This window comes from Indicator indicator, chromosome 16 (genome assembly GCF_027791375.1).
Source record: "Indicator indicator isolate 239-I01 chromosome 16, UM_Iind_1.1, whole genome shotgun sequence".
NCBI lineage: Eukaryota > Metazoa > Chordata > Aves > Piciformes > Indicatoridae > Indicator > Indicator indicator.
Genome location: NC_072025.1, coordinates 653,871 through 792,316, shown reverse-complemented (window position 1 = coordinate 792,316; position 138,446 = coordinate 653,871). Strand labels below are relative to the sequence as shown.

The 138,446-nt window shown below is 58.5% G+C and overlaps 4 protein-coding genes across 13 annotated transcripts; 2 read left to right on the top strand and 2 right to left on the bottom strand.

Moving 5' to 3' along the window:
* The first annotated feature begins 330 nt into the window (after window positions 1–330).
* Window positions 331–15,019, top strand: LOC128972239 (uncharacterized). Its single transcript, XM_054388108.1, has 7 exons — window positions 331–397; window positions 891–999; window positions 2,909–2,960; window positions 7,576–7,654; window positions 13,508–13,588; window positions 14,007–14,078; window positions 14,604–15,019. The coding sequence occupies exons 1-7, from the start codon at window positions 331–333 to the stop codon at window positions 14,837–14,839; spliced, it is 696 nt and encodes a 231-aa protein (XP_054244083.1). The 3' UTR covers window positions 14,840–15,019.
* A 943-nt stretch (window positions 15,020–15,962) lies between these two features.
* Window positions 15,963–21,632, top strand: SNX22 (sorting nexin 22). The gene is made up of 6 exons (XM_054388107.1): window positions 15,963–16,031; window positions 20,372–20,455; window positions 20,568–20,672; window positions 20,761–20,855; window positions 21,359–21,432; window positions 21,523–21,632. Exons 1-6 carry the CDS (start codon window positions 15,963–15,965, stop codon window positions 21,630–21,632), a joined length of 537 nt encoding a protein of 178 aa, XP_054244082.1.
* A 1,379-nt stretch (window positions 21,633–23,011) lies between these two features.
* Window positions 23,012–27,170, bottom strand: PPIB (peptidylprolyl isomerase B). The gene is made up of 5 exons (XM_054387762.1): window positions 27,015–27,170; window positions 26,111–26,224; window positions 25,924–26,017; window positions 23,629–23,813; window positions 23,012–23,181 (listed from the first exon to the last, which is right to left on the bottom strand). Exons 1-5 carry the CDS (start codon window positions 27,168–27,170, stop codon window positions 23,059–23,061), a joined length of 672 nt encoding a protein of 223 aa, XP_054243737.1. The 3' UTR covers window positions 23,012–23,058.
* A 6,030-nt stretch (window positions 27,171–33,200) lies between these two features.
* Window positions 33,201–99,115, bottom strand: CSNK1G1 (casein kinase 1 gamma 1). Of its 10 annotated transcripts, XM_054388252.1 has the most exons (14): window positions 98,938–99,115; window positions 94,558–94,598; window positions 91,074–91,137; window positions 78,650–78,658; window positions 74,440–74,585; window positions 64,669–64,903; window positions 56,762–56,847; window positions 54,216–54,300; window positions 52,178–52,326; window positions 44,311–44,415; window positions 40,069–40,173; window positions 38,626–38,732; window positions 36,230–36,253; window positions 33,201–33,255 (listed from the first exon to the last, which is right to left on the bottom strand). In XM_054388252.1, the coding sequence occupies exons 1-14, from the start codon at window positions 99,113–99,115 to the stop codon at window positions 33,201–33,203; spliced, it is 1,389 nt and encodes a 462-aa protein (XP_054244227.1). The 10 variants fall into 10 exon arrangements, with proteins under 10 accessions (XP_054244227.1, XP_054244223.1, XP_054244225.1 ...); XM_054388248.1 differs by lacking the exons at window positions 36,230–36,253; window positions 78,650–78,658 and adding an exon at window positions 40,678–40,683 and having other exon boundaries at window positions 74,440–74,591; window positions 91,068–91,137; XM_054388250.1 differs by lacking the exon at window positions 78,650–78,658 and having other exon boundaries at window positions 74,440–74,591; window positions 91,068–91,137.
* Window positions 99,116–138,446: the final 39,331 nt, after the last annotated feature.

The following is a 138,446-nucleotide window of genomic DNA, read 5'->3' as shown; positions in this document are numbered from 1 at the left end:
TGGAAATGGACCCCCCCCCCGAGGGGTTGGAGTGAAGTAGTCTTTTTTGGACCCCCCCTGAGTTCGCCCGGCCACGACCCGGGACCGTTGGGGTCACGTGAGGTAGAAGACCGCCACCCGTAAGTGAACACCAAGATTGGCGCTCCAATTCCGCACCCAGGAGCCCTAAATGGAAAAGAACGCACCCGCCAGGTGGTACCAAGTCGGGTTTGTACCCCCGCCGTGGTGGTGTGGCACCCCATTTGGTGAAGGGGAGACGCATTACCAAAAGGCCGCGCCCGTGATGGGGTAATTTAATTAGCGAAAGCAACCCGGTAGGCCAGTACCGCCATGTACAGACCCCCCCGCCCCCCCCCCACCACGAACCGTCCAAATAAGAAGGTTCGCCACCCCCGCAGTAAGTGAGTCAGGGGTAGAACCGCCATATGGGGAAAACGAGGTCCAAGGGACCCCCCGGGACAGGTTGCACCACCTGGGGTCTACGCACGGGCAAAGAGGTGGTTGGCTGTGGGCCCCCCCCCCCCGGGTGCCCCCTGGGAAAACCGGTTGCACTAGAGAGTTGTTGTAACCCAGCCGTGCAGCCGGTCCGAACGCCCCCCCGGGTCTAAGAAAGTGCTAACACGCGGCACCCCGGGCGGCCCTCCGCCATTCCCTCCGGGAGTTTCCGCGCTAGCTCGCTGGGTCGAATTCCCCCGCGTCGCGGCCCCTCAGAACCTGAAGTGAGTCCCCTTATAGGGTGCGCCCTGGTCCCCGCGGGGCAAGCCGCTTGCCCGCTGTCCGCGTGTTTGCTGCAGCCGGGGCCGTCTTGTTTAAGCACCGAAACCAAAACTTGGCGAAACCTAACGCCACCGTCCGCACCTGACCCCAGTCCAAACCGCCTGGCCCTGCAGCCACGGATGGCGCCTGGGTTGTGTTTGCCGTTAACTACCTTTCCGGCGCCCGGGGGGGCCGGTTAAAACGGGCCAAAACGCCCGGTGCGGGGACGTCTTCCGGCTGCAAGTAACCCCTCCCCCGCGGGCTATATCCCGACCCAGCCCCCCGTGCCCCCGGGGCCACCCCAGGAATGGTGCAGTGGACCTCACCAAAGTGGAGACCCCCACAAAGCCCCCACCAGCGGGAGCATGCCCCCTGCCCTAAAGTACAATCTCTGCAGCCCACCGCAGCCAACGGTTAAATTATAGATTGGGGAAGTGGTTTTTATTAGTAAAAGAATGCATGGAGGTGGCCTGCCGGGATCCCGGGCGGGCACAGTTTGAAGGAAAGGTGGAAAATTGGACAAAAGATTGTGTTGTTCAAGTAGCATCACAATCTTAGCCACCCCTAGCCCCCCCATTGTTTTTTTGAAAATGCAAAAAGATTTACATCTGATGTGTTTTGGCGACAAGATCCCCCCATGGGGCTGGGGAGCGGGAAACCCACCCATCGGCCGTCGGGCGACTCCCCAGGGTGTTGAAAAGGCAGCTTATCCTCATATGCCCTCCGCCCTGCCCGGCCTCCCTTAGTTGCCAGGGGGTTGGAGGGGAATGAAGGAACCACCATTTTGCAAATGGTAAAGGAAGCCGCACAAAGCTTATTTCTCAGATTCCTCTCCACGGTTGTCTATTCTTTGGGTTGTTGAAGGGAATTGGGAAAAAAACCACTCCCCGTATAAATGGTGCCCATTGGGTGAAAAAGGAGCATGGGAAAGGAGCGGAACAAAGCCCATTGTGGAAATGGAGCAAACATCTCCCCCCCCCCCCAAAAAAGCCTTCCAACCAAGGGCAGAATCTTGGTGGTAAAAAGGGACGTATCAGCCATCCCACCATAGTCCCCCCCCAGTTGGTGTAAGTGCGCAGCCCAACAGCATCCTCAAAAGTCCTTTCCACCCACCAACCCCTTGTGGCTACTTTTTGGGAAGTCAAGTCCAAACCAGTTTCGGCCACCTTACCTTCCCCCCCTCCCCGAACCCCCCCAAGCCCCCAGTGAGTGGCGCCAGCCTACCCCTAAAAAAACAAAACCCAGCCTGCTGGTTGGGGCCAAGCAAGGGGTGTACAAAGCCACGAGAGCCCAATTTAATGCCCATCAATGAGCCTTAAGGGGACCGGTCAACCCCCCGCCCGAAGGTCCCCCCACCACTTACAGGAGTATGCTTTAGACGCATCCCATTCCCAGTTGGGTGGTCCCCCTTGGTGATTTTACCAACGTCCAAATGTTTCCCCCCCCCATCCCCCCCCAAGCCCAACCACCACGCCCCAGAGCCGACAACAGCCCCCATGTGAAGCCCCCCCTGGATATAATTAATAGATAATACCCATAACTATATAAATAACATGGCAACTGGTCATTGAGTCCTCCCAATGATGTAACCATAAATAGGCCCCAAATGAAAAACGCCCGGGCAGCTGGGACCCGGGCGGGCCCCCCTCGATCCCCCCCCCGGCCCCCCACCCCCCCACCGACCCGGCCCCCCGCCCATCGCGGCCCCCCCCCGAACCCCCTCCCCCCCCCCCCCACCCCCCCCCCCCCTGCCCCCCCCCAGCCCCACCCCCGGACCAAAAGGCCTGAGCCTGGAGAAGGTCCCAGGTCCCCCCCCCCCAAAGCCGGAGTGTCCCCCCAGTCCAACAGTGTTTGAGAAGCCCCACCAGCCCTTGCAGGTGTACCCCCCAAAAGCATGAGTAAACGCGTCATACAAGTAGTCCTCTACCTCCCCGTAAACAACGTGAAACAAAGCATTTGGTTCACCAAAAATACACAACGAAATCCAACGCATTGAAGAATTGAATAATATAAATAAGAAAAATTGTGTCCAAGTTCAAAAACAAATGCTGCCACCCCTCTTTGTGCATGGTGGGTGGGGTGAGGGTGCCGGCACGATAAACACCTCCCAAGTCAATCAAAAAGCTTATCCCATAAGGGCTTGCCCCCCCAGGAATGTTGTCAAATTGCCCCCCAAGTTACCCCCAGTTGACGAGGGCCAGAAGGTAACCAAGCACCCATAGAAAAGGCCAAGTCGTTGTGGTACCCCCCCCAACCACACTGTGCCAGGGCCTCCCGACCACCCTCCGTGTGCGGCAGCCGGCCGCTAAACAAAGGAGTATGGCCTATGGGGGGCGCAATTCGGGCCCCAGGAACATGCCTCTCCCCAGAACTAGTGGGTCCGCACTCAGATCTGCCAAGGGGGGCCAGGGGTGCAAACGACAAAGCATGTCACACTTGTTTCACTTGTGTCTGGTTCAGCCCGAGGAAGGAAAACTGGTTGTCAGAGCGGGCGGGCAGACCCGTAAAGTGATCCTGACCGCATGGCTTCATAGTCGCGTTGAGCCCGCCATGTGGTTAACACCGACCCGAAGAAGCAGTATCCAGCCCCAATGAGCGTGTGAACAGAAAGGGGTATGGTGGACCAAGATGGAAGACAAACCCCCAGTGTGTGTACACCCAAGAAACAGAGTGATATGAATTCCACTCCACAACTACCCCAACAAAACAAACCCCACTCACCATCAGCCAGCCTTGATAAAAATAGGCAAAAATGTAGCAGTTTTGTAAAGGAAGCCCCAACAGTATGGAAAGTGTCCAATGCCCGCCCCCCCAACCCCCCACAGGGTTTCCCCCCATCCCGATTTTCTCCCCCCCCAACGCCCCTCCCCCGGATTTACAGCTAATCCCCCCTCCAATAAAGACCCCCGCCCTCCCAAATACAATGTTAATATTCAAATGTCCTGGGTAAGATGGCCCCCCCCCAGGGAATGTCCCCCTGCCTGTGACCCCTGCCCCCCGGCCCCCCCAGGTTTCATCCCACCTCCTAGGCCTTTTTGTGGGTAGGGAAAGTGGAAAGATGACCCCACCAGATGAGGTGCAACCTGAACCGGTTAAAATGGGCTTAATAGGGCATGTGGTGAAGGAGCATCTTTGAAGTGTGCCACCCCCTGGAAAGTTGGAACCCGACCACAACACCAGTACCCAAGGAGCAGGAAATCCGAGACCCCCTCGTCCCCCTGCCCCCCATCCATTTGCTGACGCCCCCACCCCCTGAACCCCCCCCTCCATATTCTAGGGGTGGGTTGGGAACGTTGGGTTTTATCCCTGAAATTCCCATGGACATCTCCTTGAGCCCCTTTCCCCCTTTTCAAGGGTCAAAGGGATAATATGGGGGCAGGAAGTGAAGCCCCCGCAATGGCCACGGGCCCCACCCCCACCCCAGGGGGGCCCCCTACCAGCCCCCCGCATCCCCGCAGGGGAGTACAGTAACAAGCCACACCCCGGCTAATGCCCCCCTCCGTTCCCATCCAGGGGGGTCCCCCCATGACCAAAAAGCCGATGATAGAGCACTGAGGGGTGGGGTGAAAGCACCAAACCTACCAAGTCCCCACAGCCTAAGAGTCCCACAATGAGGTTCTCGCCCCAAGGAGTGCCCACCCCCCCAAAAATCTCCCCCTCCCCCTTCGGGCCCCCGCCCATACTCCAGTGATGGTGCCCCCGCCAGGGATTGTTGGGCACACAGCCATCCAAAAAAACCGATCACAGCTCCGACACAAAAACCCACACCATCCGCTGTGGTTGACAGGCGATGTTTGGCCCGCCCATTTTGGGGCAGCCCACGGTGGAGGCGTTGGGGTGCCTGCCTCACCAGGCCCCTGGGCAACAAGCAAGGGCAATAGGCCCAGCGCTGGGGGCGGGCGCCATTGAAGAAAGGGTTGAAGATGAAAGGGCCTTGGGTTGTGATGGAAGTCGTCCCCCCCCCCTGGGCATATGGGTAACCCTCAAAGCGAGTCACCTCCCCCCCCGCGCGTGCCCGGGACGCAGACGGCAGAGAATAAAAAGCCCGCCTCTGATATAGTCCACCCTTCCCCCTCCGTACACTGTGATTCACGACCCCCCTATGAGCACTTCCACCCCTCCACTGAGTAGAGACAAACAGCAGAACAAGGCTTTGCAAATGGGCCAGGTGGCGCCACAGCCATCCTGGCCCTGCCCTCCCACCGGGCCCCCCCCCCCCACCAGGCTCCCCCAGGGATGTCAGGGCCCTCCTATTGAAAAGGGACCTACCTTGTGACAATAAACATTCCAGTTCCACACAAACCCCCCAGGAACCAGATCAAGGGTATCATAGGATAAAACCCAATCAAAACAGTGGTACACACAAGGAACCACATCCCAGACAGACTGTCCCAGTGCAAAAGAAGGCCATCCACCGCCCAGAAGACAGACCTTAACTCCCAACAACCTCCGACCTTATGTGTCCCACCCATCCCATGCCGTACCCATTTCACAGGGACCCTCAAAACGACTCCCAGAATTTCCCCCTACCCCCCTCCTGTTCACCCAGAGCCTGGCAATAATTATATTCCCATCCATGGCCACCCTGAAGTCCCTAACGCCAGGGGACACAGTTGGGGGTGAATGTCATGAGGCTTGTGTACACCCTTGGGTCCCCATCCCCCTCCTGACCGTGGGGCGGCCCCCCCCCCCCAAAGCCCCCGCCCATATTTAGACCCAGACCAATTGGTATACCGAGGGAACCCTCAACAGGTTTGGCCCTACCTCCTCCGTCCCGCCCAGGACTAAAAAGAACCTACCAGCCCCCCCGCGAATTTGCTCACAGCCACGACCCTCCCCATTGCACATCACGCCTCCCAGGCCCTCGCTTTTTCCCACTTCCGCCCCTACAGCAAAGCCTTGGTAGCACTCCCCTTGGAACCCCCACTCTCCAGCAATATCCGCCCCTGGTATCCCCCCCCCCCATCGGGACCGTGTAACGCCAGAGTGAAGGCGCCCGAGCTGGAAAATTAGCCAAATAGCCAGGGTTAGGTCCCTGCCAGCCCATAGGGCAAGAGCATTCGTTGTACCTGCTACCCACCCGGCCCTAATACTTTCCACACACACCCTCCCATCCAAGCACACGTCACGCCCTTGACCCCGCCCATTGGCCTTCCTTTGGGCCCCCCCCAGGGTGCCCAAACACTAATGGGAACCCAAACAGAACCATATGGTGCTGCATTTGTCCCACCATCCCACTCCCCCCCAAAGGTTCCCTTCTCCCTTGTGGGGGCTGGGCTTCACCAGCATATCCCCCTTCCAACCAGTGTCAGCCGCCCGCTTCTGCACGGTTGATAACCATACATTTCCCCCAGGAGCAGTACCCCCCACCCTTCAAAACTCACTCATACCTTTGGGGAAGAAATGACCGCCTGGGGGGTTTTCCTCCCCCTTGGCCCATCCTCCCTCAAGTACTGTTCCAAACCCCTCTGCAAATTGTCGCCTCACAAAGAGCCCCTACAGGTTTGTGTGTGTAACGAGAGCCTCCCCAGCGCCCACCCCAAGAATATATTTTGAAATTTGTCCCACAAACCAGCCCCTGAATCAATGCGGCCACCCCTGGACCGACCCCCCCCTCCCTGTCTGGGTCCCCCCTCCTCCAACAAAGACTCGTTATGAAATTCGAGATGTTGAACAGAGGAACCGTTCCCCAAGTGCAAATTCCTGCGCCCTTGGTTGTTAAGCCCCCCACCATAGTGGTGTTACCCGGCGCCCCAAAGCGACGAAAGCCATGGGGCTCGGCTACCATCCCGCTCCCTGCACCGTGCAGTCTTGAACCTGCATAGTCCTCCACCCTGCCGTGTGCCCCCAAAGGCAGGAAAGCATAATCATAGCCAGCGCGTTCACAGGAGCTCTTGCTTACTCCCCCCAGTGACCCCCTCTCCCCTCACGGAGCACCCATGCAAATTCCAAAAAGGTCAAAGAGGCCCCAGGTACTCAATGTCCTACCATGGGTGCTGATGTGTGTCCTACCACCATAGATCTGAGTGCCACCCTAGGCTGGCCTGCAAGCAGTCATGTCCAGGGGGAAAGTAATTTTAGCCGCAACATCCCTCGCCCCCTGGGCCTTCTCCCCCCCCGCACCAGGTCCCCAGCCCGTCTTAGGCCTACCACACATCTTCAGCAGGTGCCTCCTTTATCCGTCCCCTGCCCCCCCTGGCCCAGCCGGATGCCCCGATGGTGTCCCCCATCCATGCTCCCTGGTCAAAGGCCCTCCCGGGTGCCACTGGACAAACAAAGAGGGTGCACAGTGGACTAGGAGGCGTATCGTTCAGTAGTAACCCCCAGGGAGGGTATAAAGTTTCTTGAGTCCCCAAGTGTACATTAACGAAGGCCTGGAGGGCTTGGAAAATTGGGATGGGTGTCCCCATAAAGAATGTGGCCACGTGAATTTCATTCCGCCTGGCCAAGTGAGATCCAAGTCCATCCCCCTCTTTGCTACCTCTTGGAGAACAGAGGCCTGAGTATGAGGTAATGTTGTTTTAGGGCAGTTGTGAGTGGGAAGGGCTAAGTCACTCCCAAGAACACCCTAACTGTTGTGGACCTTCCATGGAACTATGGGTGGGGACCCCACCCCCCCTGTGACCCCCCTCCCACCAGCAAGCCCCTCCCCGCTCCCACTCCAATCCACCCCAGGTCCCAACCGGGCCCCCTGGCCATCCCCCCGACAAAGGCCCGAAAATGCAACAAAAAATACGAAAGCGCTTAATGCAGAAAAGTATTCTGGGGCTAATAAAGAACGCATTTTTCCCCCATTTGCGGGGGTCCCATTCCCCATAGGTCAGCGATAGCAAACCCCCACCCAGGAGCCGGGACTCACCCCCAGATTCCTTCACCATCACCCCTGCTGAAAAGAGCAGTGGGGCATGGAATTGAGCTAGAACGAAGGACCAACCCATAAGTGTATTCCCAAAGGCCCCCCTGAGAAACGAAGTTGTGGGGGGTCCATCCAATTCTTTCAGTTGTGATGTACCCCCCCTAGGGAAAGAATGTTATTACCATTTGCAAAGTTTAAACGTGTAAAAAAACCTGGGTTGGTTGCAGGAGAGCCCAAAAAGAAAGGGATTTTGTTGGCGGCCAACATAGATAAGTTCAACATGGATCTGTCACAGCTCATTTTACATACCCCCCTGTCGTGTGTATGTATTTATGGCGCCTGTGTCAGAGTGTTAAGCCCCGGTGTTTGGCCCGTATTTTGTAGTGCCAAGTTGCTCCACATCGCCCATGTAGTAAAGAATATTATTCAGCCCCAGTTGTCCCCTTGGCATTGTGAGTGGTGCCCATGTGGCAGGGCCAAACCGGCCCCCCCCTGTGGTTAGTGTAGTTAGGTGTGACCCCCCACTCCCCTCCCCCTGTTCCCCCCAATGGGGCAAGTGTGTAAAGATTCCCCCCATGGTGATCCTGGTTCCCCTAAGTTTTTACCCCCAACCCCACACCCCCCTTACAGATGATTTAATAGGGCCAGATGTGCCAACATACATCCAAGATCCGCCTGAGCACTGTCCCTACCACCCCCCCCTGTCAGCAGCCCCTGACGGAAGTCCAGTGAACCAACCCTGTCCCTGTGCCGCTATATGATCCTAAATAGCCATAGCAAGTCCCCAGGTCTCCCCCCTGGCATTGGCCCCAACCACAAAACCCCAACTCCACAGCCCCCATGTCAAAGGTTCCCATGTATCCCAAGCCAATGGGCCACGGGTGTGTCCAAGCCCATAATGCCACATCCCCAAGGACAGCAAGGAAGCTGCCCCTTTGTGCGCCAACCTGGGTGCCAGTGCCCCTAGGCCCAAGGTGGAATGCCGAAGCGGAAAGTCGCTTCCATGCCCCTTGCCTTACCCCTGCCCACCTCCCCAACCCCCCCCAAGCAAGAAATACCCTGTAAGCACCCCTCGGAACGCCACATAAAGAGCAGAGCTGATTTAAATAACGACCACCCAGTAGCTCAGCCCCAGGAGAAGAAAACATTATGTTTATGGGCCCCCCTAGCGCCCCAGTTACCAAAGCCCAAGCTCAATCCCTCATCCCCTCCACCCCTCCGCCCCCATCCCCTTGGGATAGGTCCCCCCCCAGGTCACCCAGTTCTTAGAAATGGTGGGTCCCTTCCTGCCGCTGCGTCGCCCCCACCAAGGCCCCACACGCAAAAAGCCCCCCCCCACACCATGTGCAAACAGATGCTTAGTGAACCAAGTTCAAGCACAGTGTTCAAGGGGTTTGATACAAAGGATACCGCAAGAGACGTCCGACAGAAGCCACCCCCACTCGCATGGGAAGGGTGACCACCCACCACCCCCACCCTGGGTATCCCCAACTCAGACCTCCCCCCCTCTCTGGACTACCCCCCTGTTACCCTCCTGGACCCTGCGGTCCATCCCCACCCGTCCTGAACTCTCCCCCCCCCCTCTCTGTGACTTCCTCCCATCCCCTTCTTACTGCCTTCCCCCCCTCCTTTGGAAACATCTTAGCCCCCTCTTCCTCCACTTCCGCCTCCCCCCCCCACCTCCCTCACTCCCTCCCCCCTCCAGCCCTGACCTTATCCCCCCCATCTCCCAACCCCTCCCCATCCCCCCGCGATTGATCCCTCTGAACCCCTCTCCCCCCCCCCAACTCCCCCCTCCCTCTGAACTCACCAACCCCCGGCTCCACTTGACTCCCCCCCTCCCTCTCACACCCGCCCTGACCCTCTCCTGAGAGACCTCCCCCGCCACACCCCTCCGACATCTTACTCTCCAAAACAACAACAAACCGGAGAGGGAGGAGAGTAACAAAAAAAATAGAGGCGATATTCACCCCCTGAGGATCGGGGGAGTCAGACAGGTGGGGGTGAAGTGTGTGAGAGAGGGGGGGAGTCCCCCAGTATGGCAGGGTAGGGATTCCCTAAGGTAGGTGGGTCGATGGGGGGGGAAGGTTTCCCCCCCAAGAAGGAGCGGGGAAGATGGAGGAAAAGGGGGGAGTCAGGTGATGGAAGGGGGTAGATTGAATTTGAAGGGGTGGAGTGAAGATAGTGTTTTTGGTGATTCATGAGGGGGGGGATTCCAGAGTACGTGATGGAAGAACATGAAGTGAGAAGGTGTTGTGTCCCCCAGAGATGGTTGGGTGGTGTACGGACCCCCAGAAAGAAGGTTGTAGTCCGCCCCATTATTGGGTGTGAGGTATCAGTAGCACCGTGGTGAAACCCCAAGGTTAGAGGGAGATAAGGGTCCCCCCCCCCAACCCAGGCCAAAGATGATCAAGACATTTTGGAGACCCACTTTATGGAATCCACCCATTTCACCCCCCCCCAACCCCAAGATCTATCCCAGAAAAAACAGCAACTCCCAGAAATTTGGCCAAGATCTGTGGCCAACATGTGCAATCGCCCAGATTTGGACAAAACCCCACCTGCCCCCATGTTCAGGGCCCCCTCTCCCCAGCCCTGTGTCTAGAAATGTGATGGAAGGAAAAATTAAAAATATAGTGATGCAGCCTGTAAAACCAGGCACAGGGACCCACCAATTGAATTTTCCGCAACATCCTGGCTGAGCCTTCCCCCCCTGGGAGACCACAACCGTGGTCCCCCACCCCAGTCCCCACTCTTACTGTGAGGGGTAAAGGAAAATTTTACAAGGGACATATGATGGGGTGAGTAGAAGTTCAAGGAAAAGCCCTCACCCTGCAATCCCCTGTGGCCTAAATGGGCCCAAATACTGGCCAACCATAGTCCAAAAGAGGCATGCTCATCTTACCCCCCCCTTGGCCCTTCTGGTCATAAGCCAGTGCCCATTTGCTTAGGGGCTCCCTGTGCGAAAAGCCCAAGGGTTGCCCAGGTTTGAGACTGAGATTGGGTCCCCCCAGTAAAGCCCCAGCTTATTCACCACATCCAAGGGGCCCAGGTGAGGGTCCCCAACCTGCCAGCATGGGCATTGGCCTGGCAGGTGGTGAAGGTCAAACGAGCCATCAGACCCCCCCCTAGAAAAATCTACCAGAAAAACTGTCAGGTTTGAAGGGAAAACCCCCACCAATGTCTCACCCAGATAGAATCCCCACTAACCCCCCCCTTCCAATGCAAATGTATCACTTACACCACACCACATGTCAGGAAAGCCTAACCCACAGCCAAACAAGTCCCATCCTGTCCAGCACAAACCAATCCATGGGGCATGTAAGCATTTACCCGAACACCACCCTTGGGGCACCTTCCTGGCCAGGCATCCCTCACCACGCACTCCCATTGGTTAAAGAACATTCTTCCCTACACATCCCAAACATGAATACTCCCCCACTTTTCATAAATAATGCTACCATCCCCCCCAGTCCCAAAGTCACACCCCCTGTAAACCAACACTGCAAAGAAGTCCCCCGCCACCCCCACCACTAGCATGGCAATGCCCCCCCAAAGATCCTAGAAGGCCAACCATAAGGTTTCTCCCACCCAGAACTTTTTCCCAACATCAGAGAATGATCAAGGGGGATGCTTGGGTTGGGGGTAGAAGCCATGCCCCCCCAGGACCCACAATTGGGCAACTGGGGTAACCAGAAAACTCAGCCTCAGCATCATCTGATGCCATAGGCCCCCTACAGGGGCCTGGCCCAGTGCCCCGTTTGCCAGTGTAAGTGATAGATAGCCATGCTAATGTTTTGAGAAAAGTGACCCCCACCAGAGGATAGCCCCCCCCCCAAGGATCCGGATAAAAGGCCCCCCCACCAGAAAAGGTCCCCTCCTCCATGTGGAAGCCATCCCCCCTCCCACCCTCCACCACTTGCCCACAACCCCAACTCACTCAGGCTGTCCCTCCAGATCCAAGCAGCCACTCAGTCCCCAACGATTACCCCCCCGCACCCCACGAGGTCCCAATCCCTCTGGAACCCCCACCAACCCCCTTCCCCCCCCCATGTGTCATTTTGCCTTTAACAAGTGGTCAATCCAGAACCTGGAACACAGAGCCTCCCAGTCCCCCACCCTGCCCCCCATGGCCATTCCCAGTTTAAGTCCATTGAACCAAGCCGCATGAAGAACCTCTGTGTGCAAATCGCAGTGTTCAGGAAAAACGCACAGAGCAAAAAATGCCTTGCAAGCAACAGACAAGAAGGGAAGGTTGATGCCCCAGGCCCCCTGATGCTGGATTTCCAACAACCCAGGAAACCCCAAAGCGTCGGGGCGGGGAGGGTGGGGGGGGGGGGCACCTGCAGCCAGGGCCCAAGGTAAGGAAATAATCTCCAGAGGTAGGCACCTGATCAATATAACCAGGGGCCCTCTGCCTTTGCCCCTGCTTGGGCAGTGGAAGGAGGAGGGGACCCCTGAGTTGAGAAGCATAAAGCACCTGGTAAGCAGCATGGCCACCGGTGCCTCATCCCCTGACCCCCAAGGCCCCTGCCAATTGCATGCAGCAGGAAGAAAATCAAGCCATTGTGTTTCCCCCCCCCCACCTCCCCCCTGGTTGGGCCCCTTCACCCCAGCAGACAATGCTGGGTCTTTTGTTTTGGGGGTCAACCCCCCCTGGTTTTTTCAACATCCAGCCCATTCACGACATTATGATGGAGGGGCAGACAGACAGAAGGCCCCCCCCCATCTCCACCGGTTTTATTGCATGACAAATTACCAAACTGGGGGAGGCCCGCAGATTACCAAACCCTGAAGGCTGTGAGGGCCCCCTGCATAGCTTGGGGCCAGAACAGAGAGCTGGGCAAAAAGAATGAACCACCAGGGAGGTTTTTACAAACCCCCGGATAGACGTTGCCATAGAGCCCCCTGCCCAAAAACCTGTTACATAAGACAAACCAAGGAGCATAACATGTCATGAACAGGTAATGTCGATTTGAAGCCAGGCCATTATGAGTCAATCCCCCCATGGAAGAAGTGACCCATTGGTGCAACAGGGAGCGCGCCTAGATTGGGCAGTCAAAGAACATAATTGTGCAACCCAGAAAAGATGCCCCCCCAGTTGTTCCACAGAAAAGGCCAAAGGGGTGTCCACACCCTGTGCTTGCCATATTCCAGATGAAAGTGGTATGGGCCCAGCACATGGCCCCAGTGTAGTTTTACTCCCCTCCCCCTCCCCTGCCAGACCCTGGCCCTGCTTGATAGACCACCCCTATGAAAAAAGCCATCCCGAGCATTATTCAGTGGCCCCCCCATGATACAGGAAAGGGACATTGTGTATCAGCTGTAGTAAGTTACCAAATGGTGGAGGTCCTCCCCCCAAAGGCTTGCCCTGTGAAAAAAGGGCCTGGTGAGCAAAAGTTGCCCAGGGGGAAGGAGATGTGGCCCCCTGAAAAGCCCCACTGGGTGGCTGTTAATCTATCTGGAGAGGAGAAGGCTGAGAGGGATCTGATCAATGTCTGTCAATAGGGGGCTGGGGGTCAGGAGGGAAGGGACAAGGACAGCCTCTGCTCACTGTGCCCTGGGATAGGACAAGGAGCAATGGATGGAAACTGCAGCACAGGAGGTTCCACCTCAACAGGAGGAGGAACTTCTTGAGTGTGAGGGTCCCAGAGCCCTGGAGCAGGCTGCCCAGAGAGGTTGTGGAGTGTCCTTCTCTGGAGCCTTTGCAGCCCTGTCTGGATGTGTTCCTGTGTGACCTGTGCTGGGTTCTATGCTCCTGCTCTGGTAGGGGGTTGGACTGGAAGATCTCCAGAGGTCCCTTTCAAGCCCTGACATCCTGGGAGCCTGTGGGGGCCTGGTGGAGGGCAGGCAGAGGCTGTGGCCCTGCCCTGCAGCCTGCTGCTGTCTCTACAGTGGGAGTCTCGAGTGACTCAGTACGAGAGGGACTTCGAGCGGATCTCTGCCGTCGTCCGCAGGGAGGTGACTCGCTTCGAGGTACACTGCCCCGGGGGGCTCACCCCCAGCCTCACATCCCCCCTCTCCAGCCCCCCAGCTGCCTGCCCTTGCTGTGCCCTGGCCTGGGAGCAGCACCCAAGGCCTCACCTTGGCTCCCAGCCCCACTCCTGTCAACCCAGGGAGGTGTGGGTTGGGCTCTCGGTGCTGTGAGCACACCTGGGGCCTCCTGGCTAAGGGGGGGAGGGGGAGGAGCATTGGGGGGGCTTTGGGCAGAGACCCTCTGAGCCATTAGGCTGTGGCCAGAGGTGAGCTTCACCCTCAGTGTCTCACACTGCTTTCTGGAAGGCCCCAGGAGGAAGAGGGAAATCCTGGTGGCTTCTCCTTCCTCCCCAGCGGGAGGCAGAGGGCTGGGTGGGTGCCTTGGCCTGGGGCTCACTCCTGCCCCCATCCCTTGCAGAAGGAGAAGTCCAAGGACTTCAGGAACCACGTCACCAAGTACCTGGAGACATTGCTGACCTCCCAGCAGCAGGTGGGTAGTCTCAGCTCCTGGTGTGGTGGTTCCTCCAGGCCACTCAGCTGCTCCTCACCTGCCCTCTAGCCCCTTCCCCAGCTTCAGTGCCCTCCTCTGGAGCTCATCTCCTACCCTACCCAAAGCAGGAGGTGGGATGAACAGGGAGGGGTACAGCAGGGCAAAGCCTCAGCATTGCACTTCCCTTGATGACTTTTGGAGGGGAAGCTGTAACCTGGGAGGGGGTCTGGGACATGGTGGGGGGAACCTGGGGGAAGGGGGGCTGCAACCTCTGTGGGAGCTTCTCCCTCTCCCAAAATGCATCTCAGCTTGCTCTGGGCTTGGGTTGTGTTGGTGGAGTGCCCTCTCTTGTCCCCCCCTGGGTGTCTTCCCTCTTGTCCACCCATTTCTTTCCCTGGGTGCTCTCTCTTGTCCCCCTGGGTACCCCTCCTCTCCTCCCAGGTACCTCTCCTTTCTTCTGGGTGCCCCTTCTGGTCCTCCCACGTGCCCCCTGTGCCCTGCTGAGTGCCCCCCTGCCCCCTGCAGCTAGTGAAGTACTGGGAGGCCTTCCTGCCCGAAGCCAAGGCCATCTCCTAAAGCGGGGCCGAGTCGGCGCCGTGTGGACCCCGACTGCCTTTCTGGGTACCTCTGCCTCGTCCAGGCCTGGGCAAAGCCTCCTGGCAGCCTCTGGAGCTGCTGCTGGAGGTGTGCCCCTCCCCCCCTGCCCCGAGGAGCAGCTTTGCCAGCCACTTAACTCTTCTAACTGTATATTTTTCATTTAGCAACATCTATTTTCTTACTGGGAGAGAAATGTAGAGTTTCCTGCTTTGGGCCCTGCGCTGGGGCTTCACCAGTGCCTGGCCCTCAGGCTGGGGCCTGGCTCTCAGGCTGGGGGCTCTTAGGGCTCTTACTGAACTATCTGACTCCTGCAGTGCCATTAAACTTCTGGAATAAAAACTTCTATCAGGGCAACCAGGCTGTGGCTGGCTGTGGGTTGGGCTGGGCTGGACACAAAGAGTAACAGGCCCCCCCCAGGGCTGGCAGCGAAGCCTTCTGCTGTGTGGTGACCTTGGGGACCTGTCCTAGCTCCTGATAAAGCTCTGGCTTGCTCCCCTGCTGCCACCAGCAGCTGTTTTTAGGAGCTGAGCTCACTGGGGCTGGGGTGGAGGGGGAAGGGGATGGTGACTTGCTCCCCAAGTAGCCAGGGTGGAGCCTTTGAGGAGCTGTGCTGCTCCTTCCCCCCATGGCCAATGTGGATGCTGCTCCTTCATTTCCCCCCAGAAGCCATGGTGGAGCTTTTGAGGAGCTGTGCTCCTTTCCCCCATGGCTGAAGCTTTCCTGCTCCTTTTCCCCATGGCCAAAGAGTGGTTCCCATTCCTTCACCCCCCCAGAAGCCACCGTGGAGCCTCTGAGAAGCTGTGCTGCTCCTTCCCCCATAGCAAAGGTGGTTCCTTCATCCCCTCCACCCCTGGCCCCTAAGGAGCCAGGGCAGAGCCTCTGAGGAGCTGCTTTCCCCCATGGCCGAAGGGTGGTTCCTGCTCCCAGCCCTGGATGTCACCAAAACCGATACCTCTGCCTCAAACAAGGGCAGGGGCAGCTTGTGCTGACTTCCCACTTTCCTTTCCCCTTCTCCCTGTGCCGCCGGATCCCGGCGGCACCTCCAGCCTTCTACAAATAACCCTCCCCAAACCGTGCTGGGAGCTGCAGGATACTGCCTGGGGCTGCTCCGCAGGTGGCTTTAGGGTCTCCTGCGTCAGCCTCTGGGTGCCCCGGGGCCGGGGCTGGCTCGGAGCCCGCGGGGGAGGTTACTGCAGCGCCGAGTCCCGCGGCGTCCGTTCCCGCCCCCGGCGCCGAGTCCTCCCCCGGCTCCGTGCAGCGGCAGCGGTGCCTGTCGCGACGGTGGCGATGATCGCAGTGTCCATCCCCGCGGCGGAGCCCCCGGCAGCGGCGCGCAGCCCCGACAGGGCGCACACGGTGAGGGGCGGCCGGGGGACTGCGGGGCCATGGGGGTCGTGTCCTTCTGCCCCGGGGGGTGGAGGTCCCCCAAGTGTCCCCGGGCGGGGGGGGCCCCGCCACATGCCCCCGGTGCAGAGGTCCCTTGCCTGTCCCCAAGGGGTCCCTGCTCTCTGGGGAGACCTTTAAAGGAGGTGTGTGGGGGTCCATGTCTGCCTCGGGATGTCTTCACCTCCTCCTGGGTTTGGAAGTCCCCAGGTTCCCCCCAGGGTCACCGCTTGACCCAGGGGTGGTTATTCCCTTCTGCTCCAGGCATTGGAGCTCCTCAAGTGTCCCCATGGGAGGTCTTCACCTGCCCCGGAGGTTGGAGGTCCCCAGAATCTCCCAGGGGACACCACTTCCTCGAGGTTGTGGGGGGTGTCTGTTGCCTCTTTCTGCCCCAGGGCTTGGAGGTCTCCAAGTGTCTCCCGGGAAGATGTCCACCCCTGCCCCAGGGCTTGGTGGTCCCCCCTGGTGAGAGGAAGTGGAGGTCCAAAACTACTCCCAGGCAGTTCCCACCTGCCCTGCCTGGGCTCTGTGTTTGTGTCTCCTCAGGAGACTCCCCACATGCCCCAGGAGCAGGAGGGCTCTGGTCTCAGGGGGGCCCCTCTGACCGTAGGGGCTGCCCACTACCCCGGGGAGGGTCCTTGTCTGCCCCAAGCTGCCACCATCCTTCTTGGGGCATGCTGGTCCCTGCCTGTCCCCAGGGCATCCTGCCGGGGTTGGGGGCACCCTGTGCCCTTCAAAGTGGGTGGTGGGAGAGGATGGCCCTGCTCAGGGCGTCCCCTCTGTCCCCAAGGGTAGAGGGCCCTTGCCAATCCCAGGGTGTCCCACCTGCCCCCCGGGGCTGGGAGGTTCCAGTTGTTGCAGGGGCTCTGTTGGCTCCCAGAGTTCCTATCTGTCCTGGGAGCAGGGGGGAGACAGGGGCAGGTGGGGCCCTTGGTGGGGTGGAGGTCCCTAACTGTCCTTCGGGGTCCCTGCTGGGGGAGGCAGCCTCTAGCCGAGAAGGGGACATGGAGAGGGTATTTGACCCAGGGGGTGCTGGGAGGAGGTCCCTGCCTGAGGACCCTGACTCTTGAATTAGTGGGAGGGTGAGGGAGGGATGTGGAAAAGGGTAGGGGGTGTGGAGGTGGTGTCCCTGTCTGCCCCCAGAGTCCCAGCTGTCCCCAGGTAACCCCCATCAGTCTCCACACACTCCAGGGACCAAAGCTGTCCCCAGGACAATCCACACCTGCCCTGGGGGCTGAGGGTGGGGGAGTTGCTGCCTGTCCCGAGGAGGGAAGGGTCCCCAGCTGGCCCCAGGGCTCCCTGCCTGCCCCCAGGGTGCCCACTCCTAGGGAGGGCTGGGGGTGGGGTCAGGAGAAGGGTTTGGGGGTGGTCCTCTCTCCAAGAGCTTCATCTGCCCCAGGGAAGGGCAATCTGTCTCTCTCTGCCCTGGAGCCTGGAGGCCCCCATGTGCCCCCCTGGTGTCCCTACAAACCCTAGCAGGGGGGTTGAAGGGCTCTGCCTGCCCCAGGGGGTCCCATCTGCTCCTGCTGTTCTGTCTGCTCCCAAGGTGACCCCCACAGAAGCAGGGGGGGGGGGGGGGGAAGTTGGTCCCTGCCTGTCCTGGAGGTTGGGGATCTCTTAACTGTCCTGGAGAGTGTTGCGGTAGGGGTTGTTGGGCGTGCTCTCCAGGTTGTGGCCCTGTATGAGTGAGGTGAGACTGGGGAGGTGAGATGAGGCTGGAGAGGTGTGAGATGTGGCTGGGGAGGTGTGAGATGAGGCTGCGGAGTGTGAGATGTGGCTGGGGAGGTGTGAGATGAGGCTGCGGAGTGTGAGATGAGGCTGGGGAGTGTGAGATGTGGCTGGGGAGGTGTGAGATGAGGCTGGGGAGTGTGAGATGAGGCTGGAGAGGTGTGAGATGTGGCTGGGGAGGTGTGAGATGAGGCTGCGGAGTGTGAGATGAGGCTGGGGAGTGTGAGATGAGGCTGGAGAGTGTGAGATGTGGCTGGGGAGTGTGAGCTGAGGCTGGGGAGTGTGAGATGAGGCTGGGGAGTGTGAGATGTGGCTCGGGAATGTGAGATGAGGCTGGGGAGGTGTGAGATGAGGCTGGGGAGTGTGAGATGAGGCTGGGGAGTGTGAGATGAGGCTGGGGAGTGTGAGATGAGGCTGGGGAGTGTGAGATGTGGCTCGGGAATGTGAGATGTGGCTGGGGAGTGTGAGATGAGGCTGGGGAGTGTGAGATGAGGCTAGTGAGGTGGAAGCTGAGGCTGGGGAGGTGTGAGATGAGGCTGGAGAGTGTGAGATGTGGCTGGGGAGGTGTGAGATGAGGCTGGGGAGGTGTGAGATGAGGCTGGGGAGTGTGAGATGTGGCTCGGGAATGTGAGATGAGGCTGGGGAGGTGTGAGATGAGGCTGGGGAGTGTGAGATGAGGCTGGAGAGGTGTGAGATGTGGCTGGAGAGGTGTGAGATGTGGCTGGAGAGGTGTGAGATGAGGCTGGAGAGTGTGAGATGAGGCTGGGGAGTGTGAGATGAGGCTGGAGAGTGTGAGATGTGGCTGGGGAGTGTGAGATGAGGCTGGGGAGTGTGAGATGTGGCTGGGGAGGTGTGAGATGAGGCTGGAGAGTGTGAGATGTGGCTGAAGAGTGTGAGATGAGGCTCGGGAATGTGAGATGAGGCTGGGGAGCGTGAGATGAGGCTGGAGAGTGTGAGATGAGGCTCGGGAATGTGAGATGAAGCTGGGGAGTGTGAGATGAGGCTGGGGAGTGAGATGTGGCTGGAGAGGTGGTAGCTGAGGCTGGGGTGGTGTGAGATGAGGCTGGGGAGTGTGAGATGAGGCTGGGGAGTGTGAGATGAGGCTGGGGAGGTGTGAGATGAGGCTGGGGAGTGTGAGATGAGGCTGGGGAGTGTGAGATGAGGCTGGGGAGGTGTGAGATGAGGCTGGGGAGTGTGAGATGAGGCTGGGGAGGTGTGAGATGAGGCTGGAGAGTGTGAGATGAGGCTGGGGAGTGTGAGATGAGGCTCGGGAATGTGAGATGAAGCTGGGGAGTGTGAGATGAGGCTGGGGAGTGAGATGTGGCTGGAGAGGTGGTAGCTGAGGCTGGGGAGGTGTGAGATGAGGCTGGGGAGTGTGAGATGAGGCTGGGGAGTGTGAGATGTGGCTCGGGAATGTGAGATGAGGCTGGGGAGGTGTGAGATGAGGCTGGGGAGTGTGAGATGAGGCTGGAGAGGTGTGAGATGTGGCTGGAGAGGTGTGAGATGTGGCTGGAGAGGTGTGAGATGAGGCTGGAGAGTGTGAGATGAGGCTGGAGAGTGTGAGATGTGGCTGAAGAGTGTGAGATGAGGCTGGGGAGTGTGAGATGTGGCTGAAGAGTGTGAGATGAGGCTCGGGAATGTGAGATGAGGCTGGGGAGCGTGAGATGAGGCTGGGGAGTGTGAGATGAGGCTGGAGAGTGTGAGATGAGGCTCGGGAATGTGAGATGAAGCTGGGGAGTGTGAGATGAGGCTGGGGAGTGAGATGTGGCAGGAGAGGTGGTAGCTGAGGCTGGGGAGGTGTGAGATGAGGCTGGGGAGTGTGAGATGAGGCTGGGGAGGTGTGAGATGAGGCTGGGGAGTGTGAGATGAGGCTGGAGAGTGTGAGATGAGGCTGGGGAGTGTGAGATGAGGCTAGAGAGAGTGTGAGATGTGGCTGGGGAGGTGTGAGATGAGGCTGGAGAGTGTGAGGTGAGGCTGGAGAGTGTGAGATGAGGCTGGGGAGTGTGAGGTGAGGCTGGAGAGTGTGAGATGAGGCTGGGGAGTGTGAGGTGAGGCTGGGGAGTGTGAGATGAGGCTGGGGAGGTGTGAGATGAGGCTGGAGAGTGTGAGATGAGGCTGGGGAGGTGTGAGATGAGGCTGGAGAGTGTGAGATGAGGCTGGGGAGTGTGAGGTGAGGCTGGGGAGTGTGAGATGAGGCTGGGGAGTGTGAGATGAGGCTGGGGAGGTGTGAGATGAGGCTGGAGAGTGTGAGATGAGGCTGGGGAGTGTGAGATGAGGCTGGGGAGTGTGAGGTGAGGCTGGGGAGGTGTGAGATGAGGCTGGGGAGTGTGAGATGAGGCTGGGGAGTGTGAGGTGAGGCTGGGGAGTGTGAGGTGAGGCTGGAGAGTGTGAGATGAGGCTGGAGAGTGTGAGATGAGGCTGGAGAGTGTGAGATGAGGCTGGGCAGCGTGAGATGAGGCTGGGGAGCGTGAGATGAGGCTGGAGAGGTGTGAGATGAGGCTGGGAACTGTGAGATGAGGCTGGAGAGTGTGAGATGAGGCTGGTGAGGTGGAAGCTGAGGCTGCTGCGGCGGCTGCCCGGTGCAGGTGTTCCGTGTGGAGGTGCAGTGCGGGGGCCGCCGGCACACGGTGCTGAAGCGCTACAGCGAGTTCCAGGCTCTGCACAAGCAGGTGAGGCCCTGGCACCGTGGTGGGCTGGGGGCATGGGGAGGGCACACCAGCCCCTGGGCACACCCTCTGTGCTCTGGGATGTGCCCCCCTCAACCCCACGCTCCCCACCCAGATCAAGAAGCTCTGCAAGGTCCCTGCCTTCCCTCCACGCCGCATCCCCAACTGGATGCCCAAGGCCCTGGAGCAGCGCCGGCAGGGCCTGGAGCTCTACATCCGAGTAAGGCCCTGGCCAGAGCTGGCTGTGGGGGGGAGGGATGGCAGTTTTGGGGGGTGCTGACCCCAGCCAAGCCCTGGGTGCATGGCAGGGGATCCTGTACCACAACAAGGAGCTGCCCCAGGATGTGCTGGACTTCCTGAAGCTGCACTGCTGCCAGCAGGACCCCAAGGCCAGCAGCCCCCCGTGAGTAGAGCAGGGCAGCCCTCATGGGGTTGGCCCCCTCAGAATGGGTTGGGTGGGAAGGGACCCCACACCTCACCCAGCTCCAACCCCTGCCATGGGCAGGGACACCTCCCACCTGCCCAGGCTGCTCAAGGCCTCATCCAGCCTGGCCTTCAGCACCTCCAGGCAGGGGACAGACACAGCTTCTCTGGGCAACTTGTGCCAGTCTCTCTCCACCCTCACTGCCAACAATTTCTTCCTCCTCTCCAGTCTCCATCTCCCCTCTCCCACCTCAAAGCCATTGTCCCTCGGCCTGGCACTCCCATTCCTTCTGAAAAGTGCCTCCCCAGCTCTCCTGTAGCCCTTCAGGTCCTGGAAGGCTGCTCTGAGGTCTCACCCCTGTTACCATCCCCAGGAAGTGGAGCTGGGGACAGCAGCAACAAGCAGGGTGCAGGCACCTGGCTGGGACTCCCAGGGCCAGCAGGACACTTGCCCGGGCCCTGACATCCCCTCTACCCCCGCAGTGCCAGCTGCCTGCCCTCCCAGCGCCCTGTCATCGGCTTCTGCTCCGATCCCTACACGCAGGCACCGGGCACGGGTAAGGAGCAGGCCCGGGAGTGCCCCCAATCTCCAGGGGACTAAGCTCTGCTCCGAGCCCCTCCTCAGGCTGTGCCTCCTCTCCTCGCAGCGCTGCTCCCGGACACGGTGCTCAGAGGGGTGCTGCAGGGCCTCTACACCCCCGGCCCGGTCGCGCCCCCAGCTGCCGGCCCCCGGCAGCAGGCAGGGCTGCGGTGGTGAGCGGCCAGGCAGCAGGGAGGAGCCAGGGAAGAATCGCTGCTTCCCGCGGGATGGAGCAGGGAAACGCCGGCCGAGAAGCCACAGCTGCTCACCCACCACCCCTGCAAGCGCCTTCTGCAGCTCTGCTGTCCCAGGGCTGTGGTGGGAGCTGCTGGAGCCCAAACCCCGCGGGAAAACCTCCCAGCACCTGGGCTTCAGTGCAATAAATCACTCGGGCTTGGCCTGTGCAGTGGAGTGCAGCACACAGCCCCCATGCCGAGGGCACCACTCACCCCTGGGCAGGGGTCACCCCTGGCACGGGGAGCCATACCCTCATGGATGACACAGAGTGGCTCAACTGCACCCTCAGCAACCTGCAGGTGACACCAAGCTGTGCAGAGAAGGTGCCACACCCGAGGGACAGGCTCCATCCAGAGGGACCAGGACAAGCTGAAGAAGGGAGCCCAGGTGAACTCCAGGTTCAACAAGATGAAGTGCAAAGTCTTGCACCTGGGTCTGGCCAGCCCCTGCTATCAACCCAGGCTGGGGATGCAGCCCTGAGGACTTGGGGGTGCAAAGCTGGGGATGAGCTGGCACCAAGCACTGCCAAGCCCAGAGCCAGTCTTGTCCTAGGCTGGTCCCCAGCACTCTGGGCAGCAGGGGCAGGGAGGGGATTCTGCCTCTTTGCTGTGCTCTGCTGAGACTTCCCCTGCAGTACTGGGGCAGCTCTGGAGCCCTCAGCACAGACAGGGACCTGCTGGAGCAGGGCCAGAGGAGGCCACAGCAATGCTGGCAGGGCTGGAAGGACTCTGCTGTGAGGCCAAGCTGGGAGGGTTGAGGTGGTTCAGCCTGGAAAAGGCTCCAGGGAGACCTTGTGGTGGCCTTTGAGTGCTTCAAGGGTGATCAGAGAGCTGGGGACAGAGTTTGAGCAGGGCCTGTGGTGCCAGGCCAAGGGGGGATGGTTTGAACTGGAAGAGGGAGACTCAGATTGGAGAGGAGGAAGAAATGTTTGCCCCTGAGGGTGCCGAGAGCCTGGCCCAGGCTGCCCAGAGAGGTGGGAGCTGCTCCATGGCTGGCACCATTGCAGGTCAAGTTGTTTGTGGCTGCAGTTGGGGATGTCCCTGCTGGCTGGGGGTGGGCTGGATGACCTTCAAAGGTGCCTTCCACCAACCTGAAGCCCTTGATGAAGCCCAGGGCCAGTTGTGGCAGCTCCTGGTGCCGGGGCTGAGGAGAGGCAGCAGAGGCCCTTTACAAAAGGCATTGGTCTCCTTTATTGGTGCCTGTGCTCCGTACAAAAGGCAGGGGCAGCGCAGCCAGGCCCCCTCCTGCCGCCACCCCCATGCCAGCAGGTTGGTCGTGGGGCACAGGGGCTCCGCTGCTGCCTCCCCTCCCCCCCCAGGCTGCCAGGGGGGCAGCGTCGTGCCTGCGGTGCCAGGCCCCGGGGAGGTCACTCCTTGGCGATGGCGAAAGGCTTCTCCACCTCGATGGTGCCACAGTCGGTGACAGTGACGTCCTTCAGGGGCTTGTCCCTGCTGTCTGTCTTGGTGCTCTCCACCTTCCGCACCACCTCCTGCCGAGTGCCCAGGGGGAGGGCAGGGACTGCTCAGCACTGCCTGCAGCCTGCTCACCACCCCACTCAGCACCGCCCAGCACCACCTGCAGCCTGCTCAGCACCCTGCTCAGCACCACCCAGCAGTGCCTGCAGGCTGCTCAGCACCCTGCTCAGCACGCAGCTCATCCCCCCCCAGCTCAGCACCCCCTCAGCCCCCAGCTCATTCCCTTGCTCAGCACCACCCAGTGGTGCCTGCAGGCTGTTCAGCCCCCTGCTCAGCACGCAGCTCATCAGCCCGTTCATCAGCCAGCTCAGCATCTTGCTCAGTAACCCCTCACCACCCAGCTCAGCACCCCCTCAGACCCCAGCTCAGCCCCTCCCTCAGCACCCTGCTCAGCCCCCAGCTCAGCCCCTTGCTGAGCACCCCGCTCAGGCCCCCCGCCCATCCCCCTGCAGATGCCTCACCATGCCCTCCAGCACTTTGCCGAACACCACGTGCTTGCCGTCCAGCCAGGGGGTCTTGACGGTGGTGATGAAGAACTGGGAGCCGTTGGTGTCCTTGCCGGCATTGGCCATGCTGACCCAGCCCGGGCCGTAGTGCTTCAGCTTGAAGTTCTCATCCGGGAACCGGTCCCCGTAGATGCTCTTGCCTGGAAGGCAGGGAGGAAAAAGTCTGGAGACTGAGGGCTGACTTAATTCATGTGGACAAAGATGTGCAGGGTGAGTGCCCAGAGGCTGGAGCCAGGCTCTGCTGGGTGATGCCCAATGACAGCACAAGGGGCAGTGGTGGAAGCTGAGGCAGAGGAAGTTCCATGGAAACAGGAGGGAAAATCTTTTCCCTGTGAGGGTGACAGAACCCTGGAGCAGGCTGCCCAAGGGGGGTTGTGGAGATACTAAAACCCTGCCTGGATGAGTCCCTGTGTGCCCTGCCCTAGGTGACCCTGCTCTGGCAAGGGGCTTGGACTGGATGGTCTCCAGAGGTCCCTTCCAGCCCCTGACATTATAGAATCACAGAACTGTCAGGGTTGGAAGGGACCCCAAGGCTCATCCAGTTCCAACCCCCTGCCATGGGCAGGGACACCTCACACCACAGCAGGTTGCTCACAGCCACATCCAGCCTGGCTGCAAAAACCTCCAGGGATGAGGCTTCCACCACCTCCCTGGGCAACCTCTGCCAGTCTCTCACCACCCTCATGGGGAAGAACTTCTTCCTAACATCCAATCTCAATCTCCTCACTTCTAGTATTGCTCCATCCACCCCTAGTCCTATCACTCCCTCACACCCTCAAAAGTTCCTCCCCAGCTTTCTTGCAGCCCCCCCAAGATCCTGAAAGGCCACCAGAAGGTCTCTTGGGAGCCTTCTCCTCTCCACACTGCACAACCCCAACTCTCTCAGGCTGTCTCCAGAACAGAGCAGCTCCAGCCCTCTGCTCCTCCTCGTGGCCCTTCTCTGGACACCTTCCAGCCCCTCCAGAGCCTTCGTGGAACAGAGGCTCCAGAACTGGACCCAGAGCTCCAGGTGTGGTCTGAGCAGAGTGGAGCAGAGGGGGAGAATCCCCTCCCTGGCCCTGCTGGCCACACTTCTCTGGATGCAGCCCAGGCTCTGCTTGGCTCTCTGGGCACAAGTGCTCACTGCTGGCTCCTGCTGAGCTTCTCCTCCACCAGCACCCCAAGGCCTTTTCTCCAGAGCTGCTCTCAGCTTCTGTAACATCCTATGACTGTGATAAGGCCAAACTGCTCTCAGGGAAACACAGCAGGTGTTGGTGCTGGCTCTCTCCACAGGCAGGGGGTGAATAAGCACCGTCAGAGTGGAGACTCCACAAGCTATAAGCTACCTGCTACTGGGGGGAGCTAAAAGCCCCCTCCCACCCCGAGCTGGGCAGGAGGCTGTGAGAGCAGACCTGGTACAGCTGAAGAGCCCCAATCCCAATGGCAGTGTCATGAAGGGCAGAAGCATTTGCTGCTAGAAGGTCTGAACTTGGCTGCCAGGACAGCAGCAAGCATGTCTGCAGAGTGAAGTTCTGCTAGGGAGGAGCTCCAGGTCCTCCCGGGGCATATGGCAGGCACTGAGCGGGGCTGGAGTGTGCCCAGAGAAGGGCAATGAAACTGGGGAAGGGTCTGGAGAAGAGGGCTGGGGAGGAGTAGCTAAGGGAGATGGGGGTGTTTGGCGTGGAGAAGAGGCTGAAAGGAGACCTCATTGCTCTCTACAGCTCCCTGGGAGGAGAATGGAGCCAGGGTTTGTCTCTTCTTCCAAGGAACAAGTGATAGGAGGAGAGAAAATGACCTCAAGGTGCCCCACGGGAAGTTTAGGTTGGACAGAAGGAACAATTTCTTCCCCCAAAAGGGCTGTCCAAGGCGTGGAACAGGCTCCCCAGGGCAGTGGTGGAGTCCCCACTCCTGAAGGGGTTTAAAAGAGGCAGAGATGTGGTGCTGAAGGACACAGTTTACTACCAGAGTTGGCAGAACTACAGAGTGGTCGGACCTCATGATCTGAAAGGTCTCTTCCAACCGAAGCAATGTTTTGATTCTGTGATTCAGGTACCAGCCAGCCAAGCCTGACCGCACTCAGTCCTCCCCAGCACCAAGCTCTGCTCTGAGGCCAGGTCTCTGTGTGCCCTCTCACGCTTGCTTGTTCTCACTGTGGCACCATGCTCCAGTTGCAGTGGTCCCCAGGACAAGTCAGCAGCAGGCTGGCAGCATGGTGACTACCCTCACTTGAAGAGAGCAGCTGGGTCCTCAAGCTGGTGTGGACCAAGTTACCTCCAGTGCCATCACCACGAGTGAAGTCTCCTCCTTGGATCATGAAGTCCTTGATCACGCGGTGGAATTTGCTGCCCTTGAAGCCAAATCCTTTCTGGGATTGGGGGTGGAGAACACAGAGTGAGGCAAAAGGACAAGACCAGAGCTCCCTCCACCCAGCTCTGCCTCAGGGCAGCCAGCCCCTCACCTCTCCAGTGGCCAATGCCATGAAGTTCTCCACTGTCTTCGGCACTGTCTTGCCAAAGAGCCCAATGACCACACGGCCCACGTCCTCCTCACCGATCCGCAGGTCGAAGAACACCTTTTGGGGGGAGAGATAGCTGAGGGGGGCATTCATGAGAGCCAACATCACCCATTCCCTTCAATCTTCCCAAGTCCAGCCAGGCCTAACTTCCCTGGATCAGGCCTCTTCCACCTCTCCAGCTGCTCCCTCATCTCCCCAAAGTAAGTCCCAGCTGCGAGGCACCCCTCACCCCAGGTCTCCCCAAACCCCATCTGGCTTCCTCTCACCCCAGACCCCCCTCATCCCAAGCCTTCACCCTAGGCCCACCTCTCTCCCCCCCTGCAGGACCCCTCAACCCGGGCTCCCCTCATGCCAGGCCTATATTTCAGGCCCCGCTCACCCCAGGTGCAGCTCCCACCACATTCGAGCCCTGTCCTTCCCCAACCCCATCTGGGCCCCCCTCACCCCGCGCCTTCAACCCAGGCCTCCGCTGCCCCAGAGGTGTTCTCCTCACCGCCGGCACACTCCAAACCGCATCCGAGCTCTGCCCCACCCCCAGGCTTTACCCTGGGGCCCTCCTGCCCCATCCAGACACCCCCATTCCAAGCCTCCGCCTCACTCCCAGGCCTCCCTCGTCCCATCCGGGCCCGCCTCATCCCAGGCCCTCCCCTCATCCAAGGCCTTCAGCCTCGGTCTCCCTCGTCCCATCCGGGCACTTTTCAGCCTCGATCTCCCTCGTCCCACCCAAGCCCCGCTCCCCGCGGACTGCTCCCGGCCTCAGACGGCATTCCCGCTCCTTCACTCCAGTCCTCCCCCCGCCTCAGCCAGACCACACGCCCAGGCCTTTGCCGCCGCATTCTATCCCGACCTTGGCGGTGACCTTGGGTCCCTTCTTGCGCTCGTCGGCCCGCGACGCGGCGGGCAGCAGGAGCAAGAGAGCAGCGCCCAGCGCCGCCGCCGCCACCAGCACCTTCATCCTCCGCCGCTCGCAGCCCGGCCACAGCGCTCGCCGCACCGCCTGCATCCGGCCCCGCCCGCCGCCGCCGCCCCCCGCCGCGCAGTGGTACGCGCCGCACCGCCCTCCCGGCCCCGCCTGCCGCCGCCGCCCCGGGCGCGACCAACGCGCTCCGGGAGCAGGGGGAGAAGGCCGCGGCGGGGGCGGTGCCAGCGGCGGGCGCCGGACGGCTGCCACGTTGCCCTCGCTCGGCCAGCCGCCGTCAATCAAGGGGGGGCTGCTGCGTTGTGATTGGCTTCCGAGGGTGTGGGGGCGGTGCGGGCGCGTGCTGGTGGCGGGAGGCGGCCGAGGGGCGGCGGGGCTGCGGTCCCCATCAGCAGACAGGGCACAGGGAACGGTGCCGCTCGGGGCCTGCCCTGCTCCGGGCCCGGGGGCGAGGAGGGCACGGCAGTGCCCTCGGTACCGCCCTTCCCGCTCGCGCTGCGAGGATGGAGCCTCTTTCCGAGGCTCCCTTCCCCGGGAGGGGACAGCGGAGAGAGGTGCTGCTGGCGCTTGGCCTCCTCTCCTCTTGCCTGGGCATGGCAGCGGCGTGGGCGAGGCTGTGTGAAATGGTCACGAAACAAACCCCAGAGTTTGGGTTGCAAGAGAGCTTTAAGAGAGGGAGTTCAAACCGTTGCCCCAGCACTGCCAGCTCATCTCTAAGCCACTTCCCTCAGCACCACATCTCCATGGCTTCGAAACTGCTCCAGGGATGGGGATGGGATGAGCCTGGGCCAGTCCTTGACAGTGCTTTTGGGGAAGAAATTGTTCCTCATGGCCAACCTGAGCCTGCCCAGGTGCAACTTGAGGCCATTTCCCCTCCTATCACTTGTTCCTCCTCTCAGGGAGCTGTAGAGAGCAAGGAGGTCTCCCCTCAACCTCCTCCACACTAAACACCCCCAGGTCCCTCAGCTGCTCCTCCCCAGCCCTCTTCTCCAGACCTTTCCTCAGCTTCATTGTCCTTCTCTGGACCTGCTCCAGCCCTCAATGTTCTTGTAGTTAGGAACTCAAACCCAAAATGGATCTCAGTGTTTCTTTGCCTGGCATCCAAACCTCTACAGAAACCTCCTGGGGCAGACTCCTGCCTCTAGGGCCAGGCAAAGAAAGCAAGCTCGAGGTTTCTCTTCCTTCTTAGAGCACAAGTGTCCCAAGATTAATTTTTGGGGAGTGGGAAATGAAAAGCCTATGCTTAAAAAATACTCTTTTTAAGGTGAGAATGTGAAAAGAGGAGTCCCAGCATGAATCCCAGCACCAAGCAGTTTCTCCATTCCATGCAAGGTCCTGGTGAGTGAACAGGGGAAGGCAGTTCTTGAGGCATCAGTGGCTGGGGGCTGTGTCTCCACCACCTTCCTCTGATGGTTCCTTCATCTGGAGCTGAAACCCCTCTGCTGGGGGAAGGGACACTTTATGCCTACAGCAGCAGCAGCTGCAGTTGTGTTTTGGGGTGGTTCACATCTTTGTGTTCCAGGCAGTCTGTGGTTTAGCCATTCTGCTATGCAGGGTGCTTGAGGTGGGAACATACAAAAGACCAGGGAGAAATTCATAGAATCATAGAATCAAGAAGGTTGGAAGAGACCTCAAGGATCATCGAGTCCAACCTGTCACCCTACACCTCATGACTATCTAAACCATGGCACCAAGTGCCACGTCCAATCCCCTCTTGAACACCTCTAGGGATGGTGACTCCACCACCTCCCTGGGCAGCACATTCCAATGGCCAACCACTCTCTCTGTGAAGAACTTTCTGCTCACCTCCAGCCTAAACCTCCCCTGGTGCAGCTTGACACTGTGTCCTCTTGTTCTGCTGCTGGTTGCCTGGGAGAAGAGACCAAACCCCTCCTGGCTACAACCTCCCTTCAGGTAGTTGTAGACAGCAATGAGGTCTCCCCTGAGCCTCCTCTTCTCCAGGCTAAACAGTCCCAGCTCCCTCAGCCTCTCCTCATAGGGCTTGTGCTCAAGGCCTCTCACCAGCCTCGTTGCCCTTCTCTGGACATGCTCCAGCAATTCAGAACTGGACACAGTACTCAAGGTGTGGCCTAACCAGTGCTGTGTACAGGGGTACAATGACCTCCCTGCTCCTGCTGGCCACACTATGCCTGATGCAGGCCAGGATGCCATTGGCTCTCTTGGCCACCTTGGCCTCCATGCAGGCTTGTAGGGATAGGCTGAGAGGGAATGGATTGAAGCTTGAGGAGGGTAGATTGAGACTGGAGATGAGGAAGAAATTCTTGGCAGTGAGGGTGGGGAGACACTGGAATGGACATTGTCCCTGGGAGACCCATCCACATGCCAGCACCCTGCCTGTCGCCACTGTCCCCAGCTCCACTTTTTGGGAACCTTAACAGGGAAGAGGTGGAGGTGTTGAAAGCCAGGTTGGATGGTGGGCTGGTGGGAGGTGTCCCTGCCCATGGCAGAGGGTTGGAACTGGATGACCTTTGGGGTCCCTTCCACCCCAACCTATTCTGTGAATCTATGCCTTAGCCAAGCCCTGCGGAGCTGAGCCATCCATGGCTGCAAAGCACCAAGTGATGAGGAGGTCCTGTGGGATCACACACTTTGCATGGTCCCTCCATAGGAGGGCTCAGAGCTGTGTGCACGAAAGGAGAGCCCAGAGCTGCGTGAAGGAGAGGGGGACTCAGAGCTGCGTGCAGGAGAGGAAGGCTCCCAAGAGAGTCAGACAGGAGCAGAGGATAATCACGAGCACGGCGACCCGGAGAGGTAACAAACGCCTCTGTTCCTAGAGAACAATGCAGCAGTGCAATGTTTTATTGAAAAAAAAAATAAAATCATCATCATCATCATCATCATCATCATCTCACTTGATACCTCAGAAGACTGCATGGCCCCGCTGCCGACCCACGCCACGGGACAGCCACGCCGGCCGGGCCAGCACAGCGCCGGCTGCCCCCCGCCCCGCAGCCCCGCGGCGCTCCCGGCGTGGTTTGCACTAGAGGAGAGGTGACCCAGGTCAGCTTTAATGCCCTGCATCGTGCCACAGCACGGCTGGCCCCGTCTGGCTCGTGTGTCCCGGGCACCCCGAGGCTCCCCGGGGACAGCAGAGCTCCCTCAAGCACCAGACTTGCTGTTCACCTGCTTTTGGTCGTTTTAAAGTTAAAGCCACCTCACATCTTCCCCCCATCCCCCCGTTTTTTTTTTTTTTTGTTTGTTTTTTTTTTTTTTTTTTTGTTCTTTCTTTTGTGTTGCAGAGTCCCAACGTCCGATTCCAGCACAAGAGGGCTCGGTACAAGTGAGCATTCCCTGCATGCTATGGGGGCCAGACCTCCCCTCCCAACACATCACCGCGGGATTAAAACCACATCGGATCTCCAGAGAGAAAGAGAACGAGAGAGCGGTGGTGATGACCCTGAAAACGAGCTTCCAACCCAACCCCCTTTAAAAACAAGGTCAAGGAAGTTTCTAAACGATCAAATACATTCACTTAAAAAAAAAACCAAACCAAAACAAAACAAAACCAAAAAAGAACAAAAACATTTAAGAACAACGAAACCTGTTGAGATGGCCCCGTGCGCCCCCCGCCCTCCCTCGCCCTGCACATACTCGCTTAGGCTGCGACTGCAGCTGCCCCTCCGGCAGAGGCAGCCGGGAATGACCAAACGCGGCAGGAGATGCAGAAGGAATCGAGTTCTGGTGACAGGCACTTAGTGGGGGCTCGGGAGGGCAGCAACAGAAGGGGCTGAGGGGCCGACTCTGCCTGCAGCGGGCAGGACCACTCCTAGGGGAGCGCCTGAGCCCTTTTCCTCCCCCTCCCAACACACCAAACTGTGGTTTCCTATAGCAGAGAGGGAGACGACCGCCTGCGACAGAGACCCCGGGCCAGGCTTCTGAGAGCCGCGGGCAGTGGAGGAGCTTGGAAAGAGAAGGGTGGAACACGGCCACTGTCCCTGTGCGGGCAGGTGCCCCAGCCCGCGGAGCGGCTTGGGGAGGCTTTGCAGAAGGGGCGGCAGGGAGCGGCGGGTCCCGGCGGGCTCCGTGCTGCCAGCCGCGTCCGGCGGGATAAGGCATGGAGAGAACGCGGCCGAGAGGAGCCCTGAGGGCATCCCGGCCTGGGGGCGAGGTTTTGCTGCCCCAGCACCGCACCGGCGTCTGCCGGCTTTAGGGATGCGCCGAGAGCGAGCCCAGAAGCCTCCTGCCATGGGATAATCTTCTGCCCTCTAAGCCTGCTCCTGCCCAGCCAGGGGAACCAAACCTCCTGGGAGTGCTGCTCCACATGCTTCAAGCTACACAGATCATCCTTCCAAACTACCGCAGACAACGAGATCCAGTCTCTGCCTTGCCTTGCAGGGACTGCAGACAACGAGATCCAGTCTCTGCCTTGCCTTGCAGGGACTGCAGATGAGATCCAGCCTCTGCCTTTCCTTGCAGGGACTGCAGACAATGAGATCCAGTCTCTGCTTTGCCTTGCAGAGGTTCTGGGGATGAGCCACGCCAAGCAAAGTCTCCTGAGTGAACAATCCCAGCCTGGCCAGGTGTCAAAGGGGGTAAGACAAGGTACAAGGAACCTATCTGCATCCTCCCCCAAAGCTGCTGGAGTTCTCCCACAGCCCTGCCACGTTTTGGGCAGCCCTTGGCCTCCTCCTAGTTTGGAAAGGCTGCAGCAGCAGCAGGGTGCAAGATCTTCTGTGCCCACCCCTGTGCCAAGCCCCCTGAGCCCTCTGCTAGCTCCTGCTTTGGCTGGGGCATGGTGTGTGGGCGCCATGGCTTCCCCTGTGGGGCAGGATGGTGACGCACGGAGGCAGAGAGGATGTGAAGGCTTACCCCAGGCAGTCCTGTCTGACCATCTGGAGATGAAATCAGAGTTAAGGCAGTGAAGTATCCTCTCCCCTGCTGAGGAAGCTTCCCTCCTGCCAATGCTTTCTAACAGAGGCTTCACAACCACCCCACTGCAGGGGCCTGGTTGCCCAACACCCAGCAACACCTTGGCCTTGGCAGACCTCCCAGCGCCCTCACTCCAGGATCTATCTCTCCAGGCAGCCTGGCAGAGCTGGCACTGCTCCCTCCTGCCAGTGCCCAGCTAGGGCCTGGTGTCCCCCGCTGGCAGGGGTGGGCATGGTGTGGGTGGGGGACATTCACTAGCAGCTAGGGGAGGCTGGCTGGCAATTCAAGTATGCTTCCCTCGGGGCACCCAGGCTGGCAGGAGGGGCAGGGAGATGCTCTCCAGATCCCCACTGCAGGGCACTCCTCTGCACCCCGCTGTGCCTGCCAGATGGGTGCCCCCCCCCAGCAGCACTTTCTGGCCACGACCTGCAGCTGTAAATGCTAAAAAGGGATTAAAAGTGCAACGACTTCAGCTTCTGGCAGACAATCCACACTGCTCTGGGCCTGTCAGAGGAGGGAGGTGCCAAGGGAGCCCCAGGTACAGAAAACAAAAAACAAAAACCCCAACGGAAAAAGAACCCTAACTGGAACAGTAGATTGCAAATGTCTCACAGCTTGCACCTTGCAGTGGCCCTCTTCCCAAGGAGCCCCAGAGGGAACCTGCAGCAGCCAGGCCCTGCTCCCACGCCACCCTCCTGCCCCTCCTGGCAGCCACCGGAGCCTGCCATGAGATTTCTTCGCATGGGTAAGGAGGGAGGAGGAGGAGGAGAGAGCAGAGCAGAGAGCGGGGGCAGGGCGGTGAGCAGGAACTAAGCACAGTCCTCAGGTTTGTGTGAATGAACAATGCCTTCACCGTAAACAAGGGGAAGGAGGGGGTCAGCCAGCCAGCCCCCCCCCCCGGGTGACCAAGACCTGAGCCAGCCACAGTCCTGGTCCCAAAAGGAGCTTCAGGCTTGGAGTTGAACGAGGGAGACCATTCGGCAGATCCACCCCAGAGTGGTTTGTTTTGGAACGTTTTCTTCTGTTTTTGGTTTAAAATGTCACTGTTTGTTTTTTTCTCTTTTTTTAACTTTTTTTTTTCTTTTCTCCTTTTTTTTTTTCCTCCTCTCTCTTCCTCCTCTACCTCTTTTTCCTCCTCCTCCCCCCTTAAAGAGAAGCCCCTTCCAGTGAGACAGGGCAGGAGCTGCAGGCGTGATGGTTCCTGCAAGGCCCAGGAGGCACCGGTCACTTGTGACGTTGCGCCGTCTTCTTCCGTTTCCTCTTAAAGAAGCAGCAGCACCTGGGGCACAAAGGACAAAGCAAGTCAGCTCCGTGCCTGGCATCCCAGGAAGGTCCCCTGGCACCCCAGGAAGGTCCCCCACCACTCTGGGAAGCTTCTCCTGCCACCCTGGACTTCCCACATGCAAGAGCACCTTTGCGCACCTGGCCCTGGGCCCAGGCACCAAGGGGTGGTTGGCAAGGTGCTGGTGGGTGGTTGACACCACCAGCTTGGACTGGTAAACCAGCCAAGGCAAGCTGGCAGCACCCTGTGTGGGGGGGTCACACCACCCAAAAGCTGTGGGTGACAGTTGGGCTCCTGGGGCTCGCCCAGGGCAGAGCACAAGGAGCATCTGGGGAAGCAGTAAAAGAAGGATCCGGATGCTCTGCTGCCTCTGGCCAAACACCGGAGGACAAGGCTGGGCTGGTGAGCCCTGGCTGCTCTGCCCAGCCACGAGGCTGCTAAAAAAACAAATCCCAAAGAGACCTCAGCTCAGGGACCAGGATTCTTTGCTGAACCTTTCTGGATAACCAGAGCTTCCACCTGGGATGAACCCCTCGGTGCTGGCACGCAGAACCCCTGCTTCTTCCCTCAGCCGCCGCGAGGGAGGAGCACAGTGCCCAGGGAGTGGGGGAAGCAAGAAGGATGGAGAGTGGAGGCTGAGGTGGGGGGAGAGCACCAGTCACAGCTGAGCCCTGAAGCAAGGTGGTGCCTGAGGGCCCTGCCAGCCTCCTGCAGGATGACCTGGTGCTGGAGGAGCCTCTACCTTGCTATGCTCAGCCTGCCGTGAGGAATCCGCTGGTGCACAGGAAAGGTTCTCTGCCACTTCTGCTCCCCACTGGCCCTTCCTCCTCCCATTACAGCCACCTCCAGAGCTCCTGGGGGATACTGCAGGCCTCCTTTTGCAGGGTGCCCAACTAAGCACCAGGAGCAGATGGGAGCATGCAAAGACCATTTTCAGCCACAAGCATCTTCTACCAACAGCCTTGACCAGGAGTGTCCAAAGCCACTGCCACCACTTTCACTTTCCGCTGGGTGCTTCGTGGCTCCGCAGCGTCAGCCTGGCAGAGCAGGGCAGGACAGGCTCCTTCTCACTGCTTGTCCCCAGCCCTGCTACAGCCTGCAAACGCCAGGGCTGACCACCAGGGCTCCATGACAAGCCTGCCAGCACACATCAGCATCGGCTGGGAGCCCAAAACCCCCTGCACCATGGAGAGCTCCAACTGCCACAGCAAGAGGAGGACCACCTCCTGCCGCACCTTCCTTCAGCTAAGGGCCAGGGAAAGTTTCAGGTCCTCTTTGTCTTGAGGTTCCCCAACAGGCCCAGTTTGGAGGTGAGGTAAAACACAAAGCCCTTACCCCCTGCAGGGCCACGACTTCAGAGCTGCCTGTGAGGGCTCCACCACTCCCCTATAGCCTGCTGCCTGCAGCGTGCAGTCTGAAGCATCAACCAACCCAGGCTCCTGGGCTGAACCTGCTCCCGTCCCCCCCAGGACTGCTCTTGCATCTTATTGTCCTAGGACACAGAATCATAGAATTATTGAGGCTGGAAAAGACCTCTGAGATCATCCAGTGCAGCCTATGACCTAACAAGGTGGCCACCTGCCACCTTCTCCTGCTGCTACCTTGCCACAGTATTTCTCTCCCACAGCAGCCACCTTCCTTCATGATGTGGGCAAGAGTGAGTAAGGGGGAGGAGGTTATGGGAAGAGAGGATGGAAGATGCAGGAGTTAGGACATGGCATGCAGTGGGGGAGGGAAGAAGAGGGCTGAGCAGCACTGGTTTCCTTAGGCAACCCCCAGGGGGGAGCTGCCTGACTCCTGGCTGCTTTTCCTTGTGACTGTCTTTTTTGTGAGGCTGTTACTCAAGAGGTCCAGGGAAGGGTTCAGGAAAGGAAGTCCTGGCAGATCAGACAGGCAGAGGCAGAACACCAACATAAAAGAGTAAGGCAAGGCCGACAGTTACAGGACGTAGTCTCTCTGCATGCAGACAGTGCCCAAGAGAACAGCCCCAGACTACGACATACAGAGAAGCCAGAGATGCCAGAGGAATCAGAGGCAGTGCCTGGAGAGCAGGGCAGAGCTGGGCAGTCTCCCACCCAAGGCCATTCCTCGCTGTACATGAGCTTTGCCCACCGCCCCTCCTTGGGACCCACACACTCCTCACCCCAGGCTCCGCTTGGGCCTCTGCTGCCCCCGGGACGGTGGTTTGCCCGAGGGCAAATGAGGGAGGGACAGCTCCACAGGACACCTCGAGCCGGGGCACTACAGCTGTGGCTTCAAAACCCTACTAACAGCACAGCTGTGGCTGAGCTGGGCTTGGAGTGATGCTGATCTCAACCCTTCCAGCCCTTCCTTCCCAGGCTCACCTGCACCCTCTGCTGGCAGCTGCAGGGCTTTTGGAAAGGAATCCTCTGCCACCCACCCTCTCCCAGCAGGGGCTCTGTCACTAGCAAGGACTTCCCAGCCACATCTCTCCAGCCTCTCTACTGACACAGGCCCTGGTCCAGGCTTCCTCAGAGGGGACTCTGGGGCAGCAACTGGCTGCCTGCCCTCCATCCCCAGGGCAGGGTTTACCCCTGTAGCTTGGTCTGCATGAGGAATTCCCGCAGGGCGCTGGGCAAGCCTGGTCCTGACTGCCCAGCTCTGCCAGCCAGCATCTGCTAAGGGACCTGCCGGCTCTGGGGGAGGTGGAAAGCCGAATAGCAAAGGATTGAGCTCATTTTGCAGCCATCATTCAGCCTCTGGCTGAACTGCTGGGCCTCAAGGCGGCCACCAGGACACAGCCCACAGCCTCCCCACGGTGCATGAGGGCCTCTGGTCAGGACAGCTCTGGGTTGGCTTTGGCTTTGTGCCTTTTGGTGTCGGTTTGTTTTGTTTTGTTTTTTTTTTTTGGTGAGGGTTTGGTGGCTTTGACTTTTTTTTTTTTTTTTTGCCAACCCCAGCCTAGTCTGGTCCGCTCCCCCTTGCATGTGGACTGGAGAGAGGGACTCACCACAAGTTGAGCATTTTCAGGCAGCTACAGAGAGTGTAAGAGAAAAAAAACACAGAAAGGAAGAAAGAGCAAAATTAGTTCACAAGAGGTGGGATGGAAGCGGTCGCTGCAGCCATGCACGCATGCAGTGCAGCCCGGCAGACACACACCATGCCTGCCCGCCGCCCCCCAGCCCTCTGCCACCTCTGCCCTCTCCAGCAAGCCCCCCTCTCTTTGCCTTGAAGGCACCAGCTCCGTGGGGCTGGGATCAGGAAAGGGCTCTGGGCCCTCGGAAGAGGAAGCTGCTGCTGACCTCCAGCGGCCGCAGGGGAGCCGGGCACAGACCTGCTCCTGGACCCTGCCCCGTGCTGAAAGCCACGGCTGGGATCAGGAGCTTGGCTCCAGTGTGCCTCTGCACAGCTCCTCTTGCCTGCTGGCAGTGCCCAGGAAAGACCTTTCTGCTGCTGCATCTCAGAAATCACAGAAACATTCATGTTGGAAAAGAGTCTCAGGATCACCAAGTCCGACCACTGACCCTACTCTGCAAGGCTCACCCCTAAACCACAGCCCCAAGCACCACATCCAAACCACCTGGAAACACAGCCAGGCTTGGGGACTCCACCACCTCCCCAGGCAGCACATTCCAATGCCTGACCACTCATTCTGTGAAAAATTTTTCCCTAGTGTCCAATCTAAACATCTCCAAAGGCAGACCTCCAGCTCCCCCTGGCTCTTTCTGGGCTGTTTTGCTGCAGAGCAGAAGCCAAGAGTCCGTTGCCCTCCCCAGGCAATGGAGGGGCCTGATGATGACAGGTGCCTGGGGAGATGAAGCCTTCCCTGGGGCAGCAAGAGCACTTGGCAGTCACTGGGCAGAGAGCCCAGACCTAGCAGAGCAGAGCAGAGCAGAGCAGAGCAGAGCAGAGCAGAGCAGTTTATGCTCTGCTTGCCAGCACCTCCACACCACCCTGGGAGCACAGCCAGCAGGGTGGAGACACCACCGTTCCTGTGCCCCGGACACAGCTTGGGCAGCAAGGTCCTCGTGTGCCCCTTTTCACCTGCCCCAGCATCTGCCCTGCACGTGACTGTGGGGCCTGGGCCTTGGTCTGGCTGCACAGGTCACGTCCCATCTGCACCTCTGACTCCTCCTTGCTTTGGGTTGTGGTATGCAGGACCCTTAAGGTCCTGTCCTGGTAGCAATCCCAAGTCCTGTGCTCATGGGGCACCCACTGTGGTCAGACCAGGACAGGGCCTGTGATGCTACACCAGCGCCTGTGATGCCACACCAGTGTGGTGTCTGCAGACCACACCACCCTTGTCTAAGGGGATCATTGCCCACTCTGCAGGCTGTACCTCCAGATCCCCCCAGCCCCTCTGTGCTCTGTGAGGAGCCTGTGCCAGGCCCCAGGCTCAGTCCACTGGCTGGAAGCAGACCCTGTGGCTGCTGCCAGGATCAGGCCCAGCAAGCAGCACCATGCAGAAGAGCTTCCTGAGGCACAGAGGAAGCAGAAGACCTCCAGGACAAGCAGCCTGACACACACCTTGGGGCCCTTCCCATGCACACAGCCCTGCTCACACCTGTCAGGCTTCCTCTCTTCCCTGCCAGGAGCCATTCCTAACAGAGATTTCCAGAAGGGCTGAGACAAACCACGTGGGACACAGGACCCCAGTGTCCCCCAGGCAAACCAGAGCCAGGCAGCTGGCCCACAGCACAGCACAGACCAGCTCAGAGGCAGCCCCAGGGCCAGCTTACCCCTTGTGTGGGGAGCAGTGACCTGCTAGGGCCCTGGTCTGGTTCAGAGGCAGCAAGAAGGTTGTGTGTTGAGGATCATGCAGAAGGTGACAGGACAGTGCCAGCTGCAGCCTGTGTGCAGAGGGAGGCCAAAATGGGCAAAGCTGCAATCTTCTACAGCAGTTCTCACTCCTGCCCAGCAGCCAGAGAGGAGAGGTTGGCTCAGAGGGTCACACTGATCCCCACCAGCACCACAGCTGCTGCTGCCTCTCACTCAGCTTCCCACGGCCTGCACCACGGCCATGCATGGAGAGAACCTACTCATGCCTGCAAGAGTGACTTCAGGAGCACTCTGTTGGCAAGCCACTCCTGTACCTTCAGCTCCTTCTCCTGCTGGGAGCAGGGGACGCTCAGCCAGGCCCCCCAGCTGGGCCCCCCCGCTGTCTGTGCTACTGCCTACCCTGCAGAACATGCTGTGGGGCAGAGCCACGTCCTCCAGCCACGCCACCAGTGCGGGGAAACAGCAGCGGCGGCGCCGCCGCAGGCACCATGCACAGAAGCAGCAGGATGCAAGGAGAAGGGCACGGGACACGAGCAGCGAGTACTGCAGCACAGGTAAACCATCCCCACTCCTCCCCTGGCAGGAGGAGCAGGGAGCAGAGCAGTGGGAGGCTGCTGGGGCACGTACTTAGCTTCTTCCACCACCTCCACCTCGGCCTGCGCGGTGATGGGCGCGTTGGAGTGCGCTCCCGTCGGGTCGTCCACGTTCAGCTCCCCGTTGGTGGAGCTCACCACCTGCAATACAAACCACGGCCCTGTCAGCACAGCCACCCTGCACAGCCGCCCTGCACAGCCACCCTGCACAGCCTGAGGGAGCTGGGGTCTCTGGAGCCTCTGTAGGAGAGGAGGAGCCTGAGAGGTGACTTCATTGCTGTTGATAAAGCTGTGGAGGGCCAGTGCCAGGAGGCCAGAGCCAGGCTCTGCTGGCTGATGCCCAGTGCCAACACAAGGGGCAGTGAGTGAAAGCTGAGGCATAAGATGTTCCATGTGAGCAGAAGGAAGAACATTTTCACTGTGGGGGTCACAAAACACTGAACAGGCTGCTCAGAGGGGTTGTGGAGTCACCTCTGGAGACATTCAAACCTGCTCAGGCTCCAGCCACCTGCAAACTTCACGGGAACCCCTGCTTGCTCCCTGTCTCTTTGCCCCCTCCTGGCAGGCCACTGGATGCTTTGGCTGCCTGGGAATCAGGGGCTGGTGTGGGCAGAGCAGCCTGGATCAGGCCAAGAACAGCAGGGCAGGGGCTGTGGCTGGGTTCACTGTGGTCCTGCACTCCCAGAAGGACACTGAGGGGCTGGACTGTGTCCAAAGAAGGGCAATGAAACTGGAGAAGAGGGCTGGGGAGGAGCAGCTGAGGGAGCTGGGGGGTTTGGTGTGGAGGAGGCTGAGGGGGGAGACCTCACTGCTCTCTACAGCTCCCTGAGAGGAGGCTGCAGTGAGCTGGGGATAGGGCTCTTGTCCCAGGGAGTAAGTGACAGGACAAGAGGAAATGGCCTCAAGTTGCCCCAGGGCAGGTTCAGATTGGCCATGAGGAACAATTTCTCCCCCAGAAGAGTTGCCAAGCCCTGGTCCAGGCTGCCCAGGGCAGTGGTGGAGTCCCCATCCCTGGAGGGGTTTCAAAGCTGTGGAGATGTGGTGCTGAGGGATGTGGTTTAGTGGTGGCCTGGCAGTGCTGGGTGAAGGATTGGACTCTGTGCTCTGAAAGGTCTCTTCCAGCAGAATGATTCTGATAACAGCACAAGGCCTGGGTCTGCAGGAGGCTGTGCCATGTCCAGAGGCAAAGCCACTGCCAAAGAGAAAGAATTCTGAAGACTCCTCAACAGCTCTACAGACAAAAACTGCAGGAGTCCTGCTGCTCCAGAGACCAGCCACAGAATGCAAGGGCTTGGAAGGGACCTCCAGAGATCACCCAGAGTCTGTCAGCTCAGGAGGTGAGGGGCAGTCCCTGTAGCTGTCTGGGGGCTCAGGGGGCTGTGAGGGGCAGTCCCTGTAGCTGTCTGGGCGCTCAGGGGGCTGTGAGGGGCAGTCCCTGTAGCTGTCTGGGCGCTCAGGGGGCTGTGAGGGGCAGTACCTGCACGGAGCCGCCGTGCCGGTCGGCAGCCAGGTGGGAGGTCAGGTAGGAGGTGTTGGTCTGCCGGCTGGGTTGGATCTCCCACTCCCCGCGGCGCTCCGACGCCTGCTCCCCGGCACGGCCCAGGGGGAAGAGAGCAGAAGGACAGCGGTAAGAGAGGGGAAGCAGCAGAGGGCTGCTGGCGAGCGAGTTAGGTCTCTGTGCAGGAAGCAAGGCCTCCGAGCTCCTGACCGAGAGCTGAGCCAGGGCAGCTCACGCCGCGCTGCGGGCAGCTCCTGCAGCCTGGATGCCTTCTCCTCCAGCAGCAAGCTGAGAGCTGCCCGGGGAGCACCACAACAAACACACCGACATCAGGACCCCTCCTGGCGGCTCCCAGGCACCAGAGAGCCTGGCAGGGCAGCAGCATCACAGCTCCCAGGATGTTAGGGGTTGGAAGGGACCTGTGAAGATCATCAAGTTCAACCCCTTGCCAGAGCAGGAGCATATAACCCAGCACAGGGCACACAGGAACACATCCAGATGGGGCTGGGAAGGCTCCAGAGAAGGAGACTCCACAACCCCTCTAGGGAGCCACAAGCTGAACCCTCCCTAAAAGGCAGCTTTTTAAACTCCAGTCTGTGGCAGGACAGCCAGGGGGGATCCTGCCCCCAGCAGCCAGCTCCATACAGGAATTCACCTGGACACTGCAGAAGGCAACATCCACCACACCTGCTTGGCTGGGGAGAGCCTTGGTGGCTTTTTGGTTGTCTGCAGAAAAGTAGATAAGAAACTTGCACAGAATCACAGAGTCACAGAATGTTAGGGGCTGGAAGGGACCTCCACAGATCATCCACTGCAATCCCCCTGCCAGAACAAGGGGCACCCAGGGCAGGGCACACAGGAACACATCCAGGGGGGTTGGAAGCTCTCCAGAGAAGGAGACTCCACAACCTCTCAGGGCAGCCTGCTCCAGGGCTCCTGCACTCTCACACCAAAGAAGTCTCTCCTCATGGAGAGGTGGAACCTCCTGGGTTCCAGTTTTTATCCATTGGTCCTTGTCCTGTCCATGGGCACCATCACACAGAGCCTGGCACCTTCACCCTGACCCCCACCCCTCAGCTATTGATAGCCATTGATCAGATCCCTCTCAACCTTCTCCTCTACACACTAAACAGCCCCAGGGCTCTCAGTCTCTCCCCATAGGGGAGATGCTCAAGTCCCCAAATCATCCTCATAGCTTCTGTTGGAGCCTCTCCAGCAGGTCTCTGTCTCTCTTGAACTGGGGAGCCCCAAACTGGACACAATACTCCAGGTGTGGTCTCAGCAGGGCAGAGTAGAGGTGGAGAACCACAGAATCCCAGAACTCACCAGGCTGAAAAAGACCTCAGAGATCACCAAGTCCAATCTATCACCCAGCACCATCTGATCAACTCACCCATGGCACTCAGGGCCTCGTCCAGGATGGTTTTAAACACTGCCAGGGATGGTGACTCCACCACCTCCCTGGGCAGCACATCCCAAGGGCCAATCTCTCTGTCTCGGAAGGATTTCTTCCTCACCTCCAGCCCAAACCTCCCCTGGCCCAGCTTGAGGCTGTGTCCTCCTTCTGGCACTGTTGCCTGGGAGCAGAGCCCAACCCCCACCTGGCTACAGCCTCCCTTCAGGTAGTTGTAGACAGCAATGAGGTCTGCCCTGAGCCTCCTCTTCTCCAGGCTAAACACCCCCAGCTCCTTCAGCCTCTCCTCACAGGGCTGTGCTCCAGACCCCTCCCAAGCCTTGTGCCCCAGACCCCTCCCCAGCCTTGTGCCCCAGGCCCCTCCCCAGCCTTGCTGCTGTTCTCTGCACACCTTCCAGCATCTCAATGTCCTTCTTAACCTGAGGAGCCCAGAACTGGACACAGCACTCAAGGTGTGGCCTAACCAGTGCTGAGCACAGGGCAGGATGACTTCCCTGCTCCTGCTGACCACACTCTTCCTGATCCAGGCCAGGATGCCATTGACCTTCTGGGCCACCTGGGCACACTGCTGGCTCATGAAGAAGAACCTCCTCAGCCCGGCTGGCCACACTTCTCTTGCTGTACCCCAGGCTCCCATTGGTCTCTTGGCCACCAGGGCACATTGCTGTCCCATGCAGAACTTGCTGCCCACCAGCACTCCAAGGTCTTTCTCCGTGGAGCTGCTTTCCAGCAGGGCACCCTCTGACCTGTCCTGGTGCCTGCTGTGATTCCCCCCCAGGTGAAGGACTTGTCTCCTCCAGAGCAGGAGACTTCATAACCTCTCTGGGCAGCCTGCTCCAGGCCTCAGCACCCTCACAGGGACAAAGTTTTCCCTTCTGTTCCCATGGCATCTCCTCTGCTCCAGCTTGCCCCCAGTGCCCCTTGGCCTGTCCTTGGCCATCCCTGAGCAGAGCCTGGCTCCAGCCCTGCACATCTTTATCCCCAGCAATGAGGGCAGCCCTCAGGCTCCTCTGCTCAAAGCCCCAAGCCCCAGCTCCCTCAGCCTGGCCTCACAGGAGATGTTCCACTGCCTGCAGCAGCTCTGGGATGGACTCTCTGAAGCAGTTCCGTGAGGTCCTTCTTGAGCTGAGGGGCCCAGAACCAGACACAATATTCCAGAGGTGGCCTCAGCAGACAGAGATGAAAGCAAACAAAGCAAACAAGAGTTTGGGTTTGGCTGAAGTGGTGACCTTGAGAGCAAGCTGCTGCTTGGCAGGAGGGGGGTTGGCTGTACAGGAGGAGTCCTGCAAGAGTGGAACCTCCCCCAGGCAAAGAGTTTCTTCTCTATCCCCAACAGATCAAAGTTCAGGCAAGGCCACCCCTGGGATTGTTTGGTTAGGAGCAGCACTCAGCACTTGCAGGTGGAGCTCCTTGCAGGTCCCCCAGCTTGGATGAGAGCACAGCCAGCATTCACCTCAGCCCCAGGAGGATCTCAGCTGATCTGAACCCAAGCAATCAGCTGGAAGGCTTGGGCTGGCCTCAGGCCCACAGCAGAGGGCACAGCCAGGCCTGCAGTGCCCCCTGGGACACATCTGAAAGGTCTCCCTGCGGGCTGTGTGAATGTTCTGAACACATCATTGAATCATGGAAAGGTTTGGGAGGGAAGGGACCTTCAAAGCTCATCCAGCCCAACACCCTGCAGCCAGCAGGGACATCCCCAACCAAGACAGCCCCAAACACCCTCACCTGGAGTGGTGCCAGCCATGGGGCAGCCATGGCACCCTGGGCCAGGCTCTCAGCACCCTCAGGGGCAAACATTTCTCCCTTCTCTCCAGTCTGAGTCTCCCTCTTCCAGTTCAAACCATCCCCCCTTGGCCTGGCACCACAGGCCCTGCTCAAACTCTGTCCCCAGCTCTCTGATCACCCTTGAAGCACTCAAAGGGCACCAGAAGGTCTCCCTGGAGCCTTCTCTTCTCTTGGCTGAACCACCCCAACTCTCCCAGGTGGCCTCACAGCAGAGCCCTTCCAGCCCTGCCAGCATTGCTGTGGCAGCCAGAGCAGCCAGATGGATCTCCTCCAGCTCTGCAGCCCTGGTGCGAGGAACAGGTTCAGGAGAGGCCTCCAGCTGTGCTGCCCTGACCCATGCAGGGACACTGAGGAAGTGATGCCTGTGAAACCTGAGTGTGGAATCACAGAGTGGGTTGGGTTGGGTTGGAGGGGACCCCAGAGCTCATCCAGCTCCAACCCCCTGCCATGGACAACCTCATGGAGAGGAAAAAATGGGGGGAGTCAACTTCATGGCCAGGAAAACATGGGGAAAGTCAACCTGATGGAAAAGATGGGGAATTCAACCTCATGGATAGGAAAACATGGGGAAGTCATCCTCATGGATAGGAAAACATGGGGAAGGTCATCCTCATGGATAGAAAAACATGGGGAAGTCAACCTCATGGCCATGAGCATTGTGTGACTCCACAATTCAGGTGTGAGAGTGCCAGCAGCCCGCAGCAGGCTGTGGCCAAGCAGCCAGCCCAGGCCCAGAGCTGCCTCATTTCTCCCCAACTCCAGCAAATGTCCTGTTCCAAACTGCCCTCTCCTCACTTCACAGCCCTGAGGAGCTCCCTGCCCCAAGCAGACTGTCAGCAGCCTGCTGCTTGGACAAACTTCTGCTCAAGGAACCCCCTCAGGGTTGTGCAGGGATTGTGCTGGCCATGGCCAAGGCACAGCTCAGCCCCAGCCACCTCCCACAGCCTGTGGCTCTTCTGCTCCCAGAGGAGCCCCCAGAGGAGCCCGAGGGGTGGCAGGGGAGGGGGCAGCAGGGCACTGACCTGGTTGCGCAGGGCCTGCTGCGAGGGGCGGTCCCTGTGGACATGGCTGTCTCTTGTCACTGCAGAGGTCCCAGAGTCCACGTGCACAGATCCCACTGGAGTAGGCTGCAAGACAAGGCCTTGGTTACAGGATGCATCACAGGATCACTTGGGGTTGGAGAAGCCCTTTCAGAGCCTCCAGTCCAACCATTCTCTAAGTCTTCCCTTTGCTCTGCTCTGCTGAGGTCACATCTGGAATATTCTGTCCAGTTCTGGGCCCTCAGCTCAAGAAGGACCTCAGGGAACTGCTTGAGAGAATCCAGCACAGAGCCCCAAAGCTGCTGCAGGCAGTGGAACATCTTCCTCATGAGGAGAGCCTGAGGGAGCTGAGGGCTCTGTAGCTTGGAGAGGAGGAGCCTGAGAGGTGACCTCACTGCTGGTGCTAAAGATGTGCAGGGGGAGTGCCCAGAGGCTGGAGCCAGGCTCTGCTGGGTGATGCCCAATGCCAGCACAAGGGGCAGTGGTGGGAGCTGAGGCAGAGGAAGTTCCATGGAAACAGGAGGGAAAATCTTTTCCCTGTGAGGGTGACAGAGCCCTGGAACAGACTGCCCAGGGGGGTTGTGGAGTCTCCCTCTCTGGAGCTATTCAAACCCTGCCTGGCTGTGTCCTGTGTGCCCTGCCCTGGGTGCCCCTGCTCTGGCAGGGCCTTGGACTGGATGAGCCTTGGAGGCCCCTTCCAGCCCCTGACACTCTGTGACTCTGTGACTGTGTGACTATGAAATTCTGTGCCTTTGAGACTGTGACACTGTGAATGAGTCTGTGACTGTGAAACTGTGACTGTGACTGTGACACTGTGACTGTGACTCTGTGACTGTGACTGTGACACTGTGACTGTGACTGATTCTGTGACTGTGACACTGTGACTGATTCTGTGACTCTGATTCTGTGACTGATACTGTGACTCATTCTGTCACGGTGATTCTGTGACTGTGACACTGTGACTGATTCTGTGACTGTGACTCTGTCACCGTGACACTGTGACTGATTCCATGACTGTGACTCTGTGACTGTGACACTGTGACTGATTCTGTAACTGTGACTCTGTGATTCTGTGACTGTGACTTTGTGACTGAGTCTGTGACTGTGACACTGTGACTGATTCTGTGACTGTGACACTGTGACTGATTCTGTGACAGTGACTCTGTGACTGATTCTGTGACTGTGACTCTGTGACTGAGTCTGTGACTGTGACTCTGTGATTCTGTGACTGTGACACTGTGACTGATTCTGTGACTGTGACTCTGTGACTGATTCTGTGACAGTGACTCTGTGACTGATTCTGTGACTGTGACTCTGTCACTGATTCTGTGACTGTGACACTGTGATTGATTCTGTGACTGTGACTCTGTGACTGATTCTGTGACAGTGACTCTGCGACTGATTCTGTGACTGTGACTCTGTGATTCTGTGACTGTGACACTGTGACTGAGTCTGTGACTGTGACTGTGATTGATTCTGTGACTGTGACTCTGGGACTGATTCTGTGACTGTGACTCTGTGAGTCTGTGACTATGACACTGTGAGTCTGTGACTATGACACTGTGACTGAGTCTGTGACTGTGACTCTGTGACTGATTCTGTGACTGTGACTCTGTGATTCTGTGACTGTGACTCTGTGAGTCTGTGACTATGACACTGTGACTGAGTCTGTGACTGTGATTCTGCGACTGATTCTGTGACTGTGACTCTGTGATTCTGTGACTGTGACACTGTGACTGAGTCTGTGACTGTGACTGTGATTGATTCTGTGACTGTGACTCTGGGACTGATTCTGTGACTGTGACTCCGTGATTCTGTGACTGTGACTCTGTGAGTCTGTGACTATGACACTGTGACTGATTCTGTGACAGTGACTCTGTGACTGATTCTGTGACTGTGACTCTGTGACTGATTCTGTGACTGTGACTCTGGGACTGATTCTGTGACAGTGACTCTGTGAGTCTGTGACTATGACTCTGTGACTGATTCTGTGACAGTGACTCTATGATTCTGTGACTGTGACTCTGGGACTGATTCTGTGACTGTGACACTGTGATTCTGTGACTGTGACTCTGATTCTGTGACAGTGACTCTGTGACTGATTCTGTGACTCTGATTCTGTGACTGTGACTCTGTGACTGTGACACTGTGACTGATTCTGTGACTGTGACACTGTGATTCTGTGACTGTGACTGTGATTGATTCTGTGACTCTGATTCTGTGACTGTGACTCTGTGACTGATTCTGTGACTGTGACTCTGTGACTGAGTCTGCAACAGTGACACTGTAATTCTGTGACTGTGACAGTGTGACTGATTCTGTGACAGTGACTCTGTGATTCTGTGACAGTGACGCTTTGACTGATTCTGTGACTGTGACTCTGCGACTGATTCTGTGACTGTGACTCTGTGATTCTGTGACTGTGACTCTGTGATTGATTCTGTGACTGTGACTCTGGGACTGAGTCTGTGACTGTGACTCTGTGATTCTGTGACAGTGACGCTTTGACTGATTCTGTGACTCTGCGACTGATTCTGTGACTGTGACTCTGTGATTCTGTGACTGTGACTCTGTGAGCCTGTGACTGTGACACTGTGACTGATTCTGTGACTTTGACTCTGTGACTGAGTCTGTGACTGTGACTCTGTGACTGTTACATTGTGACTGATTCTGTGAATGTGACACTGTGACTGATTGTTTGACTGTGACTCTGGGACTGATTCTGTGACAGTGACACTGAGACTGAGTCTGTGACGGTGATTCTGTGACTGTGATACTGTGACTGATTCTGTGACTGTGATTCTGTGACTGTGACACTGTGACTGATTCTGTGACTGTGATTCTGTGACTGTGACACTGTGATTCATTCTGTGATGATGATTCTGTGACTGTGACACTGTGACTGATTCTGTGATGGTGATTCTGTGACTGTGACACTGTGACTGATTCTGTGACTGTGATTCTGTGACTGTGACACTGTGACTGATTCTGTGACTGTGACTCTGTGACTGTGACACTGTGACTGAATCTGTGACCATGACACTGCGATTCTGTGACTGTGAGTCTGAGACTGATTCTGTGACTGTGATACTGTGATTCTGTGACTGTGACTGTGTGACTGATTCTGTGACTGTGACACTGTGATTCTGTGACTCTGACACTGTAACTGAGTCTGTGACTGTGATTCTGTGACTGTGACATTGTGACTGATTCTGTGACTCTGATTCTGTGACTGTGACTCTGTGACTGTGACACTGTGACTGATTCTGTGACTGTGACACTGTGATTCTGTGACTGTGACTCTGTGATTCTGTGACAGTGACTCTGTGACTGATTCTGTGGCTCTGATTCTGTGACTGTGACTCTGTGACTGTGACACTGTGACTGATTCTGTGACTGTGACACTGTGATTCTGTGACTGTGACTGTGATTGATTCTGTGACTGTGACTCCGTGATTCTGTGACTGTGACTCTGTGACTGAGTCTGCAACAGTGACACTGTGATTCTGTGACTGTGACACTGTGACAGAGTTGGTGACTGTGACTCTGTGATTCTGTGACTGTGACACTGTGACTGATTCTGTGACAGTGACTCTGTGACTGATTCTGTGACTGTGACACTGTGATTCTGTGACTGTGACAGTGTGACTGATTCTGTGACTATGACACTGTGACAGAGTTGGTGACTGTGACTCTGTGATTCTGTGACTGTGACACTGTGACTGATTCTGTGACAGTGACTCTGTGACTGATTCTGTGACTGTGACTCTGTGATTCTGTGACTGATTCTGTGACTGATTCTGTGACAGTGACTCTGGGACTGAGTCTGTGACTGTGACTCTGGGACTGATTCTGTAACAGTGACTCCGTGACTGATTCTGTGACTGTGACTCTGGGACTGATTCTGTGACTGTGACCCTGTGACTGAGTCTGTGACTGTGACTCTGGGAATGATTCGGTGACTGTGACTCTGTGATTCTGTGACTGTGACACTGTGACTGAGTCTGTGACTGTGACTGTGATTGATTCTGTGACTGTGACTCTGGGACTGATTCTGTGACTGTGACTCCGTGATTCTGTGACTGTGACTCTGTGAGTCTGTGACTATGACACTGTGACTGATTCTGTGACAGTGACTCTGTGACTGATTCTGTGACTGTGACTCTGTGACTGATTCTGTGACTGTGACTCTGGGACTGATTCTGTGACAGTGACTCTGTGAGTCTGTGACTATGACTCTGTGACTGATTCTGTGACAGTGACTCTATGATTCTGTGACTGTGACTCTGGGACTGATTCTGTGACTGTGACACTGTGATTCTGTGACTGTGACTCTGATTCTGTGACAGTGACTCTGTGACTGATTCTGTGACTCTGATTCTGTGACTGTGACTCTGTGACTGTGACACTGTGACTGATTCTGTGACTGTGACACTGTGATTCTGTGACTGTGACTGTGATTGATTCTGTGACTCTGATTCTGTGACTGTGACTCTGTGACTGATTCTGTGACTGTGACTCTGTGACTGAGTCTGCAACAGTGACACTGTAATTCTGTGACTGTGACAGTGTGACTGATTCTGTGACAGTGACTCTGTGATTCTGTGACAGTGACGCTTTGACTGATTCTGTGACTGTGACTCTGCGACTGATTCTGTGACTGTGACTCTGTGATTCTGTGACTGTGACTCTGTGATTGATTCTGTGACTGTGACTCTGGGACTGAGTCTGTGACTGTGACTCTGTGATTCTGTGACAGTGACGCTTTGACTGATTCTGTGACTCTGCGACTGATTCTGTGACTGTGACTCTGTGATTCTGTGACTGTGACTCTGTGAGCCTGTGACTGTGACACTGTGACTGATTCTGTGACTTTGACTCTGTGACTGAGTCTGTGACTGTGACTCTGTGACTGTTACATTGTGACTGATTCTGTGAATGTGACACTGTGACTGATTGTTTGACTGTGACTCTGGACTGATTCTGTGACAGTGACACTGAGACTGAGTCTGTGACGGTGATTCTGTGACTGTGATACTGTGACTGATTCTGTGACTGTGATTCTGTGACTGTGACACTGTGACTGATTCTGTGACTGTGATTCTGTGACTGTGACACTGTGATTCATTCTGTGATGATGATTCTGTGACTGTGACACTGTGACTGATTCTGTGATGGTGATTCTGTGACTGTGACACTGTGACTGATTCTGTGACTGTGATTCTGTGACTGTGACACTGTGACTGATTCTGTGACTGTGACTCTGTGACTGTGACACTGTGACTGAATCTGTGACCATGACACTGCGATTCTGTGACTGTGAGTCTGAGACTGATTCTGTGACTGTGATACTGTGATTCTGTGACTGTGACTGTGTGACTGATTCTGTGACTGTGACACTGTGATTCTGTGACTCTGACACTGTAACTGAGTCTGTGACTGTGATTCTGTGACTGTGACATTGTGACTGATTCTGTGACTCTGATTCTGTGACTGTGACTCTGTGACTGTGACACTGTGACTGATTCTGTGACTGTGACACTGTGATTCTGTGACTGTGACTCTGTGATTCTGTGACAGTGACTCTGTGACTGATTCTGTGACTCTGATTCTGTGACTGTGACTCTGTGACTGTGACACTGTGACTGATTCTGTGACTGTGACACTGTGATTCTGTGACTGTGACTGTGATTGATTCTGTGACTGTGACTCCGTGATTCTGTGACTGTGACTCTGTGACTGAGTCTGCAACAGTGACACTGTGATTCTGTGACTGTGACACTGTGACAGAGTTGGTGACTGTGACTCTGTGATTCTGTGACTGTGACACTGTGACTGATTCTGTGACAGTGACTCTGTGACTGATTCTGTGACTGTGACACTGTGATTCTGTGACTGTGACAGTGTGACTGATTCTGTGACTATGACACTGTGACAGAGTTGGTGACTGTGACTCTGTGATTCTGTGACTGTGACACTGTGACTGATTCTGTGACAGTGACTCTGTGACTGATTCTGTGACTGTGACTCTGTGATTCTGTGACTGATTCTGTGACTGATTCTGTGACAGTGACTCTGGGACTGAGTCTGTGACTGTGACTCTGGGACTGATTCTGTAACAGTGACTCCGTGACTGATTCTGTGACTGTGACTCTGGGACTGATTCTGTGACTGTGACCCTGTGACTGAGTCTGTGACTGTGACTCTGGGAATGATTCGGTGACTGTGACACCGTGATTGAGTCTGTGACTGTGATTCTGTGATTCTGTGACTGTGACTCTGTGACTGAATCTGTGACTGTGACTCTGTGATTCTGTGACTGTGACTCTGTGACTGATTCTGTAACTATGACACTCTGAGTGATTCCGTAACTGTGATTCTGTGACTGAGTCTGTGACTGTGACACTGTGACTGATTCTGTAACAGTGACTCTGTGACTGATTCTGTGACTGTGACACTGTGATTCTGTGACTGTGACACTGTGACTGATTCTGTGACTGTGACACTGATTCTGTGACTGTGACACTGTGAGTGATTCTGTTACTGTGACACTGTGATTCTGTGACTGTGACTTTGTGACTGAATCTGTGACTGTGAGTCTATGACTGATTCTGTGGCTGTGACAGTGTGACTGATTCTGTGGCTGTGACAGTGTGACTGATTCTGTGACTGTGACACTGTGACTGTGAGTCTGTGATTCTGTGATCCTGACTCTGACTGTGACTCTGTGAACCTGTCGCTGATTCCGTGACTCTGACTGACTCTGTGGCTCTGTTATTCCTCCTCTGTGACTGTTATTGTACCTCTGTGGCTGTTATTCTGATTCTGTGACTGTGACAGTTATTCTGACTCTGACTCTGTGACTGTGACACTGTGACTGATTCTGTGACTGTGACTCTGTGATTCTTACTCTCTGACTGACTCTGTTACTGTGACGCTGTGACTGTGACACTGATTCTGTGACTGTGACTTTGTGACTGTGGTTGTGTGACTGTGACTGTTAGTCTGTGATTGCTACTCTGTGACTCCATGGCTCCCTGACTCTGACTCTATGACTGTGACTGTTACTCTGTGACTCTCTGACTGACTCTGTGACTGTGACTGTGGCTCTGTGACTGTGACTGACTCTGTGACTGTGACTGACTCTGTGACTGTGATTGTTACTGTGTGACTCTGTGACTCTGTGGCTCTGTGACTGTGACACTGACTCTCTGCGACTGTGACTCTGTCACTGTGACACTGACACTCTGTGACTGTGACTCTGACTCTGTGACTGTTACTCTGTGACTCTCCAGCTAACTCTGTGACTATGACTGGGACTGTAACTCTGTGACTGTGACTCTGTGACTGTGACTGTTACTCTGTGACTCTGTGACTGTTACTCTGTGACTCCGTGGCTCTGTGACTCTGTGACTGTGACCCTGTGACTGTTACTCTGTGACTGTCTGACTTCCTCTGTGACTCTGTTACTCTGTGATTCTGTGACTGTGACACTGACACTGTGATTGTGACAGTGACACTCTGTGACTGTTACTCTGTGACTCTCTGACTGACTCTGTGACTGTGACTCTGTGACTGTGACACTGACACTCTGTGACTGTTGCTCTGTGACTCTCTGACTGGCTCTGTGACTCTCTGACTGGCTCTGTGACTGTGGCTCTGTGCCTGTGACTCTGTGGCTCTGTCACAGATCCTGTGACTCTGTGCCTGTGGCTCTGTCTCTGTGATTCAGTGCTTCAGGGACCATCTGGCTCTGTGCCTGTGTGATGCTTCTGTGCCCTGCTGCTGCGCTGGGTGCTACCCAGGAGCAGGGCAGGGTGAGGCAGGAGCAGTGTGGGGAGGCACTCACCAGGGGCCTGCCCACCCAGTCATAGGCATAGTCGAAGGTGTAGCCTTTCTTCTCGAAGAGCTCGGTGAAGATGGTGCGCAGGTAGTCGTAGTCTGGCCGCTCGAAGAAGTCCAGGCGCCGCACGTAGCGCAGGTAGGTGGCCAGCTCCTCTGTGGGGAGAGCACAGCCTCAGCCCCGCCCCTGCCCCCACTCTGCAGGGAGGGCTGGGCAGGAGAGGCAGCAGGGCTGCCCAGACTGCAGAGGGACTTCTCAAGAGGGGGTCTTACAGGCAGGACAAGAGAAGATGGCATTGGAGCTGAGGGAGAGCAGGGCTGGAGTAGAGCTGAGGGAGAGCAGGGCTGGAGTGGAGCTGAGGGAGAGCAGGGTGAGAATGGAGCTGAGGGAGAGCAGGGTTGGAGTGGAGCTGAGGGAGTGCAGGGTTGGAATGCAGCTGAGGGAGTGCAGGGTTGGAGTGGAGCTGAGGGAGAGCAGGGTTGGAGTAGAGCTGAGGGAGAGGAGGGTTGGAGTAGAGCTGAGGGAGAAGTTCTGCAGTAGGAGGGTGAGGAGACTCTGGCACAGGTTGCCCAGGGAGGCTGTGGATGTCCCCTCCCTGGAGGCGCTCAAGGCCAGGCTGGATGAGGCCTTGAGCACCTGGGCTGGTGGGAGGTGTCCCTGCCCATGGAAGTGGCTGATCTTTGAGGTCCCTTCTTAGCCAAGCCATTCTGTGACTCTGAGAGTCACTGAGCAGCTCTTGGAGCTGGCACACACTGGAAGTCTGCTCGTCAGTGAACTCCAGCCAGGCCCTGCCATGGCACTGGGCTCAGAGGGGCTGAGGGGCAGGTCCCAGTGGGGAGAGCTGTCCACACTCCCAGTTCAGCTGAGCCATGTGGGCTGACAGATCACAGGATGCAGGGCTTGGAAGGGACCTCAGAGACCATCCAGTCCCACCCCTGCCAGAGCAGGGCACCCAGGGCAGGCACCCAGGAACACATCCTGGGGCTGGAATCTCTCCAGAGAAGAAGACTCCACAACCTCTCTGGGCAGCTTCCAGGGCTCTTTCAGTTCAAACCACCCCGCCTTGGCCTGTCACCACAGGCCCTGCTCAAACTCTGTCCCAGGCTCTCTGATCTCCTCTTGAAGCACTGCAAAGGCCACCAGAAGGTCTCCCTGGAGCCTTCTCTTCTCCAGGCTGAACCACCCCAACTCTCCCAGCCGGGCCTCACAGCAGAGCCCTTCCAGCCCTGCCAGCATTGCTGTGGCCTCCTCTGGCCCTGCTCCAGCAGGTCCCTGTCTGTGCTGAGGGCTCCAGAGCTGCCCCAGCACTGCAGGGGAGGTCTCAGCAGAGCACAGCAGAGCGGCAGAATCCTCTCCCTGCCCCTGCTGCCCAGAGTGCTGGGGATCAGCCCAGGGCAGGGCTGGGGCTGGGCTGGCAGCACTCAGTGCCAGCTCATGGCCAGCTCTGCACCTAAGGCTCTTCTCCACATGTCCTGCCAGCTCCCTCTTGGCTCACCCCGAACCCAAGCTGGGTGCTCTCCTGGCATCAGCATTTCAAAACCCACAGGGCACCTGGGGAGAGCTTCACATTTCTGCTCTGCTCTCCCAGTTCCAGTGTGGCCTTTGTGTAACTGGAGGAAAATGTTGGTCATGGCCAGAAGCTCATATTTAGCAACACTGCTTAGAACTGCTGCCAGCAGGTGGGCTTCAAGGACAGAGACCTCTCCTCATCTTCTAATGTCAATGTCAACATGGGAACCCCCTGTCTGGGACAGGATGAACTCTTTAGGACCAACAGAGTGACCTGGGAGAGGGGGAATACTGAGGCCCTCTTGGAAGGAAGCTAAGGAGGAGGCCCTGAAGCATTGTCAGCTTCCTTGGTGGGAAGAGTTCTGCTCCTTCCACCCCACAAGCCCTCCAGGCCCCACTGATTCACAGCAGCAGCTGCAGCTGTCAGCTGCCAGCGTGGGGAACACCACAATGGCCTCAGAGCACCCAGATCCTTCCTGCCAGAGCAGCCCAGGACTGTCCTGACCCACCCCACAGGGTCCCCTCAAGGCTTTACCTGGAAAGTTCTCACAGAGAACTTCAACTGGAGTGTTTCTCTTTGTGTCCCCAATCTTCTGATACCTCTCTTTTAAGGTGTCAGCCTGCAGCACACAAAGACAAAAAGAGTGGTGAGAGGAGCAAGAGGTCAGCCAGGGGATGAAGACCCTGCTGTGTGGGAAGCAAAAGGAGGTATGGCATGGCTGGTGTGGCAGGGCTGGTATGGCAGGGCTGGTGTGGCATGGCTGGTGTGGCAGGGCTGGTATGGCAGGGCTGGTGTGGCATGGCTGGTGTGGCAGGGCTGGTGTGGCATGGCTGGTGTGGCAGGGCTGGTATGGCATGGTTGGTGTGGCATGGCTGGTGTGGCAGGGCTGGTGTGGCATGGTTGGTGTGGCAGGGCTGGTGTGGCATGGCTGGTGTGGCAGGGCTGGTATGGCAGGGCTGGTGTGGCATGGTTGGTGTGGCATGGCTGGTGTGGCAGGGCTGGTGTGGCATGGCTGGTGTGGCATGGCTGGTGTGGCAGGGCTGGTGTGGCAGGGCTGGTGGCAGAGGATGGAGCTGGGGGCTGAGCCTAGAGCAGGTCAGCAGCAGGAACACTCAGCCCTGTGGTTACACTCCCCCAGCATTTGACCTGCTACCAGCAAAGAGCATCCAAGGACAGCTTGACAGCATCTTCAGTACTTGGAAGCAAAGCCACTCAGGAGTGTCCTGTGAGGCTCATTTCTTGCCAGTCCAGTCACAGCTCACAGAATGTTAGGGGTTGGAAGGGACCTCTGGAGATCTTCCAGTCCAACCCCCTGCCAGAGCAGGAGCATAGAACCCAGCACAGGTCACACAGGAACACATCCAGACAGGGCTGGAAAGGCTCCAGAGAAGGAGACTCCACAACCTCTCTGGGCAGCCTGCTCCAGGGCTCTGGGACCATCACAGTGCAGAAGTTTCTCCTCATGTTGAGGTGGAACCTCCTGTGCTGCAGTTTTCATCCATTGCTCCTTGTCCTATCCCAGGGCACAGTGAGCAGAGGCTGTCCCTGTCCCTTCCCTCCTGACCCCCAGCCCTCAGCTATTGAGAGACATTGAGCAGATCCCTCTCAGCCCAACCTGAATCTCCCCACTTCCAGTTTTGCTCCATCCCCCCCAGTCCTATCACTCCCTGACACCCTCAAAGTCCCTCCCCAGCTTTCTTGGAGCCCCCCCAAGATCCTGGAAGGCCACAAGAAGGTCTCCTGGGAGCCTTCTCCTCTCCACACTGCACAACCCCAACTCTCTCAGGCTGTCTGTTCTGGAGCTAAACAAATGTAGGACTTCAAGAGCAGTCAGCTAATTCTTATCCCCTTCAGCACTGAAGTTCTTTGGAACCTTGTCTAAACCTGGGATGATTTTAGAATCATTTCCATGACCTGGCACAGGCTGCCCAGGGAGGTGGTAGAGTGCCCATGCCTGGAGGTGTTCCAGAAAGGTGTGGCCATGGCAGCTGGGGCCATGGTTTGGTGGCCATGGTGGGGTTGGGCTGATGGTTGGAGTGGATGATCTGGGAGGGCTTTTCCAGCCCAAACAGTTCTGTGATTGTCTGATTTAAAGCAGAGTTCAGCTAAGCCTGAAACAAAACATGTGGCAGAAGGACAGGCACAGAGGTGTCACCCTGAGGTCAGGGAGGTTCTGGTTTCTTCCTCAATCACATCAGCTCCTGAAATGCCCTTCCTTGGCTTTGCTGAGCTGCTGCCAACACCTCTGGCACATGTCTGATATGGTTAAGCTGAGACTAACTCTGGAAAGATGGTGATGAAGCAGCTTGACAAGGTGCAGCACAGCAGCCACTGCCCCCAGCAGCACTCTGCTGAGCAGCTCCTGAGCCCAAGAGCTGCTCTCCTTTTCCCAGCAGCTCTAGCACGAGTGTTTGTCCTCCTCAAGAAATCTTCTCCTCACCTGAGCACACCTGAACCCTGCCCTCTCTGCAAGCCAGGAGCTGAACACAGGAGCTTGATCACCAGCAAAGCAATGGAGAAGTGAAGTTGCAGCTACCAACAGCTCCAGAGCCCACAAATCCCAGCACCACAGAGTGGGTTGGGGTGGAAGGAGCTTAAAACTCATCCAGCTCCAACCCCCTGCTGTGGGCAGAGACATCTCCCACCAGCCCAGGTTGCTCAAAGGCTTCATCCAGCCTGGCCTTCAACACCTCTGGGGAGGAGACATCCACAGCCTCCTTGGGCAACCTGTGCCAGTGTCTCCCCAGACCTCCCTCCTGATGTCCAAACCTTAACTCTGAGCCCTGCTGCAATTCCAAACCACTTCCCCTCATCCTATCCCCACAGCCCCTTGTGAACAGTCCCTCCCCAACCTGCCTCTAGGTCCCCTTTAGATACTGAAATGCAGCTCTCAGGTCTCCCTGGAGCCCTCTCCATCCCTGGGCAATGGGCACTGGCAGCCCAGAATGGCTGTGCTGCCATTGGCCTTCTGGGCTGCCAGTGCCCATTGCTGGCTCCTGCCCAGCTTCTCAGGACTCACCAGGAGCTTCTGGCTGCATTTTGCAACTGTTTTCCCCCTCCAAGCTGAGGGCCAGACCTACCTTCAGTCCTTGCCAGGGCAGGCTGCCACGTAGGAAATACATAAACATGTGGCCCAGGGCCTCCAGGTCGTCACGGCGACTTTGCTCTGCAACAGGAGAGAGGACAAATCACTGCTGCTTAGGAAGCTTCCCACAGCTGCTGGCTGGAGCTCAGAGCTTCTGAGAAACCACCAGAGGCTCCCAGGCTGTTAGGGGTTGGAAGGGACCTCTGGAGATCTTCCAGTCCAAGCTCCCTGCCAGAGCAGGAGCATAGAACCCAGCACAGGTCACACAGGAACACATCCAGACAGGGCTGCAAAGGCTCCAGAGAAGGAGACTCCACAACCTCTCTGGGCAGCCTGCTCCAGGGCTCTGGGACTCTCACAGTGCAGAAGTTCCTCCTCCTGTTGAGGTGGAACCTCCTGTGCTGCAGTTTCCATCCATTGCTCCTTGTCCTATCCCAGGGCACAGTGAGCAGAGGCTGTCCCTGTCCCTTCCCTCCTGACCCCCAGCCCCCTATTGACAGACATTGATCAGATCCCTCTCAGCCTTCTCCTCTCCAGACTAAACAGCCCCAGGGCTCTCAGCCTCTCCTCCCCAGGCACTGCTCCAGGCCCTTCAGCAGCCTTGGAGCCTCCCTTGGACTCTCTCCAGCAGATCCCTGTCCCTCCTGAACTGGGGAGCCCAGAGCTGGATGCAATATTCCAGGGGAGGTCTCAGCAGGGCAGAGCAGAGGAGGAGGAGAACCTCCCTGGCCCTGCTGGCCACACTCCTCTGAATGCAGCCCAGGACCCCCTTGGCCTTCTTGGCCCCCAGGGCACATTGGGTCCCAGGAACCCAGAAGGTGTAAGCAAAGAGAAGGGGCAGGAGGTGACACAGGAGCTGTGAGACACAGCCCCAGGAGGTGGAAGCATCAAGCACAGAGGGACAAAGCAGCTGCCCAGGGCTCTGGAAGGGGGATGCTCTTCCCTCTGAACTGCACAGGGTCAGATTTGGTTCCCTCACCCCAAAAAGGACACTGAGGGGCTGGAGCAGGTCCAGAATGAAGCTGTGCAGGGTCTGGAGGACAGGGCTGGGGAGAAGCAGCTAAGGGAGCTGAGGGTGTTCAGCCTGGGGACGAGGAGGCTGTCAGGGGAGCTCCTGGCTCTCTACAACTGCCTGAGATGGAAGTGTTGGCTGCTTTGGTCTGTGCTTGAGGCCCTGTTCCTGGAGACATTCAAGATCAGATTTCATGTGGCCCTTGGTAGCCTGAGGCAGAGGAGGCTGAGGGAGACCTCACTGCTCCCTACAGCTCCCTGAGAGGAGGCTGGACCCAGGTGGGGGCTGGGCTCTTCTCCCCAGGAACAAGGGATAGGATGAGAGGAAATGGCCTCAAGCTGCACCAGGGCAGGATCAGGTTGGCCATGAGGAAAAAGTTCTTCCCCAGAGGAGTTGCCAAGGCCTGGCTCAGGCTGCCCAGGGCAGTGGTGGAGTCCCCATCCCTGGAGGGGTTTCAAAGCCCTGGGGATGTGGTGCAGAGGACCAGGGCTCAGTGGTGGCCTGGCAGTGCTGGGTGAAGGGTTGGACTCCAGGATCTCAGGGGTTTCTCCCACCCATAACAGTTCTGCCTCTGAATGGGCAGGGGACCACTGCAACCAGCTGCAGGGCACCACCAGGCTGCACAGCACCAACCCTCTCCCCACTGCCTCTGCAGCTCATCACAAGTAGAGCAGATAAAACCCAGCTCCTTCTACACTGCCCTTCCCTGGGAGCCTCTTGCTGCTGCCATGCAGATGTGATGACTACAAAGGAGGGGGGATGGGGTGGTGGGATGAGGCCTAGAGCCAGAGGAAAAAGCATCCTCAAAATAACCTCCCAAAAAGTATCCAAGCCCCCAACGGGGACACCAGAGAGAGCAACAAACATGGAGCACACAGCCTGGGGCTGCTGCTGGGCTGCAAAGGAGGCTCCACTGAACCTGCAGGCAGCTGAGGGCCTCTCCCCCACATCTCCACCTGCAGGTCCAGAGCCAGAACCCAAGCAGATCCACCACCCTGCAGCAGCTCTCCCTGCAGCTGCAACTGCCCCTGCAGCAGCTGTCCCTGCAACAGCTATCCCTGATGCTGCAGCTGTGCCTGCATCAGCTGTGCCTGCTGCATCAGCTGTCCCTGCAACAGCTGTCCCTGCATCAGCTGTCCCTGATGCTGCAACTGTCCCTGTATCAGCTGTCCCTGTATCAGCTATCCCTGCAACAGCTGTCCCTGATGCTGCAACTGTCCCTGCATCAGCTGGCCCTGCAACAGCTGTCCCTGATGCTGCAGCTGTTCCTGCTGCGGCAGCTGTGCCTGCATCAGCTGTGCCTGCGTCAGCTGTCCCTGGTGCATCAGCTGTGCCTGCAGCAGCTATCCCTGGTGCATCAGCTGTCCCTGCTGCTGTGGCCATCTGTCAGTGCTTTGCCCAGCAATGACTCCTTCATAAGCAGCAGCAGCAGCAGCAAACTGAAGCCTGCCAGTCTGCTGGGAGCTGGGGAGCTGGCTGAGCACCTCAGAGGAACTGCAACCAGGCTCCCTTGTTCAGCTTGGTGCTGAGCTGTGACTGGCCCCAGCTGGGAGCAGCAGGCTCAGGAAAGCCCTCTGGGCAAAGATGGCCCTGCCACAGCCCTCCCCCTCCTCAAACACGGACCTGGCTCACCCCTGAGCTGCAAAGCCTGCAGGGGAAGGCTCCTTCAGACACAGCTCCACCTCCTGCCCACACAGCATCGCAGCATGGGCTGGGCTGCCAGGGACCTCCATAGCTCCCCCAGCCAGAGCCCTGCACTCAGCAGGGACATCCTCCCCTAGAGCAGGTTGCTTACAGACCTCTCTAGCCTCACCTCGAAGATCTCCAGGGATGAAGCCTCAACCACCTCCCTGGGCAACCTGTTGCAGTGATCCAGCAGCCTCCTGCTGCAGAACTTGTTCCTCACACCCAATCTTAATCTGCTCTTTCCACATCCACACACAGAGGGCATCTCTGGCACCAGCAGTGCCCCAGCTTGCTCCCACTGCAGGTGCTCACCCCTTCACCCCTCCCTGACTCCTCTCCAGGCTCTCCAGAAGTGGAAGCTGGGCTCATCCCTCCTCACTCCGCAGCTCTGCCCTGATCCCACAGCTGTGGGGAAGCTGCTCCCACAACATCCCATTGGCCTCCTGCTCCTGGGGGCTTCAATAAGGAACATTTAATAAGGGATTTTTTAAAATTTTGGCCACAGAACTCTCATCCTTTGCTTCCAAAGAAGGCAGTGAGGAGGGGGGGTGGAAGCTAGGTTTACATCTTGCCCAACTCCGTTGGCTGAGATAATTTTGCCCAACCAGAGACTAGGTGAGGGAACATCCAACTGAGCCCTGCAATGGGAAGCTGCTGGTGCTACAAAGATAGAATCAGAGTCACAGAATGGTCCAGGCCAGAGAGAACCTCCAAAGCTCACCCAGCCCAACCCCCTGCAGCCAGCAGGGACATCCCCAGCTGGATCAGGTTGCCCAGGGCCTCATCCAGCCTCACCTTGAATATCTCCAGGGATGAGACCTCAACCACCTCCCTGGGCAAACTGTTCCAGTGTTCCACTACCCTCATAGTGAAGAACTTCCTCCTCACATCCAATCTCAATCTGCTCTGCTCTAGTTTGAAGCCATTGTCCCTGGTCCTGTCCCTGCAGGCCTTTGCAAACAGTCTCTCTGCAGCCTTCTTGTAGCCCCCTTCAGGTACTGGCAGCCCAGGCTGTGATTTGCCTTCTGTGCTGCAAGCTCTCACTGCCTGCCCCTGGCCAGCTTCTCACCACCAGCACCCCCAAGGCCTTTTCCCCAGGGCTGTTTTCTCTCCCCTCCTCCCCCAGCCTGAACTGACAGTGAGGATTGTTCAGCCCAGGTGCAGGACCTGCCCTTGCTCTTGTTGAACCTCATGAGGTTCCCCTGGGCACCACCTCTGCAGCCTGTCCAGGTCCCTCTGGATGCCATCACAGAGTCACAGAACCAACCAGGTTGGAAGAGACCTCAGAGGTCATCAAGTCCAAGCTATTACCTAACACCTAACCCCTCCTGACAACTCATCCCTGGCTCCAAGTGCCACAGCCAAGCTTTTGTTGAACACCTCCAAGGATGGTGACTCCACCACCACCCTGGGCAGCACATCCCATGGCCAATTACTCTTTCTCTTAAACTGAGGAGCCCAGAACTGGACACAGTACCCAAGGTGTGGTCTAACCAGTGCTGAGCACAGGGCACAATGACTTCCCTGCTCCTGCTGACCACACTCTTCCTGATGCAGGCCAGGATGCCATTGGCCTTCTTGGCCACCTGGGCACACTGCTGGCTCATGTTCAGCTGCTGCCACCCAGTACCCCCAGGCCCCTTTCTGTCTGGCTGCTCTCAGCCACTCTGACCCCAGCCTGTAGCACTGCCTGGGGTTGTTGTGGCCAAAAAGTGCAGCACCTGGCACTTGGACTTGTTGAATGCCATCCTGTTGGACTCTGCCCATCTGTCCAGTCTGCCAAGGTCCCTTGTTCCCAGCTTGTCCCCCTGGCATACCAACAGCACCACTCAGCTTGCTGCTGGTACCTGGATCCCTCTTCTACAGCACAGGTCCCAGTATGGACCCTTGAGGGACACCACTGCCACTGCTCTCCAGCTGGACTCCAAGCCATCGAGCACCTCCTTGCCCACCAGTGAGTGTGGCACTCAGTGCCCACCTTGGACTAGCCGTGGCTGCTAGCACAGGATCCCAGGGTGCTAGGGGATGGAAGGGACCTCTGGAGATCACCAAGTCCAACCCCCTGCCAGAGCAGGACCAAAACCTGTCAGGAGGAGGCTTCCAACACCTCACATGCTTCAGCTCCCCTGAAGAGGGGGAAAGAACCACCCCCACAAGCCTCCCTGCTGCAAAGACCAGCATGGGGCTCCAGACTGCACAGCAGGAAACATCTCCTCAGGGCAAGAGTGGTCAAGGATTGGAGTTGGCTGCCCAGGGAGGTGGTGGAGTCCCCAGCCCTGGAGGGGGTGTCAAGGTAGTTTGGATGTGGTGCTTGGGGCTGTGGTTTAGGGGTGACCCTTGTAGAGTAGGGTTAATGGTTGGGCTTGGGGACTCTGAGGTCAGACTTGGTGACCCGAGGGTTGGACTTGGTGACCTTGAGGTCAGACTTGGTGATCCTGAGGTGGGACTTGGTGATCCTGAGGTGGAACTTGGTGACCCTGGCATGGACAGGCTGTTGGTGTGTGTGTGGAGCTGTGGGTGGGCAGGGCAGGCGGTGTTGGACAGGGCAGGTGTCGGATAGGGCAGGTGTCAGGCAGGGCAGGGCAGGTGTCGGGCAGGGCAGGGCAGGTGTAGGGCAGGGCAGGTGTAGGGCAGGGCAGGTGTCAGGCAGGGCAGGTGTAGGGCAGGACAGGTGTAGGGCAGGACAGGTGTCGGGCAGGGCAGGTGTAGGGCAGGGCAGGTGTAGGGCAGGACAGGTGTAGGGCAGGGCAGGTGTAGGGCAGGGCAGGTGTCAGGCAGGGCAGGTGTAGGGCAGGACAGGTGTAGGGCAGGGCAGGTGTCGGGCAGGGCAGGTGTCAGGCAGGACAGGTGTCAGGCAGGGCAGGTGTCGGGCAGGGCAGGTGTAGGGCAGGACAGGTGTAGGGCAGGGCAGGTGTAGGGCAGGGCAGGTGTCAGGCAGGGCAGGTGTAGGGCAGGGCAGGTGTCAGACAGTGCAGGTGTCGGGCAGGGCAGGTGTAGGGCAGGGCAGGTGTAGGGCAAGGCAGGTGTCGGGCAGGGCAGGTGTCGGGCAGGACAGGTGTAGAGCAGGGCAGGTGTCGGGCAGGGCAGGTGTAGGGCAGGACAGGTGTAGGGCAGGGCAGGTGTAGGGCAGGGCAGGTGTCAGGCAGGGCAGGTGTAGGGCAGGGCAGGTGTCAGACAGTGCAGGTGTCGGGCAGGGCAGGTGTAGGGCAGGGCAGGTGTAGGGCAAGGCAGGTGTCGGGCAGGGCAGGTGTCGGGCAGGACAGGTGTAGAGCAGGGCAGGTGTCGGGCAGGGCAGGTGTCGGGCAGGGCAGGTGTCAGGCAGGACAGGTGTAGGGCAGGACAGGTGTCAGGCAGGGCAGGTGTAGGGCAGGGCAGGTGTCAGGCAGGACAGGTGTAGGCAGGACAGTGTAGGGCAGGGCAGGTGTCAGGCAGGGCAGGTGTCAGGCAGGCAGGTGTAGGGCAGGGCAGGTGTAGGGCAGGGCAGGTGTCAGGCAGGACAGGTGTCAGGCAGGACAGGTGTCGGGCAGGGCAGGTGTAGGGCAGGGCAGGTGTCAGGCAGGACAGGTGTAGAGCAGGGCAGGTGTAGGGCAGGGCAGGTGTCGGGCAGGGCAGGTGTCAGGCAGGGCAGGTGTAGGGCAGGGCAGGTGTCGGGCAGGGCAGGTGTAGGGCAGGGCAGGTGTCAGGCAGGGCAGGTGTCAGGCAGGGCAGGTGTAGGGCAGGGCAGGTGTCGGGCAGGACAGGTGTCGGGCAGGGCAGGTGTAGGGCAGGGCAGGTGTAGGGCAGGGCAGGTGTCGGGCAGGACAGGTGTCAGGCAGGACAGGTGTCGGGCAGGGCAGGTGTCAGGCAGGGCAGGTGTCAGGCAGGGCAGGTGTCAGGCAGGACAGGTGTAGGGCAGGACAGGTGTAGGGCAGGGCAGGTGTAGGGCAGGGCAGGTGTCGGGCAGGGCAGCTGTCAGGCAGGGCAGGTGTCGGGCAGGGCAGGTGTCAGGCAGGACAGGTGTAGGGCAGGGCAGGTGTCGGGCCGGGCAGGTGTCAGGCAGGACAGGTGTAGGGCAGGGCAGGTGTCAGGCAGGGCAGGTGTCGGGCAGGGCAGGTGTCAGGCAGGACAGGTGTCGGGCAGGGCAGGTGTCAGGCAGGGCAGGTGTGGGGCAGGGCAGGTGTCGGGCAGGACAGATGTCAGGCAGGACAGGTGTCAGGCAGGGCAGGTGTCGGGCAGGGCAGGTGTCAGGCAGGACAGGTGTCAGGCAGGGCAGGTGTCGGGCAGGACAGGTGTCAGGCAGGGCAGGTGTCGGGCAGGGCAGGTGTAGGGCAGGGCAGGTGTCAGGCAGGGCAGGTGTCGGGCAGGGCAGGTGTCGGGCAGGGCAGGTGTCAGGCAGGGCAGGTGTCAGGCAGGGCAGGTGTAGGGCAGGGCAGGTGTCGGGCAGGGCAGGTGTCGGGCAGGACAGGTGTCAGGCAGGGCAGGTGTCGGGCAGGGCAGGTGTAGGGCAGGGCAGGTGTCAGGCAGGGCAGGTGTAGGGCAGGGCAGGTGTCAGGCAGGGCCGGTGTCAGGCAGGGCAGGTGTCGGGCAGGGCAGGTGTCGCAGGGCAGGGCAGGTGTCGGGCAGGGCAGGTGTCGGGCAGGGCAGGTGTCGGGCAGGACAGGTGTCAGGCAGGGCAGGTGTAGGGCAGGGCAGGTGTCAGGCAGGGCAGGTGTCGGGCAGGGCAGGTGTCGGGCAGGACAGGTGTAGGGCAGGGCAGGTGTAGGGCAGGGCAGGTGTCAGGCAGGGCAGGTGTCGGGCAGGGCAGGTGTAGGGCAGGGCAGGTGTCGGGCAGGGCAGGTGTAGGGCAGGGCAGGTGTAGGGCAGGGCAGGTGTCGGGCAGGGCAGGTGTCGGGCAGGGCAGGTGTAGGGCAGGACAGGTGTCAGGCAGGGCAGGTGTAGGGCAGGGCAGGTGTCAGGCAGGGCAGGTGTCAGGCAGGGCAGGTGTCGGGCAGGGCAGGTGTCGGGCAGGGCAGGGCAGGTGTCGGGCAGGGCAGGTGTCGGGCAGGACAGGTGTCGGGCAGGGCAGGTGTGGGGCAGGGCAGGTGTCGGGCAGGACAGGTGTCGGGCAGGACAGGTGTCAGGCAGGGCAGGTGTAGGGCAGGGCAGGTGTCAGGCAGGGCAGGTGTCGGGCATGGCTGGCGCTGGGCAGCGCAGGCAGTGTCGGGCAGCCCCGCTGGCACACAGACCTTTGCCCAGGTGGGTGTTGATGGACATGTATCTGGCGGTGCCCGTCAGGCTCTTGTGCTCCCGGTAGGGGATGTGTTTCTTGGTCTCGGGGTCGATGTACTCCTTGGCCAGGCCAAAGTCAATGATGTGGATGATGTGCTCCTTCTTGTTGCCCTGCCTGCCGATCAGGAAGTTCTCAGGCTTGACGTCGCGGTAGATGAGGTTCTTGGAATGCACGTACTCCATCCTGGAGATCTGCAACACAGCACCCAGGCCTTGCTGCCCACCGCTCCCCGTGCCCCCACGCGGACCCCTGGCACCCCCCAGACCCATCCTGCCCCCAGCGCCACGGGGGTGGCACCGAACCGGCTCCCATCCACCCCGGGGTGCTGACTGCGGTACTGCCCTGGGTAGCCTCTTCCCATGTCTGAGAACCACAGAACCACAGCGTGCCAGGGGCTGCAAGGGACCTCCAGAGATCATACCCCCCCTGCCAGAGCAGGGGCACCCAGGGCAGGGCACACAGGAACACAGCCAGGCAGGGCTTGAATATCTCCAGAGAAGGAGACTCCATGATCCCTCTGGGCAGCCTGCTCCAGGCCTCCAGCACCCTCACAGTGAAACAATTGTTCCCCATGTTTACATGGAGAGCCCTCCAAGCTCATCCAGTCCATCCTTCATGGTTTGGTAACCATGTCCCTAAGCACCAGGGCATCCCTGCTGGAACACCCCCAGGGATGGTGACTCCAGCACTGCCCTGGGCAGCCTCTTCCAGTGTCTGAGAGCCCTTCCAGTGCAGAAACATTTCCTGAGCTCCAGCCTGAGCCTCCCCTGGGCCAGCCTGGAACCATTTCCTCTGCTTGTGTCTCTTCACAGTCTCACAGTGTATCAGAGACTGTGAGGGACCTCCAGAGATCCTCAGGTCCAACCCCCTGCCAGAGCAGGATCACTTAGGAGAGTCTGCACAGGCATACACCCAGGTGGGGTTGGAAAGGCTCCAGAGAAGGAGACTCCACAACCCCCCTGGGCATCCTGCTCCAGGGCTCCAGCACCCTCACTGTAAAGAAGTTTCTCCTCATGTTGAGCTGAAACCTTCTATGTTCTAGTTTGAACCCATTGCTCCTTGTCCTATCACTGTGCACCACCCAGCAGAGCCTGGCCCCCTCCTCCTGACCCCCACCCCTCAGCTATTGATAGCCATTGATCAGATCCCTCTCAGCCTTCTCCTCTACACACTAAACAGCCCCAGGGCTCTCAGTCTCTCCCCATAGGGGAGATGCTCAAGTCCCCAAATCATCCTCATAGCTTCTGTTGGAGCTTCTCCAGCAGGTCTCTGTCTCTCTTGAACTGGGGAGCCCCAAACTGGACACAACACTCCAGATGTGGTCTCAGCAGGGCAGAGGAGAGAGGTAGCAAGGAGCAGAGGCTGCCCCCTCCTCACTGCAACCTCCCCACAGGCAGCTGCAGAGAGCAAGGAGGTCCCCCTCAGCCTCCTTCCTCTCCAGCCTGAACACCCCCAGCTCCCTCAGCCCCTCCTCTAGCCCAGGGGCTCCAGGCCCTGCTCCAGCCTTGCTGCCCTGCTCTGGACCTGCTCCAGCTCCTCAATGTCCTTCCTGGGGTGAGGGCCCAGAGCTGAACACAGCACTGGAGGTGGCCTCCCCAATGCTGAGCACATCACCTCTGGCAAGGCAGCAGAGATGGCATCAGCTCAGCACAGAACCACAGAATGCCAGGAACAACCTCTGCAGCAGGACAGGGCAGGGCTGACCTGCTGGAGAGCTGCTCCAGAGGAGGACCTGGGGGTGCTGGCTGGTAAGAAGTTCTGCATGACCAGCAATGTGCCCTGGTGGCCTAGAAGGCCAATGGGATCCTGAGGTGCAGTAGGAAGAGTGTGGCCAGCAGGGCACAGGACCTGCTCTGCCCATCTGCAATACTGTGCCCAGTTCTGGGCTCCCCAGTTCAGGAGGGACTGAGAGCTGCTGGAGAGAGTCCAACAGAGAGCTGTGAGGGGACTGGAGGGGAAAGGGACTTAGGAGGAAAGGCTGAGAGGCCTGAGGCTGTTCAGTTCGGAGAGAAGGCTGAGAGGGGACCTGATCAGTGTCTGTCAATAGCTGAGGGGTGGCTGGCAGCAGGATGGGGCCAGGCCCTGCTCAGTGCTGCCCAGTGACAGGAGGAGGGGCAGTGGATGGAAACTCAACCACCGGAGGTTCCACCTCAGCATGAGGAGAAAGTTCTTTGGTGTGAGGGTGCTGGAGGCCTGGAGCAGGCTGCCCAGAGAGGTTGTGGAGTCTCCTTCTCTGGAAAGCTTCCAACCCCCCCTGGTTGTGTTGCTGTGTGAGCTGCCCTGGGTGGTGCTGCTCTGCAGGGGCTTGGGTTTGATGATCATCTCCACAAGTCCCTTCCAACCCCTCCCATTCTGTGATTCTGTGAAGGGCCCCCAAGGGCCTGGTCCAACCTTTAAACCAACCTGGATCCCCCAGCCAGGCTCTGTGAGAAGCTCAGCACCAGAGAGAGGCAACCAAGGCAGCCTGGCTGTGATGGGAGCAGGGTCAGCCCCTGGCAGGGAGAGGTGGAAGAGGAATTTGTCCTCTTCTCTCTGCTCCCCCAAGCTGTGCTCCCTGCCTGCATCCCCAGCTCCTGCAGCCTTTTTGCAGATATTTCAAACACTCTCAGCCAGTTCCCAGCAGCTCTCCTTCTGCCCACAGCCTTCCCTCGTTGCTCTGTGTCTCACCACCTTCCTCCCTCAACCCATCTGCTGTTGTCTCAGCTGTGCCAGTTTTTCCATGGAGGGAGCTTTCTGGGCAGAGAGAAGCTTCACAACCCTCAGCTCTGGCTACAAACAAGAATTCATCTCCTTCCTTGGGCAACAGGAAGGGCTGGAGGCTTTCCCAGCTTCTGCCTGGCTTTGTTGTGGCAGAAAGATGGAGAACGGAAGGTAAAAGAGCAGTTCCACACCTGGGAGGTGGTGCAGGGTGACTGCCCTCTGCCAAGGCACCTCAGACAGAGGCTGATCATTAATGAGATGAGGATGAGATTAATGAGATGCTCATCACTGGGACCTGGCCAGGCTGGATCCATGGCCTGGGGCCAATGGGATGAGGTTCACCAAGGCCAAGGACTGGGACCTGCTCTTGGGGCACAACAACCCCATGGAGACTGCAGGCTGGGGCAGAGTGGCTGGAAACTGCCCAGCAGAGAAGGCCCTGGGGGTGCTGGGTGCCAGCATCTGGAGCTGAGCCAGCAGTGCCCAAGTGGGCAAGGAGGCCACCATCAGCCTGGCCTGGAGCAGCAATGGTGTGAGCAGGGCAGGGATTGTGCCCCTGGGCTGGGCACTGCTGAGGCCACAGCTTGAGTGCTAGGTTCAGCTCTGGGCTCCTCACTGCCAGAAGGACATTGAGAGGCTGCAGCAGGTGCAGAGAAGGGCAAGAAAGGTGGGGAAGGGTCTGGAGAAGAGGGCTGGGGAGGAGCAGCTGAGGGAGCTGGGGGTGTTTGGTGTGGAGAAGAGGAGGCTGAGGGAGACCTCATTGCTCTCTGCAGCTCCTGAGAGGAGGCTGGAGCCAGGTGGGGGTTGGGCTCTGCTCCCAAGGAACAAGGGACAGGAGGAGAGGAAATGGCCTCAAGTTGCTCCAGGGGAGGTTTAATTTGGGCATGAGGAACAATTTCCTCCCCAGTAGGGTTGCCAAGGCCTGGCCCAGGCTGCCCAGAGCAGCAATGCAGTCTCCATCCCCAGAGGGCTTTCAGAGCTGTGGGGATGTCATGCTGAGGGCCATGGCTTAGCACCAGGCTTGGCAGTCAGATAATGCTTGGACTCAAGGACCTGGAAGGTCCTTCCCTGTCTAACCAACTCCCTGATTCTCTAACAGAAAATCTATCACAGGTGAGGTCTCCAGAGGTCTCCTTTGAGCTCCTAACCCAGCAGATGATCCCAACTGGAAACCCTTCACAGCTCCATTTCACTGATGACCTTTCCATTTCCTTTCCAGGGTTTCAGTGCAGATCAGGTGAATCATAGAATGGTCTGAGCTGGAAGGGACCTCAAAAGCTCATCCAGTCCAAGCCCCCTGCAGCCAGCAGGGACATCCCCAACTGGATAAGGTTGCCCAGGGCCTCATCCAGCCTCACCTTGAAGATCTCCAGGGATGGGGCCCCAACCACCTCCCTGGGCAACCTGTTGCAGTGTTCCAGCAGCCTCCTGCTGCAGAACTTGTTCCTCACATCCAATCTCAGTCTGCTCTGCTCTAGTTTGAAGCCATTGCCCCTGGACCTGTCCCTGCCGGCCTTTGGGAACAGTCCCTCTGCAGCCTCCCTCTAGCCCCCCTCAGGTCCTGGCAGGATGCTCTGAGGTCTCCCTGGAGCCTTCTCTTCTCCAGGCAGAACACCCCCAGCTCCCTCAGCCTGTTCCCATAGCAGAGGTTCTCCAGCCCCCTGATCATCTTTGTGGCCTCTTCCGGGCCCTCTCCATCAGGTCCAGGTCCTTCCTGTGTTGGGGGTCCCATAGCTGGACACAGCACTGCAGGTTTGGTCTCCCCAGAGCAGAGCCGAGGGGCAGGATCCTCTCTCTCCATCTCTGGCCACACTGCTTTGGATGCAGCCCAGGCTGTGATTTGCCTTCTGTGCTGCAGGCTCTCACTGCCTGCCCCTGGCCAGCTTCTCACCACCAGCACCCCCAAGGCCTTTTCCCCAGGGCTGTTTTCTCTCCCCTCCTCCCCCAGCCTGTACTGACAGTGAGGATTGTTCAGCCCAGGTGCAGGACCTGCCCTTGCTCTTGTTGAACCTCATGAGGTTCCCCTGGGCACCACCTCTGCAGCCTGTCCAGGTCCCTCTGGATGCCCTCCTGTCCCTCTGGTGTATGGACAGCACCTTGATGCCATCTGCACACTGCTGCTGGTGCCTGAATCCCTCTGTCTGTAGCACTGATGGAAATATCTCCTCCTGATGGCTGCCCTGGCTCCAGTCTCGCAGGGCCTGGTGGTTTTTTGAAGCTTCTGTGGCCAGGCCCTTTGCCCTCAGGCACCTGCAGGCACTGCCAAGCTCTCCCCCCAGGGCAGGCTGTGCACTGAGGAGCTCAGACCACAGAGGTCACTGCAGCTCTACTGTGCTGCAGCTCACAGCCTGACTCCAGCAGGGCCGGGCAACAGCTGCAGGGGGAGCCAGGGGCTGCAGCTCTCTGGGGGGGTCAGCAGTGCTGCAGGGCAGGGGGAGCTCTGGAGGCCTTGGGCAAGCTGATCTTGTGGGGAGGTGTCCCTGCCCTTGACAGGGAGCTTGGAGGGGATGACCTCTGAGGCCCCTTCCAACCTGAGCCACTCTCTGATCCCCAAGCCAGCCTGTCCCCAGCAGTACCCCCACGGGCAGGGCTGCCAGCTGCCCTCCTTGGCTCCACCATGAGAACTGTTGGGCTGCTAGGCCCCCAGCTGCTCTTTGTCTTCTTGGCCTAACAGCCCCATTCCAGCTGGCAAATCCAGGCAAGGGCTTGGAACTGGATGGCCTCTGAGGTACCAGTCTGTGACTCCCTCTCTGTACAGATCACAGAAACACAGAATGGGAGAGGTAGGAAGGGACTTCCAGGGATGAAGTCTAACCCCCCTGTCAGAGCAGGGTCCCCCAGGGCAGGTCACACAGGGACACAGCCAGGGGGGGTTGGAGGCTCTCCAGAGGATACTCCACAACCTCTCTGGGCAGCCTGCTTCTGGCCTTAGCACCCTCACACCAAAGAAGTTTCTCCTCATGCTGAGATGGAACCTCCTGTGGTTGAGTTTGTGTCCACTGGCCCTGCCTGGCCCCATCCTGCTGACCCCCACCCCTCAGCTAAGGATAGACATCAATCAGGTCCCCTCTCAGTCTTCTCCTCTCCACACTCTCAGTCCTTCTTCCCAGCAGAGAGATCCAGGACCCAATCAGTCCCATCCCTGCTCCCAGCAGGGCTCCCTTGTTGGAGATGCCAACAGCAATGCCAGGAGCTGAGAACAGCCTCTTTGGTTTGGTCCTTCACAACTCATGGCTCCAGGACAGCCAAGGGGGCAGAGGGTCCCATGCCCTCCCGCAGCACTTGGGCATCCTCAGGCACTAACTCAGAGCCCTGTTTGCCCCCACAGATGCTCCTGGGTCTCTCATCTTCCTTCCCCTCTACTTCCACCCTGCCTGGATGCTTTGTGAGGTGCTGCTGGGAGAGCTGCATGCAGACAGCAATGGCTGCAGGACACCCTCCAAGCCAGCAAGGTGCTTCCTGCAGGGGTCTCCATGCCTTGATCACTGAGCAAGGTGCTTGTCCCACTCAGAGCTGCTGGTGATGGGGAGCTGGTGACCATGAGTGGTGGGGATGGGGAGCTGGTGACCATGAGATGTCAGAGGAACCCCCAGCAGGGCAGAGCATCCCCTGCAGGCAGCAGGAGCCCTGGGGCACGGCACAGGCCTGGGGGCAGGGCTGTGACATTTAACCAGAGGCCAAAGGAACTCCTGGCTGTCATTCCCTTCCTCCTGCCCAGGAAGCAAGTGGGACAAACCCTTCTCCTCCAAAACAAGATCTGATCTGGTGGCAGTCCCACCTCCAGAGCCTCCTGATCGATCTGAGTCCTTCTTCCACACATCACCTGCTTGGACACCGATCAGCTCAGATCCAGAACTGAACACAGAGCAGAGCAGATCCAAAATCCCTCCTGTTCCAAGGCTGATCTGGGGTCTCCTCCACAAGATGCTCTTGATGGTCACCAGTCACTAAACCTTTCACCATGACTTGGTCCAGATTGCTGTCAGCAGATCCTGTCTCCTACAGCAAGCACTGCCAAGAAGCTTCACTGCTGCCAAAGCTGAGCTGGCAGTGAGCATCACACACTGGACGTGGCCCAGAGGAAACAACTGAAGCCAGAGTGGAGATCCTTCTCCTGCAGCCCTAACACCAAGTCCTGAGGCCCTGAGATGACTTCTGACTGATGTGCCTCAGGGCCTGGCATTAGAGGCCACCTTGGTAGCTGCCATGCTCTGCTTCGTAGCACATCCACCCTCTGGGCTGTCCAGCTGCAGGTGGAGGCTAGGGGAAGCAGTTCCAGGGCCATGCTCTGGGCAGAGCAAGGTGAAGATGCAGAAGGTACAGCAGCACCAGAGCTGGAGGACTTCCACCAGAGAAGGGAAGCGAAGGACTCCTCCAGTGCAGGACTTCACTGAGGGCTATGGAAGGCCCAAGAGCTGTGCTGGGTTAGTGCTGCCCCACTCTGAACACCAGGAGGAAGACCAGGAGGAACATGCAGGGACCCAGCTGGGGGCTGTGTGGCCCAGCCCATTGCTGACCTTCCTACTGTGTCATCTCAGCTGGAAAGAGCCCAGGCCAGGCTCTTCTTCTGGAAGAGGCACGCAGCCTCCACCTCCCTCAGCCAGGAGAACTGTCTGGATGTAAAACCTCCACAACCTCTCTGGGCAGCCTGCTCCAGGGCTCTGGGACCCTCACAGGGAAGAAGTTTCTCCTCCTGTTGAGGTGGAACCTCCTGTGCTGCACTTTCCATCCATTGCCTCTTGTTCTATCCCAGGGCACAGTGAGCAGAGGCTGTCCCTGTCCCTTCCCTCCTGACCCCCAGCCCCCTATTGACAGACATTGATCAGATTCCTCTCAGCCTTCTCCTCTCCAGACTAAACAGCCCCAGGGCTCTCAGCCTCTCCTCCCCAGGCACTGCTCCAGGCCCTTCAGCAGCCTTGGAGCCCTCCCTTGGACTCTCTCCAGAAGATCCCTGTCCCTCCTGAACTGGGGAGCCCAGAGCTGGATGCAATATTCCAGGGGAGGTCTCACCAGGGCAGAGCAGAGGGGGAGGAGAACCTCCCTGGCCCTGCTGGCCACACTCCTCTGAATGCAGCCCAGGACCCCCTTGGCCTTCTTGGCCCCCAGGGCACATTGGGTCCCATACAGAACTTGCTGTCCACCAGCACTCCCAGGTCCTTCTCCTTGGGGCTGCTCTCCAGCAGATCCCCTTCCAACCTGTCCTGCTGCAGTTGATTCTTCCTTCCCAGGTGCAGGACTCTGCACTTCCCACTCTGTATCCTCCTCTGGCAGGTCAGGGCCTCTGTGCTGCTGCTGCCCACACCTTTAGGACTCTCCAGCTGTTAGTCATTCATTACCCTTTGACTAACCTGGACCCAGACAGAGACCTCCAGTGTTGGTATCTTGGCCAAGCAGAGCTCAGCTCCCACCACTCTGAGAGGCTTTGCTCTCTGGTGGCACCAAAGCAGTGGAACAGGTAGGAGGGTGGGAGGGTGTGCCAGGGGTGGGCAAGGAGAGAGCTGTTCTGGAGGTGTCCAAACAGAGGGAGGTAGCCTGGAGCAGGGCCTTGTGAGGGACACAGGACAGAAGGCCATGGCATGCAGCTTGACCGGTTCTGCCACAGCAGCAGCAAGTTTGCTCATCAGCATAATGTGACCTTCAAAGAGTGCTCCTCAGACCTGAGAAGCCTTCTATTATAAGAAAGATGGAGACAGAGGTTTTGCTGAGGCCTGCAGGGACAGCACAAGAGGCAGCTTTGCAAACTGGAAGATTGAGGTTGGACATAAGGAAAAAATTCACCAACCTTCTCCTAGGATCCCTTCAGCTGCCTCCCATGGCCTGGAATGATCCTGCAGGATGGCTGCAGAGGGACTTCCCCTGTGGGTGTCCAGAGCCAGGACAAGGGGGAATGGTTTGGAGCTGAGGCAGAGCAGGGTTAGAGTGGAGCTGAGGAAGAAGTTCTTTGGTGTGAGGGTGGTGAGACTCTGCCACAGGATGCCCAGGGAGGCTGTGGCTGCCTCCTGCCTGGAGGTGTTCAAGGCCAGGCTGGATGAGGCCTTGGGCAGCTGAGTCTGGCTGAGAGGTGTCCCTGGGCATGGCAGGGGTTGGAGGAGATGAGCTCTGAGGTCCCTTCCAACCTGAGCCATTCTGGGATTCTGTGATGAGGGTGCTGGGGCACTGGAGAAGCTGTGGATGACCCACAGAATGGTCCAGGCCAGAAGGGACCTCCAGAGCTCATCCAACCCCCTGCAGGCAGCAGGGACATCCCCAGCTGGATCAGGCTGCCCATGGCCCTGTTCAGCCTCACCTTGAAGGTCTCCAGGGATGGGGCCCCAACCACCTCCCTGGCCAACCTGTTGCAGTGTTCCAGCAGCCTCCTGCTGCAGAACTTGTTCCTCACATCCAATCTCAATCTGCTCTGCTCTAGTTTGGAGCCATTGCCCCTGGGCCTGTCTCTGCAGGCCTTTGGGAACAGTCCCTCTGCAGCCTACTTGTAGCCCCTTCAGGTCCTGGCAGGCTGCTCTGAGGTCTCTCTGGAGCCTTCTCTTCTCCAGGCTGAACACCCCCAGCTCCCTCAGTCTGTCCCCAGAGCAGAGCTGCTCCAAGCCCCTGAGCATTTTCATGGCCTCCTCTGGACCCTCTGCATCAGGTCCAGGTCCTTCCTGTGTTGAGAGCTGCAGACCTGCACACAGCACTGCAGGTTTGCTCTCCCCAGAGCAGAGCACAGTGGCACAATCCCCTCTGTGGCTCTGCTGGCAGTGCTGCTTTGGATGCAGCCCAGGCTGTGATTTGCCTTCTGTGCTGCAGGCTCTCACTGCCTGCCCCTGGCCAGCTCCTCCTGACTGGAAGCACTCAGGGTCAGGCTGGGAGGGGCTTTGAGCACTGACTGCAAGGTGTCCCTGCCCCTGGCAGGAGGTCTGGCCCAGATCTCTGACAAGCCCTAACCCAGACCACTCTGTGGATGTCTCTGCCATCAGCAGAGCCTCCTGAGCCTCACTCTGTGCCAGCCCCAGCCTGGGTGCCCAGGCAGGTGCCCACTGTTACTCACCAGCTGGATGGCAATCATCAGCACCGTTTTCAGCGTGAATGTCCTGTCACAGAGGTCAAACAAATCCTCCAGGCTAGGACCAAGCAGCTCCAGTACCATGGCATTGTACTTCCCACAGGGTCCAAAGTAATACACCTGGGGCAGGCCTTCAGCTGCAAGGAGAGGAAAGGAAGGAGATCAGGCAACATCCAAACCTTGCCTCCCGTGTGGGCACCTGGGTGGGCACAGCCCTCCTGTGGCCCTGCTGCCTGATCCTGCCCTGCAAGCAGATCAGTTTCAGCAGGCTCCAGGAATGCGCTGAAGGTTGGATCAGTGCAAGCTGTGCTCAGGGAAGTGCCTGCCTTGGGCAGCACCAGCCTGGGGCAGAAGGTGAGGAGCTCCCTGTGCTGCACCCAGCACTGGGCACCACACAGCCAGGCTGGCAGAGCAGGGCCTGGAGAGTAGGGGAAGGGCCTGGGGGTGTCACTTGGTGACAAACTCACTGGAAGGTCCTGGCAGGCTGCTCTAAGGTCTGCCTGGAGCCTTCTCCTCTCCAGGCTGAACACCCTCAGCTCCCTCAGCCTGTCCAGCCCCCTGACTATGTTTGTGGCCTCCTCTGGAGGTTCTCCATCAGGTCCAGGTCCTTCCTGTGTTGAGGGCTCCATACCTGGACACAGCCCTGCAGGTGAGGTCTCCCCAGAGCAGAGCAGAGGGACAGGATCCTCTCTCTCCATCTCTGGAGATTTGGGTGCAGGCCAGGCTGCCCTTGGCCTTCTGTGCTGCCAGTGCCACCAACAAGGACAGCAACCAAGCTTGGGCAGAAACCATTGTGCTGTAAGACCAAGACCAAACCCTCTTTGTCCAGCTGGCAGGGGCCAGAGCCCACCCTCCCCACCAGCAGCTCAGCAGCAGATCTCTCAGCACACCTGGGCACTACCCACACTTGGCTGGCAGCCTGGCCTGGTGCAGCAGTGGTGTGGGCAGCAGGAGCAGGGCAGGGATTGTGCCCCTGGGCTGGGCACTGCTGAGGCCACAGCTTGAGTGCTGGGTTCAGCTCTGGGTCCCTCACTGCCAGGACATTGAGAGGCTGCAGCAGGTGCAGAGAAGGGCAAGGAAGGTGGGGAAGGGTCTGGAGAAGAGGGCTGGGGAGGAGCAGCTGAGGGAGCTGGGGGGGTTTGGTGTGAGGAAGAGGAGGCTGAGGGAGACCTCATTGCTCTCTGCAGCTCCTGAGAGGAGGCTGGAGCCAGGTGGGGGTTGGGCTCTGCTGCCTGGTCTCAGGTGATAGAAGGAGAGGAACTGACCTGAAGTTGTGCCAGGGGAGGGTTAGGTTGGAGAGGAGGAAAAATGTCTTTGGTGCAAGAGTGGTCAGGGGTTGGCAGAGGCTGCCCAGGGAGGTGGTGCAGTCCCCACGGCTGGAGGTGTTCAGAACCCTGTGGCCATGGTTTGGTGGCCATGGTGGGATTGGGTTGGTGTTGGACTGGGTGAGCTTGGAGGCCTTCTCCAGCCCAAACATTTCTCTGACTCTGTGGTTCTCTCCTATTCCAGTCTGGGGGAAGGCTCATGGATCTGCCCAGCATTGCTCAGCACCCTGCACAGGACATGATCAAAGCTGCTCAAGGCTTCCCAAAGTGTCCCTCCTGCAGAGCTCATCCTCCCAGGTGCTACTCAAAAAGGACCAAATGCAGCCTGAGCAAAATGCCTCTGAGATGGCTCAGATCTCATTACCTCACATGCTTGGGGAGCCACATTAGGTGGTCACCAGAGGTCACTCATGGAGTCTGCACCTGGATCCTGCAGCTGGGTCAGGGCAATCCCAGGCACTGATAGAGGCTGGGCAGGGACTGGCTGGAGAGCAGCTCTGGAGAAAAGGCCTTGGGGTGCTGGTGGAGGAGAAGCTCAGCAGGAGCCAGCAGTGAGCACTTGTGCCCAGAGAGCCAAGCAGAGCCTGGGCTGCATCCAGAGAAGTGTGGCCAGCAGGGCCAGGGAGGGGATTCTCCCCCTCTGCTCCACTCTGCTCAGACCACACCTGGAGCTCTGGGTCCAGTTCTGGAGCCTCTCTTCCAGGAAGGCTCTGGAGGTACTGGAAGGTATCCAGAGAAGGGCCATGAGGAGGAGCAGAGGGCTGGAGCTGCTCTGCTCTGGAGACAGCCTGAGAGAGTTGGGGTTGTGCAGTGTGGAGAGGAGAAGGCTCCCAGGAGACCTTCTGGTGGCCTGCCAGGATCTTGGGGGGGCTCCAAGAAAGCTGGGGAGGGACTTTTGAGGCTGTCAGGGAGTGATAGGACTGGGGGGCATGGAGCAAAACTAGAAGTGAGGAGATTGAGATTGGATGTTGGGAAGAGATTCTTGCCCATGAGGGTGGTGAGAGACTGGCAGAGGTTGCCCAGGGAGGTGGTGGAAGCCTCATCCCTGGAGGTTTTTGCAGCCAGGCTGGATGTGGCTGTGAGCAACCTGCTGTGGTGTGAGGTGTCCCTGCCCATGGCAGGGGGTTGGAACTGGATGAGCCTTGGGGTCCCTTCCATCCCTGACAGTTCTGTGATTCCATGACAGAGCACTGCAGGATTCCCAGTCCAACCAGAGCTCCACATCCTGCATAAAGCATCGACCCAGACTGATCTGGGCAGGCTCCTGCCAGAGCCTCCTGCTTTGGGAAGCAGTAACAAGAAGGAAGTGCCCCACGAGAACAGGCTGGTGTGATGCAGAAGCCCTTCAGAAAGCCAAAGCATGGTGGGATGTGGGGCAGGCAGCTCCCAGACGTTGGCAAATACCCCCAGAAAGCATCAGAGGGCACAGCTGATTGAATGCCACCAGCTCCCTGCCCCAGGAACTGCAGCAGCTCCTGGAGCAACTCATGGGGAGGCACTGAGCTTGCAGCTCAGTCTGCTGAGGACTCACCCACACAAGGAGGTCTGGCACCAAGATCATCACAGAGTCATAGAGTGGTAGGGGTTGGAAGGGACCTTCAGAGGTCATCCAGCCCAACCCCTGCCACAGCAGGACCACCCAGGAACACAGCCAGGTGGGGCCTGGAAGTCTCCAAAGAGGGAGACTCCACAACCCCCCTGGGCAGTCTGTTCCAGGGCTCTGTCACCCTCACTGCGAAAAAAATTCTTCCTCCTGCTTCCATGGAACTTCCTCTTCCTCAGCTCCCACCACTGCCCCTTGTGCTGGCATTGGGCATCACCCAGCAGAGCCTGGCTCCAGCCTCTGGGCACTCCCCCTGCACATCTTTAGCACCAGCAATGAGGTCACCTCTCAGGCTCCTCCTCTCCAAGCTCCAGAGCCCTCAGCTCCCTCAGGCTCTCCTCATGAGGAAGATGTTCCACTGCCTGCAGCAGCTTTGGGGCTCTGTGCTGGACTCTCTCAAGCAGTTCCCTGAGGTCCTTCTTGAGCTGAGGGCCCAGAACTGGACAGAATATTCCAGATGTAGCCTCAGCAGGGCAGAGTAGAGAGGGAGGAGAACCTCTCCGGACCTACTGACCACAGCCCTTCTAATCCACCCCAGGCTGCCCTTGGCCTTCTTGGCCACCAGAGCACATTGCTGGCTCATGGTCAACCTCCCACCCACTGCCCTCCTTCACTGCTCTCCAACAGTTTCTCCTCATGTTTGGTGGAACCTCCTGGGTTCCAGTTTGTGTCCATTGCCTCTTGTCTCATCACAGCACACCACCACAAGGAGCCTGGCCCCAGCTTCTTGCCCCCTCCCCTCAGCTATTGATAGCCATTGATCAGATCCCTCTCAGTCTCCTCTCCAGGCTAACCAGCCCCAGGGCTCTCAGCTTCTCCTCCTCACACAACTGTTCCAGTCCCTTCATCATCCTCATCACCTCCATTGGGCTCTCTCCAGTAGTTCCCTGTCCCTCTTAAACTGAGGAGCCCAAAAGTGGACCCAGTCCTCCAGATGTGGCCTCACCAGGGCAGAGCAGAGGGGCAGGAGAACCTCCCTTGCCCTGCTGGCCACACTCTTCTTCTTGCACCCCAGGACCCCATTGGTCTTCTTGGCCAAGCAGGGCACACCGCTGTCCCATGCAGAACTTCCTGTCCCCCAGCACTGCCAGGTTCTTCTCCGTGGAGCTGCTTTCCAGCAGCTCAGCCCTGCTCTGTCCTGGTGCAGGACTTGTTCCTCCCCAGGTGCAGGACCCTGCCCTTGTTCTTGTCTCTACCTTTTAGAGAACAAAAGCAGAGAAGCAAAGCTTCACACCAAGGCCATTGGACACAGTGAGCATTCCACCACCATTGCCACCTCAGGACTTGAGTCCTGGAAGGTGCAAGGCAGGATGGGAATAGCTGGGATTAGGAGTTTGCTGACTGAGGGATAAGGCAGGACTAAGCTGCTGCAAGGCTCTTCAGCAAGGTGAAGAATCCTGATCCCAGAGCTACGAGAAACCTTCCCTGGTGACAAGACAGCACTGCAGTTACAAGGAGATCCCTGCTGGGCAGAAGAACCAGGAGCATAATCTGAGGAGGACACAAGGATGATCCCAGGGCTGGAGCAGCTCTGCTGTGAGGCCAGGCTGAGGGAGCTGGGGGTGGTCAGCCTGGAGAGGAGAAGGCTCCAGGGGGACCTCAGAGCTGCCTGCCAGTGCCTGAAGGGATCCTGCAGGAAGGCTGCAGAGAGACTGTTCCTGGGGGTGTCCAGAGCCAGGACAAGGGGGAATGGTTTGGAGCTGAGGCAGAGCAGGGTTAGAGTGGAGCTGAGGAAGAAGTTCTTTGGTGTGAGGGTGGTGAGACTCTGGCACAGGCTGCCCAGGGAGGCTGTGGCTGCCTCCTGCTGGGGGGTGTTGAAGGCCAGGCTGGATGAGGCCTTGGGCAGCTGAGTCTGGCTGAGAGGTGTCCCTGGGCATGGCAGGGGTTGGAACTGGATGAGCTTTAAGATCCCTTACAAGGCGAGACCAGAAGATGAGGCCTTGAGCAAGCAAGTCTAGCTGACAGGTGTCCCTGCCCATGGCAGGGGGCTGCAGTGGATGCCCTCTGAGGTCCCTGCCAACCTGGGCCATTGTCTGAAGCTGCAGCAGGACCCAAGCTGCAGGGAGGGAGTTCAGGCTGGGCAGGCAGCAAGGCTGCCTGGGGGCCTAACTCCTTTGGCCAGCTTTGCTCAAAGCCTTCTGAGCTGAGAGCCTGAAGAACTCTTCTCAGGAAGGCTCCACTCTTGTTGGGGTCTCCAGCAAGGTGAAGAACGCTAAAGAAGGCTCCCCAGGAGGCAGCCTCCAGGAGATGTTGTTGGCTCCTGGCATACTTCCAGAGTTGGATGCTTTTAGCTGAGGGCTTTCAGCAGCAATGTTGCCAGCTCTGCAGCCCAGAATTTGCCTCCTGGCTCTGCTAGGAGAAAACTGCTGTAATCCAGGTCTGACTTTCAGACCCCAGCACCTTCTGGATCCAGAGAGCATCACTGACAAGCCCTGCAGAGCCTCCCATCCCAAGCCAGGGTTGGGAGCTTGTGGCAGTTTAGGCTGGGTGCCCCCTGCCACTGCTGCATGAGATACACCTCTGGTGTCCTGGGTGCCCACCCACAGGGGTGGACACAGGAAACGACGTATTTCTACCCATAAGTCCTGCACCCTATAAGGCCATCTGCAGAGTCATTCTCTTCCTCTTTCTTCCCTCTGCTCCCATGGGAGATGTCCTCTGTTATCGGGTAATGCCGGGGGAGTATCCTCAGGGCCTCTTAGGCCTGTCTAGGCCTAATGCCAGGAGGAGGATGGAGCGGGGGGCAGTCTCAGACCCGGCCAGCCTGAGACTTGCCTAGCAGCAGGAGGGGGAAGAAAGAGCCCTGGGGGGTTTGGGTTTACCCTCAGGTGGGAAGAAGGGAAGGATTGGGAAGCCTTTGGGAATTCTGTGAGGGGTTCTGTACGCTTTGGGATACTCTTTGTCACTATGCTTTGTAGTTTGTAGTTCTCTGTAGCTTCACCAATTGCTTTTCCATTTAAACTCTCCATCACTCTCCAATCCGTTTGTGTGAGTCTCATTCTTTTGTCCCTTTCGGGACAAGAGACGATCTGTCTGGCCCCAAACTAGCACAGGGCTCCACTCTGGTTACTGAAATAAAGTTATGAGGGACACTGGGCAAGGCACTCTCAGCTCCCTCAGACACCACTCAGCATTTCCCACCTGGGTGGGAAGCTTGAGGGTGAAACTGGAAGCTTCCCAGCAGTGCCACAGGGAATCTGCTGCCTGCAGGGGCCAGGCAGGTGAGATGATTTCAGAGGGGTTCTCTGCAAATCTGGCAAGGGGACCTGATCAATGGCTATCAATAGCTGAGGGGTGGGGGGCAAGAAGCAGGGGGCAGGCTCTTTGTGGTGGTGCCCAGTGATAGCACAAGCACCAATGGGCACAAGCTGGAACCCAGGAGGTTTCACCTCACCATGAGGAGAAACTTTGGTGTGAGGGTGCTGAGGCCTGGAGCAGGCTGCCCAGAGAGGTTGTGGAGTCTCTTCTCTGGAGAGCTTCCAACCCCACCTGGATGTGTCCCTGTGTGCCCTGCCCTGGGTGCCCTGCTCTGGCAGGGGGTTGGACTGGTTGCTCTCTGGAGGTCCCTTCCAGCCCCTGCCAGTCTGTGACTCTCAAAGGGGCACCCAAGGCAGGGCTGCACCAACCTCTGCTCAGTCACAGCTGCCCTGCACAATTCCTGATGCAACTTGGCTCTCACTCAGCAATGAGTCCTGGTGCCAACGAGTCCATGGCCACAGGGAGCCAGAGGGAGCTCCACAAATATCCTCAGCACATCTCTAAATGCCTGAGGAGGAGGCTGCCAACCAAAGATGGATGGAGGAAAATCAGCTTTTGGCTGGCTGGTGGAAGCTGAGGGGTTCAGTGGTGAGCAGCTGTGCCAGCAGAGCACTGCCAAGGTCACCCCAAGCCTGCAAGAAGCAGCACTGCCAGAGGAGCAGCTCTGCCTTCAAAGAGTGCAGGAGAAAAGCCATGGGGAAGAGCAGAGGTCTCACCTCCAGGATCTCAACACCTGCAGTTCAAACCATGATCAGATGAAGGCAATGGATGTGGGAAATGGCATCTCAACAGGGACTGGCCCTGTGGCACTGAGCAGGAAGGAAGCACCCAGGGAGGCAAATCCAAGCAGGACACCTGCAGGATCTGCTCTGGACAAAGAGCAGGTTCATGGAAGCACAGCGTTGAGCTTGGAGAAGGCCTCCAAGCTCACCCAGTCCAACACCAACCCAACCCTACCATGGCCACCAAGCCATGGCCACAGGGTTCTGGAGCACCTCCAGCCATGGGGACTCCACCACCTCCCTGGGCAGCCTCTGCCAATCCCTCACCACTCTTGCACCAAAGACATTTTTCCTCCTCTCCAACCTAACCCTCCCCTGGCACAATTTCAGGCCAGTTCCTCTCCTTCTATCACCTGAGACCAGGCAGCAGAGCCCAACCCCCACCTGGCTCCAGCCTCCTCTCAGGAGCTGCAGAGAGCAATGAGGTCTCCCTCAGCCTCCTCTTCTCCACACCAAACCCCCCCAGCTCCCTCAGCTGCTCCTCCCCAGCCCTCTTCTCCAGACCCTTCCCCAGCTTGGTTGCCTTCTCTGCACCTGCTCCAGCCCTCAGTGGATCCAGGTCTCCTTGCTGAGACATCTCAAACCTCCCAGCACTGGCAGGTTTCCTGGCAGGGTTGGAGGGTGAAGGCAGAAGGATTTTCCCTCCCAGTTAGAAACTCAACCCAGCAGCTTGAAGCAGGTTCTGGGGTGTGAAGCAGGGAAATGCTTAAACATGACACAGCCCCAAGGTGCAGGCTGCTTCCCCTGCAAATGGACATCAGCTGTGTGTCACCTTGCAGAGGGAGGTCACTTGGTAAATGCTGCTCTCTAGGAACCCAACACTCAGTCTCAAAGATGGGGTTTTAAACTGAATATGGCTTTGAACTGAAAGAGAGGGATCCAGAGTGCCGAAAGGGAGGGAATTGTTTACACTGAGGGTGCTGAGACTCTGGAACAGGTTTCCCAGAGAGCTCACAGATCCCTGGCACCACTGCAGGTCAGGTTGTTTGGGGCTGTGAGCAATCTGCTCTGGTTGGGGATGTTCCTGCTGGCTGCAGGGTTGGACTGGATGAGCTTTAAAGGTCCCTTCCAGCTCAGAGCACTCTGGTTGTGTGAAGGCCAAAGGCACACTTGGTGGATGATGAAGAGTGTGGCCAGCAGGGCAAGGGAGGTTCTCCTCCCCCTCTACTCTGCCCTGGTGAGACGACACCTGGAATACTGTGTCCAGTTCTGGGCTTCCCAGTTCAAGAGGGACAGGGATCTGCTGGAGAGAGTTCAGCAGAGAGCTACAAGGATGCTGAAGGGACTGGAACACCTCTACTGAGAGGAAAGGCTGAGAGGAGGGGACCTGATCAATGTCTCTCAATAGCTGAGGGGTGGCTGGCAGCAGGATGGGGCCAGGCTCTGCTCAGTGATGCCCAGTGACAGGATGAGGAGCAATGGATGGAAACTCACTCACAGGAGGTTCCAACTCAAAAAATTTTTTCCCAGTGAGGGTGCAGGAGGCCTGGAGCAGGCTGCCCAGAGAGGCTGTGGAGTCTCCTGCTCTGGAGGCTTTCAATCCCCACCTGGATGTGTTCCTGTGTGCCCTGCCCTGGCTGACCCTGCTCTGGCAGGGGGGTTGGATCTCTGGAGGTTCCTTCCAGCCCCTGCCCCTCTGTGCCTCTGAGGTGTGCAGCTCTTTGGGAGGAAGACGATGCAGTGCCCATGCCCAGTGCTGCATGGACGAAGCCTTCCGGGAGATGATGCAGGGCACAGGCACAGCCTCTGCAGGGGCACAGCCCCCACCCAGCAGGCATCACCACAGAGGGGATGCTGCCAGCCTGCTCTGCTCTGCTCTGGGGAGAGCAAACCTGCAGTGCTGTGTGCACGTCTGCAGCTCTCAACACAGGAAGGACCTGGACCTGATGCAGAGGGTCCAGAGGAGGCCATGAAAATGCTCAGGGGCTTGGAGCAGCTCTGCTCTGGGGACAGACTGAGGGAGCTGGGGGTGTTCAGCCTGGAGAAGAGAAGGCTCCAGGGAGACCTCAGAGCAGCCTGCCAGGACCTGAAGGGGCTACAAGAAGGCTGCAGAAAGACTGTTTGCAAAGGCCTGCAGAGACAGGCCCAGGGACAATGGCTTCAAACTAGAGCAGAGCAGATTGAGATTGGATGTGAGGAACAAGTTCTGCAGCAGGAGGCTGCTGGAACACTGCAACAGGTTGCCCAGGGAGGTGGTTGGGGCCCCATCCCTGGAGATATCCAAGGTGAGGCTGGATGAGGCTCTGGGCAACCTGACCTAGTTGGGGATGTCCCTGCTGCCTGCAGGGGGTTGGACTGGATGAGCTTTTGAGGTCCCCTCTGGCCTGGATCATTCTGTGATTCTATGATCTCCTGCCCCAAGCCAGCACCCAGCTGTGGGGTGATCTGCTGGCCTGAGTCCCAGCCACAGCAGTGCTCCCCTCGAGGTGGCCAGCAGGAGTGGGCAGCTGCAGATGCCAGGGGCTGGTGACAGCCACTGTGTCCCTCCACACTCCCTAATTACAGAGGGCTGCAGCTGGGCTGCAGCAACCAGCACATAGGTGTCCTCAGGTCACTCCAGATCCCTCAGGGAAGAACTGCTGGTGGCAGGGTACTCCACCACTGGGACTTGTTTACATCTACCCAAACCAGCCTGACTGAAATGACCTCTGCTGCCTAATTGCCATGGGAAGGGCAAGCTTGTGCAACAGGGATGGAAAGAATCTCTTGGGAAAGGACAGGGCTGCCTGCAGAGAGGTGAGCAGGGCTGGAGCACAGCAAGGGCAGCACAGTACGAGAAGAATGTGAGCAATGGAGAAGGCTTCTGGAGGCCTCAGAGCAGCCTTCCAGTACCTGAAGGGGCTCCAGGAGAGCTGGGGAGAGACTTTGGACAAGGGCTGGGAGAGACAGGCTGAGGGACAATGGCTTTGAGCTGGGAGAGGGGAGATGGAGACTGGAGAGGAGGAAGAAATTGTTGGCAGTGAGGGTGGGGAGAGACTGGCACAGGTTGCCCAGGGAGGCTGTGGCTGCCTCCTGCCAGGAGGTGTTGAAGGCCAGGCTGGATGAGGCCTTGAGCAGCCTGGGCTGGTGGGAGGTGTCCCTGCCCATGGCAGGGGTTGGAGCTGGCTGAGCTTTGGGATCCCTTCCAACCCAACCCATTCTGTGAATCTATGAAGTGCAGGCAAGCCCCAAGCACTCAGCTGCTGGGTGGTATGGAGCAGCAGCGGACCCCTTGGGCACTGCTGGGTGGTGTGGAGCAGACCCCTGGGCTGCAGCAGCAGGGAGCTGTGCAGATGCTGCCGGGGCTGCAGGTGAGGCTGGGCTGTCCCTCCACCTTCCCTCCTTCCTGACCAGCAAGCAGGCTGCTCCTCTGCAGCCAGCTGAGCAGCAGCAGGAGGTCCCACAGCAAGCACCAAGCCTGCCCATGGCAGCAGAGGTGACCAAGCTGGGTGAGCAGAGCGCTGGAGACAGCTCCCTGCCTGCAGCTCCCTGCCTGAAGCCCCCTCCCTGTAGCCCCTGCCTCCAGCCCTGCCCTGCAGTTCTTCCCTGCAGCCCCCTCCCTATAACCCCTTCCCTGCATCCCTTCCCTGCACCCCTTGCCTGCAGCCCCTTCCCTACATCCCTTCCCTGCAGCCCTCTCCCCCCCTGCCGCCGTGACTCAGCTGCTGCGTGGGCTGAGGACAGCAGCAGAGCTCTGCTGGTTCCCGGGATCCGGCGCGGGCTCAGCCTCCCCTCCTGCTTCCCAGCGCGGCCCGGGGCCGGCTCCGCAGCCTGGCCAAGGCGCCCGGCCCGCGGCGGGGCCGAGCCCGGCGGTACCCGCGGCCCGGCGGTGCCCGCAGCCCGGCGGTGCCCACAGCCCGGCAGTGCCCACAGCCCGGCGGTGCCCGCAGCCCGGCGGTACCCGCGGCCCGGCGGTGCCCGCAGCCCGGCGGTGCCCGCAGCCCGGCGGTGCCCACAGCCCGGCGGTGCCCGCAGCCCGGCGGTGCCCACAGCCCGGCAGTGCCCACAGCCTGGTGCGGGTGGCCGCGGCTGGCGGTGAGTCACAGGTGCCAAGGTGAGGTGGCACAGGAGCAGGGAAGCTGTGACTCATCTGCCAGCTGGGACAGAAATAAAGCAGGGCTGACACCACAGGGGGAGAGTGCTGCACAGTGTGAGCAGGTGCAGCACACCCAGGGTGTGCCAGGGCTGGCACGCTGCAGGGCAGGGATCCACCTGGGCACGGTGCAGAGCTGGGCCCAAAAATACCCTCATGACGTTCAACAAGGCCAAGGGCAAGGTCCTGCAGCTGGGTCAGGGCAATGCCAAGCACAAATCCAGGCTGGGTGAGGAGTGGCTGAGAGCAGCCTGGAGGAGAAGGCCTTGGGGGTGTCAGCTGGTGACAAACTGCCCAGGAGCCAGCAATGGTCCCTGGCAGCCCAGAGCCAGCTGTGTGCTGAGCTGCAGCCAGAGCAGGGAGAGCAGCAGCACAGGGAGGGGATTCTGCCCCTCTGCTCTGCTCTGCTCAGACCCCACCTGCAGCACTGCCTCCAGCTCTGGGGCCCCAGCACAGGAAGGAGCTGGAGCTGCTGGAGAGGGTCCAGAGGAGGTCATGGAGATGATCAGAGGGCTGCAGAACCTCCCCTGTGGGGCCAGGCTGGGAGAGTTGGGGCTGTTCAGCCTGGAGAAGAGAAGGCTCCAGGGAGACCTCAGAGCAGCCTTCCAGTACCTGAAGGGCTCCAGGAGAGCTGGGGAGGGACAAGGGCTGAGTGCCAGGATGAGGGACAATGGCTTTGAGCTGTGAGAGGAGAGATGGAGACTGGAGAAGAAGAAGAAATTCTTGAGAGTGAAGGCTGAGAAAGCTGAAGGCTGTTGAGGTTGAACTAAAAGACCTTTAAAGGTCACTTCCACCCTAAATGACTCCTGTGGGCAGCTGTGCTACTCATGGGCATGCACAGGTAGGCACTACCCAGCAAGGAAGAGGTTCAGGGCTGACCAGCAGTAAAAGAAGATCCTGGGGGCAGCCCAGCCCAGGATCAGTCTCCTGGGTCAGGATGGTACTCATGCTCCCAGGGGTTTTCACAGAGTCAGTAAGGATGGAGAAGACCTCTGAGATCAGAGCCCAACCTGCAACCCAGCACCTCCATGACCACTGCACCAAGTGCCACATCTGATCAGTTCTGAACACCTCCAGCCATGGGGACTGCACCACCTCCCTGGGCAGCCTCTGCCAACCCCTCACCACTCTGGCACCAAAGACATTTTTCCTCCTCTCCAACCTAACCCTCCCCTGGCACAATTTCAGGCCAGTTCCTCTCCTTCTATCACCTGAGACCAGGCAGCAGAGCCCAACCCCCACCTGGCTCCAGCCTCCTCTCAGGAGCTGCAGAGAGCAATGAGGTCTCCCTCAGCCTCCTCTTCTCCACACCAAACCCCCCCAGCTCCCTCAGCTGCTCCTCCCCAGCCCTCTTCTCCAGACCCTTCCCCAGCTTGGTTGCCTTCTCTGCACCTGCTCCAGCCCTCAGTGGATCCAGGTCTCCTTGCTGAGACATCTCAAACCTCCCAGCACTGGCAGGTTTCCTGGCAGGGTTGGAGGGTGAAGGCAGAAGGATTTTCCCTCCCAGTTAGAAACTCAACCCAGCAGCTTGAAGCAGGTTCTGGGGTGTGAAGCAGGGAAATGCTTAAACATGACACAGCCCCAAGGTGAACACCTCCAGGCATGGGGACTCCACCACCCCCCTGGGCAGCCTCTTCCAATCCCTGACCACTCTGGCAGCAAAGAAATCATTCCTAATACCCAACTTCAACCTCCTCTGGTGCAGCTGGAGGCCACTTCCTGCTGAGCTGTGGTTAGGCACTTGGCAGGGAGGCCCTCAGCACTGTGTCACAGGCAGGCAGGACACTGGCAGCTCACAGGGCTGAGGACACAACCACTTTGCCCAGGGATTGCTGACACCACTCCAGCTCTCTTGGTCAGCAAATGGAGCATATGTCAGACCACCTGGATCCAAAAGGAGGTCTCATCCTGTCCTGGGCCACCCCACAGAGTGACCATCAGGTCCTGGCCCCTGTGCCTGCTGTCTGCTTCCCTGCTCCCAGCACCCACAGGCAGCCAGTGCCAGCAGTGCCTATTTCAGGGCATGGGGGAGGGAATGCCACAGGGAGAGAGGAGAGCAGCAGATGGCCACTAGGCAGCAGGCCCTGGGCCTCTTCTTCTGGGGGGTGCAAAGAGCTTCAAGGAGCAACTGTGAAAAGCCATTCCTGCAAGCAAATGTCCCTCCACTTGGAGGGGGAAGGAAGGGCACTGCAGAGGACCTGTCAATGGCTCTGACTCGAGGGAGGCACTGCAACAGCAGAGGAAGCATCACCCAGCTGCAGCAGCACCTGGGAGAGCTCTGTGAGTTGGTCACTCCTGAGGTAGGACACTCTCCCAGCAGCTCCTGAAGCACAGAATCACAAAATGTCAGGAGTTGGAAGGGACCTCCAGAGAGCATCCAGTCCAACCCCTGCCAGAGCAGGGCACCCAGAGCAGGACACACAGGAACACAGCCAGGGCGGGGTGGAAAGTGTCCAGAGAAGGACACTCTACAACCTCTCTGGGCAGCCTGCTCCAGGCCTCCAGCAAAGAGGTTTCTCCTCATGGTGAGGTGGAACCTCCTGGGTTCCAGTTTGTGCCTGTTGCCCCTTGTCCCATCACAGGACACCACTGAACAGAGCCTGGCCCCTGCCGCTTGCCCCCCAGCCCTCAGCTATTGACAGACATTGATCAGATCCCTCTCAGGCTGCTCTTCTCCAGACTAAACAGCCCCAGGGCTCTCAGCTGCTCCTCCTCACACAGCTGTTCCAGTTCCTTCATCATCCTCATGGCCTCCATTGGAGTCTCTCTAGTCTATCCCTGTCCCTCTTGAACTGGGGAGCCCAGAACTGGGCACAATCCTCCAGATGAAGTCTCAGCAGGGCAGAGCAGAGAGAGAGGAGAACCTCCCTTGCCCTGCTGGCCACACTCTTCCTGATGCACCCCTGGATCCCATTGGCCTTCTTGGCCCCAAGGGCATTGCTATCCCATGGAGAACTTCTTGTCCCCCAGCACTGCCAGGTCCTTCTCCATGCAGCTGCTTTCCAGCAGGAAATGCCTCCTGTGTCCACTGTACTGAGCTGCTCTGAGAAGCACCAAGAGGAGCTCCACTCCCTGAGACGCCTTGATCAGATTTGTCACTGCTGCAGTAGAGCTGAACCCAGTGTGAAGAAGGCCTTCAGATGTGCAAGACAGCAGGAATCAAATCTCCCCCACAGCTAATCCAAGCTAACTGCTGCTCTTCAGCAGAGGCCCATGGCAGATGAAGAAGTTGCTGCTGAGGCAAGGCAGCAGAAGCAACCTGAGTGCCTTGTCAGAAAGCCTTGGAACATCCAGGCTGATGGAGCACGTGGCACAGAGTCCAGGAGGAAGAGGCAGCTATGGCAGAACTGTGCTGCTCCTCTGATCACAGGGAAACACAGATTCATGGAAGTGTTTGGGCTGGAGAAGGCCTCCAAGCTCACCATCAACCCAACCCCACCACGGCCACCAAGCTATGGCCACAGCTGCCATGGCCATAGGGTTCTGGAACACCTCCAGCCACGGGGACTGCACCACCTCCCTGGGCAGCCTCTGCCAACCCCTCACCACTCTGGCACCAAAGACATTTTTCCTCCTCTCCAACCTAACCCTCCCCTGGCACAACTTCAGGTCAGTTCCTCTCCTTCTATCACCTGAGACCAGGCAGCAGAGCCCAACCCCCACCTGGCTCCAGCCTCCTCTCAGGAGCTGCAGAGAGCAATGAGGTCTCCCTCAGCCTCCTCTTCCTCACACCAAACCCCCCCCAGCTCCTTCAGCTGCTCCTCCCCAGCCCTCTTCTCCAGACCCTTCCCCACCTTTCTTGCCCTTCTCTGCACCTGCTGCAGCCTCTCAATGTCCTTCTGGCAGTGAGGAGCCCAGAGCTGAACCCAGCACTCAAGCTGTGGCCGCAGCAGTGCCCAGCCCAGGGGCACAATCCCTGCCCTGCTCCTGCTGCCCACACCACTGCTGCACCAGGCCAGGCTGCTGGTGACCTTCTTCAGGCTTGCTGCACTCTGGAACTGTTCCACAACTGCAGGGAAAAAGCCTCCCCCAAACCTTTGTGCAGCACAGGGCAGTGCAGAGCTCACTGCAAAGCTCTCCAGAGGCAGCACTCAGGAGGATGTCTGCCTCCTGCACACCACTGCCTGGGGGCTGTGGGACACTAAACCATCAAGCTTCTGAGCTTGGAGGCTCTGCTTCTTCATCTGGGATGCTACAAGCAAGCCACAGAATCACAGAACTGTTTGGGTTTGAAAAGAGCTCTGAGATCCTCAAGGCCAAGCATTAAAGCCTGCCTCAGCCTCCAGCATCCAGAACCTTGGAAAGAGGCTGCCACAAAAGACTTCCCTCCAGGCCAGGTCCAAATCCATGTGGACACATCCAGACACACGCTAGAAACAAAAGCACTTTTGGGCACACCAGGAGTCCTCCATCAGCAGCACTCTGGGCAGCAGGGGCAGGGAGGGGATTCTGCCCCTCTGCTGTGCTCTGCTGAGACCTCCCCTGCAGTGCTGGGGCAGCTCTGGAGCCCTCAGCTCAGACAGGGACCTGCTGGAGCAGGGCCAGAGGAGTCCACAGCAGTGCTGGGGACACCAGAACTGGAGGCAGGATTGGAGGTGAGGTCTGAGCAGAGCAGAGCCAAGGGGCAGAATCCCCTCTCCTGCCCTGCTGCCCACACTCCTCTGGCTGCAGCCCAGCACACAGCTGCCTGCTGGGCTGCAGGAGGGCACTGCTGGCTCCTGGGGAGCTGCTCAGGACCCAGCACCCCCAAGGCTCTTTCTTCAGGGCTGCTCTCACTCCCCTCTGCACCCAGCCTGGATTTGTGCCTGGCCTTGGACCCTGCCCTGTGACTTGTTGAGCCTCTTGCAGCTGGCACTGGGCCACTTCTCCAGCCTGTCAAGAGCCTGGCAGAGGAAGAGCAGAGCAGCTCTGAGACTGGGAGAGTCTTCCTCCTGCAGGGGAGGTGGATGCTGTGGAGCTCCCTGCTGACATGCAAAGCAGCACAGGGCCAAAGCCCAGACTGGCTTGAGCAGCAACCATGAACTCAAGGCAGGGAAGTCCAATGGCATCAGATGGAAGCTCAAGGCCTCCCCTGGGAAAATCAGAGAGGCTGCTAGAAAGAAACCCAACAATAAATCCTCAAAGCACAGCACCTTTGGCTCCTCCTGGGATGTGCCTTTCATGTCTGCTGTAGGCTGTGGCACAAAGAGGCCACTGAGGCCCAGGGCTGTAGGACTCTGCTGTGACTCAGGAAACCTCAACAAAGGCTCAGGTTTTTCCTAGAAAACCTCAGGATTTTTCCACAGTTTTTTCCACAGCATTTTCAGACTTCTGTCCCCTTGTTCAGGGCTGTCACTTGGCACACAAAGAGCTGCCCTGCCACTGCCATCTCCTGTGGCACCACAGCTCTGTCCTCCCTGCCAGTCAGTCCTCACCAGCTCAAGTTCCTAGGACCACACCACCATGATGTTCTTCTAACCAAAGCTTTCCCAAAGGCAGTAGGAGGCTGCCCAGAGCAGTCAGGGCAGGTCCTGCTGTGCAGCCAAGCCTGCAGGAGAGGTCTGGAGCAGGAGGAGGCAGAAGCTTTGGCTTACCTGCACTGCCCAGCTGTTTGTAGAACCTGTACTCCAGGTGCAGCTGTGGTGCTCGTGACTTGATTGGTTCCTGCAAGAGAGCAAACCCAAAGGCACCTGGTCAGAGGCAGCCTGGCTGCAGGAATGTCCTGGCACCTGGAAACTGTCCCAGCACAGACCTGCACTCAGTGCTTCCAGCTGTGAGACAGCACAGCTGGCCTGAAAGGCTGACAGCAGGGGGACACCACTGCATGGGACCACGGAATGGGCTGGGCTGGAAGAGATCCCAAAGCTCATCCAGCTCCAACCCCTGCCCTGGGCAGGGACACCTCCCACCAGCCCAGGCTGCTCAAGGCCTCATCCAGCCTGGCCTTCAGCACCTCCAGGCAGGAGGCAGCCACAGCCTCCCTGGGCAACCTGTGCCAGTGTCTGTCCACCCTCACACTGAAGAATTTCTTCCTCCTCTCCAGTCTCCATCTCCCCTCTCCCAGCTCAAAGCCATTGTCCCTCATCCTGGCACTCTCAGCCCTTGTCCAAAGTCCCTCTCCAGCTCTCCTGGAGCCCTTCAGGTACTGGAAGGCTGCTCTGAGGTCTCCCTGGAGCCTTCTCTCCTCCAGGCTGAACAGCTCCAACTCTCCCAGCCTGGCCCCACAGGGGAGGTTCTCCTCTGGAGCCTCTCCAGCAGCTCCAGGTCCTTCCTGTGCTGAGGGCCCCAGAGCTGGAGGCAGTGCTGCTGGTGGGGTCTGAGCAGAGCAGAGCAGAGCAGAGGGGCAGAATCCCCTCCCTGTGCTGCTGCTCTCCCTGCTCTGGATGCAGCTCAGCACACAGCTGGCTCTGGGCTGCCAGGGACCATTGCTGGCTCCTGGGGAGTCTGTCACCAACTGACACCCCCAAGGCCTTCTCCTGCAGGCAGCTCTCAGCCACTCCTCACCCAGCTATAGCTGCATATGAGGAGCACAAAAAGCAGTAAGATTTGCACTCTGGAGGAGGGGGAGGAGGAGGAAGAGGTTCCTGATGCCAGCACAAAGCTCAGTCACTGCACTGAGATTCAAGGATTGCTCAGGCAAGCTGCTGGCTCCTGCAGCATGACCCCAGACACTGGCAGAGGAGCAGCCAGGCTGCAGGAGATGAAGGCCGAAGTTCATGCTGTGGGCTGTGGTTGCCCACAGGAGCTTTGGTGGTCACTGGGCTGTGTTTAGGGAGTGTTGAGTCATGAGCCCGGGTGTGAAGCCAGCCCACAGCCAGAGAGCTGCACAGCAGGCACGAGGGCCCCAGCAGAGAGCTGCTGAGAGCACAGGAAGAAGTCAGCCCCCGGCCAGCAGCTGTCACTCAGACATCTCAGAGCACCCCAGAAGGATCTCTTTGCACACATGGAAGCAGTCTGCAGTGCACCCCAAATTTGACATCTCTCAGCACACTGCCAGATCTCTGTGATCCACAGAGGCAGTAAGGAGGCTCCTCCCAAGGTGAACTTCAGAGCCTGGAGCACAAATTGGGCACTAAGAATTGTTAGGGGTAGGGTTGTCAGGGTTGGAAGGGACCCCAAGGCTCATCCAGTTCCAACCCCCCTGCCATGGGCAGGGACACCTCACACCACAGCAGGTTGCTCACAGCCACATCCAGCCTGGCTGCAAAAACCTCCAGGGATGAGGCTTCCACCACCCCCCTGGGCAACCTCTGCCAGGCTCTCACCACCCTCATGGGGAAGAATTTCTTCCTAACATCCAATCTCAATCTCCTCACTTCTAGTTTTGCTCCATCCCCCCCAGTCCTATCACTCCCTCACACCCTCAAAAGTCCCTCCCCAGCTTTCTTGCAGCCCCCCCAAGATCCTGGCAGGCCACCAGAAGGTCTCCTGGGAGCCTTCTCCTCTCCACACTGCACAACCCCAACTCTCTCAGGCTGTCTCCAGAGCAGAGCAGCTCCAGCCCTCTGCTCCTCCTCATGGCCCTTCTCTGGATACCTTCCAGTACCTCAAGAGCCTTCCTGGAAGAGAGGCTCCAGAACTGGACCCAGAGCTCCAGGTGTGGTCTGAGCAGAGTGGAGCAGAGGGGGAGAATCCCCTCCCTGGCCCTGCTGGCCACACTTCTCTGGATGCAGCCCAGGCTCTGCTTGGCTCTCTGGGCTGCAAGTGCTCACTGCTGGCTCCTGCTGAGCTTCTCCTCCACCAGCACCCCCAAGGCCTTTCCTTCAGAATTGTTTCCCTTGGGCCAGGCAGCAGTGGGCACTCACCCAGATGGCTCTGAGAAGGAAGCTAAAGTTGTCCTGAATTTCTGTCTGGATGCTGCTTATCACAGAATTGTTTGGGTTGGAAAAGGCCTCTAAGGTCATTCACTCCAACCATCAGCCCACCCCCACCATGGCCACAGGGTTCTGGAACACCTCCAGGGATGGGGACTCCACCACCTCCCTGGGCAGCCTGTGCCAATCCCTCACCACTCCTGCAGCCAGTGCTCACTGCTGGTGCTGCAGCTCTGTGGGATCATCTTTGAAAGCCCAGGAGAAGCTTTACTGATCCAAGGTGAGGCTCCACAAGGCTCTGAGCAGCCTGCTCTAGTGGAGGATGTCCCTGCTGAGTGCAGGGGGGTTGGACTGGGTGACCTTTGGAGGTCCCTTCCAACCCAACCCATTCTGTGATTCAGCAGAACCCTTTGGCTGTGTCCGCAGCTTGTTTGCTGTCCTCAGGTCCACCTCACCCACCTCCTGCTCAGCAAGCAGCAGGGCTCCCTCTGGGTGTGGATCCATCCCCAGGGCACCCTGAGCTCCACTGCAGGCAGTTTGGTTTATTCCAGGGAATATCTCCTGATACTTGCCAGCAGTCTTGACCAAACCAGGCCCTCCCCCACAGCCACCTACTGCACATGACAGAAGGAGAAAGCTGGAGAGAGGAGATCTGTGGTGCTGGAAGGTGGCCACAGAGTTCATGCACCAAGTGCCCCTTGGTCTGCTGTGATGTGGAGGACTCCAGGTCCTGCCAGACAAACACCAGCTGGGCAAGCAGGAGTCTGCTGCTGCATCACATCAGAGGCACAATTTCAGGGGCAGATCCCAGGGGCTGGATCTGTGCTTAAAGAGCAGGTGGGCAACAAAGAGCCAGCAGCTGGAGATCTGTAAAGCCCAAGGGACTGATGGAGGTCCTGGTGTACAGGTGGGAGAAGGTAAGGCAGAAACACAACCTGCAGGGCTTGGAGAACAGGAGGCAGAGGGGAGACCTCCTTGCTCTCTACTGCTCCCTGGAAGGAGGCTGCAGTGGGGTGGAGGTTGGAAGATTGGCACAGGCACAGGCTGTGGCTGCCTCCTCCCTGGGGGTGTTGAAGGCCAGGCTGGATGAGGCCTGGAGCAGCCTGGACTGGTGGGAGGTGTCCCTGCCCATGGCAGGGATTGGAGCTGGCTGACCTCTGAGGTCCCTTCCAGCCCAGCCCATTCTGTGATTCCATGGTTCCATCAAAGCTGCTTTTGGTCTGAGTGCTTCCCATAGAGTAACTTCAGAAGCCCTGCAGCTCCTACTCACCAGTTTGATGGCTACATACTCATTGGTGTAGAGATTTTTACCTGTGAAGAGAAAACAGAAAACATCTTTGAGTCCCATATCCAACCCCTGCAGCCAGAGGCAGCAGGCAGAGCTGTGGCACCCAGGGCCAGCAGCTGTCTCTGTTCAGTGCCCTGCTGCAAGTTCTGCCTCTAGCAAGCTGGACCTGGGGTGCACTGAGAGGAGCGCAGCCAGCAGGGCAAGGGAGGTTCTCCTGCCCCTCTGCTCTGCCCTGGTGAGGCCACATCTGGAGGACTGGGTCCACTTTTGGGCTCCTCAGTTTAAGAGGGACAGGGAACTACCGGAGAGAGCCCAATGGAGGTGATGAGGATGATGAAGGGACTGGAACAGTTGTGTGAGGAGGAGAAGCTGAGAGCCCTGGGGCTGGTTAGCCTGGAGAGGAGACTGAGAGGGATCTGATCAATGGCTATCAATAGCTGAGGGGAGGGGGCAAGAAGCTGGGGCCAGGCTCCTTGTGGTGGTGTGCTGTGATGAGACAAGAGGCAATGGACACAAACTGGAACCCAGGAGGTTCCACCAAACATGAGGAGAAACTTCATTGGTGTGAGGGTGCTGGAGGCCTGGAGCAGGCTGCCCAGGGGGGTTGTGGAGTCTCCTTCTCTGGAAGCTTTCCAACCCCCCTGGCTGTGTTCCTGTGTGCCCTGCCCTGTTCCTGGGTGCTCCTGCTCTGGCAGAGTGCTGGACTGGATGCTCTCTGGAGGTCCCTTCAGCCCCTAGCACTCTGTGACTAAAGCCCCAGCAGGAGGAGCTGTGCCAGGTCTCACTGTCCACAGTAGGGAAGCACAAAGGAAGTCAGAGGATTGCTCCTCCCAGAGCTCTCTTGACTCTGCTGGACACTGAACAGCTTCCCCCTGTGACTGCAGAGAGTTCAGCAGCTTCCTGCTGCTGCACAGCTGAGCAAGGAGGCCTCTGAGAACAACCTCTGCAGTCTCTCAGCACAGATCCAACACCCCCTGCATGCCAGCAGCACAAAGGCAGCCCTTGGAGGCCAGAGAATCAGAGAACTCTTTGGCTTGGGAGAGACCTCTGAGCTCACCCAGTCCAACACCAACCCAATCCCACCATGGCCACCAAGCCATGGCCACAGCTACCATGGCCACAGGGTTCTGAACACCTCCAGCCATGGGGACTGCACCACCTCCCTGGGCAGCCTCTGCCAACCCCTCACCACTCTTGCAATGAAGACATTCATCCTCTTCTCTAACCTAACCCTCCCCTGGCACAACTTCAGGACATTTCCTCTCCTTCTATCACCTGAGACCAGGCAGCAGAGCCCAACCCCCACCTGGCTCCAGCCTCCTCTCAGGAGCTGCAGAGAGCAATGAGGTCTCCCTCAGCCTCCTCTTCTCCACACCAAACACCCCCAGCTCCCTCAGCTGCTCCTCCCCAGCCCTCTTCTCCAGACCCTTCCCCACCTTCCTTGCCCTTCTCTGCACCTGCTGCAGCCTCTCAATGTCCTTCTGGCAGTGAGGAGCCCAGAGCTGAACCCAGCACTCAAGCTGTGGCCTCAGCAGTGCCCAGCCCAGGGGCACAATCCCTGCCCTGCTCACACCATTGCTGCTCCAGGCCAGGCTGATGGTGGCCTCCTTGCCCACCTGGGCACACTGCTGGCTCAGCTCCAGCTGCTGGCACCCAGCACCCCCAGGGCCTTCTCTGCTGGGCAGTTTCCAGCTACTCTGCCCCTGCCTGCAGCCTCCATGGGGTTGTTGTGCCCCAAGAGCAGGTCCCAGCTCTTGGTTCCTCCGGAGGGCAATGTGCCCAAGCTCAGCTCCCTCACCTGCAGCCTGGCCCCAGCTGTGTCACACACAGCACCCCCAGCACAAAGCCTCCCTCAGGACCCCCACCCAGAGCTGGGGCTGGTGGGGCAGCAGCCCTGGGAAGCAGGGCCAGGAGCCTAGGAGGGGAACAAGCAGGCAGCTGCTGGGGCACTGGCACTGCACTGCTCCCTGCCACAGCTGGCACACCTCTGGCTGGCTGTGTCTCTGTGCATGTCTGTCTGTGTTTCTGTCTGTGTGCCTGTGTCTGTCTCTGCGTGTTTGTGTCTGTGTTTCTGTGTCTGTGTCTGTCTGTGTGTCTGTGTGCTCCAGCTGCAGGACAACTGTTCCTCCAGGAAGCTGTCTGCTGGCTGTCTGTCTGCTGTGTGCTGTCTGTTGCCAGCCCTTGTCCCCCTCAGTGGTGCATGGCAGAGGTGCAGAGCTCCACGTGTGAGGAGCATCTCCCTGTGCCTGCTGAAGCTGCCCCTCAGGACATCCCTCAATGCTCTCCAGCTCCTCTGCCAGCTCCTTGGAGCCATCACTCCCCTCCCAGCTTCCCCACACTGCTCAGGGCTGACTGTCCCAGGGGTCAGGATGCCTTCTCCCTCCTTCTCCAAGGCAGAGCTGCTACTAACATGGCAGGGCCAAGGCAGTCGTGCTGCCAGGAGACACTGACAGGAGCAGGAGCTGCCCCTGCCCCTGTCCTGAGCAGGACAGGAGAGCTGGAACCCAGCTGGCACACAACAAGCTGCCAGCTTCTGGAAGGGCTTCTGATGGAGTAGTGAGGAAGCTCAGGTCTCCCTTTGGGGCAGTTCCACTGCCAGTGCAGAACTGCACAGCCTGATGAGCCATGCCCTGAGTGCCTGCATTCAGGGGGGCACACACCAGAGTGGTTTGTGAGGCCCTGCCAGCAGCACCTGGTGAGCACAGGGACACTTTGCACACCAGCAGCAGCCCAGAATGGTCTCTTTTCTGCACTGCTCCACAGGGCCCAGAGGAAAGCCACAACTGCAAACCTCTCATGAGCAGCAAATGCAAACCCATGGACCCTCGCGTGCAGCTCAGCCCTGCATGGACATCACACTGCTGGCACACCCCTGGGCTCCACCAACAAGAGAGCAGCCAGCAGGTACAGAGAGTTCTCCTCCCCCTCTGCTCTGCCCTGGGGAGGCCACAGCTTGAGTCCTGGGTCCAGTTCTGGGCTCCCCAGTTCAGGAGGGACAGAGAACTGCTGGAAAGAGCCCAGGGGAGGCTGCAAAGCTGCTGAGGGGGCCTGGAGCAGCTCTGTGAGGAGCAAAGGCTGAGAGCCCTGGGGCTGGGAGACTGGAGAAGAGCAGCCCCAGAGGGGAGCTGAGCAATGCTCAGCAAGAGACAAAGGAGCTGTGGGGGGCAAGAGGATGGGGCCAGACTCTGCTCAGTGGTGCCCAGGGACAGGACAAGGGGCAAGGGGCACAAACTGGAACCCAGGAGGAGAAACTTCTTTGGTGTGAGGGTGCTGGAGGCCTGGAGCAGGCTGCCCAGAGAGGTTGTGGAGTCTCCTTCTCTGGAGAGCTTCCAACCCCACCCTGGGCACTGTGACCCTGGGCAAGCTGCTGTGGAGGAGATGCCACCAGCTGAGCCTCCAGACCACCTCCTTCCAGCAACTCAGGAACTTAACTCTGTTGGAGCTTCTTGTATTGATCCAACAAGCTCAGAATGGTAGGGGTTGGAAGGGAGCTCTGGAGATCATCCAGTCCAACCCTCCTGCCAGAGCAGGGGCACCCAGGGCAGGGCACACAGGAACACAGCCAGGGGGTTGGAAAGCCTGCAGAGAAAGAGGCTCCACAACCTCTCTGGGCAGCCTGCTCCTCCCAGTCTCATCTCAAAATCAATCAGCATTTGTTTTAGGAGGACTTAAGAGCCCAATGTGCTACAAAGCAGCACATTAGGCCCTTAAGTCCTCCTAAAACAAATGCTGCCTTGATGGAACCACCTCCTTAGGTGGCCAGAAGACCAATGGACCACAGCTCCTGAGCTGCTTGGGCTGAAAGCCAGCCAAAGGGATGGGACAGCTGGAGTAGGGGATGAAATTAGGGCACTGAGGTTAGTGAGGAAGGTGGCACGGAGAAGATGGGGAAGAGTCCAAGAAGCCTCCTTAGATAACCACAGAACTATCAGGGTTGGAAGGGACCCCAAGGCTTATCCAGTCCCAACCCCCCTGCCATGGGCAGGGACACCTCACACCACAGCAGGTTGCTCACAGCCACATCCAGCCTGGCTGCAAAAACCTCCAGGGATGAGGCTTCCACCACCTCCCTGGGCAACCATGACCAAGAGGAAGAGTTTCAGAGGTGCAGGCAATCAAGATATTGTCACCTGGAGTGCTGGGAGCCTTCTTCAGCGTTGGGATGGCTCCAAAATGTGCATCTTTGGCCTCTCCAGTGAGCTGACTTTGACTTTATGCCATGAAACCCAAGGCCAAGAGGCAGAAGCTTCAGGGTGGGGAACAGCAGACCTCAAGCCAAGGCTTTACGCAGTCATCCTCCAGGGGGGGAACTGCTTAACCTGGACTAAGGCAGGGCCACCAAAACCCCCAGTCCCTTCTTACCTAGTCTGAGTTCTCCAAAGTTCCCACACCCAATCTTCTTGCCCACTCTGAAGTTGGGTCCCACCATGAGGACACCAGAGGAGGCTGAGGAGCTGGGGCGGGAGCCGTGGCCGCTCCTTCCTGGCATCCCTTTGGCCGTCCGCTGCCTCTCATCCTTCTCCCTGCCAGGATGGTCCATGGCCTTAGTCAGCACCCTCTGCCAGGGGGCTGGCAGGAAGCACTTGGAGTAGACACTGCTCTGCTCTTTACACCACCACTGTAAATCCAAAGTGCTGTGAGGTGGGGTCCAAGACAGTCATGGGAAGGCCTGGAGGTGTTCTGGCAGCTGGAGCGGGTTCCTAACGCATGGTGAGAAGGCAGCAGGAGGGTGGTGCTCTCCAGGGCTCCAGGAAGGCAGCTGGCTTTGGGTTCCTTACCTGGGGAGAAGAGCACAAGCACATGGCTGTGATGGTTTGAAACTGTCTTTTTAATTTTTCTTTGCAAAATTCAAGCAGAGAAAGTGAAAGAGTGTAAATAAGCCACTACTGGGTGTAAGAAAGCAAAACAATGATTGCTCTAAACACTTCCATTGGATAGATAGAAATGTTTAAGAACTACTACTCAAAACAAAGTGGGGGAGCCTGCAGTCTGCAGTCAGAGCAACTTGCTGGGCTGTCTGGCTGCTGTTTCTTCTTCTCTTCTGGCTGAAGATAACACACTGACCTTGGCGAGCTAAGTTAACAACTTTTCTGCTTTAGCTAACTCTGCTTTCTGCCAGGGGAGTCTGGGGGGAGGCCCCTGGGAGAGAGGCCACTTGGGAAAGGTCCCCTTTGGGGGGAAGCAAAGGGAGCTTGGTTGTGCTGTTCTGTTGATTGTATATATTTGTAAATGTTGTGAATTTTGTATATTTGTACATATTCATTGCATTTCATCATAGATTGTAGATCTGCTTGTCAATACAGCTTTCATTCACTTCCAGACTGAGCTGGCCTGGTTATTGTTGGTGTGGGAGGAGATTCAGCTCACACTGACACAATGGGACATGAAAACCCTCCCTTGGACACCCTTCTCTTACAACATCAAGGGCCAGCACCTAGCCAGCACTGATGAATCACAGGATTGTTTGGGTTGGAAAGGACCTCTAAGGTCATGGAGTCCAAGGCACAACCCAGCACTGATGAGGTGAGGAGCCAGGCCTGGAAGCACAGAACCTCCAAGGTCAACCAGTCCAACCAGCAACCCAACACCAGCATGGCCACCAAACCTGCCTTCCACTCAGCATGAGGCCACCCTGCTGATGGCAGCACTCAGGCTTGGTGCAAGCAGCTGAGGAGCTGTGCCAGGTCTCACTGTCCACAGTGGGGAAGCACAAAGGAAGTCAGAGGATTGCTCCTCCCAGAGCTCTCTTGACTCTGCTGGACACTGAACAGCTTCCCCCTGTGACTGCAGAGAGTTCAGCAGCTTCCTGCTGCTGCACAGCTGAGCAAGGAGGCCTCTGAGAACAACCTCTGCAGTCTCTCAGCACAGATCCAACACCCCCTGCATGCCAGCAGCACAAAGGCAGCCCTTGGAGGCCAGAGAATCAGAGAACTCTTTGGCTTGGGAGAGACCTCTGAGCTCACCCAGTCCAACACCAACCCAATCCCACCATGGCCACCAAGCCATGGCCACAGCTACCATGGCCACAGGGTTCTGAACACCTCCAGCCATGGGGACTGCACCACCTCCCTGGGCAGCCTCTGCCAACCCCTCACCACTCTTGCAATGAAGACATTCATCCTCTTCTCTAACCTAACCCTCCCCTGGCACAACTTCAGGCCAGGTCCCCTCACCCTTTCCTTAAGCCATAGGCAGGGTCACCTTCCACCAGCCCAGGCTCCTCAAGGCCTCATCCAGCCTGGCCTTCAACACCTGCAGGCAGGGGGCAGCCAGGGGGCAGCCAGAGCCTCCCTGTGCAGCCTGTGCCACAAAGAACTTTCACTCCTCACCACATCCTACAAATGGCTGCACTGAAGATGGCTTCAAGCATGGCCTGTGAGGGCTGCCAGAGCTTTGGAGAAGGAGTGGCAGCAGAGTAACAATTCTCTGATCCTCTGAAGCCTGGGCTGGCATTTGAAGGCAGCCACATTAATATTGGAAGACTCCTCAGGAGGCCAGGACAGACTCCTGCTGCCACTGCAGCTCACTCAGAACCATCTCCCTTCCTACCTTTCCACCCACTCAGCAAGATTGCTCCTCAGAGCCACTTGGCTGCAGTGAAGCTGAGCAGAGGTTCCCCTAACAGTGACTCAGTCCCATCCCAGGGGAGATGGAGACCCAGCACAGCCCAGGCAAGATCCCAGCCTGAAAGGAAACCACTCCCAGCTCAGGGAGCTGCCTGCAAACCTCACAGCCTAGGTCCTGCCACACCTCAGCCCAAACCACTCAGGACCCAAGATTTCAGTCACAACCTCAGCAAGCCTGCAGCCACCAGCAGGGTGGGGAAGCACTGATCTGCTGGAGAGCTGGGGAGCCACAGTGGGCCAGGCTGTGTGCCAAAGCCAATGGGATGAGATTCACCAAGGCCAAGGACTGGGACCTGCTCTTGGGGCACAACAACCCCATGGAGGCTGCAGGCTGGGGCAGAGTGGCTGGAAACTGCCCAGCAGAGAAGGCCCTGGGGGTGCTGGGTGCCAGCAGCTGGAGCTGAGCCAGCAGTGTGCCCAGGTGGGCAAGGAGGCCACCATCAGCCTGGCCTGGAGCAGCAATGGTGTGAGCAGGGCAGGGATTGTGCCCCTGGGCTGGGCACTGCTGAGGCCACAGCTTGAGTGCTGGGTTCAGCTCTGGGCTCCTCACTGCCAGAAGGACATTGAGAGGCTGCAGCAGGTGCAGAGAAGGGCAAGGAAGGTGGGGAAGGGTCTGGAGAAGAGGGCTGGGGAGGAGCAGCTGGGGGGGTTTGGTGTGAGGAAGAGGAGGCTGAGGGGGACCTCATTGCTCTCTGCAGCTCCTGTAGTGACTGGGGTTGGCTCTTCTAAGTTCCAAGCAACAGGACAAGAGGAACTGGCCTGAAATTGTGCCAGGGAAGGGGCAGGATGGAGACCTGCTCCCTAAGAACAGGAGCTGTCAAAGCCTTGTTCTGTGGCACAGCTTCAGAAAGTGTCTGAAGTGTCCCTGGGCATGACACCACCACCCCTCACCCCCCTCCAACCAACTGCAGCAGCCTGCCCCAGCCCCTCGTGGGGCTTTGGTGCATGAAGGGGGCAAGGAGTGTTGGGCACCCAGGAGGCAGTGCCTGGCAGAAGGATCATCACCCTGAGCAGCAGAGCTCAGCCCTGCACTTCCCAGCAGAGCCCTCCCAGGCAGCCTCCTTCAGTGCAGGGCTGGCTGAGCTCATCCCACTTCCCACTCAGGCAGCAACTCAGATCCTCCAAGCAGCTCCCAGCCCAGTGCTGGAGGATGGAGGATGGAGGCCACAGCCCCTCCTGGACTTCCAACACCCACCCCAGGTGTCTGGGCAGTGTCTTTGGTGAGCCTCTTGATCTGGAGAGTGCTTTCCAGACCACATCTACTTCCCACAGGACTTCAAGGATGAAGAAATCCTCCAGGGCCCTCAGCTGACACATCACAGAGGGATGTGAGCTCAGCAGCTTCCAGCTCCTGCTGCATGGGAAGCAGCAGAGCCCCCAGCTGCAGGCAGCTCTGTCCTACCCCAGCCTGGGAGCCATGGGGCAGCCCCTGGGAAAGGTCCAGCAGCCAGGGGGGGAAGGGGCCCTGGCAGCCAGCTGTGTGCTGAGCTGCATCCAGAGCAGGGAGAGCAGCAGCACAAGGAGAGGATTCTGCCCCTCTGCTCTGCTCAGACCCCACCTGCAGCACTGCCTCCAGCTCTGGGGGCCTCAGCACAAGAAGGACCTGGACCTGATGGAGAGGGTCCAGAGGAGGTCATGGAGATGATCAGAGGCTGCAGAACCTCCCATGTGGGGCCAGGCTGGGAGAGTTGGGGCTGATCAGCCTGGAGAAGAGAAGGCTGCAGGGATGTTGGACAGTTTCAGTCTCAGCCTCACAGGGTGCTGGGCCAGCTCAGTCCAACTCCACCAGCACCCAGAAAGGTTGGAACAGATGATCCCTGGGGTCCCTCCCAACCTGGCACTCTGTGACTATCTGCTTGACACTTTTAGACTCTCATGGAATCATTAAGGTTGCAAAAGACCTCTAACATCCTCAAGTCCAACCTTCTACCCAACAATCCCATGCCCCCCCTGTACTCCCTGGGCAGCTCTCATGGCTCACTCTGGCTCACAGAACAGTGACTTTGCCAGGGGTGAGCAGTGGGGGCTGGGATAAAAGAGGATTTGGATGGGGCTGGTTGGAAGGTAGCATTGGGCAGCAGCAGGACAAGAAGTGAAACAAGGAAAGGACTCAAATATTCACGGAATGGGTTGGGTTGGGTTGGGTTGGGAGGGACCCCAAAGCTCAGCCAGCTCCAGCCCCCTGCCATGTGCAGGGACACCTCCCACCAGCCCAGGCTGCTCAAGGCCTCATCCAGCCTGGCCTTCAGCACCTCCTGGCAGGAGGCAGCCACAGCCTCCCTGGGCAACCTGTGCCAGTGTCTCCCCACCCTCACTGCCAACAATTTCTTCCTCCTCTCCAGTCTCCATGTCCCCTCTCCCAGCTCAAAGCCATTGTCCCTCATCCTGGCACTCTCAGCCCTTGTCCAAAGTCCCTCCCCAGCTCTCCTGGAGCCCTTCAGGTACTGGAAGGCTGCTCTGAGATCTCCCTGGAGCCTTCTCTTCTCCAGGTTGAACAGCCCCAACTCTCCCAGCCTGTCCCCACAGGGGAGGTTCTCCAGCCTCTGATCATCTTGGTGGCCTCCTCTGGACCCTCTTCAGCTGCCCCATGACTTTCCTGTGCTGTCACCAGGCTGATCCTGCTCTGGACTCTGACTGTCAGCCAGGCTTCTGCCCTCCCTGTAGGTGTTCTGAGAGCTCCACTTGTGCTCTGCCTTCATGGGAAGCCTTCTCCTGCCTGTGTTGCTCAGCTGGAGGTATGAAGTGTGCCCCAATGGGCACTCCATGGCCTCAGCCATCCTGCTGCTGACTGCTAGCAGCTCCAGGCAGCTCCTGTCTCAGCCTTCCCCACTCTAGGCCGTCAAGCAGCACTGCCCTCCCAGGAGTGCCCTGCAGGGGAGGGGACTGCAGAGGGCCTCTGCTGCTGGGGGGCTATGGTCTGCTGCCTGACTGTTGGGTTTGTTCCTTTCTCCTCTGGGTCTGGATGAGGAGCTGGCCAGGAGCAGGCAGTGAGAGCCTGCAGCACAGAAGGCAAATCACAGCCTGGGCTGCATCCAAAGCAGCACTGCCAGCAGAGCCACAGAGGGGATTGTGCCACTGTGCTCTGCTCTGGGGAGACCAAACCTGCAGTGCTGTGTGCAGGTCTGCAGCTCTCAACACAGGAAGGACCTGGACCTGATGCAGAGGGTCCAGAGGAGGCCATGAAAATGCTCAGGGGCTTGGAGCAGCTCTGCTCTGGGGACAGACTGAGGGAGCTGGGGGTGTTCAGCCTGGAGAAGAGAAGGCTCCAGAGAGACCTCAGAGCAGCCTGCCAGGACCTGAAGGGGCTACAAGTAGGCTGCAGAGGGACTGTTCCCAAAGGCCTGCAGGGACAGGCCCAGGGGCAATGGCTCCAAACTAGAGCAGAGCAGATTGAGATTGGATGTGAGGAACAAGTTCTGCAGCAGGAGGCTGCTGGAACACTGCAACAGGTTGCCCAGGGAGGTGGTTGGGGCCCCATCCCTGGAGACCTTCAAGGTGAGGCTGGACAGGGCCATGGGCAACCTGATCCAGCTGGGGATGTCCCTGCTGCCTACAGGGGGTTGGATGAGCTCTGGAGGTCCCTTCTGGCCTGGACCATTCTGTGGTTCCATGCTAGGTCCAAGCAGAGCTGTGCCATGTCCCCTCCCCAGAGGGTCATCCTGCTCCAGATCTCCTTGGGCTTCCCCTGGGTGTGCAGCTTGGCCATGAGGTTCTGGGGCCCTGCAGAGTGGCTGTGATGGTGGTCTCCTGGTCTCTGTCAGCTCTGGGGTTGGTGCTGCTCCAGTGCAGCTCCAAGAGCCTGGCTGCATGACAAGCTGCAGAGATAATGCCCCTGCAGGAGGCCAGGAGATGCTTGGCAGCTCAGTGACAGCCTGGGGCAAGAATGCTGCCTCCTGCCCTTCTGGGTTGGTGCTGGATGCATTTCTCTGTCCACAAAGCAAAGGTCACTGCTGGCACTGGCAGCCATGCCCTGGCTCCTCCCCAGTGCAAGGTACAGCTCCTGCCCACTGCTTTCCCTCTATGCCTCCAAGTGGCTGCCAGCCTGAACCCCCAGAGCCACCCCCACAAGCTCCATCAGGGCCTCAGCAGAGGCACCAGGCACTGAAATCCTACACACACAGGTGGGCAGTGGGCAAATGTTTGTACCTGCTCATTTCCTGGCTCTGGAAGGCACCAGCCTGTGCCACCTGCCTGTGCCACCAGCTCATATCCAGAAAGACCACACCTGGAGCTCTGGGTCCAGTTCTGGAGCCTCTGTTCCACGAAGGCTCTGGAGGTACTGGAAGGTGTCCAGAGAAGGGCCACGAGGAGGAGCAGAGGGCTGGAACTGCTCTGCTCTGGAGACAGCCTGAGAGAGTTGGGGTTGTGCAGTGTGGAGAGGAGAAGGCTCCCAGGAGACCTTCTGGTGGCCTTCCAGGATCTTGGGGGGCTCCTCTGGACCCTCTCCAGCAGCTCTCTCTCCATCCCTGGCAATGGGCACTGCCAGCCCAGAAGGCCAATGGCAGCTGAGCTGAGCTGAGCTTCTGGGCTGCCAGTGTCAGTTGCTGGCTCCTGGGCAGCTTCTCCCCCACCAGCACCCCCAGATCCTTCTCTGCAGAGGACAAGTCTGAGGAGACCTTCTTGTGGCCTTCCAGGATCTTGGGGGGGCTCCAAGAAATCTGGGGAGGGACTTTTGAGGGTGTCAGGGAGTGATAGGACTGGGGGGGATGGAGCAAAACTAGAAGTGGGGACATTCAGATTGGATGTGAGGAAGAAATTCTTCCCCATGAGGGTGGTGAGAGCCTGGCACAGGTTGCCCAGGGAGGTGGTGGAAGCCTCAGCCCTGGAGGTGTTCAAGGCCAGGCTGGAAGTGGCTGTGAGCAACCTGCTGTGGTGTGAGGTGTCCCTGCCCATGGCAGGGGGTTGGAACTGGAGGATCCTTGGGGTCCCTTCCAGCCCTGAGAGTTCTGTAAGATCCAATTAATGCTCATAAAGGTCTGAGAGGTAGGTGCCAAGAAGGGGCCAGGCTCAGGGACAGGACAAGAGGCAATGGACACAAACTGCAACCCAGGAGGTTCCACCTCCACAGGAGGAAAAACCTCAGGGTGCTGGAGGCTTGGAGCAGGCTGCCCAGAGAAGTTGTGGAGTCTCCTTCTCTGGGGACTTCCCAAAGCCTGCTGGCTGTGTTCCTGTCCCCTGCAGAGGGGCTGGACTGGATCTCCAGGGGTCTCTCCCTACCATTCTGTGATTCTTTGTTTCCTACTGCCAGGAGCAGCTCCCCCCTGGTATTGGGGCACACTGGATGCAGCATCCAGCTCTGGGCTCCCCAGTTCAGGAGGGACAGGGATCTGCTGGAGAGAGTCCAAGGGAGGCTCCAAGGCTGCTGAAGGGCCTGGAGCAGTGCCTGGGGAGGAGAGGCTGAGAGCCCTGGGGCTGTTTAGTCTGGAGAGGAGAAGGCTGAGAGGGATCTGATCAATGTCTGTCAATAGGGGGCTGGGGGTCAGGAGGGAAGGGACAGGGACAGCCTCTGCTCACTGTGCCCTGGGATAGGACAAGGAGCAATGGATGGAAACTGCAGCACAGGAGGTTCCAGCTCAGCAAGAGGAGGAACTTCTTGAGTGTGAGGGTCCCAGAGCCCTGGAGCAGGCTGCCCAGAGAGGTTGTGGAGTCTCCTTCTCTGGAGCCTTTCCAGCCCCATCTGGATGTGTTCCTGTGTGACCTGTGCTGGGTTCTATGCTCCTGCTCTGGCAGGGGCTTGGACTGGAAGATCTCCAGAGGTCCCTTCCAACCCCTAACATCCTAGGAGCCTGTGAGAAGTGCTTCCACACCACAGCTTCTCCTCCCCATCTCCTCTGCCCCCTGCCCAGGACTTTGCACAGCTCATGGCCTGGCTGCTGTGTTTGCTGTAAGTCTGAGCCCTGCCTGTGGCCCTGCTGTGCCAAAGTAAACATCTCTGCCATCACCTGTGGCCAGGCACCCCAGCGGGAAGGAAGGACCAGCACCACAGCCCCACAGCCACAAACACCACCCAGTGCCATCACCAGGAGAGCCTCCTGGCCAGAGAAACATTCAGCTCCATGCCTCAGGGAGTCAGACCCAGGTGTTGGACTGTGTGGTGCTGGCATCCCTGCATTGCAAGCTCCTGACCCATTCCTGTGTTTCATAGAATCCCAGGATGGCTCAGGATGGAAGGGACGTCAGAAGTCATCCAGTTCCAACCCCTGCCATGCCCAGGGGCACCTCTCAGCCAGACTCAGCTGCCCAAGGCCTCATCCAGCCTGGCCTTGAATACCTCGAGGCAGGAGGCAGCCACAGCCTCCCTGGGCAGCCTGTGCCAGAGTCTCACCACCCTCACACCAAAGAACTTCTTCCTCAGCTCCACTCTAACCCTGCTCTGCCTCAGCTCCAAACCATTCCCCCTTGGCCTGGCTCTGGACACCCTCAGGAGAAGTCCCTCTGCAGCCTTCCTGCAGGATCCCTGCAGGCACTGGCAGGCAGCTCTGAGGTCCCCCTGGAGCCTTCTCCTCTCCAGGCTGACCACCCCCAGCTCCCTCAGCCTGGCTTCACAGCAGAGCTGCTCCAGCCCTGGGATCATCTCTGGGACCTCCTCTGGCCTCACTCCACAGCTCTGTGTCCTCCTGCTGCTGGGGACACCAGAACTGGAGGCAGGATTGGAGGTGAGGTCTGAGCAGAGCAGAGCCAAGGGGCAGAATCCCCTCTCCTGCCCTCTGCCCACACTCCTCTGGCTGCAGCCTAGCCCAGGGCTGCCCTCTGCTCAGAGGTGGGCACTGTCCTTGTGCCACCCCCAGGGCTTCACCACCTGACGCAGCAGACTCAGCTGGAGCTGGCATCCATCTGCCTTCTGCAGGCAGATCCCACAGGGATGTTCTGTGGCTGAATGCAGAGCCCTGATCAGCTTTCAAGCCACAGAAGGTGACTTTTGAGGGGTGCCTGATGTGGCCTTGTGCAGAGATGCTGCCCAGAGATGCTGCCCCTCTGGGAGAGCTGCCCTGCAGGCCTAAAGAGCTGTGCTTGGCTGTTCAGCTCTCTCCAGGCTGGCATGAAAGGGGAGCAAGCACTGTGAGGAAGTCTTCCTCAAAGTACAGATTTCAGATGATCTTTAGATGCTCCTCAGCTGAGGGCAGCAAGGATTCAGAAATGATTCCAACCTGGTATGGGCTGGAAGGGACCTCTCCAGAGCAGCCAGTCCAACCCCCAGCAGACAGCAGGGCCATCTGCAGCTAGAGCAGAGGAATCTACTCTTAGAGGCTCTGCCTTTAAGTGGAGATTACAGGAAGGCTGCAGAGGGACTTCTCCTAGAATCATACAATCAGTCAGGGCTGGAAGGCACCACAAGGATCATCCAGTTCCAACCCCCTGCTATGGGCAGGGACACCTCACACTAGATCAGACTGGCCTTAAACACCTCCAGGGATGGGGCCTCAACCACCTCCCTGGACAACCCATTCCAGGCTCTCACCACTCTCATGGGGAAGAACTTCCTCACATCCAGTCTGAATCTCCCCACTTCCAGCTTTATTCCATTCCCCCCAGTCCTGTCACTACCTGATAGCCTAAAAAGTCCCTCCCCAGCTTTCTTGTAGGACCCCTTCAGATACTGGAAGGCACCTGAGGGTGTCCAGAGCCAGGCCAAGGGGGAATGGTTTGAAGCTGAGGCAGAGCAGGGTTAGAGTGGAGCTGAGGAAGAAGTTCTTTGGTGTGAGGGTGGTGAGACTCTGCCACAGGATGCCCAGGGAGGCTGTGGCTGCCTCCTGCTGGGGGTGTTCAAGGCCAGGCTGGATGAGGCCTTGGGCAGCTGAGTCTGGCTGAGAGGAATCCCTGCCCACAGCAGGGGGCTGCAGTAGATGAGCTCTGAGGTCCCTTCCAACCTGAGCCATGCTGTGGTTTGGTGGTGGGGAAGGATTTGGATGGGGATTGGTGCCTGTCCCATGGTTGGAAGGGACAAACCCCCAGTCCTTGTTGTAGTGAAGCTCCTTGGGGAAAGATGTCAGCTCCCTGCTCAGCAAGATTGGTGCTTGTGAAGTAAAGGCTGAAGCCGTCCGTGAGGAAGCCACCAGCCCAGCCCAACCTCCCAGCCAGCCCCAGGCCATGTGCTGCAGGGCACTGCTGTCACCAGGAGGTGCTTTCACCTGTGCTCCACCTCCAAAGGTGAACTGAAGTCTGGGTGAGTGTGGCAGGGCAGAGCAAACAGCCTTCTGCTCCAGCCTGAGTCACCCAGGACCTCCCCTGCTCCTCAGCCCTCCCTTGCTGTTTGTTTCTTTGGGTGTTGGCTTCAGGTTTCTCCCTGTGGCTAATGCAGAGCAAGCTGTAAGGGATCCTCTAATCTCTCTGGGCCAAACTTGTCTGAGCTGCCTTCATCTTATCACAGGGACTTGTTTTGGTCTTGAGGAGTCCTTCAGCTCCTCTCTGCAGTGTCACTAATTGAGTCACTACAGGATGGGAACTAGGGAGGCATGAAGGGAGGCTTCCTCTCCTCCTGGGCTTCCTTAAACCTTCCTTCACAGATTCACAGATTGCAGTGGCTTGGAAGGGACCCTGCAGGGAGGTTGCAGGAGATGACCTCTGAGCTTCCTTCCAACCTGAACCATTCTGTGATGCTATGAATTCAGCACTGACCTCTAGGCTGCTCCTGCCCAGAGAGAAGCACACAGCAAGCAAACCTTTCTCAGCCAGGCTTAGCCCAGGAACATTTCCTATCCCCTTTCCAGGCAGGCTGGGGAGACTCTGGCACAGGCTGCCCAGGGGGTCTGGGGATGTCCCCTCCCTGGAGGTGCTGAAGGCCAGGCTGGATGAGGCCTTGAGCAACCTGGGCTGGTGGGAGGTGTCCCTGCCCATGGCAGGGGTTGGAGCTGGATGAGCTTTAAGGTCCCTTCTAACACAATCCATTCTCTGCTATCTGCCAGACAGACCTGGGCCATCCAGCACTAACTGCCTGAGCAAAGCCAACACTCACATCCCCCCATTCCCAACAGTGCATTCATGGGAGCACTAAAATCCTTGGAAAAGGCTTCACAGGGTGCCACAAAAACCCAGGGATCCATTCTTGCTTGAAGGAGACCACAAGGGTTGCATTAGGAGGACCACAAAGATGATCAGGGAGCAGCTCTGCTCTGGGGACAGGCTGAGGGAGCTGGGGGTGTTCAGCCTGGAGAAGAGAAGGCTCCAGGGAGACCTCAGAGCAGCCTGCCAGGACCTGAAGGTTGCAGAGGGACTGTTCCCAAAGGCCTGCAGGGACAGGCCCAGGGGCAATGGTTTGAAATGAGAGCAGAGCAGATTGAGATTGCATGTGAGGAACAGGTTCTGCAGCAGGAGGCTGCTGGAACACTGCAACAGTTTGCCCAGGGAGGTGGTTGAGGCTCCATCCCTGGAGATACTCAAGGTGAGGCTGGACAGGGCCTCTCTCTCCATCCCTGGCAATGGGCACTGCCAGCCCAGAAGGCCAATGGCAGCTGAGCTGAGCTGAGCTTCTGGGCTGCCAGTGCCCATTGCTGGCTCCTGGGCAGCTTCTCCCCCACCAGCACCCCCAGATCCTTCTGCCCTGCCCCACAGCAGCTCTGGGTGAGCACAGCACCATCAGCCTATGGCTGGTGGCAGCTGAGCTCCTCTTTTGCAGCCTCAGCTGCTCTAAAGATGCTTGGAGCCCCTGAGGCTGGCAGGAGTGGGCTGCAGTGCTGCAGGGCAGGAGGTCTGGGAGTAAATTCAGACTTGTTAGAAGGTGAGGATGGGCTCTGGGCACTTGGCCTTGCTGCTAGGCAGTGGCAGAGGCTGAGCAGCATGAGGGACTTCATGGAAGGATTTAGAGTGGAAGGGAGCTCAGAGCTCAGCCAGCTCCAAGCCCTGCCATGGGCAGGGACACCTCCCACCAGCCCAGGCTGCTCAAGGCCTCATCCAGCCTGGCCTTCAAGCACCTCCAGGGAGGGGGCAGCCACAGCCTCCACCTCATCCTCATGACCTCCACCCTGCACATCTTAAGCCCCTCTGGGGCTGCTCTTCTCCAGGCTCAGCAGCCCCAGGACTCTCAGCCTTTCCTCCTCACAGAGATGCTCCATGCCCCTCAGTGTCCTTCTGGCCCTCTCTTGGCCTCTCTCCAGTATTTCTGTGTCCCTCTTGAACTGCAGAGTCCAGAGCTGGACACAGGTGGCACAGCACTCTCCTGTGTCATCCACCACTGCTCCAGGTCTAGCCACAGCAGCACATCCTAGCTCTGCTCATCTGCAGGGGCACTCCCACATCCTCTTGGCCCAGCAGGATGTGCCACAGCAGCCATGGCTCAGGCCAGGAATGGAACCACTTCAGCAGCAGCTTCTCCATTTGTGCCACCCAGGGAAAAGCTGCTCCTGAGGGCAGGTCCCTCAAGCTGGGCACAGACCAAGCCCAGCAAAGGACACCACAGCAGGGCCAGGAGCTCAGTGATCACTCTGATGGCACCAGCTGCTTGTGGGGCACACAGCTGGTACTGGCCTCAGTCGAGACAGTAGACTTCAGCCTGAGGCAGGGGATCCAGGGAGGTTCTCCTCCCCCTCTGCTCTGCCCTGCTGAGACCTCCCCTGCAATATTGCATCCAGCTCTGGGCTCCCCAGTTCAGGAGGGACAGGGATCTGCTGGAGAGAGTCCAAGGGAGGCTCCAAGGCTGCTGAAGGGCCTGGAGCAGTGCCTGGGGAGGAGAGGCTGAGAGCCCTGGGGCTGTTTAGTCTGGAGAGGAGAAGGCTGAGAGGAATCTGATCAATGTCTGTCAATAGGGGGCTGGGGGTCAGGAGGGAAGGGACAAGGACAGCCTCTGCTCACTGTGCCCTGGGATAGGACAAGGAGCAATGGATGGAAACTGCAGCACAGGAGGTTCCACCTCAACAGGAGGAGGGACTTCTGCACTGTGAGAGTCCCAGAGCCCTGGAGCAGGCTGCCCAGAGAGGTTGTGGAGTCTCCTTCTCTGGAGACTTTCCAGCCCTGTCTGGATGTGTTCCTGTGTGACCTGTGCTGGGTTCTATGCTCCTGCTCTGGCAGGGGCTTGGACTGGGAGATCTCCAGAGGTCCTTTCCAGCCCCTTAACATCCTGGGAGCTGTGATGCTGTGACAGGCAGCTGAGGACACAGTGCTCCTGGCACAAGCAATGCCATGAGCTGGGAGGCTACCTGAGAGAGGAGCACAGGCAAGGAGGAGCCATGCAGAGAACCAGGAGCTGCTTCACTTGGGGCACTGACACCCAAAGCTGCAAGCAGGCAGGAAGGGGCTGCAGGGGCAGGCAGCTGAGAGCAGGATCCATGGCTGAGGGCAGCACTTCTCAGGGTCTCATTGCTGCGAAGGAGCTTCTGCTGCAGGACACCAGGACAAGCTGGGCCTGCATGCTCAGCACTGCCCCAGCCCAGCAGCCCCTGCAAGAACCCCCAGCCTGGGGTGGCAGTGGCTGGGCAGAGAGAGGGCAAACAACCTACAGTCTGCCTCTGCTTGGCACTGCTGAGGCCACAGCTGAAGCACTGGGTTCAGTTCTGGGCTCCTCACTGCCAGAAGGACATTGAGAGGCTGCAGCAGGTGCAGAGAAGGGCAAGGAAGGTGGGGAAGGGTCTGGAGAAGAGGGCTGGGGAGGAGCAGCTGAGGGAGCTGGGGGGGTTTGGTGTGGAGAAGAGGAGGCTGAGGGAGACCTCATTGCTCTCTGCAGCTCCCTGAGAGGAGGCTGGAGCCAGGTGGGGGTTGGGCTCTGCTGCCTGGTCTCAGGTGATAGAAGGAGAGGAACTGGCCTGAAATTGTGCCAGGGGAGGGTTAGGTTGGAGAGGAGGAAAAATGTCTTTGGTGCCAGAGTGGTGAGGGGTTGGCAGAGGCTGCCCAGGGAGGTGGTGCAGTCCCCATGGCTGGAGGTGTTCAGAACTGATCAGATGTGGCACTTGGTGCAGTGGTCATGGAGGTGCTGGGTTGCAGGTTGGGCTCTGATCTCAGAGGTCTTCTCCATCCTTACTGCCTCTGTGAAAACCCCTGGGAGCATGAGTACCATCCTGACCCAGGAGACTGATCCTGGGCTGGGCTGCCCCCAGGATCTTCTTTTACTGCTGGTCAGCCCTGAACCTCTTCCTTGCTGGGTAGTGCCTACCTGTGCATGCCCATGAGCAGCACAGCTGCCCACAGGAGTCATTGCTCTCTACTCCAACCTAGTCTAAGGCAGTTGTAGGGTGGGAGTTGGTCTCTTCTGATGTGCAGCAAGTGGCAGGGCAAGAGGAAAGGGCCTCAAGTTGTATCAGGGAAGGTTCAGGTTGGATGTGAGGAACAATTTCTTCCCAGCAAGGGTCCTCAGGCACTGGCCCAGGCTGCCCATGGTTAAAGGCCACCTGGATGTGGTGCAGAGGGATGTGGCTCAGAGGCAGTGGCTCAGCAGCTGTGGCAGGGGGGTGAGCTCTGGCTGAGCAGTTGGACCTGAAGATCTCAAAGGTCCCTTCCAACCTCAACAGCTCTATGACTCTATGATTTTATTCTTTGGATTGTATTGGTTCCAGTAGCCCTCCAGGTGCTGGAAGGCTGCTCTAAGGTCTCCCTGGAGCCATCTCAGGGCTGAAGAGCCCCAAGTCTCTAGGCCTGTTCCCATAAAAAGCCCTCTACAATCTGACACCACAGAGAGAGATGTCCCTGAGATGCCTGATACAGGATGGAGGCAAAAAAGCCACTGACTGCAGGCACCAAAGAAGCCCTCCCCAGGCATCACATCAACAAAGCTTCAGACTTCAGGGACTTCCAGACAAAACACCACCAAGGGAGGCACAGTCAGATGGCTGCAGAGATATCAAGGAGCTGGAAGTGCTGGAGGGGATCCAGAGGAGGTCACCAAGATGATCAGAGGACTGGAGAGCCTCCCTTATGGGAGGGAGTTGGGGCTGTTCAGCCTGGAGGAGAGAAGGCTCCAGGGAGACCTCAGAGTAGCCTCCCAGGACCTGAAGGGGCTCCAGGAGAGCTGGGGAGGGACTTTGGACAAGGGCTGGGAGTGCCAGGCTGAGGGACAATGGCTTTGAGCTGGGAGAGGGGAGATGGAGACTGGAGAGGAGGAAGAAATTGTTGGCAGTGAGGGTGAGGAGAGACTGGCACAGGGGAGGCTATGGCTGCCTCCTGCCAGGAGGTGCTGAAGGCCAGGCTGGATGAGGCCTTGAGCAGCCTGGGCTGGTGGGAGGTCCATGGCAGGGGTTTGAGCTGTCTGAGCTCTGAGGTCCCTTCCAACCCAGCCCACTCTGAGTCCCTGAAGCTGTTCCCAGTGCTGCAGTGCAGCAGCTGAGCTGCTGCAGGCTCTCAACAATGCCTGAGGCCTCCTACTCCTGCCACCAAAAAAAGACAAACAGCTGTAGCAGCTGAAGGGCAGAACAGTTGGAGACACCACAGCAAGCAGAACTGAAACCAGAATTCACCTCCAGGCTGCAAGCTCCTGAAAGCATCCAACTGCTGCCCATCCACCCAACCCCTCAGCCCAGAGGACCAAGAGCTCCTCAGGCTTTCTCTCCATGCAGAGTGGGAATGACAACTCACAAAGGATTTCTGCTGTCACATCATTCGATCACAGTCTCACAGTGTATCAGAGGCTGTGAGGGACCTCCAGAGATCCTCAGGTCCAACCCCCTGCCAGAGCAGGATCACTTAGGAGAGTCTGCACAGGCATGCACCCAGGTGGGGTTGGAAAGGCTCCAGAGAAGGAGACTCCACAACCCCCCTGGGCATCCTGCTCCAGGGCTCCACCACCCTCACTGTAAAGAAGTTTCTCCTCATGTTGAGCTGAAACCTTCTATGTTCTAGTTTGAACCCATTGCTCCTTGTCCTATCACTGTGCACCACCCAGCAGAGCCTGGCCCCCTCCTCCTGACCCCCACCCCTCAGCTATTGATAGCCATTGATCAGATCCCTCTCAGCCTTCTCCTCTCCACACTAAACACCCCCAGGGCTCTCAGTCTCTCTTCACAGGGGAGATGCTCAAGTCCCCTAAGCATCCTCCTGCCTCTCCCTTGGACTCTCTCCAGCAGGTCTCTGTCTCTCTTGACCTGGGGAGCCCAGAACTGGACACAGGATTGCAGCTGTGGTCTCAGCAGAGCAGAGTAGAGAGGTAGAAGAACCTCCCCAGCCCTGCTGGGCACCTTTCTTGCTGCCCCCCAGGCTCCCATTGGTCTCTTGGCCACCAGGGCACATTGCTGCCCCATGCAGAACTTGCTGCCCACCAGCACTCCAAGGTCTTTCTCTGTGGAGCTGCTCTCCAGCAGGGCAGCCTCTAACCTGTCCTGGTGCCTGCTGTGACTGCTCCCCAGCTGCAGGATCCTGACCTTGTCCTGATTGAACTCCCTGAGGTTTGCCTGCAGCCAGCTCTCAGCCTGTCCAGCTCTGGGTGGATGGCAGCACAGCCTGAGGGGTGTCAGCCACCCTGTCCCCCCCAGCTTTGTATCATCAGAACTTGCTGAGGGGACTCTCAATGCCCTCAGCCAGGTCCTTGATAAAGATACTGAACAAAACTGGAGTCAGTACTGATCCCTGGGGAACACCACTGGCCACAGGCCTTCAAGGTGACTCTGTGCCACTGAATCTGAGCTCTGATCCTGCAGCACCAAGAGCTGCCCAAAGGATGATGCACAAGGAGGGCCTGAAACAAGGTCCCCCAAAGACTCCATCACCAGGACTGAGCCTGCCACAGCCTGGGCTGGCACAGCAGTGGAGTTTGGCACTCAGGAAGCCCAGGAAGGGAAACTCAGTGGAGGTTCCACTCCTCCTGTACAGCCAACCCCCCTCCTGCCAAGCAGCAGCTTGCTCTCAAGGTCACCACTTCAGCCAAACCCAAACTCTTGTTTGCTTTGTTTGCTTTCATCTCTGTCTGCTGAGGCCACCTCTGGAATATTGTGTCTGGTTCTGGGCCCCTCAGCTCAAGAAGGACCTCAGGGAACTGCTTCAGAGAGTCCATCCCAGAGCTGCTGCAGGCAGTGGAACATCTCCTGTGAGGCCAGGCTGAGGGAGCTGGGGCTTGGGGCTTTGAGCAGAGGAGCCTGAGGGCTGCCCTCATTGCTGGGGATAAAGATGTGCAGGGCTGGAGCCAGGCTCTGCTCAGGGATGGCCAAGGACAGGCCAAGGGGCACTGGGGGCAAGCTGGAACAGAGGAGATGCCATGGGAACAGAAGGGAAAACTTTGTCCCTGTGAGGGTGACAGAGCCCTCAGGTGCTCCAGGGACCTCTGCAGATCACCCAATCCAGCCCCTGCCAAGGCAGGGTCACCCCCAGAGGGTCACAGGAACACATCCAGACAGGTTTTGAATGTCTCCAGAGATGGAGACTCCACCATCTCTGGGCAGCCTGCTCCAGGGCTCCTCACCCTTCACTTACAGAAGTTTCTCCTCCTGTTCAGATGAACTTCTGATGTTCCACTCTGTGCCCATTGCCCCTTGTCCTGTCCCTGGGCACCACTGCCCAAAGCCTGGTCCCATCCTGCTGACACCCACCTTGAAGTATTGATCAGCATTGATCAGATCCCCCTCAGGCTGCTCATCTCCAGCCTAAACAGCTCCAATTCTCTCAGTCTCTCCTCCGAGCTGTTGCAGGTCCCTCAGCAGCTCTGTCTCCAGGGAGGACCACTGCAGTGCCCAGAGAGGACACTCTGGGGTACCAAAGGCACTCAGGACTCACCACAGGTTGTGAGACTCCCTTCTGGTGTTGGTGATCTGCAATCAGAGGGCAGCAAGTGGTGGGGCAGAGGAGCAGCAGAGCAGGCAGCCTGTCATGCCTGGAGAGGGTCTGCAAAAGAGGAGAGGACATCTCTGCAGAGTCCAAAGGCAACAGCTGATACCCACCTGCCAGGCTGCCAGCCACAGAGGAAGGTCCTCTCCACCCCAAAGCTCATCCAGCTCCAACCCCTGCCCTGGGCAGGGACACCTCCCTCCAGCCCAGGCTGCTCAAGGCCTCATCCAGCCTGGCCTTCAACACCTCCTGGCAGGAGGCAGCCACAGCCTCCCTGGGCAACCTGTGCCAGTCTCTCCTCACCCTCACTGCCAACAATTTCTTTCTCCTCTACTCTCAATCTCCCCTTTCCCAGCTCAAAGCCATTGTCCCTCAGACTGGCACTCTCAGCCCTTGTCCAAAGTCCCTCCCCAGCTCTCCTGGAGCCCTTCGGGCATTGAAATGCAGCTCTGAGGTCTCCCTGGAGCCTTCTCTTCTCCAGGCTGATCAGCCCCAACTCTCCCAGCCTGGCCCTACAGGGGAGGGTCTCCAGCCATTGACCATCTCTGTGGCCTCCTCTGGAGCCTCTCCAGCAGCTCCAGCTCCTTCCTGTGCTGGAGGCCCCAGAACTGGAAGTGTTTGCAGTATTCAGTTGAGTCCAGCAGCTTCCAAACACAGTGAGGGCAGAGGAGAGCCAAGCAGCACTTCCCACAGGAGGCTCCAAGCTTGCTGCCCAGCCCCCAGCAGGGCAGGCTCACAGCCTTCAGTGCAGCCACAGCAATTTCAGCTCAGGGGATGAGAGCATCTTCTTCACATCCTGAGTCTGTGGCTGCTGAGGAGCTGGGGGCTCTGCCAAGCTGCCTTTCCCCAGCTGCCATGACACAGCAGCCCTGGGCCTGCTCCAGCCTCTGTGGGCACAAGGAAGCCCCAGGGAGGCAAAGCAAAAGGAAGCAAAACCAGAGCCCTGCAGCAGGCTGCCCAGAGAGGTTGTGGAGTCTCCTTCTCTGGAGACTTTCCAAACCCCCCTGGATGTGTTCTGTGTGCCCTGCCCTGAGGGACCCTGCCCTGGATGACCCTCTGGAGGTCCCTTCCAGCCCCTGGCATTCTCTGATTGTGTGAAACTACTGCTGGGAACTCTGCCTGAGGAGCCCAGAGGCACTGCTCTGCCTGGCACTCAGAGCCTGGGCACTGAGCTGCCTTCAGAAGAAGACCAATGGATGACTGAAACTTTCAAAAGCAACCTGAAGTTGTGAGCAGCTTTGGGCATCCTCCAGCAGTCAGCTGCTGCAGCCATGCTGAGACACCACTTCAGACTCCCTTCAGGGGCCAGGGGAGGCCACCAAGATGATCAGAGCCTCCCCTGTGGGGCCAGGCTGGGAGAGTTGGGGCTGTTCAGCCTGGAGAAGAGAAGGCTCCAGGGAGACCTTAGAGCAACCTTCCAGTACCTGAAGGGCTCCAGGAGAGCTGGGAAGGGACTTTGGACAAGGGCTGAGAGTGCAGGATGAGGGACAATGGCTTTGAGCTGGGAGAAGGGAGATGGAGACTGGAGAGGAGGAAGAAATTGTTGGCAGTGAGGGTGAGGAGAGACTGGCAGAGGTTGCCCAGGGAGGCTGTGGCTGCCTCCTGCCAGGAGGGGTCCAAGGCCAGGCTGGATGAGGCCTTGGGCACCCTGGGCTGGAGGGAGGTGTCCCTGCCCAGGGCAGGGCTTGGAGCTGGCTGAGCTCTGAGTCCCTTCCAGCCCAGCCCATGCCATGAAGCTATGAGGTCAGAGCTTCCCCCTGCCCTGTGGCTCCTGCCAGGGCTGCCCAAGGTTGGGTTGCTGGTTGAGGCTCTCAGCTCCTGATCCTGCCCTGCTGGAACTCCTGCTGGGCTGAGCACTTGGAGCAGGAAGCCAGCAGAGCCCTGGGCACTCTGCAGCTTGTCCTGTACCATGGCAGGGGTTGGAGCTGGCTGAGCTCTGAGGTCCCTTCAGCCCCAACCCCTTCTGGGACTGCAGGGATGCTGAGGGGTGCTGAGTAGCCTCATGGTTGGGGTCAGCCAGGAGGACTCAGTGTCCACCAGGGCTGGACCCCAAGGGCAGGCAGTGGGGGTGCTGTGTGTTCCTCACCCTTCTGCCTGCCTTCCAGCAGCAGCTGGGGCTGGCTAATTGCAGCCTGGGCTTAATTAACGAGAGCTGCTCTGAGCCCAGGCAGGCTCCTGCAGGAGCTCCTGCAATGGCACTGAGCAACCCCAGCTTCAGGAGAAGTCAGGAAGGGCTCTGCAAGAGCTTGAGAGGAGAGGATCCATGAGCATGGCAGGCAGCACTAACCCCACCAGCCCCTCCTGACCCCCACCAGCCCCTCCTGACCCCCACCAACCACTCCTGACCCCCACCAGCCCCTCCTGACCCCCACCAACCCCTCCTGACCCCCCTCCAACCCCTCCTGCCCCCCACCAGCCCCTCCTGACTCCCAACAGCCCCTCCTGACCCCCACCAACCCCTCCTGACCCCCAACAGCCCCTCCTGAGTCCAGCAGAGGTTGTCCTTGGGTCACTCTGACCACAGCTCAAACCTCCACCAGGAAAGCATCAGAAGTTGTTGTGCAAACTGCAGCTGGGGTTGGCAGGGCAGCAGGTGCCTGAGTGTCCTTCAGCTCAGCTCTAGGGAGCTGGGATCTGCACTCAGGGCAGCTCAGCAGAGGACAACTCCTAACCCCTGTCCAGGGCACAGTGATTCACCCCAGGAGCAGCAGTGAGTAAACCATCTGAAGCCATGGAGAGGCCGAGGTTCAAACCAAGGGCCAGGGATGATTCATGTTCTGCTTGAAGGACAGGAACACAGCAGGTTAGGGAGGAGGCCAAGTGTACCAGGAGGAAACCATGGGCCAGCAGCTGAAGAGGAGCTTCAGGAGAGCTGGGGAGGGACTTTGGACAAGGGCTGGGAGTGCCAGGCTGAGGGACAATGGCTTTGAGCTGGGAGAGGGGAGATGGAGACTGGAGAGGAGGAAGAAATTGTTGGCAGTGAGGGTGGGGAGAGACTGGCACAGGTTGCCCAGGGAGGCTGTGGCTGCCCCCTCCCTGGAGGTGCTTGAAGGCCAGGCTGGATGAGGCCTTGAGCAGCCTGGGCTGGTGGGAGGTGTCCCTGCCCATGGCAGGGCTTGGAGCTGGCTGAGCTCTGAGCTCCCTTCCACTCTAAATCCTTCCATGAAGTCCCTCATGCTGCTCAGCCTCTGCCACTGCCTAGCAGCAAGGCCAAGTGCCCAGAGCCCATCCTCACCTTCTAACAAGTCTGAATTTACTCCCAGACCTCCTGCCCTGCAGCACTGCAGCCCACTCCTGCCAGCCTCAGGGGCTCCAAGCATCTTTAGAGCAGCTGAGGCTGCAAAAGAGGAGCTCAGCTGCCACCAGCCATAGGCTGATGGTGCTGTGCTCACCCAGAGCTGCTGTGGGGCAGGGCAGAAGGATCTGGGGGTGCTGGTGGGGGAGAAGCTGCCCAGGAGCCAGCAATGGGCACTGGCAGCCCAGAAGCTCAGCTCAGCTCAGCTGCCATTGGCCTTCTGGGCTGGCAGTGCCCATTGCCAGGGATGGAGAGAGAGCTGCTGGAGAGGGTCCAGAGGAGGCCACCAAGAAGAACCTCCAGGCTGTGGGAGAGTTGGGGCTGTTGATCCTGAAGAAGAGAAGGCTCCAGGGAAGAGCAAACCACAGAGAGCAGGGCAGGATCCTGGCTAATTACAGGCTTGGGGCTTAATGAGGACCTCCAAACACCCAGCCCACCTCCTGTGACATCTCCTTGATGGCACCAGCTGAGCCTCAGGCTTGGAGACACATCTCAGCTGGAACTCAACACATCTTGGCCTAGGTCAGCCTGCTCTGGCAGGGGGGTGTGGATTGGATCAACTCCAGAGGTCTCTTCCAGCCCCTACCCTTCTGTGACTCCATGAACCCCCTCCTGGGCCAAGAGGACTCCAGGAACCTCCTCCTAGATGATGCCAAGAGGAGCAGAGCTCATCCCAAATGGCATTTGCCTTCTCAGACAGAGCTGAGTTCAAGCTCCCAGGTGTCAACCCCAGCCTGGACCACTGTGCAGCAACCCTTCAGAGACACACAAAAACCTCCCTGAGCCCAGGGAGCTCCCCTGCAAGGTCCCTTTGATGGCCATCTGGAGGTGAGCTGCTGCAGCTCTTCACAGGCTTTTGAAGGCAAGGGCAATGCAGCTCCTCAGAGCCCTGCCCTGGCCCAGCCCAGAGGCTCTGCTGCTTCCCAACCTTCACCAAACCAACAGCAGGCTCTGAGCTCACAGCCCAGCTGAGAGTCCCCCTCCAGCCCTGCTGAGGGTCCTCCTCCAGCCCAGGCACCAGCCAGAGACCCCAGGAACTGCAGGGCTTTGAGGTCCTCCCTGCCTGCCTGGCAGGTTCAGAGAGCTTGTCCTGCAGCAGTGGTCACACAGGCACAGAATGCCAGGGGCTGGAAGGGACCTCTGGAGCTCATCCAGTAGTCCAAGGCCCTGCCAGAGCAGGGGCACCCAGGGCAGGGCACACAGCCTGTGCCAATTCCTCACCACTCCAGCACCAAAGACATTTTTCCTCCTCTCCAACCTAACCCTCCCCTGGCACAACTTCAGGACATTTCCTCTCCTTCTATCACCTGAGACCAGGCAGCAGAGCCCAACCCCCACCTGGCTCCAGCCTCCTCTCAGGGAGCTGCAGAGAGCAATGAGGTCTCCCTCAGCCTCCTCTTCCTCACACCAAACCCCCCCAGCTCCCTCAGCTGCTCCTCCCCAGCCCTCTTCTCCAGACCCTTCCCCACCTTTCTTGCCCTTCTCTGCACCTGCTGCAGCCTCTCCTTCTGGCAGTGAGGAGCCCAGAGCTGAACCCAGCACTCAAGCTGTGGCCTCAGCAGTGCCCAGCCCAGGGGCACAATCCCTGCCCTGCTCCTGCTGCCCACACCACTGCTGCTCCAGGGCTCCTCACAGCTTCTCATTACCACTCCTGGTTCTCCCCCTCCATGGGTCCCAACCACACAGAGCTGCCCCAGGAGCTGGGGAGCTGCTTGCAGCCTGGAACTGGTACCAGGATCAGAGTCTTTGAAAGAAAACCCAAGAGTGGAGCCACCAAAGAGCTGCAGCAGCCCCCAGGAGGAACTGCTGCCAGTCTGTGCCCATCCTGTGCCTCTCAGAGCCGTGTGTGAAGGAGTCCAGCTCCTTACAGCCACAGGAGAGAACCACCCTGCAGCACCCACTGAGTGCCAGGCTGCAGAGCCAGGGCAGCTCAGGAACAGGTTGGAGCAGCAGCAGGAGATGGGAAAGGCAGCACCAAAAGCTCCTGGGCTCAGCAGCCACCAGCAGGGTCTCACAAGCTCTCAGCACTCCACAGCAAGACCTCTGAAGCACCTTTCATCTTTTACCTTTCAGGGGAGCCAGCAGCACACCAACTCCCATGGCTGGGTACAGGACAAGCTGCAGAGTGCCCAGGGCTCTGCTGGCTTCCTGCTCCAAGTGCTCAGCCCAGCAGGAGTTCCAGCAGGGCAGGATCAGGAGCTGAGAGCCTCAACCAGCAACCCAACCTTGGGCAGCCCTGGCAGGAGCCACAGGGCAGGGGGAAGCTCTGACCTCATAGCTTCATGGCATGGGCTGGGCTGGAAGGGACTCAGAGCTCAGCCAGCTCCAAGCCCTGCCCTGGGCAGGGACACCTCCCTCCAGCCCAGGGTGCCCAAGGCCTCATCCAGCCTGGCCTTCAACACCTCCTGGCAGGAGGCAGCCACAGCCTCCCTGGGCAGCCTGTGCCAGTCTCTCCTCACCCTCACTGCCAACAATTTCTTCCTCCTCTCTCCAGTCTCCATCTCCCCTCTCCCAGCTCAAAGCCATTATCCCTCATCCTGGCACTCCCAGCCCTTGTCCAAAGTCCCTCCCCAGCTCTCCTGGAGCCCTTCAGGTACTGGGAGTCTGCTCTGAGGTCTCCCTGGAGCCTTCTCTTCTCCAGCCTGTCCCCACAGGGGAGGTTCTCCAGCCCTCTGATCACCTCTGTGGCCTCCTCTGGACCCAAGGTAAGTGCTGCCAGTGCCAAGCCATGCCCACACCACACAGGGAGGATTTGCCCCCTGGCCTGCAGGAGTTCACCACAAGCCCCAGGCCCTCCCCCATGGCTGTGCTGCTGGACAGGGCCAGTGTGGCAGCCACCTGCAGACCCTGTTTGACTTCCCAGCAGCAGCTTCTGCCAGGCAGCTGCAAGGTCCTGCCAACCTCAGACAAGCCTGGGGTTTGCTCAGGGGTGGCAGAAGGGCTCCTGCTGACACACTGAAGGCTTCTCCTTCACCATGCTGCTGGCAGGGGTCAGGGACTTGCCGAGGGGCAGCCGCAGGAAGGAGCTGCTGAGGGTGGCCAGGAGGAGGAGTCCCACTGCAGGCAGAGCCACACAAGGAGGCAGGGGCCACAAGGGTCCAACCCACCCACACCAGAGCTGCTGCCAGCCCTGCTGAGTGGGCACAGGGTCACCTTCAAGCACTGTGCTTCACACAACAGGGAGCTGCACATGGGTGAAACAGCTTGGATCCAACCTCTGCTGTGGCTGCCTGGCTCTCAGAACTTCCCTCCTGCTGCACACCAAGCCAGAGTCACAGAAGGGACCTCCAAAAGTCATCCAGCCCAACCCCCCTTGCAGCCAGCAGGGACATCCCCAACCAGAGCAGGCTGCTCAGAGCCACAAACAACCTGACCTGCAATGGTGCCAGCCATGGGGCAGCTCCCACCTCTCTGGGCAGCCTGGGCCAGGCTCTCAGCACCCTCAGGGGCAAACATTTCTTCCTTCTCTCCAGTCTGAGTCTCCCTCTTCCAGTTCAAACCATCCCCCCTTGGCCTGGCACCACAGGCCCTGCTCAAACTCTGTCCCCAGCTCTCTGATCACCCTTGAAGCACTCAAAGGCCACCACAAGGTCTCCCTGGAGCCTTCTCTTCTCCAGGCTGAACCACCTCAACTCTCCCAGCCTGGCCTCACAGCAGAGCCCTTCCAGCCCTGCCAGCATTGCTGTGGCCTCCTCTGATCCCTGTCTGTGCTGTGCTGAGGGCTCCAGAGCTGCCCCAGCACTGCAGGGGAGGTCTCAGCAGAGCACAGCAGAGGGGCAGAATCCCCTCCCTGCCCCTGCTGCCCAGGGTGCTGCTGGCTTCAGAGCTGTATCAAATAGGTGCTGCCTCCTCTGAAGCCTCCAAAGCCTGTGGTGAGCACTGCTCTGTACCACCAGATCCCTTGCAGACCTCCTGAACTGCATTCAGAGATGGAGTTGGTGGCTGCCAAGGGCAGTGCTGGAGGCCTCAGCCAATGGTCCAACACAAAAAGCTTTCTGGTGTGGCAGAGCCTCAGAGCAGCACCACCACAGCCAAGCAGCCTTGGTGCTTTGATACAGACAGGAGCAGAAAAAGTCCCTGGCACACAAGGTCACAGCAAGCTTGCTACAAGACTAAATTTAGCCACCTGTGCCTCAGGCAAGTCGGCTAAGGAATGAGAAGGAGGATCCTGGTGGTCAGCACTGGTGGAGGGTAAAGCCCTTGGGAGGCTCCAGTGCATTGCAAATGATCTCAAGAGCTCTTAACAGGGAGCCCAATCTCAGTCCATCAAAGAGGAGACCTACACCACACAGCCAGGCTCTGCACACTGCTTTCAGGCTGCTCTCCGCTAGTCCTGCCAACTCTCACAGGGTTCCATGGCAGAAAAGGGAAGAGGAGTTGGAGATTCACCCAGATGGGGCTTGGCAGTGCCACGGACTGCAGGGTTTGGAAGGGACCTCTGCACATCACCCAGTCCAACCCTCTGCACATCACCCAGTGCAGTCCTGTGCACATCACCCAGTCCAACCCTCTGCACATTACCCAGTCCAGTCCTCTGCACATCACCCAGTCCAACCCTCTGCACATTACCCAGTCCAGTCCTTCTGCACATCACCCAGTCCAACCCTCTGCACATCACCCAGTCCAATCCTCTGCACATCACCCAGTCCAGTCCTCTGCAAATCACCCAGTCCAGTCCTCTGCACATCACCCAGTCCAGTCCCTCTGCACATCACCCAGTCCAGTCCTCTGCACATCACCCACTCCAACCCTCTGCACATCACCCACTCCAACCCTCTGCACATCACCCAGTGCAGTCCTCTGCACATCACCCAGTCCAGTCCCTCTGCACATCACCCAGTCCAGTCCCTCTGCACATCACCCAGTCCAGTCCCTATGCACATCACCCAGTCCAGTCCTCTGCACATCACCCAGTCCAACCCTCTGCACCTCACCCAGTCCAACCCTCTGCACAGCACCCACTCCAACCCTCTGCACATCACCCAGTCCAACTCTCTGCACATCACCCAGTCCAACCCTCTGCACCTCACCCAGTCCAACTCTCTGCACATCACCCAGTCCAACCCTCTGCACATCACCCAGTCCAGTCCCTCTGCACATCACCCAGTCCAGTCCCTCTGCACATCACCCAGTCCAACCCTCTGCACATCACCCAGTCCAGTCCCTCTGCTCATCACCCAGTCCAGTCCTCTGCACATCACCCAGTCCAACCCTCTGCACCTCACCCAGTCCAACCCTCTGCACATCACCCACTCCAACCCTCTGCACATCACCCAGTCCAACTCTCTGCACATCACCCAGTCCAACCCTCTGCACCTCACCCAGTCCAACTCTCTGCACATCACCCAGTCCAACCCTCTGCACATCACCCAGTCCAGTCCCTCTGCACATCACCCAGTCCAGTCCCTCTGCACATCACCCAGTCCAACCCTCTGCACATCACCCAGTCCAGTCCTCTGCACATCAACCAGTCCAACCCTCTGCACATCACCCAGTCCAGTCCTCTGCACATCACCCAGTCCAGTCCTGTGCACATCACCCAGTGCAGTCCTCTGCACATCACCCACTCCAACCCTCTGCACATCACCCAGTCCAGTCCCTCTGCACATCACCCAGTCCAACCCTCTGCACATCACCCAGTCCAACCCTCTGCACATCACCCAGTCCAACCCTCTGCTCATCACCCAGTCCAGTCCTCTGAACATCACCCAGTCCAACCCTCTGCACATCACCCAGTCCAGTCCTCTGCACATCAACCAGTCCAACCCTCTGCACATCACCCAGTCCAGTCCTCTGCACATCACCCAGTCCAGTCCTCTGCACATCACCCAGTCCAGTCCCTCTGCACATCACCCAGTCCAGTCCTCTGCACATCACCCAGTCCAACCCTCTGCACATCACCCAGTCCAGTCCTCTGCACATCACCCAGTCCAGTCCTCTGCACATCACCCAGTCCAGTCCCTCTGCACATCACCCAGTCCAGTCCTCTGCACATCACCCAGTCCAACCCTCTGCACATCACCCAGTCCAGTCCTCTGCACATCACCCAGTCCAACCCTCTGCACATCACCCAGTCCAGTCCTCTGCACATCACCCAGTCCAGTCCCTCTGCACATCACCCAGTCCAACCCTCTGCACATCACCCAGTCCAGTCCTCTGCACATCACCCAGTCCAGTCCCTCTGCACATCACCCAGTCCAGTCCTCTGCACATCACCCAGTCCAGTCCCTCTGCACATCACCCAGTCCAGTCCTCTGCACATCACCCAGTCCAACCCTCTGCACATCACCCAGTCCAGTCCTCTGCACATCACCCACTCCATCCCTCTGCACATCACCCAGTCCAACCCTCTGCACATCACCCAGTCCAGTCCCTCTGCACATCACCCAGTCCAACCCTCTGCACATCACCCAGTCCAGTCCCTATGCACATCACCCAGTCCAACCCTCTGCACATCACCCAGTCCAGTCCTCTGCACATCACCCAGTCCAACCCTCTGCACATCACCCAGTCCAGTCCCTCTGCACATCACCCACTCCAACCCTCTGCACATCACCCAGTCCAACCCTCTGCACATCACCCAGTCCAGTCCTCTGCAAATCACCCAGTCCAGTCCCTCTGCACATCACCCAGTCCAGTCCCTCTGCACATCACCCAGTCCAACCCTCTGCACATCACCCAGTCCAGTCCCTCTGCACATCACCCAGTCCAACCCTCTGCACCTCACCCAGTCCAACCCTCTGCACATCACCCAGTCCAGTCCTATGCACATCACCCAGTCCAAACCCTCTGCACATCACCCAGTCCAGTCCTCTGCACATCACCCAGTCCACTCCTCTGCACATCACCCAGTCCAGTCCCTCTGCACATCACCCAGTCCAGACCTCTGCACATCACCCAGTCCAACCCTCTGCACATCACCCAGTCCAGTCCCTCTGCACATCACCCACTCCAACCCTCTGCACATCACCCAGTCCAACCCTCTGCACATCACCCAGTCCAACCCTCTGCACATCACCCAGTCCAGTCCTCTGCACATCACCCAGTCCAGTCCTCTGCACATCACCCAGTCCAACCCTCTGCACATCACCCAGTCCAGTCCCTCTGCACATCACCCACTCCAACCCTCTGCACATCACCCAGTCCAACCCTCTGCACATCACCCAGTCCAGTCCTCTGCACATCACCCACTCCAACCCTCTGCACATCACCCACTCCAACCCTCTGCACATCACCCAGTCCAACCCTCTGCACATCACCCAGTCCATCCCTCTGCACATCACCCAGTCCAACCCTCTGCACATCACCCAGTCCAACCCTCTGCACATCACCCAGTCCAGTCCTCTGCACATCACCCAGTCCAGTCCCTCTGCACATCACCAGTCCAGTCCTCTGCACATCACCCAGTCCAACCCTCTGCACATCACCCAGTCCAGTCCCTCTGCACATCACCCAGTCCAGTCCTCTGCACATCACCCAGTCCAACCCTCTGCACATCACCCAGTCCAGTCCCTCTGCACATCACCCAGTCCAACCCTCTGCACATCACCCAGTCCAGTCCTGTGCACATCACCCAGTCCAGTCCCTCTGCACATCACCCAGTCCAGTCCCTCTGCACATCACCCAGTCCAGTCCTCTGCACATCACCCAGTCCAGTCCTCTGCACATCACCCAGTCCAACCCTCTGCATATCACCCAGTCCAGTCCTCTGCACATCACCCAGTGCAGTCCTCTGCACATCACCCAGTCCAGTCCCTCTGCACATCACCCAGTCCAGGCCTCTGCACATCACCCAGTCCAGTCCTCTGCACATCACCCACTCCAGTCCCTCTGCACATCACCCAGTCTAGTCCCTATGCACATCACCCAGTCCAACCCTCTGCACATCACCCACTCCAACCCTCTGCACATCACCCAGTCCAGTCCCTCTGCACATCACCCAGTCCAACCCTCTGCACATCACCCAGTCCAGTCCCTCTGCACATCACCAAGTCCAACCCTCTGCACATCACCCAGTCCAGTCCTCTGCACATCACCCAGTCCAGTCCTGTGCACATCACCCAGTCCAACCCTCTGCACATCACCCAGTCCAACCCTCTGCACATCACCCAGTCCAGTCCTGTGCACATCACCCAGTGCAGTCCCTCTGCACATCACCCAGTCCAGTCCTCTGCACATCACCCAGTCCAACCCTCTGCACATCACCCAGTCCAGTCCCTCTGCACATCACCCAGTCCAACCCTCTGCACATCACCCACTCCAACCCTCTGCACATCACCCAGTCCAACCCTCTGCACATCACCCAGTCCAGTCCTCTGCACATCACCCAGTCCAGTCCTGTGCACATCACCCAGTCCAACCCTCTGCACATCACCCAGTCCAGTCCCTCTGCACATCACCCACTCCAACCCTCTACACATCACCCACTCCAACCCTCTGTACATCACCCAGTCCAGTCCCTCTGCACATCACCCACTCCAACCCTCTGCACATCACCCACTCCAACTCTCTGCACATTACCCAGTCCAGTCCCTCTGCACATCACCCAGTCCAGTCCTCTGCACATCACCCAGTCCAACCCTCTGCACATCACCCAGTCCAGTCCCTCTGCACAACACCCAGTCCAGTCCTCTGCACATCACCCAGTCCACCCTCTGCACATCACCCAGTCCAGTCCTCTGCACATCACCCAGTCCAACCCTCTGCACATCACCCAGTCCAGTCCTCTGCACATCACCCAGTCCAGTCCCTCTGCACATCACCCAGTCCAGTCCTCTGCACATCACCCAGTCCAACCCTCTGCACATCACCCAGTCCAGTCCCTCTGCACATCACCCAGTCCACCCTCTGCACATCACTCAGTCCAGTCCTGTGCACATCACCCAGTCCAGTCCCTCTGCACATCACCCAGTGCAGTCCCTCTGTACATCACCCAGTCCAGTCCTCTGCACATCACCCAGTCCAGTCCTCTGCACATCACCCAGTCCAGTCCCTCTGCACATCACCCAGTCTAGTCCCTATGCACATCACCCACTCCAACCCTCTGCACATCACCCAGTCCAGTCCCTCTGCACATCACCCAGTCCAGTCCTCTGCACATCACCCAGTCTAGTCCCTATGCACATCACCCAGTCCAACCCTCTGCACATCACCCAGTCCAACCCTCTGCACATCACCCAGTCCAACCCTCTGCACATCACCCAGTCCAGTCCCTCTGCACATCACCCAGTCCAACCCTCTGCACATCACCCAGTCCAGTCCTCTGCACATCACCCAGTCCAGTCCTGTGCACATCACCCAGTCCAACCCTCTGCACATCACCCAGTCCAACCCTCTGCACCTCACCCAGTCCAACCCTCTGCACATCACCCAGTCCAGTCCTCTGCACATCACCCACTACAGCCCTCTGCACATCACCCAGTCCAACCCTCTGCACATCACCCAGTCCAGTCCCTCTGCACATCACCCAGTCCAGTCCTCTGCACATCACCCAGTGCAGTCCTCTGCACATCACCCAGTCCAGCCCTCTGCACCTCACCCAGTCCAACCCTCTGCACATCACCCAGTCCAACCCTCTGCACATCACCCAGTCCAGTCCTCTGCACATCATCCAGTCCAGTCCCTCTGCACATCACCCAGTCCAGTCCTCTGCACATCACCCAGTCCAACCCTCTCCACATCACCCAGTCCAGTCCTCTGCACATCACCCAGTCCAACCCTCTCCACATCACCCAGTCCAACCCTCTGCACATCACCCAGTCCAGTCCCTCTGCACATCACCCAGTCCAACCCTCTGCACATCACCCAGTCCAGTCCCTCTGCACATCACCCAGTCCAGTCCCTCTGCACATCACCCAGTCCAACCCTCTGCACATCACCCAGTCCAACCCTCTGCACATCACCCAGTCCAACCCTCTGCACATCACCCAGTCCAGTCCTCTGCACATCACCCAGTCCAGTCCTCTGCACATCACCCACTCCAACCCTCTGCACATCACCCAGTCCAGTCCTCTGCACATCACCCAGTCCAGTCCTCTGCACATCACCCAGTCCAACCCTCTGCACATCACCCAGTCCAGTCCTCTGCACATCACCCAGTCCAGTCCCTCTGCACATCACCCAGTCCAGTCCCTCTGCACATCACCCAGTCCACCCCTCTGCACATCACCCAGTCCAGTCCTCTGCACATCACCCAGTCCAACCCTCTGCACATCACCCAGTCCACCCTCTGCACATCACCCAGTCCAGTCCTCTGCACATCACCCACTCCAACCTTCTGCACATCACCCAGTCCAGTCCTCAGCACATCACCCAGTCCAGTCCTCTGCACATCACCCACTCCAACCCTCTGCACATCACCCAGTCCAGTCCTCTGCACATCACCCACTCCAACCCTCTGCACATCACCCACTCCAACCCTCTGCACATCACCCAGTCCAGTCCTCTGCACATCACCCAGTCCAGTCCTCTGCACATCACCCAGTCCAGTCCCTCTGCACATTACCCAGTCCAGTCCCTCTGCACATCACCCAGTCCAGTCCTCTGCACATCACCCAGTCCAACCCTCTGCACATCACCCAGTCCAGTCCTCTGCACATCACCCAGTCCAACCCTCTGCACCTCACCCAGTCCAACCCTCTGCACATCACCCAGTCCAGTCCTCTGCACATCACCCAGTCCAGTCTCTCTGCACATCACCCAGTCCAATCCTCTGCACATCACCCAGTCCAACCCTCTGCACCTCACCCAGTGCAGTCCCTCTGCACATCACCCAGTCCAGTCCTCTGCACATCAGCCAGTCCAGCCCTCTGCACCTAACCCAGTCCAACCCTCTGCACATCACCATGTCCAACCCTCTGCACATCACCCAGTCCAGTCCTCTGCACATCACCCAGTCCAGTCCCTCTGCACATCACCCAGTCCAACCCTCTGCACATCACCCAGTCCAGTCCCTCTGCACATCACCCAGTCCAGTCCTCTGCACATCACCCAGTCCAACCTCTGCACATCACCCAGTCCAGTCCTCTGCACATCACCCAGTCCAGTCCTCTGCACATCACCCAGTCCAGTCCTCTGCACATCACCCAGTCCAACCCTCTGCACATCACCCAGTCCAGTCCTCTGCACATCACCCAGTCCAACCCTCTGCACATCACCCAGTCCAGTCCTCTGCACATCACCCAGTCCAGTCCCTCTGCACATCACCCAGTCCAGTCCTCTGCACATCACCCAGTCCAACCCTCTGCACATCACCCAGTCCAACCCTCTGCACATCACCCAGTCCAGTCCTCTGCACATCACCCAGTCCAACCCTCTACACATCACCCAGTCCAACCCTCTGCACCTCACCCAGTCCAGTCCTCTGCACATCACCCAGTCCAACCCTCTGCACATCACCCAGTCCAGTCCTCTGCACATCACCCAGTGCAGTCCTCTGCACATCACCCAGTCCAGTCCTCTGCAAATCACCCAGTCCATCCTCTGCACATCACCCAGTCCAGTCCTCTGCAAATCACCCAGTCCAGTCCTCTGCACATCACTCAGTCCAGTCCCTCTGCACATCACCCAGTCCAACCCTCTGCACATCACCCAGTCCAGTCCTCTGCACATCACCCAGTCCAACCCTCTGCACATCACCCAGTCCAGTCCTCTGCACATCACCCAGTCCAACCCTCTGCACATCACCCAGTCCATCCTCTGCACATCACCCAGTCCAACCCTCTGCACATCACCCAGTCCAGTCCTCTGCACATCACCCAGTCCAACCCTCTGCACATCACCCAGTCCAGTCCTCTGCACATCACCCAGTCCAGTCCCTCTGCACATCACCCAGTCCAGTCCTCTGCACATCACCCAGTCCAACCCTCTGCACATCACCCAGTCCAGTCCCTCTGCACATCACCCAGTCCAACCCTCTGCACATCACCCAGTCCAACCCTCTGCACATCACCCAGTCCAGTCCTCTGCACATCACCCAGTCCAGTCCTCTGCACATCACCCAGTCCAACCCTCTGCACATCACCCAGTCCAGTCCTCTGCACGTCACCCAGTCCAGTCCCTCTGCACATCACCCAGTCCACCCTCTGCACATCACCCAGTCCAGTCCTCTGCACATCACCCAGTCCAACCCTCTGCACATCACCCAGTCCAGTCCCTCTGCACATCACCCAGTCCAACCCTCTGCACATCACCCAGTCCAGTCCTCTGCACATCACCCAGTCCAGTCCTCTGCACATCACCCAGTCCAACCCTCTGCACATCACCCAGTCCAGTCCCTCTGCACATCACCCAGTCCAGTCCTCTGCACATCACCCAGTCCAGTCCCTCTGCACATCACCCAGTCCAGTCCTCTGCACATCACCCAGTCCAGTCCCTCTGCACATCACCCAGTCCAGTCCTCTGCACATCACCCAGTCCAGTCCCTCTGCACATCACCCAGTCCAGTCCTCTGCACATCACCCAGTCCAACCCTCTGCACATCACCCAGTCCAGTCCTCTGCACATCACCCAGTCCAGTCCTCTGCACATCACCCAGTCCAGTCCCTCTGCACATCACCCAGTCCAACCCTCTGCACATCACCCAGTCCAGTCCTCTGCACATCACCCAGTCCAGTCCCTCTGCACATCACCCAGTCCAGTCCTCTGCACATCACCCAGTCCAGTCCTGTGCACATCACCCAGTCCAGTCCTCTGCAAATCACCCAGTCCAGTCCTCTGCACATCACCCAGTCCAACCCTCTGCACATCACCCAGTCCAGTCCTGTGCACATCACCCAGTCCAACCCTCTGCACATCACCCAGTCCAGTCCCTCTGCACATCACCCAATCCAGTCCTCTGCACATCACCCAGTCCAACCCTCTGCACATCACCCAGTCCAGTCCTCTGCACATCACCCAGTCCAGTCCTCTGCACATCACCCAGTCCAACCCTCTGCACATCACCCAGTCCAGTCCTCTGCACATCACCCAGTCCAACCCTCTGCACATCACCCAGTCCAGTCCCTCTGCACATCACCCAGTCCACCCCTCTCCACATCACCCAGTCCAGTCCTCTGCACATCACCCAGTGCAGTCCCTCTGCACATCACCCAGTCCAACCCTCTGCACATCACCCAGTCCAGTCCCTCTGCACATCACCCACTCAAACCCTCTGCACATTACCCAGTCCAGTCCCTCTGCACATCACCCAGTCCAGTCCTCTGCACATCACCCAGTCCAGTCCCTCTGCACATCACCCAGTCCAGTCCCTCTGCACATCACCCAGTCCAGTCCTCTGCACATCACCCAGTCCAGTCCCTCTGCACATCACCCAGTCCAGTCCTCTGCACATCACCCAGTCCATCCTCTGCACATCACCCAGTCCAGTCCCTCTGCACATCACCCAGTCCAGTCCCTCTGCACATCACCCAGTCCATCCTCTGCACATCACCCAGTCCAGTCCTCTGCACATCACCCAGTCCAGTCCTATGCACATCACCCAGTCCAACCCTCTGCTCATCACCCAGTCCAACCCTCTGCACATCACCCAGTCCAGTCCCTCTGCACATCACCCAGTCCAGTCCTCTGCACATCACCCAGTCCAGTCCTCTGCACATCACCCAGTCCAACCCTCTGCACATCACCCAGTCCAACCCTCTGCACATCACCCAGTCCAATCCCTCTGCACATCACCCAGTCCAGTCCCTCTGCACATCACCCAGTCCAGTCCTCTGCACATCACCCAGTCCAGTCCTCTGCACATCACCCAGTCCAACCCTCTGCACATCACCCAGTCCAGTCCCTCTGCACATCACCCAGTCCAGTCCTCTGCACATCACCCAGTCCAACCCTCTGCACATCACCCAGTCCAGTCCTCTGCACATCACCCACTCCAACCCTCTGCACATCACCCAGTCCAGTCCCTCTGCACATCACCCAGTCCAGTCCTCTGCACATCACCCAGTCCAACCCTCTGCACATCACCCAGTCCATCCCTCTGCACATCACCCAGTCCAGTCCCTCTGCACATCACCCAGTCCATCCCTCTGCACATCACCCAGTCCAGTCCTCTGCACATCACCCACTCCAACCCTCTGCACATCACCCAGTCCAGTCCCTCTGCACATCACCCAGTCCAACCCTCTGCACATCACCCAGTCCAGTCCTCTGCACATCACCCAGTCCAGTCCCTCTGCACATCACCCACTCCAACCCTCTGCACATCACCCAGTCCAACCCTCTGCACATCACCCAGTCCAGTCCTCTGCACATCACCCAGTCCAACCCTCTGCACATCACCCAGTCCAGTCCCTCTGCACATCACCCAGTCCAACCCTCTGCACATTACCCAGTCCAGTCCCTCTGCACATCACCCAGTCCAGTCCTCTGCACATCACCCACTCCAACCCTCTGCACATCACCCAGTCCAACCCTCTGCACATCACCCAGTCCAGTCCTCTGCACATCACCCAGTCCAGTCCTCTGCACATCACCCAGTCCAACCCTCTGCACATCACCCAGTCCAGTCCCTCTGCACATCACCCAGTCCAACCCTCTGCACATCACCCAGTCCAACCCTCTGCACATCACCCAGTCCAGTCCCTCTGCACATCACCCAGTCCAGTCCCTCTGCACATCACCCACTCCAACCCTCTGCACATCACCCAGTCCAGTCCCTCTGCACATCACCCAGTCCAGTCCCTCTGCACATCACCCAGTCCAACCCTCTGCACATCACCCAGTCCAGTCCCTCTGCAGATCACCCAGTCCAGTCCTCTGCACATCACCCAGTCCAACCCTCTGCAGATCACCCAGTCCAGTCCTCTGCACATCACCCAGTCCAACCCTCTGCACCTCACCCAGTCCAACCCTCTGCACATCACCCAGTCCAGTCCTCTGCACATCACCCAGTCCAACCCTCTGCACATCACCCAGTTCAGTCCCTCTGCACATCACCCAGTCCAGTCCCTCTGCACATCACCCAGTCCAGTCCTCTGCACATCACCCAGTCCAACCCTCTGCACATCACCCAGTCCAGTCCTCTGCACATCACCCAGTCCAACCCTCTGCACATCACCCAGTCCAGTACTCTGCACATCACCCAGTCCAGTCCTGTGCACATCACCCAGTCCAACCCTCTGCAGATCACCCAGTCCAGTCCTCTGCACATCACCCAGTCCAGTCCTCTGCACATCACCCAGTCCAACCCTCTGCACATCACCCAGTCCAACCCTCTGCACATCACCCAGTCCAGTCCTCTGCACATCACCCAGTCCATCCCTCTGCACATCACCCAGTCCAACCCTCTGCACATCACCCAGTCCAGTCCCTCTGCACATTACCCAGTCCAGTCCCTCTGCACATCACCCAGTCCAGTCCTCTGCACATCACCCAGTCCAACCCTCTGCACATCACCCACTCCAACCCTCTGCACATCACCCAGTGCAGTCCTCTGCACATCACCCAGTCCAGTCCCTCTGCACATCACCCAGTCCAGTCCCTCTGCACATCACCCAGTCCAACCCTCTGCACATCACCCAGTCCAACCCTCTGCACATCACCCAGTCCAGTCCTCTGCACATCACCCAGTCCATCCCTCTGCACATCACCCAGTCCAGTCCTCTGCACATCACCCAGTCCAGTCCTCTGCACATCACCCAGTCCAACCCTCTGCACATCACCCAGTCCAGTCCCTCTGCACATCACCCAGTCCAACCCTCTGCACCTCACCCAGTCCAACCCTCTGCACATCACCCAGTCCAGTCCTCTGCACATCACCCACTCCAACCCTCTGCACATCACCCACTCCAACCCTCTGCACATCACCCAGTCCAGTCCCTTTGCACATCACCCAGTCCAGTCCTCTGCACATCACCCAGTCCAGTCCCTCTGCACATCACCCAGTCCAACCCTCTGCACATCACCCACTCCAACCCTCTGCACATCACCCAGTCCAACCCTCTGCACATCACCCAGTCCAGTCCCTCTGCACATCACCCAGTCCAGTCCTCTGCACATCACCCACTCCAACCATCTGCACATCACCCAGTCCAACCCTCTGCACATCACCCAGTCCAGTCCTCTGCACATCACCCAGTCCAACCCTCTGCACCTCACCCAGTCCAGTCCTCTGCACATCACCCAGTCCAGTCCTCTGCACATTACCCACTCCAACCCTCTGCACATCACCCAGTCCAGTCCCTCTGCACATCACCCAGTCCAACCCTCTGCACCTCACCCAGTCCAGTCCTCTGCACATCACCCAGTCCAGTCCTGTGCACATCACCCAGTCCAGTCCCTCTGCACATCACCCACTCCAACCCTCTGCACATCACCCAGTCCAATCCCTCTGCACATCACCCAGTCCAACCCTCTGCACATCACCCAGTCCAACCCTCTGCACATCACCCAGTCCAGTCCTCTGCACATCACCCAGTCCAGTCCCTCTGCACATCACCCAGTCCAACCCTCTGCACGTCACCCAGTCCAACCCTCTGCACATCACCCAGTCCAGTCCTCTGCACATCACCCAATCCAGTCCCTCTGCACATCACCCAGTCCAACCCTCTGCACGTCACCCAGTCCAACCCTCTGCACATCACCCAGTCCAGTCCCTCTGCACATCACCCAGTCCAGTCCTCTGCACATCACCCAGTCCAGTCCTGTGCACATCACCCACTCCAACCCTCTGCACATCACCCAGTCCAGTCCCTCTGCACATCACCCAGTCCAGTCCTCTGCACATCACCCACTCCAACCCTCTGCACATCACCCAGTCCAGTCCCTCTGCACATCACACAGTCCAACCCTCTGCACATCACCCAGTCCAACCCTCTGCACCTCACCCAGTCCAACCCTCTGCACATCACCCAGTCCAGTCCTCTGCACATCACCCAGTGCAGTCCTGTGCACATCACCCAGTCCAACCCTCTGCACATCACCCAGTCCAGTCCTGTGCACATCACCCACTCCAACCCTCTGCACATCACCCAGTCCAGTCCCTCTGCACATCACCCAGTCCAACCCTCTGCACATCACCCAGTCCAGTCCTGTGCACATCACCCACTCCAACCCTCTGCACATCACCCAGTCCAGTCCCTCTGCACATCACCCAGTCCAGTCCCTCTGCACATCACCCAGTCCAACCCTCTGCACCTCACCCAGTCCAACCCTCTGCACATCACCCAGTCCAGTCCTCTGCACATCACCCAGTCCAACCCTCTGCACATCACCCACTCCAACCCTCTGCACATCACCCACTCCAACCCTCTGCACATCACCCAGTCCAGTCCCTCTGCACATCACCCAGTCCAGTCCTCTGCACATCACCCACTCCAACCCTCTGCACATCACCCACTCCAACCCTCTGCACATCACCCACTCCAGTCCCTCTGCACATCACCCACTCCAGTCCCTCTGCACATTACCCACTCCAACCCTCTGCACATCACCCAGTCCAACCCTCTGCACATCACCCAGTCCATCCCTCTGCACATTACCCAGTCCAGTCCCTCTGCACATCACCCAGTCCCGTCCTCTGCACATCACCCAGTCCAACCCTCTGCACATCACCCAGTCCAGTCCTCTGCACATTACCCACTCCAACCCTCTGCACATCACCCACTCCAACCCTCTGCACATCACCCAGTCCAGTCCTCTGCACATCACCCAGTCCAACCCTCTGCACATCACCCACTCCAACCCTCTGCACATCACCCACTCCAACCCTCTGCACATCACCCAGTCCAGTCCCTCTGCACATCACCCAGTCCAACCCTCTGCACATCACCCAGTCCAACCCTCTGCACATCACCCACTCCAACCCTCTGCACATCACCCAGTCCAGTCCTCTGCACATCACCCAGTGCAGTCCTGTGCACATCACCCAGTCCAACCCTCTGCACATCACCCAGTCCAGTCCTGTGCACATCACCCACTCCAACCCTCTGCACATCACCCAGTCCAACCCTCTGCACATCACCCAGTCCAACCCTCTGCACATCACCCAGTCCAGTCCTGTGCACATCACCCACTCCAACCCTCTGCACATCACCCAGTCCAGTCCCTCTGCACATCACCCAGTCCAACCCTCTGCACCTCACCCAGTCCAACCCTCTGCACATCACCCAGTCCAGTCCTCTGCACATCACCCAGTCCAACCCTCTGCACATCACCCACTCCAACCCTCTGCACATCACCCAGTCCAACCCTCTGCACATCACCCAGTCCAGTCCCTCTGCACATCACCCAGTCCAGTCCTCTGCACATCACCCACTCCAACCCTCTGCATATCACCCACT

Bases quoted from the DNA above. Each gene is read 5' to 3' on its own strand.
- LOC128972239 (XM_054388108.1), top strand. From the start codon at position 331: ATGTACAGACCCCCCCGCCCCCCCCCCACCACGAACCGTCCAAATAAG. The intron at 13,589-14,006 runs GTACACTGCCCC...CATCCCTTGCAG, and splicing joins GGGAGGTGACTCGCTTCGAG to AAGGAGAAGTCCAAGGACTT. The intron at 14,079-14,603 runs GTGGGTAGTCTC...TGCCCCCTGCAG, and splicing joins TGCTGACCTCCCAGCAGCAG to CTAGTGAAGTACTGGGAGGC.
- SNX22 (XM_054388107.1), top strand. From the start codon at position 15,963: ATGATCGCAGTGTCCATCCCCGCGGCGGAGCCCCCGGCAGCGGCGCGC. The intron at 20,856-21,358 runs GTGAGTAGAGCA...CTACCCCCGCAG, and splicing joins CCCAAGGCCAGCAGCCCCCC to TGCCAGCTGCCTGCCCTCCC. The intron at 21,433-21,522 runs GTAAGGAGCAGG...CTCTCCTCGCAG, and splicing joins CACGCAGGCACCGGGCACGG to CGCTGCTCCCGGACACGGTG.
- PPIB (XM_054387762.1), bottom strand. From the start codon at position 27,170: ATGCAGGCGGTGCGGCGAGCGCTGTGGCCGGGCTGCGAGCGGCGGAGG. The intron at 26,018-26,110 runs GTGAGGGGCTGG...CCCCAATCCCAG, and splicing joins TGGCATTGGCCACTGGAGAG to AAAGGATTTGGCTTCAAGGG. The intron at 23,814-25,923 runs GTAACTTGGTCC...CCTGCCTTCCAG, and splicing joins TCGTGGTGATGGCACTGGAG to GCAAGAGCATCTACGGGGAC.
- CSNK1G1 (XM_054388250.1), bottom strand. From the start codon at position 99,115: ATGGACCATCCTGGCAGGGAGAAGGATGAGAGGCAGCGGACGGCCAAA. The intron at 56,848-64,668 runs GTCTGTGTGCCA...CTCCTGTTGCAG, and splicing joins CAACACCCACCTGGGCAAAG to AGCAAAGTCGCCGTGACGAC. The intron at 54,301-56,761 runs GTAGGTCTGGCC...TGTGTGCTGCAG, and splicing joins TGCCCTGGCAAGGACTGAAG to GCTGACACCTTAAAAGAGAG.